This window comes from Lynx rufus, unplaced genomic scaffold, assembly GCF_022079265.1.
Source record: "Lynx rufus isolate CCGP_SWC_20201006 ecotype Redwood Valley unplaced genomic scaffold, mLynRuf1.p SCAF_1, whole genome shotgun sequence".
Classification (NCBI taxonomy): Eukaryota; Metazoa; Chordata; class Mammalia; order Carnivora; family Felidae; genus Lynx; species Lynx rufus.
In genome coordinates, this window is record NW_025814823.1 from 202,332,191 (window position 1) to 202,476,369 (window position 144,179).

General features: G+C 38.6%; 1 protein-coding gene and 1 pseudogene across 3 annotated transcripts; one reads left to right on the forward strand and one right to left on the reverse strand.

Annotated features, from left to right (window-relative positions):
• Positions 1-32,249: 32,249 nt before the first annotated feature.
• LOC124510204 (rhomboid domain-containing protein 3-like) lies at positions 32,250-40,744 on the reverse strand (annotated as a pseudogene).
• A 3,985-nt stretch (positions 40,745-44,729) lies between these two features.
• EMB (embigin) lies at positions 44,730-99,420 on the forward strand. Of its 3 annotated transcripts, XM_047092814.1 has the most exons (13): positions 44,733-44,917; positions 57,213-57,302; positions 57,775-57,864; positions 58,341-58,430; positions 58,912-59,001; positions 59,478-59,567; positions 82,841-83,024; positions 83,257-83,345; positions 91,708-91,835; positions 94,015-94,294; positions 95,325-95,358; positions 98,325-98,379; positions 99,006-99,420. In XM_047092814.1, the coding sequence occupies exons 1-13, from the start codon at positions 44,812-44,814 to the stop codon at positions 99,021-99,023; spliced, it is 1,344 nt and encodes a 447-aa protein (XP_046948770.1). In that variant the 5' UTR covers positions 44,733-44,811; the 3' UTR covers positions 99,024-99,420. The 3 variants fall into 3 exon arrangements, with proteins under 3 accessions (XP_046948785.1, XP_046948770.1, XP_046948779.1); XM_047092823.1 differs by lacking the exon at positions 58,341-58,430 and having other exon boundaries at positions 44,734-44,917; XM_047092829.1 differs by lacking the exons at positions 82,841-83,024; positions 83,257-83,345 and having other exon boundaries at positions 44,730-44,917.
• The last annotated feature ends 44,759 nt before the right edge of the window (positions 99,421-144,179 follow it).

Genomic DNA, 144,179 nt, shown 5'->3' on the forward strand with positions numbered 1-144,179 from the left:
TTGATTTTGGCTCTTGTCATGATCCCAGGGTCATGGGATTGAGCCCTGTGTTGGGCTCCACGCTCTCAGCTCGGAGCCCACTTGGGATTCTCTCTCGCTTTCTCTCTGCCCCTCCCCCACTCATTCTCGTCTGCGCAGCATGCACTTTCTCTGGTCTCTCTCACTCTCTCGCAAAATAAACTTTAAAAATAGAAAACAAATTCAAGCATTAGTAAAACCTGAATGTTTCCTCTCCTTTCTGCCATTTTTCCTCAAATTTGTTACCACTTCAGGGAAAGTACATCTGCATGTACTTTCTTGGTTCTTTCAGGTCCCAAGTAGTCTAAGTTTGTTCATCTTTTTCCACCAAGAATAAACCAGAGGAAACATCTTGTTTCATTTTTTGCAGTGCTAGGAAACTTTTGTTATCTCTGAGGGAATTTCTGGGGCACATGTTAAGTCATGGGTTGCTTTGGGAAAACAAATTCTACTACTATTTGTAGCAAATGAATATAATTGGTATGGATTACATAATTATACATAAAATGCCAGATATCTTATACAAGTGAGAAAAAACAAGACATGCAGAAAAGTAAGATCAGAGAAGTAATGTCACAAAACTGGTCAGTGACCAAAAGAGATCTAGATTTTTTTTTTTTTAAAGAGATCTAGAATTGTGAAACTCTATGGCTAACTATATTTTTGTTCTCCTAATAGCCCTTTCTATTGCAAGGCAATTTTTCCCTGGATCTAACCTTAAAATTCAATGGAAGGAGAGGCAATACTCTCCTTAGCCTCACTGAGAGCTATGTCAACAGTATTTACATTCAATATATAATTTCAGTTCTGAGGTTGGCAATGCAGGGATTTCTTGGTCAGACTCAATCCTGCACACATACGTTTGTGCACACACATGCTTGTACACACACAAGCACCAGCACACACACAACATCATAAATCTTTGTGATTATGAAAAACCTGGTAGATCTTCCTGAGACAAAACATGACTAAAGAACAACAAAGAGAGATTGAATTTGTGTCATTATTATATTTATTCCAGGTGAGATGATATCTCTCATTCCTAAATATTAATTCTAATTTTTTGTACATCTATTATTCTCCAAGGTATGATTTGAAGTTGGGTAGAAAGTTCTTAATAACATTAGTGACATATTGATAATTAAATATCAAGGAAAGTAATTCCCAAACTTGAAAACAGGAAGACTAATGAGGGTTTTTATGCACAAGATAATATTCTTGACTAATGCTCAAATCACACAAATATTTATGACGTGACAAATGTTTAGCCAATGAATTTAATTTTTTTTAAGGTAGGCTCTATGCCCAGTGTGGGGTTTGAACTCACAACCCTGAGATCAGATCCGAGCTGAGACCAAGAATTGGATGCTTAACTGACTGAGCCACCCAGGCAAATTTTAAATGTTTAGTTGTTAAAATGTATTATGGAATATTTCATAATTCCAAAGGAACAAAATGTCAACAAAAATCTATATATTACTCAGCTTAGAAATAGAACATTCTGATATAGTTAAAGCTGATTATGAATCTCTTTTTAACAGCATCATATTTCCTTCAGCTTCTGAGGTTACTACTTTCATGCAATTTGGTGTTTATTATTACCATGCCTTGCAGATTGTATGTATACATGTAAATATACATACAAAATATAAATATGCATGTATACATACACATACCTATATGTATATATATAAACATTTTACAATTTTTATTTATTTTTTTTTTAATTTTTTTTTTCAACGTTTATTTATTTTTGGGACAGAGAGAGACAGAGCATGAATGGGGGAGGGGCAGAGAGAGAGGGAGACACAGAATCAGAAGCAGGCTCCAGGCTCTGAGCCATCAGCCCAGAGCCTGACGCGGGGCTCGAACCCACGGACCGCGAGATCGTGACCTGGCTGAAGTCGGACGTTTAACCGACTGCGCCACCCAGGCGCCCCAGATTTTACAATTTTTATTTAAAAAGCATTATACTATGTATTTTTTGGCAATTTTTTTCAACATTAAATTTGTAAGGTCCACCCATTTATTCATCTTCTCTGCTATGTAACATTTCATTGTATGGGGGCACCGGGGTGGCTTTTCAGGTTAAGTCTCTGACTCTTGGTTTCGGTTCAGGTCATGATCTCACAGTTTGTGAGATCCAGCCCCATGTCGGGATCTGTGCTAACAGTGCAGGGCCTACTTGGGATTCTCTCTCTCCTTCTCTTTCTGTTCCTCCCTCTCCCCCTTTCGTACGTGAGTGTGTGCACATTCTCTCTCTCTCTCTATTACTCTCAAAATAAATAAATAAATGGGGGTGTCTGGGTGGCTCAGTCAGTTGAGCATGCAACTCTTGATTTCAGCTCTGGTCATGATCCCAGGATCATGGGATCAAGCCCACATGGGCTCTGTGCTGAGTCTGCTTATGATTCTCTCTCTCTCCCTCTGCCCCTCTCTTTAGCTCATGTGCTCTCTCAAAATAATAAATAAAATTAAATTAAATTAAATTAAGTAAAATTAAATTAAATTAAATTAAAAATTGTATGAAACCCTTTCATTGTATGGATCTGTCACAATTTACTTGTCTATTTCCCAATTAATGAACATTTCAGATTTTTTCCATTTTTTTTCTCTTACAAAAAATGCTGCCATTATTTATTTTATTGACTATAATAGGTGGATTATTGATCCTGTGACTTGCCATGATTTAGGTGGTTTGTTTAAAATAAAAATTCTACCTGCAGATGTTTTACCGGGCTTGCCATATGTTTACGTTTGAGATTTATTTACTTCCAACATTTATACATTGAACATAAGATCACTGTGTATAGATACTGCTTTGTATTCAATTACATAAAAGAAAGCAATGGAATATTTTAAAACCAAATTAGGGAAGAACTTTTTATGAGCGGTGGAGAAGGAGTTGTTTGGTTTTAGTCATTGTACTTTTTCCTCACTGCTCAATCCTTTCTAGCTTAAACTGTGTCTAGAAAGTGCTCAATACATTTTCATTGAATAAATGACTAATAAATTGAGAAATACTGTTAATATATTATAGTTTGGGAGTCCAATTTAAAATAGTTTTTGGTGTATTCTTTCCCAACCCCCCATTAAGTACATCACAAGCCAGGCTCAGGTTCTACTCACATTCTTACCCTTTGGTTTTCAGTTTCGATTTTATTTCTGGAAAAAACAAAGCCCACACTATCATCAACACTTAGATGGCCATAACCCTGTCACTAGAGTCTGAGAACATTTATCATCCATAGGCTGCTACAACCAGTTAGAAAATGGCAGTGGCCGACCCACCTGGGAAAGAGCACGTGACATGGTGCAACACTACATTCTACAGGTGTGTGGGGAGCGGCAGTGTGCTGGAGCCAGCTCACAGCGGTTCGAGACAGACAAGTGCTCATTTATCAGGGATTTTGCAAGACGGTTGTTCCACTGAGGCTTGAAATCAGCCTTGGTAGGAGTATTTATATCATAGAAATCATCATCAAAGGCTACAAGTCAGCCCATTTTCCCCGCAGGTTGTTAAACATTTGTCAGCACGGCACTCCTCTCACCTCCGCTCCCTTCGCATCATTACACCAATCAGAACTCTACACGGTTGTTACTCTACTGCAAAGGTCCTACTTTTAAGACAACAGGGGCATCTTCAAATCTTTTATTTGTGTTTTGTTTTGTTGGGTTTTTTTTTGTCCGGTTGGACACTATAACTTCTGGAAAACAAAATGGGGAGAAGCAGAGCATGGAATTTACAGAGACATGGGTAGCAATGAGATGTGGGCAGGCATAATGCTTACAGTTAAAGTGCTGCGTGTAGGTCAGACATGGTTTGGGGAGAAAAGTAGTGGACAAATCAGACCCACCCCAAAACTGAGTTCCATTCCCAAATCACGCAATACTTATTCGGGAAATGATGGGATGAATGTTGGAAATGAACTGTACTGTTTTTGCCTACTGAAATAGACTCATTCTCTCTGGTCAACCTTATTCCTCATAGTTCTATAATATGCACCAAACTTAGGCTGTTTTTACTAAATTCTTATCCTTTAAACTGTTTCCCCCACGTGAGTCATGTCCTCTATTTCCTAACTGCCTTTGATCCTACCTTCTCCTTGTCTAGATCATCTGATCCTGTGACCTTTCCTATTCAATGCAGCCATATTTCTACCTCTGCATATTAAAAAGGGCTTTTGGGGCGCCTGGGTGGCGCAGTCGGTTAAGCGTCCGACTTCAGCCAGGTCACGATCTCGCGGTCCGTGAGTTCGAGCCCCGCGTCAGGCTCTGGGCTGATGGCTCAGAGCCTGGAGCCTGTTTCCGATTCTGTGTCTCCCTCTCTCTCTGCGCCTCGCCCGTTCATGCTCTGTCTCTCTCTGTCCCAAAAATAAATGTTGAAAAAAAAAATTTAAAAAAAAATAAAAAAAAATAAAAAAAAATAAAAAGGGCTTTTTATATTGATATGTATTTTTTATTGTATACTCTTTTTTAGATTACCTTGTTATGTCTCAAGTTCTTGAATCTGTAATCCCCCTCTCTTGCGTGCTTAGTCTCATTCATGATGGTTTATTTCTGTGATTTCCATACATGCTGTTACTTGTTAATTGCCTATTTTAGTGAGCCTTTTTTCCTCTCTTTATTTTTCAGATAATACTGTGGCATGGCTTTAAGGAACAGCTTTGCATTCGCTTTGCCAGGTGGCTTGGTGGTAATCATGGTCTCAAGAACAACGTAATGCATATTGTTAACGTTAACAATATGCTAATTTTATCCTCAAGCCCACGGTAGCCTATGGAAATAAAGTAGAACTTCACTTTATTTGGGGTTCTATTTTTTTCCCACATAGCCGAGACAGACACATTTCTTTGTGACACTGGACAATTTAAAAATTAAATGGTCCACCAAATGTGTAGACAGTTGAGGGTCCCAGCTCTGTTCAGATCTCTTAGTCCCAATTTCCTGTCATGTGTCGGCCCAGGCATGTCCCCTTTCTCATGTGGGAAATAGAACTTGAGTCCCTAAAGTACTGGGAAGAGAAGTACATCACAGGACAGTCTCAGGTTCCACTCACATGCTTACCCTTTGGTTTTCAGTTTCTATTTTATTTCTGGAACTGACAAATTTTCTCTCTTTGTTGAAAATTTAGCTATGCATTTAAAAATAAGTTTGGTTTGTTCCATCCACCATACCTTGGTATTTGTAGTGGAAAGGGTTCTAGTTATCTTTGTCAGCTACCCTGTGATAAATGAGAGTTTTATCTAGCTTTATAGTCAGAAAAAATTATTTGAAGAGAGAAATTACCCCTTAATGGGAATAACAATTGCTAGTGATCTCATTTTGGTAAAATTTGCCACCATCTTCCATACTGCTAAGTTGTAATATTTTTAAAAATGGCCACTACATACAATTCCCCACTACAAATATTTGTGAATGCTTTTAATTGGTAGAATTCTTATTTTTTTTTTTAAGGGAGTAGGCTCTTTTTTTCCCCAATTATTTATTCATTTATTATTTTATTTTAGAGAGAAAGAGTGTGAGTGGGGAAGAGGGGAAGAAGGGGGGGAGAGACAAAGAGAGAGAGAGAATGGGAATCTTAAGCAGGTTCCACACTCAGCACAGAGGCTGACACAGGGCTCGATCCCACAACCCTGGGATCACAACCTGAGCCAAAATCAAGAGTCAGAGGCTCCACCAACTGAGCCACACAGACGCCCCAAATTATTCTTAAATTTAATAAAGAAACAACTAAAAATCTTCCTCCAAGTGTAAAACATTATTAAGATTTTCATCTTAAGGTTATAGGGAAATAAAATATAATGGAAAAATGTAGCTTTGTGGACTATTTGGGGGAAATATGAAATGAATTTTTCTCAACATATGGGAGTTAATTCATACACCAGGTAAATACTTAGTTGTAAACGTGGTTGTAAAAAGTATTGCCAGGCTCAACGATGCTGTTGTAATAGTCACATTTCCATTTAGTTTCACAACATTCATGATGTATCTAATATGTGCCAGGCATGGTGTTCACATCTGGTTTACCCAAACCATGATTATTCTCAAATATCTTACTGTCCGATGTGAGAACAGCATGTTAAAAAAAATAATAATGGGGCGCCTGGGTGGTGCAGTCGGTTAAGCGTCCGACTTCAGCCAGGTCACGATCTCGTGGTCCGTGAGTTCGAGCCCCGCGTCAGGCTCTGGGCTGATGGTTCAGAGCCTGGAGCCTGTTTCCGATTCTGTGTCTCCCTCTCTCTCTGCCCCTCCCCCGTTCATGCTCTGTCTCTCTCTGTCCCAAAAATAAATAAAAACATTGAAAAAAAATTAAAAAAAATAATAATTAAAATCTAGACTGACGGTGCAGTAGTGATAGAACGCAAAAGAGATAGAAATAATACATACAAGGAAGACTTCACTGAGGACATTGTACCCTAGCAAGAGTTTGAGAGAGAAATAGGTGTTAACATGTAAACTAACAAAAGAAGAACGTTTCAGACACAGTGAAGGCACCTAACACATGGTTGCGCAGCTTAATGGAAAGGATGCTTAGTTGGGATCGTCCATGTTGAAGAAGAGTATGTTAATATTGATCCACAAAGTTGGAGTGAGATCTTGGCATTATCTGAGTCCTCCCTTGTTAGTTCAGTTCAGTTATTTATCAAGAACCACATTTGAGAACTGAAGTGGGATTCCCATATAAGAGAAGGGCAGCAAATTAGAAAGTGGAATATAAATCCTAGAGTTTGCCAAAGTGTCTGGTAGTCAAGTGAGAAACATGAGTTGACCAGGCTGGGCATTTGCTTTGTACCAGTGCACATGCAGATGGTTGTACAATCAGTACTCGACACAGTATGGTTGTCTACATATTTTGTATATGATGTAGTGGTTTTGATCAAGTGCAGGAGCCACACCACTTAGGTTCAAATTCCATCTCCACCACTTGCAGGTCCATGACTTTGGAGAAATTATGGAAAATTGCTGGGGGAAATGGATGTTTACTCATCTGCACAATGGGAATAATGGATAGTACATAATAATGATACCATGTGTCCTTGAAAGGCTTAAGTGTGTTAATGTGTGCATAGTATTTAGAAAAAATGACTGGGATTTAGTAGATATTAGCTATTTCTATTATTGCTATGTGGATACTCTGCCCTAGTTTTGTCCCTCATTCCTGTTATAAAATATCTACTCAGAGTTCACGGAGGAAAAAAATTCACAAATCCACAAAACAGTATTGTAACATTGTTTATGGGGTAGTGTTCAATGGTATCTTAAACTTATCTTCAATATTTAAACATTTTTACACAGAGAATAAACTTATGTATTACTTACATGTGATATAAACTTAAAATCATCACTACTCTCTATTTGTAGTTCTAGTTTGATGCTGGCCAAGATACAAGTTTTATCTTACCAAAGATATTTATCTTTTGAACTTTTTTCAGATCAACCACAAGTATGATCAATACCTCCCTCCCCCACCCCCCCACATTGCTGCATTTAACCTTCATTCATTCATCACTCATTCATTCACTCATTCATTCATCAGTTACTGAATTCCTACTACATACAGGTATTGCTTCTAATTATTTAGATATGAGCTATAGTTTGATTTTTGTAATTAACAGATGGTTAAAAAATTTTTTAAAGTGGCGTGTATCCACAATTGAAGTATCTCAGCAGGAAATCAGTATTTTAGGAAAAATTACAAAGCTTGTAGGAAACACAAAACGATGAATATCACATATGCATAACGAACAGGCAAAATGCTGATGAAGGCAACACCTGGGCAATTTTAAAATAGCTTGCAATGGGAGGAGGGGACATTTTTTACATTCTGATAGGTACTTTTTTAAGAGAAATAAACTTAAAAACATCCAATCAAGTATGAAGCCCAAATAGGATATCATTTTTGAAATATATTGGAAAAAGTTCAAAAACATTTTTTTTCTGCAGCCCTGTCAATGGAACAGAAGACCCAGAGGTTACTAAATTCTGCATAAAGCAAAGAGGAAGAAAAGAAAACCTATGTAAAGACATGTTTGTGGTTGTATTATTTAGTTTTTCTGGGACTAAGAAGCAAGAAAGATACTCTAAGGCTGAACGAAATTATTCCAACTCTTTCTCTTTCCTCTCAATGCAGTGACATTATCTGTTGGCTTGAGAAACCAAAGGAAATTAATGAAAGGCATTTGTGATGGTTAATTCTGTGTGTCAACTTGATTGGGCCACAAGGTGCCCAAATATTTTGTGAAACATTATTTTGGATGTTCCTGTAAGAGTGTTTGGATGAGATTAACATTTGAATCAGCAGACTGAGTAAAGTAGATTGCCCTCCCTAATGTGGATGGGCCTCATCCAATCAGTTGAAGGGCTAATAAACCAAAAAGGCTGAGTAAGAAGGAACTTATTCTGCCTGACTGCCTTTGAACTGAGATAATCAGCTTTTTCCTGCCTTCAGACTCCAGCTGAAACATTGAATCTTCCTCGGTCAAGCCTACTAGTTTATGAACTGGAACTATGCCATCCTCTCAACTGGATCTCTAACTTGCTTACTCACTCTGCAGATCTTGGGACTTTCCAGCCTCCATAACTGCATGAGCCAATTTCTTATATTAAGTGTATATCTATATATGTACAAATCTGTATCTGTATTTATCTATTTAATATAGACTTATTTATACTAAAAGATAAATATAGATAAAATTTGTAGATACATAGATAGATATAGATATCTTCTATTTGCTCTTTTTCTCTGGAGAACCCTGACTAATACAGTCACATTTGGTATGGTGTAGACTCTTAGGATGCTTCTTGTCAGTATCTCTTTTAAAAAACAATGTACTTTGGGGGCACTGGATGACTCAGTGGGTTAAGCATCCAACTCTTGGTTTCGGCCCAGGTCATGATCTTGCAGTTCGTGGATCTGAGCCCCACATCAGGCTACATGCTGACAGCTCAGAGCCTGCTTGGGATCCTCTCTCTCTCCTTCTTCTGCCCCCACCTACTTGCTCTCTCAAAATAAATAAATAAAACTAAAAAAAAAATCTCTTAAATCTCCACGCAAAAACAAAAAACAAAGAAAAAACAAACCAAAGAATGAGAGAAAAATTTAATGGGTAGAAGCCCTATTATTAAACTGTACTCTAGGGAGGGACATACATGAGAACTTAAAAAAAAAAAAGCTTATCAGGATATTCGATATAAGCACAAATCACAAAATTCTATTTCATTTAAATTTGAGAGAAAGAGGGGCGCCTGGGTGGCTCAGTCGGTTAAGTGTCCGACTTCAGCTCAAGTCATGATCTCAACTCCGTGAGTTCAAGCTCTGCGTGGGGCTCTGTGCTGACGGCTCAGAGCCTGGAGCCTGCTTCAGATTCTGTGTCTCCCCCTCTCTCTGCCCCTCCCATGCTCATGCTCTGTCTCTCTCTGTCTCAAAAGTAAAAATAAAAACATTAAAAAAATTTTTAAAAAAAATTGAGAGAAAAATATTTTAGGTCTTTCATTCACAAAACCCAATGAATAAACATTTAGTTATGGTGAGTGTATTGAGGTATGAGTATATACTGTATATTATTTACATTTCTTGGAAGGTACTTGGGATTATGTGCATTAAAAAATGAAATATCACTCACTAGAAATCTTAAAATATAATCATTTCTGTCCCACTATTCTGTAAAGCTTAATATAGATTCTCATCTTGATCTCAAGTATTGCCTCTCTAGTGTCATTTTTGTACCTTGATAGTAATAAAGTTTAAAGCAAAGGTGTACTGTTTGAGGGAAACAATAGATTGCAGTATTATTATTATTATTATCATTTTCCTTCATCTGTCTATGGCACTGAGGCCTTGGTTTATGTAGCTTCCCATGGCCTTTGGTCTTTCATTCTGTAGCTCCTCCTTATGGTACTGGGCTGAACACAAGCTCGATAAAGTCAGGGTCCTTTCTGGTTGTACTTGCTTTATATCTTCAGCATTTAAAATAGTGTCCAGCCCAAGGTAAAGGATAAACAATTTATGGATGAATAAATGGCAAAATAGTGCACAAAAACAAGAATTCAGTAGGGTCTATTCACAGGCAGATTTGTATTAGATGATAAGACTTGCATGAAATCTTAATTTGTGAAGTTTTGCTACACTACCTAAACTTTACAGGTAATATTAGGAATAAGGTAAGGATAAAGCATTTCTAAATATACCCCAAACAATATATATCTTAATTAAGAGAAACTTTCTGGGTTTGTTTGTTTTTGTTTTTGTTTTTGTTTTTTTGGTAATATAGAATCTCCTTAAGAACAGAACTGTTAACTTTTAAATCTAAAATATGTTAAACTTAACACCAATAACTTAAGAGGATTTTCAAAAATTAGAATGCTGGTGGCTTCTTTTAGAGAACTTACGCACTTTCGTGGTAAGAACAACAAAAAAAAGTTTTTGAAATTGTGTGGTTTCAGAGCATAGAGGAAGAAAGCAACAAACTTTAGAAGTTCCTCATTGCCCATCTTTTGTATAAATTTGCAGGTTTCATAGCATGAATTTTTTTACCTGGGTGGAAAAAGCAAAGATTTTTCCTACTTCGGAATTATCACTCATGTAAAATATGTTAAAGTGTAAATGACTGAAACATTCAATTAAAGTACAGAAAAGTGCAATATTTTTAAAAGTTTAAAGTAAAACCTGCATGAGTGTGTCTGGTGGTTAGATTTTTGAGGTCTGGTATTTCCTACTGGTTATATTGCTAAATCTTTTTTTTTTTTTAACATAGTTCCTAAAGAATAATAAAAAGAAAAATTCTAATGTCCGCTTCTTACCTACTTTAACTTTTATTTTTTAACTTCTCAATTATCCAACTTCTGGGATATGTTTTATCTGCTTTCTTCCTTCATAGAGAGCCTCTTGTATTTGTTTCTTTGTTTTTATTCCTCTTTTCTACAGTCCCTCCCCCCTTTTTGTCACCTACCTCTTGTATAGAGGAAATGCAGTTGCAATCATTGTGTTCTGCGTTTTGATTTACACTTTACCTCCTGTCCTCTGGTAAAGTAATTGACTAAAACCTTGTGTGTAGTTAGATCTTAGTGCCGTGCTTTTTTATTCAACTAAAACAAAGATGACAGTTTCCTCACTTGCACGTTAAGGTGGAATGTATCTTTAGTCATGGAATACAGCTGCCCCATTATTCTCACAAAACAGCTTTCCTTCCAGTATTTCTCATTTTATTTTATTTACTTTTCTAAGTGATCTATACGCCCAACGTGGGGCTTGAACTCAAAACTCTGAGATGAAGTGTTGCATCCTCTACTGCCTGAGCCAGCCAGGCGCCCCTTTGTATTTCTTATTTTAGAAACACAACGCAGCACCACTCACTGAACTGCCCAGCCCCAAGTGGGAATTTCAACTTTGGCTTCTTCCCTTCTGTCCCTTCTACCCCACGGCTAAGTACCCCTGAGTTCCTGTATATGGCCTCCTAAATAACTCATGAATAAATCCACTTCTTTCCATCTCTTCTCTTGTTTATTCCAATCCATTTTCCACAAAAAAGCCACATTAGCCCTTACTGGAAGCTCAGACCTCTCCTCCTCCCTATGTGAGGAGTACAAACCAACCCCAGAGGACCTTTTAGACTCTGACTCCAGCTTTCCTCCCTCACCCTGGGTTTTTCCACCATTCTCTTCCCTGGCCTGCAAACTACTCTCCAGCCATGATGTGGTTCTTTCAGCTCCTGGAACCTGCTCTTTGTCTTGTGCTTATACATTTGTTTTCTTACTTCCTGGCATTTGCGCATGCTCTCTGCTCTGTCTGGAACACTCTTTTCTCAGCTCTTCCTCTGCCTAACTCCCTCTTATCCTTCAGAATTCATCTTAAATGTTATTTCCACTTGTAAATCTTAATGGACTCTGAAGAACCTTATTTTCGATCCCTTCATAGTACTTACACGTCATTTTCTTTCTAAGTGGGTGGCCCATCACATTGCTGTTTCTTACTAGGTGAAACCTTTTGTTCACTATTTTGTCTCCAATACCTAACATTATACCTTACTACGATAAGCACTAATAAACCATGTTTGAATTGGTGAGTTCACATATTTCATTTTAGGTTTATTATTTTGACTAGATTGGGTGCTTTCTGCCTTCTTATTTTTCTGTCTCTTCCACTTCCTTCTGTCAAAGACAAACAAAACTGGGCACTCGACAAAGTGGTAAGGACAAATTCTAATCAGTAATATGTTATCACATAAAGAAGAGAGTCCAGTGTGAACTGAACTCAACTTCAATTTGTACAGAAGTGACTGGCTGCTTTAAAAGGAGAATGAGTGAATTGGGGAGGGAGTGATCATGGGCACAGTAGAGTCAGGGAAGTGGAAAATTACCAAATGCAGTGAACGGTTCTTCCCACACGAAACCCCTCTGGGTTTGCTAACTGGAGTGCTTATGGAGGTGAAGCTCCTATCCTCCAACAGAGGCTGGGAGACAAGGCCCCATCTTCAGGTATTGGCTGAAACAAACAGTGAATTCTTTTGGCAGCTTTGAGTTTTCTTAGGTGGACTTTAACGGGGCGCTAGAGTCATCCTAGGGATGTGGCCTTGTGTTGTTAGAAACTATACTGATATTTAAGTCTTTGTTACCAGAGGGGAGGGTGTGGGGGGATGGGTTAGACAAGTGTTGAGGTTAAGAAGTGCACTTGGGAAGAGCACACGGTGATGTATGTAACTGTTAAATTACTATATTGTACACCCCAAACCAATATAACCCTGTATGTTAACCAATTGGAATTAAAATAAAAACGTAAGGTAAAACAAAAAAAAACTCTTTATAGGCCAAGATTGAGGCTTGTCAAGAAGAAGGCTCAGAGGAACCTGGCTAAAGTTTGGTCAAGGAGGGAACAAATGGCACTTCTTTGAATACTTCTAAAATCTCCTCTTTTTAATTTTTATTTTGCCTTTCCTTTGCTAATGTTTCTATCCAACAGAATTAAAGCAAATTAAATGTATTAAATAATCCTTGATGCATAATATCAAGGCACCTGGCTGGCTCAGTCTATAGAGCCTTTGACTCTTGATCTTGGGGTCGTGAGTTCCACCTTGGGTAGAAAGATTACTTAAAAATAAATAAACCGTGATATATAATATAAATTTAACAGAGCTATATCGACTCATACTGATTATGCATGTAGCATTTGAAACTGAGAGCAAATTGATATGAATTGGCACCAAGATACTAATTTCTAACACTGATGCTATTGCCCAATAATAGCTGTTTATATATCAGGTTTATGAATATTCCTGAAAAGTCATTGTTGGCCACTTCTAGAGGGACTCTCCTATCTTCCTTCTGAAGTGAGTAGTCAGGGTCTCCCTTTATTCTGAGTGTATCCTTCTTGGTCTATGGTAATGATTACGACCTTACATCTCATGTTTCTGACATCAGAAGGAGATGTCTTCAACATTTGACTAACTTAGAAAAGGAAGGTAATAAAACGTTCTTTATGGTAAGCATTTTTCCACTCCAAGCTCAAAGAAGGAAGTTTTAGGGAGCATGAAATAAATATTTCCAGTCAAACTGAACAGACTTGTTAAGCCAGGAGTTTCTTTCTTTCTCTTATATTTATGGTCCTATCCTGATCAAGGACAAAATAATGTACAGATAAAATTAAGTAGTTCAAGTGCGTTTTTTGAATATTTGATCTACTCACTAAATCATGTGGTTTATAACTCAGTACAGTTCTTCAATTATCCTTCCTAACTTCATTTCCTGGTTTATAAATAAAAATACAAGGTCTTTCAGATAACTCAATTAATTTCTTAGAGTTTAATATATCCCTCTTTGTGATATGTCTATATGCTAAAACTGTTTGGTCCAAGGTGATATTTCTGAGCTCAATATAAAGAGCTATGTTGTAAAAACACCAAAGATCTGTTCTTAACAATGACAGTTAGGGGGGAAGCCATGCATAGGTGGGGGCAAAGAATATATGAGAAATCTCTTTACCTCCCTCTCAATCTTTCTGTGAACTCCAAACTTCCCTAAAAGTCTTTAAAAGAAGAAAAAGAAGAAAGCCAGTTAGTTGTTGCTCTTATTTATACTATGATACTGAGGAAAAGGGGAAATGGGGAGATGTTGGTCAAAGGGTACAAACTTCCTGTTACAAGATGAATAAGTTCTAGAGATCTAATATACAGCATGACTACAGTCAACAGTACTGTATGATATACTTGAAAGTTACTAAGGGAGTAGATCTTAAATGTTCTCACCACAAGTACAAAAATGGTAATTATGTGAGTTGATGGAGATGCTAACTAACTCCTTTGTGGTAATCATTTCACAATATATGTGTGTATACATCTTAAACTTACACATAGTTATATGCCAAGTATATCTCAGTAAAGCTGAGGAAGAAGGAATAATCTGTTTTATCTCTAAATCCAGACTTAGAGTAAGTATATTGGAAAGGAGTTTGTGTTCAAAGGAAGAGAAGAAGGTGACAGAGTTTTCAAGGCAACAAATAGCTTCAAGTCAGTCTTTTTATCATTCTTTGATTAAATATTCCAATAGCTTATGGATGTTACCATTCTATTTTTGGAGCATTGTTATTTTTGGAGTTAAATGCTTACTTCTCAGGGAGCAGGGAAGTACTGTAATACCTTTAATATAAAAATGCTCTGTTGCTTTTATAGGGCTCAAAATGGGTGGGATCTCACTGGTAAGGTCAGGTAAAGGAAGAGTTCTTGTTTCTAGAAAAAGGGATTGCTTTTGGACAGAGTTCTCTCAGAGAAATGAATGTAAATAGGCATTGAAGAGGAAATTCTTTTTGTAAAACAATCCCCAAGTTATTTCTTACCAAATTCATTAAAAAAAAAAAAAATGGTTGCAAATTGCATGCAATTGTACATATATAAGATTGCACTTAAAATGATTTGAGCCTAATAAGACTAAGGAAACAAAGTGGGTATATATGTATGTATGTGTGTATATATATTTGTGTATATATATATATATTTTTTTTTTTTTCCAAGAACAAGAATTTCATTTAAAATAAAACACAGAAGTCATATTTGAAATTGCCACTAGAGGGCAGAAAATGGGGGAAATGATATATAATAATAGTGGATTTCTACAATCAGAACTTAAAACCTCTTGGAAACTCTGAAAACAACCGTCATAACAAGAATTAGTATTTACAAAGTGGCTACTATGTACTACTAAATTTTAAAGATTTCCTTTTTTTTTTAATGTTTATTTTTGAGAGACAGACAGACAGAGTGTGAGTGCGGAAGGGTTAGAGAGAGAGGGAGACACAGAAACTGAAGCAAGCTCCAGGTTCTGAGCTGTCAGCACAGAGCCCGATGCAGGGTTCAAGCCCACAAACTGTGAGATCACGGCTTGAGCTGAAGTTGGACACTTAACCAACTGAGCCACCCAGGTGTCCCTTAAGATTTCCATTTTGTAAATGGGGAAACAGGTTAAATGATAAGTGCAAGGTCATGTAGTAAGCAAAAGGTAGCACTGGATTCAAATCCTACAATTTGACCTCAAAGTCTTTACATAGGATCACAACCTGTCTCCATGGACAACAGTTTCTTTTCTTTGAGTGTACTTTATTGAGAAGAAAAGAGTGTACAAACATCCTCTGAACTGTGAGTAGGAGCAAGAGGTTTTCCCAGCATGATGCATTTTCTAACTTGCTTCTACTGTGTTACCTGACAAACCAGGAATTTTGTGGGTGGTCTCATATACACACCTCGGAAAACCTAAGTCTAAAAATGTGATTCATTAATGCCGCAAAATGCCAACATTATTAAGTTTTCTGAGTAATTTAAACTAATAAGCAGGACCTGTGAAGATATCATTATTAATAGTATGAGGGGGAGGCTGAGCCCAGAATGAAAGAGTCGCTGCATTAACGAAACAGAAGACCAGAGAGCACAGCGTGTTCTTCAGCCACATTTGTGAAAGGTGCAAATTAAAATAGAATGGTTGGAGGAGCCAAGATGGCAGAACAGCATGGAAGCTTTTTGTGTGTCTCGCGTCCATGAAATACAGCCAGACCAACACTAAACCATCCTACACACCTAGAAAATCGATCGGAAGATTAACACAACAATCTGCACAACCTGAACCACAGAATTCAGCAGGTACGCGACACGAAGCGCTGAACTTGGGGAGCAAGAAGCCCCGAAAGGTAGGGACCTCCTTTTGTAGGCAGAGAGAGGACGAAGACTTGGGGGGGGGGCATACGGGAAAAGCATCCCTCCCCAAAAGCAGCTGGAGAGAAAGTGGAAAATTCGAAACAGTGCAGGGACTCAACTAAAAAGGGAGAAAGGAGAAAGGAGAGGGTTTAAATTCCATTGAGACTGTAAACAGGGAGAGCGCAGAGTCTGAAACTCCGCAGCTCCATACCTGGTGGTGCTCTGGTGGGAAAGGTGAATCCCCAGGAACAGAGTGGTGTCTGGGAGGTTCTCGGGCCACACGGGGAAAAGCGGTTCCACTGCTGGAAGGACATTTGGTAGAGACTGTTGAAGCCACCTGGTCCCAGCAGACCCCGGAAGGCAGCCACATTCGCTGGTGCTGGGGCAAGGTTGTTGAGGGTGAAGCCTGGTGCCAGATGTGTGTTGTGATTTTCCATGGTCCCTGAAACGCTGAGGCCACACTGTCTCGTGATTTTTGGGTGGGCGGACTGGCACCTGGCCGCAGTCTCGGGGCACCGGCAACAGCAGGGTCCAGCAGGCGTTCGTGGGTGCAGCCAACATTCGGCCACTCCTCATTCGGCCATTGCTCAGTGAGACCCTCCCGCAGAGGGGCGGAGCGGGTCAAAGCCGCAGTCCTTTGGAAGTAAGGGGGCTGGGGAAAACAGCCGCATCTGAGACAAAGCTCGGGAGAGAGGTACTGCCTGGGGCCCGGTCACGGAGAGTGGAAAGGCAGAGAGTGGAAGAGAGCTGAAGACGGAGGACCAGTGCGCGATTGCTGATCCGGGAGAACAGACTGGGTGGCTGGATGGTGCCATTTTTCACCACTCCCCCGCATACGCATGTGCGCCCACGAGCACCTCAACAATCCACCCCAGTAGGCTAGCAGCGCCATCTAGGGGACAGCAGAGCTGTTACACCGAGCCCCGCCCACCTGGGCCAACTTCACTCTTCAAAAACACAAACCTCACCGCCAGCTTAATCTATGGACTATAAAGAGCTACATGGACTGACCTCTAGGGGAAAACGAAGCAATTTCAGTCTGACTTCAATCTGTTAGCAGGTTCATCTATTCCATTTTTTTCTCTCCCTTTTTCCTTTTTCTCTTTCATAATTCTTTTCTTTTTCTTGAATACAGAAAGAGTAAAAACCTCATCTTTATTTTCAATTATTATTAAAAATATCTGTCTTTAATTTTTGTTACTATATTTTTTACTTTTGTGTAATTTTTTTCAAATTCTATTTTACTTCCATCATTTTATTTTAGTCTACTTCAGTGTACTCACCTTTTCAAATTTTCAAAAAATTTCCTTTTTTTCTTTCTTTTTCTTTTATCTCTTTTTCATTTCTTTTTATTTAATGCAGAAAGAGAAAAACTTCGTTTTTACTTTCATTTTCTTTTTAAAATATTTTCATTTAATTTTTATTACTATATTTTTTGCTTTTATGTAAATTTTTTCAAATTCTATCTTACTCCCATCATTTTATTTCAGTCTACTATAGTGTATTCACTTTTTCAAATTCTCAAACGATTTCTTTTTTTGTATTTTCTTTTTTCTTTTTTTATCTTTTTTCTATTTTTCGTGTTTCTTTTTCTTAAATACAGAAAACGAAAAAATTCATATTTCTTTTTAACTTTTATTAAAAAATATTTTTCTATAATTTTTCTGCTATATTCTCTACTTTTGTGTATTTTAGTCTACTTTAGTGTATTCATTTTTTCAAATTCTCAAACGATTTCCTTTTTTTTCTCTCCCCCCACTTTTGTTTGTAGGTTTGTTTGTTTCTGTAATTTGTCAAACCACTTTCTACACCCAGACCAAAACACACCTAGAATCTAGCATCATCTATTCGATTTTTGTGTGGATGTGTTTTTTAATTTTTAATTTTAATATTTTTTTAATTTTAATTTTTTTAATTTCAATTTTTCTACCTGATTAATTCCTTTTCTCCCTTCAAAATGACAAAACAAAGGAATTCACCCCAAAAGAAAGAGCACGAAGAAATGACAGCCAGGGATTTAACCAACACAGACACAAGGAAGATGTCTGAACCAGAATTTAGAATCACGATAATAAGAATACTAGCTGGAGTCAAAAATAGATTAGAATCCCTTCCTGCAGAGATAAAAGAAGTAAAAAATAGCCAGAATGAAATTAAAAATGTTATAACTGAGCTGCAATCATGGATGGATGCAGCGGCGGCAAGGATGGACAAGGCAGAACAGAGAATCAGTGATATAGAGGACACACTTATAGAGAATAATGAAGCAGAAAAAAAAGGGAGATGAGGCAAAAAAGCATGATTTAAGAATTAGAGAAATCAGTGACTCATTAAAAAGGAACAACATCAGAATCATAGGGGTCCCAGAAGAGGAAGAGAGAGAAATAGGGGTAGAAGGGTTATGTGAGCAGATCATAGCAGAAAACTTTCCTAACCTGGGGAAAGACACAGACATCAAAATCCAGGAAGCACAAAGGACTCCCATCAGATTCAACAAAAACCGACCATCAACAAGGCATATCATAGTCAAATTCACAAAGTACTCAGGCAAGGAGAGAATCATGAAAACAGCAAGGGAAAAAAAAGTCCCTAACATACAAGGAAAGACAGATCAGGTGTGCAGCAGACCTATCCACAGAAACTTGGCAGGCAGAAAGGAGTGGCTGGATATATTTAGTGTGTTGAATGAGAAAAATATGCAGCCAAGAATTCTTTATCCAGCAAGGCTGTCATTCAAAATAGAAGGAGAGATAAAAAGTTTCTCAGACAAACAAAAATTAAAGGAGTTTGTGACCACTAAACCAGCTCTGCAAGAAATTTTAAGGGGGACTCTCTGAGGGGAGAAAAGAATGAATATATATATATATATATATGTATACACATATACACATATATATATATATTTTTAATTTGGTATATTTGGTATATTTTTAATTTGGCATATTTTAATTTGGTATATATATATATATACCAAAAGCAACAAAAGATTAGAAAGGACCAGAGAACACCACCAGAAACTCCAACTCTACAAGCATCATAATGGCAATAAATTCATCTTTCAGTACTCACTCTAAACGTCAATGGACTCAATGCTCCAATCAAAAGACATAGGGCAACAGAATGGGTAAGAAAACAAGACCCATCTATATGCTGTTTACAAGAGACCCACTTTAGACCTAAAGACACCTACAGATTGAAAATAAGGGGATGGAGAACCAGCTATCATGCTAATGGTCAACAAAAGAAAGCTGGAGTAGCCATACTTATATCAGACAATCTAGACTTTAAAATAAAGACTGTATCAAGAGATGCAGAAGGGCATTATATCATAATCAAGGGGTCTACAGACCAAGAAGACCTAACAATTGTAAACATTTATGCGCCAAATGTGGCAGCACCCAAATATATAAATCAATTAATCACAAACATAAAGAAACTCATTGATAGTAATACCATAATAGTAGGAGACTTCAACACCCCACTCACAGCAATGGACAGATCATCTAATCAAAAAATCAACAAGAAACAATGGCTTTGAATGACACTTAACAGATGGACTTAATAGATATGTTCAGAACATTTCATCCTAAAGCAGCAGAATATACATTCTTCTCCAGTGCACATGGAACGTTCTCCAGAATAGACCATATACTGGGATACAAATCAGCCCTAAGTAAGTACAAAAAAATCGAGATCATACCGTGCATATTTTCAGACCACAATGCTATGAAGCTCGAAATCAATCACAAGAAAAAATTTGGAAAGGTAACAAATACTTGGAGACTGAAGAACATGCTACTAAAGAATGAGTGGGCTAACCAAGCAGTTAAAGAAGAAATTAAAAAGTATATGGAAGTCAATGAAAATGATAGCACCACAACCCAAAACCTCTGGGATGCGGCAAAGGCAGTCATAAGAGGAACATATATAGAAATCCAGGCCTTCCTAAAGAAGGAAGAAAGATCTCAGATACACAACTTAACATTATGCCTTAAGGAGCTGGAAAAAGAACAGCAAATAAAACCCCAAACCAGCAGAAGACAGGAAATAATAAAGATTAGAGCAGAAATTAATGCTATCAAAACCAAAAAACGGTAGAACAGATCAATGAAGCCAGAAGCTGGTTTTTTGAAAGAATTAACAAAATTGATAAACCACTAGCCAGTTTGATCAAGAAGAAAAAGGGAAGGACCCAAATAAGTAAAATCAAGAAGAGGAGAAATCACAACCAACACAACAGAAATAAAAACAATAATAAGAGAATATTATGAGCAATTATATGTCAATAAAATGGGCAATCTGGAAGAAATGGACACATTCCTAGAAACATATACACTACCAAAACTGAAACAGGAAGAAATAGAAAATTTGAAAAGACCCATAACCAGTAAGGAAATCAAATTAGTAATAAAAAATCTGCCAAAAAACAAGAGTCCAGGACAAGACGGCTTTCCAGGGGAATTCTACCAAACATTTAAGGAAGCATTAACACCTATTCTCTTGAAACTGTTCCAAAAAATAGAAATGGAAGGAAAACTTCCAAACTCTTTCTATGAAGCCAGCATTACCCTGATTCCAAAACCAGACAGAGACCCCACTAAAAAGGAGAACTATAGACCAATTTCCCTGAGGAACATGGATGCAAAAATCCTCAACAAGATATTAGCCAACCAGATCCAACAATACGTTAAAAAATTATTCACCACGACCAAGTGGGATTTATACCTGGGATGCAGGGCTGGTTCAATATCTGCAAAACAATTAATGTGATTCATCACATCAATAAAAGAAAGGACAAGAACCATATGATCCTCTCAATAGATGGAGAGAAAGCATTTGACAAAATACAGAATCCTTTCTTGATAACAACCCTCAAGAAAGTAGGGATAGAAGGATCATACTTCGAGATGATAAAAGCCATATACAAGTGACCCAATGCTAATATCATCCTCAATGGGAAAAAACTGACAGCTTTCCCCCTAAGGTCAGAAACAAGACAGGGATGTCCACTCTCGCCACTGTTAGTCAACATAGTATTGGGAAGTCTTAGCCTCTGCAACCAGAGAACACAAAGAAATAAAAGGCATCCAAATCGGCCAGGAGGAGGTCAAACTTTCACTCTTTGCAGATGACATGATACTCTATATGGAAGACCCAAAAGATTCCACCAAAAAATTGCTAGAACTGTTCCATGAATTCAGCAAAGTTGCAGGATATAAAATCAATGCACAGAAATTAGTTGCATTCCTATACACCAACACCAACAATGAAGCGACAGAAAGAGAAATCAAGGAATCAATCCCATTTACAGTTGCACAAAAAACCATAAGATACCTAGAAATAAATCTAACCAAAGAGGTGAAAAATCTATACACTGAAAACTATAGAAAGTTTATGAAAGAAATTGAAGGAGACACAAACAAATGGAAAAAGATTCCATGTTCCTGGATAGGAAGAACAAATATTGTTAAAATGTCAATACTACCCAAAGTAATCTACATATTCAATGCAATCCCTATCAAAATAACACCAGCATTCTTCACAGAGCTAAAACAAACAACCCTAAAATTTGTATGGAACCAGAAAAGACCCCGAATAGCCAAAGCAATCTTGAAAAAGAAAACCAAAGCAGGAGGGATCACAATCCCAGACTTCAAGCTATACTACAAAGTTGTAATCATCAAGAGAGTATGGTACTGGCACAAGAACAGACCCTCAGATCAATGGAATTGAATAGAGAACCCAGAAATGGACCCACAAATGTATGGGCAACTAATCTTTGACAAAGCAGGAAAGAATATCCGATGGAATAAAACAGTCTCTTCAGCAAGTGGTGCTGGGAAAACTGGACAGCAACATGCAGAAAAATGAACCTGGACCACTTTCTTATACCATACACAAAAAATAAACTCAAAGTGGATGAAAGACCTCAGTGTAAGACAGGAAGCCATTAAAATCCTTGAGGAGAAAGCAGGCAAAAACCTCTTTTATCTTGCCCTCAGCAATTTCTTATTCAACGTTGTCTCCAAAGGCAAGGGAAACAAAAGCAAAAATGAACTACTGGGACCTCATCAAAATAAAAAGCTTCTGCACGGCGAAGGAAACAATCAGCGAAACTAAAAGGCAAGCGACAGAAGGGGAGAAGATATTTGCAAACAACATATCAGATAAAGGGTTAGTATCCAAAATGTATAAACAACTTACCAAACTCAACACTCAAAAAACAAATAATCCAGTGAAGAAATGGGCAAAAGACATGAATAGACACTTTTCCAAAGAAGACATCAAGATGGCCAACCAACACATGAAAAAATGCTCAACATCACTCATCATCAGGGAAATACAAATCAAAACCACAATGAGATACCACCTCACACCTGTCAGAATGGCTAGCATTAACAACTCAGGCAACAACGTTGACGAGGATGTTGGCGAGGATGTGGAGAAAGAGGAGATCTCTTTTGCTCCGCTGGTGGGGATGCAAGCTGGTGCAGCCACTCTGGAAAACAGTACGGAGGTTTCTCAAAAAACTAAAAATAGAACTACCCTACGACCCAGCAATTGCACTACTAGGTATTTATCCACGGGATACAGGGGTGCTGTTTCGAAGGGACACATGCACCCCCATGTTTATAGCAGCACTATCAACAAGAGCCAAAGTATGGAAAGAGCCCAAATGTCCATTGATGGATGAATGGATAAAGAAGATGTGGTATATTTGTACAATGGAGTATTACTCGGCAATCAAAAAGAAAGAAATCTTGCCATTTGCAACTATGTGGATGGAACTGGAGGGTATTATGCTAAGTGAAATTAGTCAGTCAGAGAAAGACAAAAATCATATGACGTCACTCATATGAGGACTTTAAGAGAAAAACAGATGAACATAAGGGAAGGGAAACAAAAATAATATAAAAACAGGGAGGTGGACAAAACAAAAGAAATTGATAAATATAGAGAACAAACTGAGGGTTGCTGGAGGGGTTGTGGGAGGGGGGATGGGCTAAATGGGTAAAGGGCATTGAGGAATCTACTGATATCATTGCTTCACTATATACTAACTAATTTGGATGTAAATTTTAAAAAATAAAAAAATAAAGTTAAATTACAAAGTTTAAATAAAATAGAATAGAATGGTTGAGTCATGGGTCTCCTGGGTGGCTCCGTTGGTCAAGTGTCCAGATCAATGGAATTGAGTATTGATTTCAACTCAGGTCATAATCTCATGGTTTGTGGGATCAAGCCCTGCTTCGGGCTCTGTGCTGACAGTGCAGAGCTTGCTTGGGATTCTCTGTCTCCCCCTCTATCTGTCCCTCCTTGGCTCCTGCTCTCTCTCTCTCTCTCTCTCTCTCTCTCTCTCTCTCTGTCTTTGAAAATAAATAAACTTAAAAAAATTGAAAAAATAAATTACAAAACTTAAAAGATAAAACTCCAGGAACCCAAGGCAGGCTGCCCCAATAGCGTATTAATTATTTTGAGCTGAAGCTACTTGGGAAAGAGCCAGTACAAGGACGTTCAGACCCTCCTCTGTCTCCCTGGAGACAGGAAATAATTCTCTCATGTGAAAGGTACGCTCCATGTACTAAGCAGTAAAATGACATCCTTATCACTGAAGATAGGGAGTTTAAAGCAGAGAAAGCTGTAGAAACAACTTTGTTACTTTTTGCTAATCTACTACCCCAGCCCCAATTCCACTTAGAATTTCTTACTAATTAAAACTCCCACACTGTTTTCTTTGTCCTGTCAATTCCTCCCAAATTTATTGTCTCTATGTCTAAAATGTATAAAAATTACCTGACTTGGCCATTTCTTTGGGTCTCATTATTGGACCTCTGTGTACACATAGTAAAACTTTTTCTCCTGCTAATCTGTCTCAGGTCAGTTTAATTACTAAACCAACTGAAAGAATGTTAGAGAGTAAAGGAATTTTCCCCCTCCCGTACAAAGTCAAAAGTAGAAAAAAAGGAAAGGGACTACTCCATAAAACAATGCAAACATTTCAAAATCCTTGGGTTTTAAAGAGAATTGATTGGTATTCTTATTGCACCCGTAGGTCACTGGGAGAGACACAGGCTCCCTGTGATGCAAATATTAGTGAATATATATTCATATATATATTGCTCAAAGGATGCCAGGTATCTATATGCAAAACCATAAACATTCCCAAGTGATCACTATTTTGTCTCCTCGGTGTTTTTATCTGTGAAGTAGAACTAGTCACATTCAAATGATTGGTGACTTCTAAGCCCCGGAAAGTAAATGAAAAATGAAATTGTATTTTTGTCTATTATCGCATATGGAACTAACAGATGTTATTACCAGAGAGAATGGAAACCTTTATTTACCCTCCACCTAGTTTTATAATCCAGTAGACACATTCAAGCTGCCCAAGGAAGTATAAAATATTTTTAGTCATTGTGCTATTTTTATGATTTTACTAAACTGTAATTTCTCAAAGATCTGAGATTTTATGACTCTTTTATGGAGATTGCTTATGTTTCTAAACTTTCCTGTTATTTGATTTTTACAACCTTGAAAGAACATGTGCTTATGAAGAGATGGTGTGTTTACTCTGCTGTGGTCAAGTGGGAATTATGTAATATGTACATAGTCCATTTCACAGTTAGCTAGTTCAATTTTATTTGTTAGAAAATTGTCTCCATTGTCCATTAATTAATTGACTAATCCAACAAACATTTTTTTATCACTTTACACATATGCAAATACATACTGAACATTGGAAGTTAAAAGCATATGCACACAAACACACACACTATTTCCTGCTTTCGTAGAATTTGCAGTCTAAAGAGATTTTTAGCCTTGGAGAGTCTGGGTGGCACATTCGGTTATGTGTCCGACTCTTGATCTCGGCTCAGGTCACGATCTCACAGTTTATGAGTTTGAACCCTGCATCAGGCTCTGCACTGATGTCATGGAGCCTGCTTGGGCTCCTGTCTCTCCTCTCTGCCCCTCCCCTACTTGTGTACATGCGCGTACACTCTGGGTCTGTTAAAATAAATAAATAAACTTAAAATTCGTTTCATTCTTTTAAAAACATATAAATACATAAATACATAAATACATACATACATACATACATACATACATACATACATAAATACAGGGATTTTTAGCCTTTAAATTGAACTAAAAGTCTACCTTCCTGTAACATTTTAATTGCTGATTCTGTACATCAAACCAAACAAACTTATTGTCTCTTCCACATGAGAGTTCTTTAAAAATCTGAAGAATCATCAGAACCTTCCTTCTTTAGATGTTATGAATAAATCTCCAGATCCCATATCATTTTCTATAAGACCCTCTTAAAATGCAATACTCAGAACTGAATTAGATACTGTCTGCCAAATGCAGTTAACAAATGGGATGCCTTCTTTTAAAACAGCCTGGTATGTCAACCTTTCGTCACTATTGTGTAAACCATGCTGAACTACGTTTTCCATTCCCTTTGTCGTATGGTAGGGCGGACCACAGGGGAGGTACTTGGGAGAGTTGGAAGCAGAGGGGAAGCAACAGCTGTTTCCAAGCTCACACATGTCGTTTCCAATCTGCTGAATCACCTCCTTGGGGTGAAGTAGCAGCTGGGTCTGCCAAACGCCCTAGTTTGCCCTGGATCCAAGTTTGGTTTCTTTTATTCCTCAGTCAGGTGTATTTGTTACCTCTGTGAACAGAGGACCCTGGAAATCTTGCAGAATACCTTTGTCAACAAGGTCCAAGGCAAAGAAACTAACATGGTTTCAGTCTGTCCTCTTGGGGTTCAGTCTTGTGCCTCTGGCTTCCAATTTCCCCTTGGTCTCCTCCAGTTTCCAGCTATCTTCCCTTCCTGACTGCCTTCCTAGCAGACTTTATGCATCAGCATGAGAAGCAGCAACAACCACATCACCAGGGGTGCTTAACCAGCTCCCACAGTTGTCCAATTCTCTGGAGCAAATTATATATATTTTTCTCCTAGTGATTCTGATTTCCTAGTTGAATGGATACAATTAGAGTAAGTTTTTGTTATTTTCAAATTTAATTTTGAAATAATCCACACACGCACACACTGATGTACCCCATTTGTGAAGCAAGATATTTCTGATACACCTGATGCTGGTTGCCCTTTGCCAACACCAGTTGCTGGTGCAACTGCCATCCCTGTTGCATTTGTATTTCTCTACCTGTCCCCTCTTTCTTAGGTAACCACTATTCTGGATTTTATGCTTACCGTTCCTTTGCTTTTCTTAAGGTTCTAATGTATACATTATTTAATTTTTTTTTAATTTTTTTTCAACGTTTATTTATTTTTGGGACAGAGAGAGACAGAGCATGAATGGGCGAGGGGCAGAGAGAGAGGGAGACACAGAATCGGAAACAGGCTCCAGGCTCCGAGCCATCAGCCCAGAGCCCGACGTGGGGCTCGAACTCACGGACCGCGAGATCGTGACCTGGCTGAAGTCGGACGCTTAACCGACTGCGCCACCCAGGCGCCCCTACATTATTTAATTTTAAGCATTTTTGAATTTTAAATAAATATTAGACATCTGTAGGACAGTGAGGACTTGTAAAAATTATCTTCTTAAATCTGTATATGTTCTGTTGAAAATATCATCCAGATAAGTGCCTCCCATCCCATACTGTATTTTTCCCTTGTTCAGTGCGATTACCTTGATTTTGGACCATCAACCTAGACTGTTGACATTAGTTTGGATCTTGCTTCAACTCTCTAGTATATTAAATCTCCCATCTGCTGTGTTGCTTTCCCTCAAGCCTTGCTGAGAATATTTTCTACGTTTCCATTCAAATGATAAAAATATTAAGAGGAGAGGTTCGAGAACAGGGCACAGACACATGGTACTTTTGCTTCACCTTGGTATGGCCTTCAGTTCAGTTTATATGTTGCTTTGCTGCATTAGCAAAGTGTTCTTAGCATCATTCTTATCATACCTGCTGTAACTGTTTATTTACTTATCACTCTCAATAGCTAGACAGTAATATCCTTGGTGAAGGGACAAAGCCTAATTCCATTTTGTATTTTCTGTGCAATCACAACTCTTAGTACTAAATAGGCATTCAGTCATTAAATTATTTACTGAATGTACCAGTTTCATCTAGAAGGATAAATAGGAATTCAAGAGCTGAATAAGGTGGGAAAAGGTGTTTTAGACAGTGGGAGCAATTAAGGGGCAGGGTAAATTGAACAAAATTAGGGACAAGCTTGGTACTATTGAATTTCCTTTAGGGAATTCATATTATAGGAACCTAAGTAGGCAAATAAGTCAATGGTCAGACTAGGCTTTCAGCTAAACCATCTTAATAACATACTACAGGAAAATGATAGTGGGGACCACTATTGGTATAATTTTTAAATGAACTGGATAAACCATCATGTTTTTCACTTGAAAAAGAATCTCAGAGCTATTTGAATATTTGCTTTTGTAAGGACTTTTTGACACTAATTTATCTTTCTTTATTATTTCTTTCCTTTTCTATATTGCACCTCTGGTTTTTATTTTTGTAATATGCTTGAAGGGAAGAAGAGGGAGAGAGGGAGGAAGGAAGGATGGGAAAGGAGGAGAGGGATGGACAGAAGGAAAAGATTTATAGGTGCTGCTTCCAAAGATTCTGATTCAGTAGACTGAATTGGATGCTACTATAAAACTGCATTTTGAGACATTTCCAGAATTGATGGTGATGTGCACCTAGGTTTGAGAGCCATCATCTGAGGGATGTGGTCATGTGTTGATAAACAAATGAACACACAACCACAAAAAAATCATCTATGAGTCCAGTGTAAGCTACTGATCTACTAATAGAACATGAGTGACACCTCCAGTTGGAATTGCATCAGCAAATGTCTCTTCTGGTTCTGGATCTGGGTCACATTTTACTGCTGTCTCCTTCGATCACCTGTAAATCAAACACCAGCAGATTTTCTGACTTGACCTTTGTTCGGCAAACTGATCATTTCCTTGAGAAGATGTTGACATCTCCATTTTAGAGTTCCTCAACAGTTTTACTAAAACTTAGAAAAATTTTGAGGCATTAAGAGTTTTAAAATTATATTTCTATTGATTAATTTCTCTTCTGTATTAATTAGATTATAAATTCAATGGTACACATGAAAGAACTGTATTAACATGTTGCCTATAAGAAAAAGCAAATTGTGGAGGCTAAATAAATATGGGTGATAGTGGCAGAAAGAATGTTTCCAATGAGGGGAAAAAAACCCTCATTAGAAGCTCATCTCCATTAAACTTATTCTCACAACAAGAATCACCTGGAATGTCGTTCTAAGTTATTCCATAACAAAATCTTAAAAATAGAAAAGCCTAAGAAAAATAACTACACAAAATCTGAAGTCATAAAAAAATTTCAAAGTCAATGCTGACTTGAATACAATACAGGAATGTTAAAGGAGACATTGTACATCCAGAGTCCTGGCTTTTAAACCAAATTAACCACAACTGATTACAGTGTTAAAATTGTACTTTCTTGCATTTGCTATACTTTTAGATGTCTTTAAATTCAGTGGTTTGAAATTGTTTTCTAGTAAAATACTTTTAAAAATCAACCAATATTACTGCTTCATTAACATACACTTTTCAAACTGCAGTGCATTTTTGTTTTGCCTTTCTTTTTACTGTATAGTTTGATTTGAGAATGAGAGAGATTGAAATAAACTTAGGTTTGATCCTAGACTGGGAAAATTAGACTTAAATGGAGCAGCCACTGCTATTTGACAGGATTATTATGTTGCTATTTTAACAACAGTATTCACTTCACATTCCAAAATGCTCTGGTAATGTATAAGTTGTATATATGGTTTCATATTTTATATTTTAAATATACATTAAATTTTGCTTTTTTATAAAGAATTTATACTTTCAGTCAGATATTTCTGACTTTTCCAATCACACTTTTGGGGATATAGACTTCAACTGAAAATCTGGTCATATATATGAGTTTGAAATAATATATACGAATATATATATATATATATATATAAACCTATATAGGTGTGTATAACTAGATATCCTATCTACATATATAGATGTGTGTGCATACATGTGTGTGAGAGCAATTAAGAATGAATTTGTGTATTTTAAGGGCATCTCATATACTTCCATTCCAAGAGAGCACTAGTGTTTTGTTAACTGAGAATTTCTGAATATTCTTTTCTGCAGACATAACAAGAAAAATATTTTTAAAGTGTTTTATATAATTAATTATAATTCAAGCCAATAAAAGGTATTAAATAGAGAACAAGAAATAATACTAAAAGTGTGTCCCCAAAGCATGAAATTATTATAATATAATGTTGATGAAATTCCCTATTAGTTGGGACTACAGAGAAAAATACCATTTTATATTTCTAGTCCATTTATGTATAACACAGAATGTAGCAGTACAGCTATCTGATAAATATATAAATATATAAATCTGATAAATATATCTGATAAATATATATATACATATTTAAAGTTAAATCGTTTAGGTTTGATAAAATTGTTTTGTGTTTACTCTCCTTGAAATTGGTATTAGATATATAAAGTATAGATCCTACCTAATAGAGAATGATCAGGATTCATATGTCACACACACACATACACACACACACACACACACACACACACACACAACTGTACATATTTAGGACCAGATTCTATTTGGAACTTTGAGAAGTTCAAATTTTAGAGAAACATTTGTCTATTGCCGTCAAGTAAACAATAACACTGAGAGCAGAGATGCTAACCCAGTCAAGTCCTAATTCTACTGGAAATGTATATAAAGTCACTGGAACAGCTCAACTCGTGGAAGAAAGCAAATTCCACCGAGGAGGTTCTGGAGTAAGAAATTGGCAAGAGTTTATCTTCTCTTCTGCCTTTCTCTTCCTCTGTGTATATAAGATGTTACCCTTTCTTCCTGTTTATAAACCTGAGTTGATCAGAAAGGTGAAACTGAACAATGAGTGTCTAAAATTTCACTTCCCTGGGGAACAACAATATCTGATCTCACACTACTCCACTTCAAAGATAAAGGCTTTGTTGAAATAGGAAACATAGGTTGTGTGGGGTCACAGGTGGGCATAACCAGTTATTTGAAAGTACTCCAGAAAGTGCCAAATACTATTGCTTTTAAAGTCAAAATGGGACTGAGGCACCTGGCAGGCTCAGTCAGTGGAACGTGTGACCCTTGATCTTAGGGTTGTCAGTTCAATCCCCACGTTGGGTGGACAAATTACTTAAAAAAATAAAATATTTAAGTGGGCAAAAGACATGATAGACACTTCTCCAAAGAAGACATCCAGATGGCCAACTGACACACGAAAAAATGCTCAATATCACTCATCGTCAGGGAAATACAAATCAAAACCACAATGAGATACCACCTCACACCTGTCAGAATGGCTAGCATTAACAACTCAGGCAACAACAGATGTTGGCGAGGATGCGGAGAAAGAGGAGATCTCTTTTGCACCGCTGGTGGGAATGCAAACTGGTGCAGCCACTCTGGAAAACAGTATGGAGGTTTCTCAAGAAACTAAAAATAGAACTACCCTACGACCCAGCAATTGCACTACTAGGCATTTATCCACAGGATACAGGTGTGCTGTTTTGAAGGGGCACATGCCCCCCATGTTTATAGCAGCACTATCAACAAGAGCCAAAGTATGGAAAGAGCCCAAATGTCCATTGATGGATGAATGGATAAAGAAGATGTGGTATGTTTGTACAATGGAGTATTACTCGGCAATCAAAAAGAAAAAAATCTTGCCATTTGCAGCTACCTGGATGGAACTGGAGGGTATTATGCTAAGTGAAATTAGTCAGTCAGAGAAAGACAAAAATCATATGACGTCACTCATATGAGGACTTTAAGATACAAAACAGATGAACATAAGGGAAGGGAAGCAAAAATAATATAAAAACAGGGAGGGGGGCAAAACATAAGAGACTCTTAAATATGGAGAACAAACAGATGGCTACTAGAGGGGTTGTGGGAGGAGGGATGGGCTAAATGGATAAGGGGCATCAGGGGGCATTAAGGCTAAGGGGTATCTACTCCTGAAATCATTGTTGCACTATATGCTAACTAATTTGGATGTAAATTTTAAAAATTAAAATTAAAAAAATTAAAATAAATAGATAAATAATAAATAATAAATATGTTTAGCCCTAGAAATGAATGAATGAATGAATGAATGAATGAATGAATAAATAAATAAATAAATAAATAAATAAATAAAATTTTTAGAGAGAGAAAGAAAGAAAGAACGAAAGAAAGAAAGAAAGAAAGGGAAAATGAGATGTGGCTAATTAAAAAGGTTTTTGCTATACATTCATTGAGCTATTTCTGATAATATTCTAAAGTAAAATGCTTGCTTAACTTTAAATATAAGACATTATCTTAACAGTTAGTTTGATTGTTATATAATCTTTATTGCAAACAAAATATTTTGTAAAGAGATGACAGCATTTTATAGGTAGTAATTATATTCTGTCATTTCAGTGAGTCTGCATCTGAGTTAAATGCTCTTACATTTGCATCTAATCTGGTATTGAACAATATAAATGGCATAATTCTTTCGAATAATTACAACTTTTTTCTTCTACTTAGAACAACATTCGATACCAAGTAGAAAAGACAGAAGTCAAGAGAGAGACCGCAGAAGAAAGGTAACAACTTTATGGTTTAGTGTTTGTAACGGGACTTCCTTTTTGAACAGAGGCCCCACGTTTACATTCTGCACTGGGTCCTGCAAAATGCGGAGGTATCTCCGCGCAGCTTATTGAGGCCCCGGAGAGGATACCACCAGGGGACAGAGGTCAGCGACGCTCTTCCAGGTGCTGCAGCAGGTGGACTTCCTACCTGACTCCACCATTGTGGCAAACTTCTCCAGACTCTCTTTGCCAGCTTGTGGGGACCAATGCGCTCAGACTCCCACCATTGCTCTACCCTGCCCTGCTTATTTGCTTGTCTGGCTGTCCGGAGACAGGTCTGGGGCTCGGACTACCCACCCACAGGCCAAGCCTCCCGTCACCCGAAGGCTTACATGTGCTAGGGAGGACCAGGGCCCCGGGGGGTGGGCAAGCAGCTTCTTCCCTGAGTCACTAGGGCCTCAGTGCCACCTTTCCCCGCCCCCGCCCACGAGGAGTGACATGGCGCCCTCGACGTGGCCTGTGGCTGCCATTGCCGCTGCTGCCTGCCGGTGGGGAAGCCCGTGTGCTCTGGCTGCTGTGTCTGCAGAGCGGGGATGGAGGACTTGGGCAGCCATAGGGGGCTTTCGGCACCCTGGGCTGTCCCCCCTCCCACCCAAGGAGTGAGGGCTGGATCCCCACCTGCAGCATTTGCTCCTCCGGGTCTGCCCATAGTGGGGCCCAGGCCGGGCCCACCTCGGAGGAGCCCTCCCAGGTCTGCTGCACTGTCTCCAGGCCTGGCGGGGGCTGGGCTGAGCCTTCACCGTCGGGCCTGAGGCTAGGGGAGGCCATGTAAGGAGGTCCAGGGGCTGGAGGCCTCCCTCCACCGGGGTGGGTGACGGGCAGCGCCGCCAGGCCACCCGGGGTAAGAAGGAGTCTAAGGGCACCCTGCCCGGGCCCTGCACAAGATGCTCTCTGCAGTGCTTGCAGCCACAGCTCAGAGAGCTTCAGCCACAGGAAAGCGCTGTCTGCATAGACCAGGCCAACAAGGAAGCCACAGAAGAGCTGCAGGAAGGGGGGCTTGTTGTTGAGCATGTAGCCATGGCAACAGCCACTGTGGCTGTCTAGGATAGTAACCCTGCCCTGCCCAGCGTGACCAGGTGGACAGGCATATGGCCATGGCCACCAGCTGCACTGGGTACCCTGAGGCCTGCCTGCAGCACACCCATTAGGCTAGCAGCCAGAGGGAGCAGGGCAGAGGCGTGCAGGGACCGCAGCCGCCCAGGGAGTGCTCCCTCCACCAGCTCAGAGTGGGTGGGACAGCAGGCTCAGGAGCAGGCCAGATAGGGCTGTGTAGCCCAGGTCAGTAGCGGGAGCTCCTGCGGCAGCTCCGGGGCCAGGGTGAGGATGGGGCCAGTCCCACCGGCCACAGGCTGCTCAGCAACGCTACAGACAGTAGAAGGGTGGGTACGTGGGGTGCTCTGGAATGCACAGCATGGCTCAAGGTGTCAAGGATGGTTTGGGGGCTGTGTGCTTACTGGGAAGCTGGGAGGACAGAATGAGGACACAAGGACCGGAAAGATTCTTCTAGTGGTAGAGAGTCCCAGTGTGGTTTGGACTCAGCTTTGCGACTTTAGGAAAGATACCCAAATTCCTTGGGCCTCAGTTTCCTCCTTTGCAAAGCGTAACCCCTGCCCCTGGAATGTTGGGTAGGGCCCCTGGCAGGAAGTCCAGACCCCAGCTTCTTCATGAGCTCAAAGCCCATTCTGCTTGTACTCAGGTGCTATGACCCCAGCTGGCACCTGTGCACCACCCCCTCCTAGGCCACCCTCCATTAGTCAGCCATTTTTCTAGGCTTGGGTCTCTTCCCCCAGCCCTCCCACCAGTCTCTGTGTCCAACCCACTTTTTAAAATTTATAGAAATAACAAAATACAAACATTTGTTTTAAAATACCTTTAAGGGCACCTGGGGGGCTCAGTCAGTTGGGCATCTGACTCTTGATCCAGCTCAGGTCTTGATCTCAGGATGGTGAGTTCAAACCCTGTGTTGGGCTCCATGCTGGGCATGAAGCCTACTTAAAACAAACAAACAAACAAACAAACAAAAAAAAAAACCCAAACCTTAACAATGACAGAAACAAAACAATGCTATGAATTATATACTTAGAAATATTTAACTAAGATCGTGTAAAATTTACATGAAGGAAAAGTAAACATTTCCTCAGACTACATAAAATGGAGACAACCAAATAAAGAGGAATCAACATTACAAAGTTGTCAACCTTCCCTAAATCAATCAGTAAATTCAGTGCGATTTCTTTTTAAATTCTACTTTTGGGGAGCTGGGGTGGCTCAATTGGTTAAGCATCAGACTCTTAATTTTGGCTCAGGTCATGATCCCAGGTTCAAGGGATTGAGCCCAGCATCAGGCTCTATGCTGAACATGGAGCCTGCTGAGGATTCTCTCTCTCTCTCTCTCTCTCTCTCTCTCTCTCTCTCTCTCTTATTTTCTCTCTCTGCCCCTCTCCAGCTCATGCATGTATGCATAATAAATAAATAAATAAATAAATAAATTCTACTTTTAAAAGTAACTGATCATGAGAGATTGATTCAAAAGTATTCATTAAGTACAAAAAACCTTTAGTAATTTAGGAATAAAAGAAAACTTCCTTTGTATAATTATGGGTATCTATCAAAAACCGTATTTTCAGTTATGTACAACCAGCCCAAGATTTCTCAAAAACATTTAAGATAATCTTCAAGTGGGGATGCCTGGCTGGCTCAGTCTATACAGCATGGGATTCTTGATCTTGGGGTTGTGAGTTTGAGCCCCATTTTGGGTGTAAAGATTGCTTAAAAATAAAACCTTTAAAAAAAAAAAAGAAAAAGAACCTTCAAGTGAAGCTCAAAGTCAGAAAAGTCCCGTATATGTGCTCAGAGTGATTAAAATAAACTTTTAATTCCCACAATCTTAAACAAGAATAAACAATTCAACATCACCCAACACGCAAGGAGAAGATTTAATATGGAAAGAGAAACTAACAAAAATTAGCAACAAAAATTCCATTCAACAACAGATTACTATAGGATTTCTAATTAAAGTAAGAAAATAAATCACACTTTCATTGCTACTATTCAGTATGCTTTGATGAGTATATTTTTTGCAATATTTTCTCATCTTAAGAGCTCCCTTCCTGTTCCCATGTTTTCCCCTTTAATTTGATTGACTCTCTTACTTTTGAGAACTTTCTTCAGTAGCTTCCTGAGAAAAAGTATGCACGGGGGATAATTTTTTTGAGATAGTTCATACTTTAACATACATTTCTTTTGTCCTCATATTTAATTGACATTAATTGACAGGGCCTACAACTCTAGCTTGACAACATTTCCCTGCAGAATTTTGGAGGTGTGTCTGTTCTGTTAAGAATGTTAAAGCCATTCTATTTTTTGACCAGTTCCATATCCCCTTCTATGGAACCTATAGGATTTTCTTCTTATCCACAGTGTTCTGAAATTTCACAGTGATGTGCCTTGGTATTTTCCAGCTATACAAGAGGGGTGTATTTTCATTCAACCAGGAACTTAGTGGAAACCTTCAGCTTGCATTTCCTTCAGTTTTACCCAATTTTTGAATTATTTTATTGTCGATTGTCTCCATTTTCTCTATTATTTAGCTATTGGACCTCCTGGACTAATTATATAATACTATCTTTTTTCTCTTCTTACAGCCATCTCTTTGTCTTTCTGCTCTACTTTCTGTGAGATTTTCCTCAACTTTATTTTCCCAAACTCCTTTCGTTTCTTTTATCATGTTTTAAAATCTGATCTTTTTTCCCCTTAAATGTTCTTTTTTCATAACAGCTTGTTCTTTTTTCATAGATACAATATCATCTTTTAATCTGAGGATTTTTATTATGATATTTATGAGAATAAAAGGTAGGGCATAAGGAATATAGTCAATGATATTATGATAGCATCCTATGATGATAGATGGTGGCTACACTTGTGACCATACCATATAGTTATAAAATCACTGTTGTATACTTGAAACTAATGTAACATCATGTGTCAACTTTAGTTAAATTAAACAATGTAAATTTTTTTCATGTTTATTTTTGACAGAGAGAGAGGGAGACAAAGCATGAGCGGAGAAGGGCATAGAGAGAGAGGGAGACACAGAATCCGAAGCAGGCTCCAGGCTCTGGGCTGTCAGCAAAGAGCCTGATGCGCAGCTCAGACAACCGTGAGATCATGACCTGAGCCGAAGTTGGACGCTTGACCGACTGAGCCAGCCCAGGTGCCCCAAAATATTTTTTAAAAAGAAAATAAAAGAGGTCTTAGCATCCAGCATTCAGTGTGTGTGTGGACACCGATCTTACTATTTTCAGTAAAGTACCCACGCAGCCAGCTATATAGGAGGCAGAACCAACTTGTAAAGTTACACTGAGTCCTAATAACAGCCCTACACGCGGTTTAATTCTCTATGGTAGTCCTCTCAAAATTAGCAATTTTTGAACATCGGGCCTGCATTTGAGTTTTGCTCTGGGCCCCCAAAATTATGTGTCCAGTCCTGAGTACCCACACCCTCAAGTCTGCAGATCAAGACTAAAGACCAGTTTTACTCTTTTCCGTTTTCTCTGAGGCTGGGAGAGGAGCATTTGCCCAACAATGTACAATTCAGGTGGGGACCTGGAGATCTGCTTCTAAATTCAACGTTACACAATTCTCTTTACTCCAGTGCCGCTTTTCTTCCTTCGGTCCCTCACAAAGCTGCTGTGTCTAAATCTCGCTTTGCACGGGCACCAAGGTCACAGCATGCTGGCAGCTGATATTTCTCTACCATGCCTGTATGTGTTGGCCACAAACTCCATCAAAAAGGCTGCTGTCTATCAACAGTGAGGTACAGTTCTTCCCCTGAATGCCAAACCTACGTTGTGTATCTGGTGGAGGACTCTGGCACGAGCGGGCCTCCTCAGGGGTGTTGTGCTAATTAAGAGGAGGTATTGGATGGCTTGTGTCTTTCTTTCTGGTGATCACATCCATTGTAAGGTTTGCCAATAAATTTCTTTTTTTTAACGTTTTTATTTATTTTTGAGAGAGAGAGAGACACAGCATGAGCAGGGGAGAGGCAGAGAGAGAGAGAGAGAGAGAGAGAGAGAGAGATCTGAAGCAGGCTCTAGGTTCCCAGCTATCAGCACAGAGCCCAATGCCCGGCTTGAACTCACAAACCTTGAGATCATGACCTGAGCTGAAGTCAGACGCTCAACCGACCGAGCCACCCAGGCGCCCCTGTCAATAAATTCTGTTCCTTAATCCACTAGAGTGACTTGGTAACATTCATTCTCAGCTACAGTGCACAACAAAACACAGCTCCAAATTGGATGCATTTTTGCACAAAAGATCCTCAAGACAAAAAATACCATAATTGTGTAATCTATAACAATAATAGTAGTAACAACAAAAATCACTACAACAAACATCCAAATATTCTATTTTATAGTTTGCAATACTGCCAAAACTTTTATCTCAACAACATTTGACAAATGTGTACTATCCCCCTGTTTTAAAGGAAGGGAAACTGAGGGGTAGTTGGAGGGGTAGTTACTTTTAAAAAATTTGGAGGGGTAGTTACTTTTAAATTCACCAAAAGATTAAGTGGTACTGCTGTGACTCAAAACTACTGCCTTCAAATATCCTTTTAACCAGTGTGAATATGCAAGGCTGTCTCATCCACACACAGAGCTTTCTTTTTTCACATGCTCTCTCCATTTTTGCTGATTCTCTACACTGAGAAAAACTAAACCTTCAAAAGTTCCTTACCAAACAAAAGTTACATTTATCAGACAAACACTCTCCTTAGCAACCATTAATCTTCCAGGGTGAATACAAAGCTGCTTTGCATCAGAACACAAACCAGAGTTACTATTTATTGATTATGCCACATCTTCAAAAAGACCTTTATAGAGCACCTCACAGTTTGTTAAAACTAAAATAGAGCATGCTTTCTCTGTAACGGTTTAATGAAAAAGAAACAAGGACATCACTACAAATGGGCAACTATCTAGTTGTAGAGATGAATTCATTTTGTCTAACTTTTAATTCTTACTCAAAAAAACTAACAAAACAGTTAAAATGTCATGGGAAGTAATATATTGGTTCTATTCTGAGATAAGACTCTTTGCATAAAGTCAAACATTTGGATAAAAACTGAAATTGTAGGGGTGCCTGGGGCAGCTCAGTCAATTAAGCTTCCAGCTCTTGATTTTCACTCAGGTCATGATCTCATGGTCATGAGATCAAGCCCCATGTCAGGCTCTGTGCTGGGTACTGAGCATGGACCTTGCTTGGGATTCTCTCTCTCCCTCTCTCTCTCTGCCCCTCCCTCAAGTGCACGCATGTGCGCGCGCACACACACGCACACACACACACTCTCTCTCCAAATAAATTTTAAAAAATTAAAAATAATTGAAACTCTGAAATCATTTATAGTGAACAATATTCTCCCTCTCCATCTCCCCCCAACATTGTAAAGGTTGAGATAAAATTTTAGGGATAAAGGCTTTGAGATCTTCGATTTTGCCTTTTATAAATTGCTTTGTCTCTAAAATGTGAACATGAGCTAGATCTCTTGAGACTCAGTCCAGTTACAGAATCTTTTCTACTTTCAGGTATATATTCAGGTACATATTCAGATATTCAGATTATTTAATTCTCCTTCTTATTCATGTATTTGGTTAGCCTCTCCCCCCACCCATCCTCTTAACTAGACATTGCCACTTCCTTACGGTAACTTGAAATATGAGAAAGAATCAGGAATATTAAACAAATAACAAACAATTCATTTAAATGATTGGTTAGTTTATTGCCCAAATGCAGAGATGACATAAAATTCTAAAGTACAAGATTCTGAAAATGACAGGAAGGTAAGTAATAATTATTACCATAAATTTTTATAATAATTTTACATTTATAGAGATTAACATTTACATTAACTTAAATTTCAAACATAAAAAAGAGAAAACAAAAAATACTAGAAGAAAACATAGGATGTCTTTATTTTTTCCTTAAAGCAATGAAGGCCTTTCTAGGTATGACAGAAACAAAAGCACTTTTTTATTTTCTTTTATTTTTTATTTATTTTTTTTACTTTTATTTTATTTTATTTTTTTTCCAATATATGAAGTTTATTGTCAAATTGGTTTCCATACAACACCCAGTGCTCATCCCAAAAGGTGCCCTCCTCAATACCCATCACCCACCCTCCCTTCCCTCCCACCCCCCATCAACCCTCAGTTTGTTCTCAGTTTTTAAGAGTCTCTTATGCTTTGACTCTCTCCCACTCTAACCTCTTTTTTTTTTCTTCCCCTCCCCCATGGGTTTCTGTTAAGTTTCTCAGGATCCACATAAGAGTGAAACCATATGGTATCTTTCTCTGTATCAAAAACCCTTTTTTAAAAAGACTGGTTAATTTGGCTACGTAACAAATAATTCTTGGTGGTAATGTCACAAGACAGAAGGCACACTGGGAAAAGTTATTACCAAAAACTAAATAGACAGTGACAAATGATGGAAGCAAACTTGGATTCTCCAGGCCTCTCTCCTTGTCCTGCAGATGACTGCCTTCTCTTTGTGTCCTCACATGGCCTTTTATGAGTGTGTGTGTGTGTATGTGTGTGCGCGCGTGCGTGCATGCGTGCTTCCTTTGGTATCGCTTCCTCTTCTTATAAGGATTCAATATTGGATTAGGTCCAAGATTAGTCATATTAGATTCTAGGCCAACCCATATGACCTCATGTAACCTAATTACCTCTTTAAAGGCTTATCTCCAAATACAGTCACATTCTAAGGTACTGAGGATTAGAGCTTCACCATATGAATTTGGTGTGTGGGGGGTTGGGGGGGGATACAATTCAGTCCAATACACTTTTGGTTTGGCTATGGCATCCTTTTTCCTCCCTATCAACTTATTTCTGGTGCCAAGTGACAATATGATATCAGGATCTGGTCTTTGATTCTTCACGTTTATGTCAAGATGCCCAGAGAGTTGACTCAGTCACAGTGCTAGTTGGGTCACACAGCAAGAAGTCTGTATACCTTTAAGCCATTTCTAAACTGGGTGGCTAGCAATAACTTGTCTCTATACCAAAGGGACCGCAAAACAGAAAACTATATTATAATAAAGCCCTATGAAATGTATCCTTAACTCAACTTGCTCTTAGGGGGATCCCAGAAACGCGCCCAGCATGCCATCTGACTTGTGGGAAAGTGAGATACAAGAGCAGTTGGAGTAGAAATAAGTGGTCATATTAAATAATTCCAGTTACAGTGTTTACTTTAGCAAATTTTACAAAAGCATATGTCAAATGCACACACTACGAGCTCCTGTCCCAGGGCCTGAGAATGTGCATCTGTACAAGGCAGGGATCCAGCTTCCTCTTCTAGAGGGGCAGGTTCTCTTTGTGGGTTGGATGGCGTGTCTGCATTTAAGTGGGTACAAGGCATATCAAGTTGGGGAGCATCTGCTGTTGTTTTAAAGAATCAGGATGAAGAAAGTTTGCCTGTCACAGTGAGGAGGACTGGAGTGGATATTTGACATATTCAGGGCCCCTGGTTGTATTTGGGAAACGCTTCTGTATTTAGGGAGAGTTCCACATTAGGAATCCTGCCTTCTCTCAAACACTCAGCGTCTCTGGAAGCTAGCAGTCAGGCTCGTGCTCTGGCCTTACACTCCCAGGTGAGCGACCGATTCGGAGGGGAGCAGAACAGCTCTCCCACTTGGCTGGTGAAGGGGCTGCAGGGATTGCCAAGGGTCAGCTGCTGACACGCAAGAGGCCTCAGGGATGGAGGCAGAAGTGGACGCAGGGTACCGAGTCCCTGGCCTTCGTGTTTGATGGGGCAGGCATCAGTGCTCTCCATGAATTCTGGTGTTCCTCAAAGTTTACCTTGAGTCTATTTTTTCAACAATCCCAAGAAGTACCTGACAAGTTTTAAATGCTTGTTTTTCTGCTTCAACGACTGAGACAGAATTTTGTTGGTTTGCAACAATGCTTGTACATTACATTTTCACATATTAAAAATGCTCACCCCAACTTACAATAAAACAAATATAAACTGTAAATGCATGCTGTTTTCAACTGTCAGATTGACAAAGACAGAAATTGTGGCTTGTTGAGTGATACAGGTAAACATATTACATCCTTCCCTCTCGCGTATTACTGTTTGACATAATGTTTTTCTTCAATAAAAATTTTTAAAAATTAAATAGTGCCTTCCAAAAGAGGTAACCCACATTCCCATTCTCACTTTATGTGTTTCTATATTTATGTATTTATTTATTTTGAAAGGGAGAGAGGGAGAGAGGGAGAGAGTGTGGGCAAGTGGGGGTGGGGCAGAGAGAGAGAGGGAGGGATAGAATACCAAGCAGGCTCTACACTGTCAGCACAGAGCACAACGCAGGCCTCTAACTCATAAACTGTGAGATCATTACCTGAGCTGAAACCAAGAGTCAGACACCCAACTGACTGAGCCACCCAGGCCCCTCCCCCTGCCATTCTCATTTTCATACCTTTCTAGGATCCTGTCATATACTTTTCACTCAACAACAGCTTATATCCTAAAAGAAAAAAAATAAAGATTTTATAGCATTATTCTACAAACACAAGTTTTAGCACAAAAAGGAAAAAAGTGTATTTCCTAACTGATTCTCTAAGAAGTAAAAAACAGAGCACACTAGCAGTAACTATTTTTTTTAAGATACTGCAGGAAACACAAAGATGTATAGAACTATTTTGAGGTACTGAGAAGAGTTGTAATATAGTTGGAAAAGAAGATATAATCACATAACCAGTTGAATACTAATAAAATATTTAAATGTAACTTGAAGCCAACAATGAAGGTCAAGTCACAAAGCTATAAATTATTAATTGTCAAATTAATCCTAGGGACAGTATGAGTTCAGAGGAGACTGTTGGATAATTTACTGTGGTGACACAAGCTACCCTAAAATTTAGTGGATTAAAGTGACAGCGCTATCTCCCAATCCTGTGGGCCAAGAGTTCGGGCGGGGCTCAGCTGGCCAATTCTTCTCCACGGAATATCAGGTGGGGTCACTGCACGGTACTCACCTGGGGACTGACCTTGCCTAAGGCTCCAAGAAGAGACTGTCACAAATGTAGCACCTTCCTGCTCTTTGGCCTCTCTCCACCCGGCATCTCATTGTTCCTGTCCCTCTATGCAGTTTGGGCTTCTCACAGCATGTTGATCTCAAAGTAGTCACACGTCTTTCCTGGCGTCTGTCTTGCAAGAACGAGGAGGAAGGAAGAAGATGCTCTTGTGGTTTGGATTTGGAAACTCACACAATGTTACTTTTGCCATGTTCAATAGACCAGAGAAGTCACAGAGACCAACCAGCCAGCTTGAAGAAGGGAAACACGGGACTCTCGTTTCCCCTCAGTACTCCACATGGTGAGGACTAGTCAAAGTATTTGTGGCCATGTTTAATTCATCATGAAAGAAAAGGTCAATTTGGACTAGAAAGGTCAGAAAAAGCTATACAGGAAAAGTATTACAGACCCTGGTTTTAAAGACTATAGAACGTTTGAAAAAATGAAGTTGAGATAAGGTCAAAAATATCAACTATCTAAATATAAAGCAGGTAACAATGGGGAAAAGACTGTCAAAAGACTTAGCAAAACAAGGCGTGCCTAGGTGGCTCAGTCGGTTAAGCAGCCAACTTCAGCTCAGGTCATGATCTTGTGTGGTCCGTGAGTTCAAACCCTGCATCAGGCTCTGTGCTGACAGCTCAGAGCCCAGAGCCTGTTTCAGATTCTGTGTCTCCCTCTCTCTGACCCTCCCCTGTTCATTTTCTGTCTCAAAAATAAATAAAGGTTAAAAAAATTTAAAAAAAGACTTAGCAAAACACGAATTATATTTCTTTCTCAATTTATCTTGCTGTAACAACAAAAGCAATTGCCTCAGCTTGGGCAAGTCCCTTTTTCCTGTTCACCAACACATTGATTCAACCGCGAAGATAATTTTTCCTTAAACAAGGTCAGCTCATCTGAAATAAAGTGAATTTGGGCCTATTTCCCAGGAACACCTGGGGAAGGTCAGTCAATGTTCAGCTTGTTTGGAAAAGTGCTTGCTGTTCAAACTCCAAAGGTATAGACAAATGATTGTAGTTAATCCTGAGACAGGATTCAGGGCAGCAAGACAGGGGTGTGATTTAGCAACCATTGATCAGGCAATTTGGGTTTAGCAAGTCTGGTCAAGGTCCCAAGAGAGTCCATGATGTAAAATCTTAATCCTACAGGATCTCTTATAAGGCTTTGTTTAGAAAGGGTTAATCATTATAACCATAATTTTCTCACTGAGAAGAATTTTTCCTGAGATTTGTAGTTCATAAATAAGTAGTTCTCTAGTGTGTGTGTGTGTGTGTGTGTGTGTGTGTTTAATGTTTATTTTTGAGAGAGTGCAAGCGGGGGAGGGGCAGAGGGAGGGGGACAGAGGATCTGAAGTGGGCTCTTTGCTGACAGCAGCCAGCAGAAAGTGGGGCTTGAACTCATCACGACCTGAGGGAAGTCTGACCTTCAACTGACTGACCCATCCAGGTGCCCCCCATGCAGCCTATTCTGAACCCAGTGCCTGGCGCTTGGCAGATTTTTTAATATTAATTCGATATTAATATGCTTAATGAATTGTATTACTCATATTCTCTTAACACCAATTTAAATAATCTACACTCCTCCGAAATTTTGCCTATATAATACTGAACCGGAAACAGGCATACTTTATAAATACACCAATTAAAACTTAACCATTCCTTAGTAAAGTGAGCATCGCTCTCTCTTGTTTAGCGCTTCAGTTTTCAAAATTTGTGTCTCACATCTTCTTTAATTTTTTTTGACACTGATATAAAATGAACTTATGAGTATCAAATCTGGCATTCTCAAAACAAAGGAAAAGGGAACAAGATTCGTGAGAAATACTTAAAATCTTTTCATGTGTTCTAACACCCTGGAGAATCATAACGTCTTACTGCCTCTTATGTTATAACATAGATTTCTCCTCCCCTCTCTGATAGCTTTTAGTTTGACTTTATTTGGTGGGGAGCACTGAAAATCCCAAGCTACAGTCTTGCCGGGTTAGAAGTAGTATTATCTTAAAACTGTGTTCGAGTTTGACGAAGGTCAACAGGCTTGTGCCATTTACACAGTATCTGCTTTCGGTAGTTTCTGTTTCTTGACCTCTAGGTGGCTCCTTAAAAGCTGTTAGGCAAAGCAAACAAAAGGAAAAGAGAAGCAGACTCAGTGGGGCCTTGAGACTCGGAAACCTTAATCTAGAGAGAACCGGTTAAGCCTTCAGAGACCGGAGGGGAGGGTGTGTGCGATTGGAGAGCAGAGAGTCGTCCGGGATGCAGGGCAGCTGGAGAGCGCCTACCACCTGCGCAAACATAAATCTCCTTAATAACCCAGGGATGTCCCGGGGGGAGCGGGAAAGTGTTCTCCATCCTCTCCTGTGTGTCATCAAATAAGTGACCGCTGCTTCAGACGAACTGCACAGAATAGTCTGCAGATGTATATATATGTGTGCACACATTAGGAGTTTCAAGCTCCCCTCCCGGACACAGGCTAGACATCACCTGCCGCGTCTGTAGCAGGCTCCCTCCGAGCCCTGCCGGAGCCGGGAGGGCGGAGGCAGGAGAGGCTGCGGCGCGGCGGTGGCCACTGCACAGCCGGACGCGCCTGCCGCGGCCAGCGTGCTCCATAATTGATGGAGGTCCGCGCGCAGCCCTGGGTCGGCGGCGGGCGCGGCGAGAGCGTCTCAGGGGAGGAGGGCAGGGCGCCTGGGCCCCTCCCACTCTGCTTTTAGTCGCGCGCCCCGCCCCGGGGACTAGCTGCTGGCGCCGGGGTACCGGCGACTGTGCGCAGGGCCTTCGGCCACCGACGGCGGTGCGCGAGGACCGCAGCTGACCCGCCGGAGCCATGCGCGCCCCGTCCGGCCTGCTGGGGCCCCGGGGGCCGCTGCCCCTGGCCCTCTTGTGTCTCCTCGCCGCGGCGCGCGGGAGCTTGGCGGACGGCCAGCCCTCAGGTGCGATGGCTACAGGGCCGAGTTGGGAGGAGGGTGCGCTGCAAGGGACGCGCGAGCCTCGGTCCCCGTGGGGAGAGGCGTTGGTGGGGAGAAGCGCGGGGATGCTGGAGACCGCGCGCGGGTGCGGAGCGGCGGCCGCCTCCGTCCTTTGGCCAGCTTGGGTTGTCCAAGCTGGACGGGAGGATTGGGGCGGCTCGGGCTCCTCAGCTCCGGGGAGGGAATCTTGGAACCGAGAGCGCCCCGCGAGTCGGGGGCGTTGGTAGCAGGACGGGTCTGGGTGTTCCTGGGACGAGGGCGGCACGGTGTGGGGGTGAGAGCGGGAGCAAGGAACTCGCTCCGCTAAAGTGCCAGGATTTCTGAAAGCCACATTCCCCGAGGCCAACTCCCTTCGCTGGAATCGATAGTAGGTTTAAATATCACCTCCCTGCCTGGCAGGTGGGCTGGACTTGAGGATGTTTTTTAGAGCTGAGTTGAAATAACAGCGTAACCACAACCGATCAACCAAAGCCCCCCGCTCATTGGGTAGTGTGTGTATCTTCTTTTAAACACCACGGTCTCTGAAAACGAAGGTTTTGCGGGTTTTGTTTTAATTGTTTCAGACACTTTGAAACAGGGATCTGTGTGCAAAACATTACCAGATTTGGCATTGTAGTTTCACCTGTTTATAATCACTTGCCATATTGAAAGTATTTCATCCAACCTACTTTCTAATGCAGGTTTCTGTGTTACAAATTTCAAAGTGTTAGCAGCTAATTAGGAGAATAGACTGCCTTTCAGGTTGACAGATACTGCCTATCACCAACTAAAATTAAGATAGTATACACAAGATTTTCCACCTTTATGAGCTTATAGCATGTAGATTTTTTTTTTTTGTAACATAAAGATGGAAAGATAATCAAAGGGTAAGATTTTTCAGTTTTTTACATGTCCTTTAAAGGGTCTAGTTGTTAACTTGGACAAAGCATTATGGATTGCTTCAGTTCCTAAATTTCCTTGCCCCACTTCCTAGCCACGTACCTCTTTTTCATTCCTACCACTTATAAAGAGTGGTCAAGGACTTTTTACCCCCCCCTCCCCCACCCCCGTGCCATTCCTGATTCACCCCTGGTTCACCTGAGACTGCTGCAGCTCTGAGGCCCATTGCATTCTGGGTAAGTCCTGTGGTTCTCCACATGGTTGTATGTTAAAATTATCTGGGAACTTTACAAATACTGGATTCTGCCCTCAAAACTTTTGATTCAGTTGTCCTGGGATTTAGGCTGGACATCAGGTATTTTGAAAGCTCCCGTGTGATTTAATCAAGAGATCCTAAGCTCGTTTTCAACCCACTGCTTTAAAATTGCGGTGGCCTAGAGAGTGCACCATTGGGTGAATATTTATATGCTGTTGGTAGCAGGGAGTCAGGTTTAAGTTGACATTCAGAGCAGACTTCTAAAGAGAAAAAAGTAGGGAACAAATGAAAGTGGGTTAAATTAACAAAGTTATAAATAATTGGGATGGTGTATGTAGGTATGGCAATTGTCTGTGTATGTATATAGTGTCAGTCCTGGCCTTTCACCTCCGCTTAGGCGAAAACTGTAGAATGATGTGCTGTATAAAAGGCATGAAGTTAGCATCTCATTTTAAGGCAGGATTAAAAATCGTGAAGCAACCTCATTTTATTCTATAGAATCTCTTTTGATCTCTGGGAGATTCAGTTTTCTGTTTGCTAAAGGCTATTGTGAAGTTTACTGACTATTTTTTATGTAGGTACTTTGAATTACTTGGAAATAGGTATTCTATAAGCCTAAGAGTTTGGGCAAAATTTTAATAACAAACATGGTTATAATTTATCATATTTACTATATAACAAGTGGGCCAGGCATTACACTGTGCAGTATATAACCCTATGGGTTAGCTTTTATTGTCCCTGACTTTCAGATGAGGACATTGGAATTTAGGGAGATTAAACAACTGCCTAAGTATATATAATTATTTAAGCAGTAGAATAGGAAATTAAGCATTGTTCAGTCTGACTCCAATGCCTGTTTTATTTTTTAATTTTTTAAAGTAAGCTCTAAGCCCAATGTGGGGCATGAATTGTGACCCTGAGATGAAGGGTCACATGCTCTACCAACTGAGCCAGCCAGGAGCCCCCTCCAATATCTGTTTTCTTAAACACAATATTCACTCGTCTCTCTGAGATAACTGGGTATGTCTATGAAAGTTTGGAACCACTGACAGAACACGGTGTATGGATTTAAATGCTTGATTTCAGCTGAAGAGCATGCTAACACACTTTAAGTTCTAGAATAAAGTTAGACAAAGGGACTCACTTTAATTCTTTTAAGCTGTTTCAATTAAATAAGAAATGTAAAATCACTTTATTAAAGCAAATATTAGATAAATGGGAATATTTAAACATCATTAATATTACTCTTATGTGGAACAAATTGAGGGGATGGGTCATGTGTATTTTTTTTTAATTTTTTTTTTTTACATTTATTTATTTTTGATAGAGACAGAGCACAAGTGAGGGAGGGGCAGAGAGAGAAGGAGACACAGAATCCAAAGCAGACTCCAGGCTCTGAGCTGTCAGCACAGAGCCCGACATGGGGCTTGAACCCACAAACTGTGAGATCGTGACCTGAGGTAAAGTCGGACACTTAACTGACTGAGCCACCCAGGTGCCCCGAGTCGTGTTTATCTTTTGAAAAATATGTTTGCAATGCAAGGGAAACATTTGAAGTGATCATTTTTAACTTCTGGGGGACATTGCTTATATACTTTCTTGATTAACCACCTTCCTAGAGATAGGAAGGGATCAAGAGATTTCTTGATAGGAAGAGGTAGGAAGAGATAGGAAGAGCTCAACTACCTTTCTAGAGATACTCCCTATCCCACATATACAGCAACCACCTAGTAATAAATATTTGTGAGAACGGTATTATTGAAGCACCTACATGTGCCTGACATTGTGTTAGTCTAGATCTAAGTAGAAAACTTAAGCAATATTTTTTAGCAGTTTTGAGTCCTTTCTTTAAACTGTTTAAAGGAACAGATTAACTATAAGCTTATGTTTAATAGAGTTATATCTGATGCATCAAACTTTTGAGCCTAAATTATCATCACATTTAAAATTATATAAGCATTTGTTAAGAATTAGTTCTTGGCTCTTCCTCTTCCTGTTCTTTGGTCCCCACCTCTGGCTCCCATCTCCTCCTCTTCCTTCTAGGAATGGGTTCTATAGTCATTAGGTTGGGGAATGCAGGGAGGCAAGCTCCCTTATTAGAGGAAGCCAGAGGGTCCCAGGTCAGGGAATTAGAAATTGGGCCAGGTCAGGATGGCATCCAGGTAGGGGAGCGGCCTCATGTGGAGTGTTAGAGCCCGAGTACGTTGAGATGTGTCCTCCTGCAAAGGGGTGGCCTAGAGCCAGGTCTCAGAGCTGAACAGTGTGACAGAGGCTTCAAAGCAGGGGCAGCCGGACATTGTGCTGTTTGATCTTGATCAGGGGGGTGTAGGGAAAGCACACAGAAGAGCCAACAGTGCAAGATGTTGGAGCCCAAATGGGTGAGGAAGACATTTCTTTGGGGCCAGGAGTGGCTGTGGCAGTGGGAGATTAGTTACATACAAGAGGATTGAGCAAATAAGTAGAATGAGTAAGAATAATAGGATGTAGGTTTTTCTCTTACAGCAGAAGGAAATAAAGAGGGGAAACTAGAATGAACCTTGCAGTGTTGGGTTGCAATTGACAGCATTAGCATGAATTCATGACTTTAAATCTATTTGTCTTTTATGTGTGTGTCTATATAAACAGATGCATAGATATAGATGTGTATATGTAAGTATACATATAACGCATATACATCACATATATTTATATATGTATGTATGTTATACCTTTCACATATATTTATTTACGGTGTGTGTGTGTGTGTGTGTGTGTGTGTGTGTGTGAATATACACATGCATTAGCTCTGCCCACAGAGGTGAGAAATCCTACTGATTTCTCAATTGTGACGACCATACTTAGCAGCCAAATCTTGACTCTATATACGATTCTTTACTAATGGGTAACTAGGACTTCCTGGAAAAATGGCTTATTTTACAAAAAGGGAAGAGAAAGTATAAGATAAACCCTGAACTTCTTGTGCCAGAAAGCAATGAAGTGCTCAAAGAATGATGGGCCGTGTCAAAAAGATACAAGAGCCAGAGAGTTCCCAGTGGACAAACCTGGGACAAATTGAGCATCAAAATAAATGATAATAATAATGGACTAGTATCCATTAGTATCCACTGGAGAATGCCCACTGAATAATATAGGTATTCATGAGTACATACTGATACAAATTAATTAAATGAATCAATTGGAAGTTTGATGAGGCACAAAATATTACATAATTTTAAAGTAACTTCCCACAAAATTGGTGAAGTTGTATTAATGAAAAGGTAAAGAGAACAACTTTACAGTGGAGAAGGCTTTAATCAAATGATCAAAGTGAAAACCATCAGCAAAGAGAGGATTAAAAATTGTGAGCCATGTGATAGGATGCAATGAGAGCACAACATCACCTCTGTGATATATTTGCCAAAGAGGTCTACTCCAAATCTAATCATATTCAACATACCTATCCTGGAGCCATACTGGTCATAGAAGTCAAGAATGACTAACGCTGTTCCAGAGTGAAGGGGAACAGAGGGACGCGGCAGCTGAGAGCAACATGTAATTCCGAACTGCAACCTTTGGCTAAAAAACACATTTTAAGGGCTTTTGTTGAAACTTCAATGAGATGTGGGATGAGATGGTAATAGCATAAATGTTGATTTCCCAATTTTAATGGCATTGTGGGATGGTGTGAGGGTTATGTCCTTTGTAAGGAATGTATAGTAACGTTTCAGAGGGGAATAGGTCATCAGGTCATCAGCTTGTTCTCAGATGGTTCAGGGGAAAATTTTTCTGTGCTTGAAACTATTCTCTTTGAGATCGTTTGAAAAGAAGGAAAAAGAATTTCAACTCTTGAGGCCTGGGTGACTCAGTTGGTTAAGCATCTGACTCTTGATTTCAGCTCAGGTCATGATCTCACAATTTGAGTTTGAGCCCTGAATTGGGCTGTCAGCGCAGAACCTCCCTGGGATTCTCTCTCTCTCCCTCTCGCTATCTCTGCCCCTTCCCCATTCTCCCTCCCTCTCTCTCTCTCTCTCTCTCTCTCTCTCTCTCTCAAAACCAACAAAGAAACAAACTTAAAGAAAAAATAATTTCAACTCTTTCTGGGAAAGCTTTAGTTAACATAGACATTAAACCACAATGAGAGTTGAGAAACTGTCATTAGTTTATGTAATTAAGTATCATTTTTCAAAGGAGTTTTTGTCCTTAAACAGATTGTAAGTGTGGAGGCTGTTCATCCTACAGTGTATTCTTTTGAAATTACTTTTGTATCACTGGCCTCCATATTTCACAATATAATGTGAACCATAGAAATAAAAAACAAGACACACACAGTGACATAGAAGGAAAAAACCTCAGAGCACCTGGCTGGCTCAGTTGGTAGAGCACGTGACTCTTGATCTCAGAGTTGTAAGTTTGAGTCCTATGCTGGGTGTAGATTACTTAAAATAAAATCTTTAAAAGAAAAGAAAAAAACCTCACAATATTCTATGAAAATAATAAACCCCCTACTCCTGATAAGACATAGTCACTGTTCACATATAATATCTCAAATAATATATTGTTAGAAATAATAGATGTTACCTTTGAAAATAGTGTTTTTCCTTTAATCGGAAATAATGTTTTTCTGCAACTTTTAAAGCTGTGATTATATTGGGGCACCTAGGTGGCTTGGTCAGTTAGCATCTGACTTTGACTCAGGTCATGACCTCACGGTTCGTGGGTTTGAGCCCTGCATCAGGCTCTGTGCTGACAGCTCAGAGCCTGGAGCCCGCTTTGGATTCTGTGTCTCCCTCTCTCTCTGCCCCTCCCCCACTCACACTCTGTCTTTCTCTGTCTCAAAAATAAATAAACATTAAAAAAATTATTTTTAAAAAGTTGTGATTATATTATTACTAATGTATCTTCACTCCAAAGATAGAATCTTTTTTTTTCAATAGCCTTATAATTACATAGTTCTGACATCCTGAAAGGCAATTTAGATACATCATTCGATTGATCTTGAACCCAAGTGCTTTCCTCATGTAGCCAAGAGGCTGGAGCTAGCTAATAGCTATAATAGATTTCCTGGTTTGTGTTTCAAAACTCTTTCCATCCCTTAGTGCCTGTCTGTGAAAGGTCCTCAAAAGGCCCCTGGCAGGAGGGTGTGGCTGGCAAAAAAGGTGGCAAGAGATGTTCTTGCTTTAAAATATCTACACCTAAAGTGTATAGAACAGGACCTGAGGGCCAAAGGGCCATTTGAAGATTACTAAAAATAATCACATTGAAGAATCAGAAGTAAGGAGGTACCTGTTTTGAAATCAAGGTTTCTCAACCTTGGCATTATGACTTTTGGGGCTTGATAATTCTCTATTGTGGGGGGCTGTCATTTTAGAATGCCCAGCAGCATCGCTGGCCTCTCCTATATCATGAGTTGTGTCTCCAAAAAAGATACGTTCAAGTCCTGGCTGTTGGTACCCATGAATGTGACCGCATTTGAGAGTAGGGTCTTTGTAGATGTAATCGAGTTAAAAGGAGGTCATAGGAGATTAAGATAGACCCTCAACCCAATGACTGTGGTCTTTGTGAAAGAAACGAGAGAGATTTGGATACAGAGATAGACACACACAGAAGAAAGATGGCCCTGTGAAGACAGAGCCAAAGATTGGGCTGATGCAGCTATCAGCCAACGAATGCCAAGGATTACCGGCAACCGCCAACAGCCAGGAAGAGGCAAGGATTCTTCTCTAAAGCCTGCAGAAGGGGCAAAACCCTGCACCGTGATTTCAGCCTTCTAGCCTCTAGAACTGTGAGAGGATAAACTTCTATTGTGGTAATTTGCTACATTGTGGTAATTTGTGTGGCATTACTAGAAAACTACTGTAACCTATTAGATACAAGTGGTACGGCCTCCATTTTGTGACCTCCGGAATATCGGATGGCCTGTGGAGGCAAAGGTCAGCCCAAGCTGAGAACCACTGAACAGAATGTAAGTCTCATTAAAGAATAATCTCGTGGGTGACACATTCGACAAACCCACAGTCAAACCTTGGGGGTTTTATTTTTTAAGAGTTTTTTTTTTGGCCTAAGTTTCACTGTTAAAATATCTTAATGGCCGGGGGGGCGCCTGGGTGGCTCAGTCGGTTAAGCGTCCGACTTCAGCTCAGGTCACGATCTCACGGTCCGTGAGTTCGAGCCCCGTGTCGGGCTCTGGGCTGATGGCCCGGAGCCTGGAGCCTGCTTCCGATTCTGTGTCTCCCTCTCTCTCTGACCCTCCCCTGTTCATGCTCTGTCTCTCTCTGTCTCAAAAATAAATAAACGTTAAAAAAAAACAACAAAGCATTTAAAATATCTTAATGGCCATTTAGAGGTAGTTTGAAACAAGAGTTTTCACACTGCCCTTCAAAATATATTTTACTGCGAAAATCATACTTAAAAGAAACGAAAGGATCAATTTGTTTATATTTCAGTGTGGCCAAGTCTTAAAAACAGTTTTACAAGGCTCTGTAAAAGAGCACACTGTTCTTGCCATTAGGCTTTTTAATTGTTCTTCAGCTTTTTGTTTGTTTGTTTGTTTTTGCTGGTCTAAAAATGGCCTTTTTGTCCAATGGTTCTCATTCTATGTAGAAAAAATATGAGTTCCCTGTTTGTTTTTTTATCTGTCCCTGACTTAGAAAGTCTGACTTGTAAATGTCCCCATCAGGAATTTATTTTTTGTCAAACCTTCTTTTCTCTTTTGACAAACTCTCTCTGGATTATGTGTCTGGGATCAATATAGTCTTATTCTCCTCTTCTTTCTACTATTCCTGTTACAGACAGGGGATAGGAATACCATATTCCTTGAATCCAGAAGTAAAATTCTAAAAGCACTGTTTATTAGAAATATTGGTAATTCGATATTTTAATGCTATAGTTTAGTCATATCATGGCTTAAAAGGCTTTTGCAATTTGGCATGGGATCTCATGGTTATATATAGCATTGCTTCCATGAGGAAATATATTCTGAGTTCCAAACCTCTGTTGTATAAATAGTATATATTATCCATTCCTAGTTTATAGTCTTTTTGTAATTGGGCTGCACGTTTATAATGCTGTGTATCAGACAATGCTAAAATTAAGATTTATTAAAAACAATGTTAGTTATACATATTGATAGCAATCAACACATTATTTGGAGGAGAGAGAAAAAGAGAGAGAATATTTATCCTAATAATGGCTTTTACTTACACCTTTCTCTAAATGAAGTCCTTCCAAGATTGTAAAATATAATAAAGAGATTGGGGGGGGGAGGGATTTAGAGAAAATGCTTATTCTTAAACAGAGGTACGGTTGAACTTATTTTCTGATACAGGTGAAAGCAAATCTTAAGACCCAATGCAGTGTTCTAGTGTTACTTACCCTCTTCTTTATCTTCCCAATTTACTTCAATTAAAATGGAGCTCCAGAATTAAATATGTGAAAATGTTACCTTAATATTTTAAGTAGAAATTAGAACATGTTTATTTCATTTAAAAATGTTAATAGTATAAATTATAAACCCATCTAGCAATGTCTATTTTAAAATATAATATGTGAAAGATATTTAAGTAGAGACCATTTTGCTATCTTACATGAACCTAACAATAGTTGAAAATTAGGATGTTACTCAGTTCTTTGATGCAACACCCTCATGTCCCATTGCCCCTGCAGAGGGAGAAAAATCTTTAATCCTTAGAAAAACTATTAGATGTGGGGTGCCTAGGTGGCTCGGTCGGTTGAGCATCCGACTTCGGCTCAGGTCATGATCTCGTGGTCCGTGAGTTCAAGCCCCGCGTCGGACTCTGTGCTGACAGCTCTGAGCCTGGAGCCTGTTTCAGATTCTGTGTCTCCCTCTCTCTCTGCCCACCACTACTTGTGCTCTGTTTCTCTCTGTCTTGCAAAAATGAATAAACATTAAAAAATTTTAAAAAAAGAAAAAACTACTAGATGTTACTATTTCATGTGGCATTTTGGCCACTACCTATAAAAGAATGTCAAGTGGAAAATCTCCAGCAACGGTTAAGAAAGGGGTGAGCAGGATACATTGAGGAATGTATGCTATGATCTTGGTACCGTCACTCAATATTATACAACTTTTCTGATCCCTCCTGTTTCCTCCATGAAATGAAACCCCAGGTAACAAGTCAGAGGCAGCACTTGGATTAGGATACAAAGTTCCTGCCTCTCCATTTTGAATTTCTTTCTGCGACTCAGCCTAATCCTTTTGGAAAAGTATTCAAACCAATCTGCCTGACTCTCCTGCCAGTTTCCTTTAAACATCAACCTCAGCTGAATCAGCCTCCTGCCAGTGTCCTCCTACTGAAAGCAGTAAGGTTTACATTCCCACTTTTTTGATTAAAAACAAAGGACTTCTCACTGTTACTATTCTCACACCTTCCGGAGACTTGCCCTGCTTTTTCCACTCAAGAGGTTTGTGTACCTTGCCTCTTAAAGGGACTGTTCCCAAGGCAAAACATCACAAGAGTTACACATTTCCTTTTGCACTTGGGCTTGTTCAGTGGAACCTGGAGCCTGATCAAGATAAATGAATGTATAGGGGCGCCTGGGTGGCGCAGTCGGTTAAGCGTCCGACTTCAGCCTGGTCACGATCTCGCGGTCCTGGAGTTCGAGCCCCGCGTCAGGCTCTGGGCTGATGGCTCGGAGCCTGGAGCCTGTTTCCGATTCTGTGTCTCCCTCTCTCTCTGCCCCTCCCCCGTTCATGCTCTGTCTCTCTCTGTCCCAAAAATAAATAAACGTTGAAAAAAAAATTAAAAAAAAAAAGATAAATGAATGTATAAAGTTAGGATACAGGTGGCGGCTGGTTTACAGATGTCTGTATTTTTAATATATGGACTGGCCGTGGTCACAACAGTTAGCACATTCTGGAGCTACCCAAACTTCCCTGCTCTTGAAGCTTGGTTTTTCTTTTTCCTCCTATTCCTTCAGCTTCTGTAAGCTTGGATTTTGCCCATGCCACACCTAGACCTCTTTTCTCTTCTTGCTCGAATACTGGTGGGCTCTTCCATCCAGGTCTTGAAATCGAGAAATGCAAAATGACCCCAGCTTCCAAGCCCGTCTCCTTGGCATTATCTCCACCTCTGTTCCATCACCAGAGTCCCTCAGAGATGGAAACCTGGCTTCGTACTCTGCAGCTCACACGCCAATTTGGGAAATACACAAGCTAGTTATAGTCAATACAGCCAGTGGGTGGCACTCTGAAATTTTAATCACTCTCAATCACATTGTGGGCTTAATCGATATTAATATGACCCATGTCACCCTGGAGGGACCAAGTTTACTCAGCCTCATTGTCCTTACCAGCATCAAGCATGTATCAGGGGCTCTACATATTTACTTATTTAAGTGAAATAAGAATTAGAAATAAAACACTTTTTTCAGCTTATGTCACTTTCTTATTGCTGTTGGTGGTACGAATACTACTACTACTAATAAATGATATGGTCTAATAAATATCAGATATTAGACCATCTCATATCGTTTATTAGTATTATTAGCGATATTATTTTCAAAGGATTATAGGCTTTTTTAGGGGTAAAGAATGCAGTGGGAACCCTCACGATTGTATTCAGCTCTGCAGCAGGCTAGGCCAAGAAAAGAGAACTCCCAGGCAAGGAAGCAAAGATATCCAAGTTGATGTTTTGCAAGTTTCACAGAACAGATGATCTAGAACAGCTCATTCCTTCCCATCCGCACCCTCCTGGCTTCCGATCCACAAGCCAATCACATCCGCCTTCATCTTCCTGAGATATTTCCTCTTAAATACAACCTCTAAGTGAGCTATGCTCAAGAATGGAAAAAACAATACTTTTTTTTTATCAGGAGAAGAATGATGATAAGAGCCTTTTGGCTGTGTGTGTGTGTGTGTGTGTGTGTGTGTGTGTGTGTGTATATGTGTGTGTGAGAGAGAGAGAGAGACAGGGAAAGAGAGGAGGGGAGACACACACACCGAGAGAAAATGAGAGAGAGAGAGAATATAAATGAATGAATATTAGATGCGGGTGGAAGAAATGTTTTGTATTCCTGATAGCCCAGTGAGAAACTCAGGGCATATTTTCCTTTATAATCATTGTCAGAGCGTGGTATGATTTACATATTAATTTCATTAAAGGATTAAGGAGGAAGTGCATTCTACCTTCCAAAGCTGTGTTGAAGTGATCAAGCCTTTGGAATACAGCTTATTGGAGAGCTAGGTCCTGCTAGGTAGATTTTTTATTAGGCAGTATTGTAAAAGCTGTGTATAAGCTGAACCAACAAAGGTGATCACTAATTTTGATAATATTTTTCAGGCACATGAGAAAAGAACTGGAAATCTAATCTTGCACTAGGAGTAAGTTTCTGAGCAGAGAATTAAGAAAGTGAAATAAAAAAAGGCTCAGGTTTAATTTAAATTGAATGAGATGTTGAAAGAATGCAGCCAAGACTACACTCATAAATAAGCCTTTTTCCCTTTTTTGACTTACTTGATAGAGTTGGGGTGGTTTTCATGGGAGGTAAGTTCAGGTGCCTTGAAGTCAAAGAAACCGTAACCAGAATACACTCTCCAGACGAGTGGGCCAGGTGGAAATGGAAATTTTCTTCTTCAATAAAGGTTTTCAAAAGATGAAAGAAGTGACAGAGGAAAACCAAAAGCCACTTTGGTAGAGGGCGGCTGGGTCTGTCACTGGAAGACAAACAGAAACCTTCACTGTGTGTTCATTGTATCTTCTCTGTCCTCTTTTAATGCCCCTTTATTATGGTCTCTCTGTCTTTGTTTACTCATTTTCTTTCTGCCTCTTCATGTCTGTCTTTTCTACCACTCATCTAATTCCTCAATGTCTTCATTTATGTTTTATAAAGAAACTACAAGTGGTAGGATAAGACAATGAATTTTTTTAAAGCTACTTGATATAAATCAGTAGGTATTTTTCAGTAAAAAAAAAGAATATAGAAAAAGTTGGAAATTTGGTCACATTTGATAGCTCCATATATTTCTGAATCTCTGGGAGCATATGAGACCTAGTTCATTGGAGCTTCCTGAAACATTTTTCATTCAATAGTATACAATATAACATTTTAGCTGTTACATACTAGCTTGTATGTATGATAATACATAGCTTGATAATACTATGTAACCACCTGTTCTTTTTCTTACAGTTTCACCTTTGACAAGTCTACCCATTGAAGAAGAAAGGATAACAAAGTATTCTAACCTTTCCTTGGAGAGTCATAACATACCACCCACAGGTAAATGTATCTCATTTCAAATAATACAGTGCCCCCCCAGAGTTTTTACTTTTGATTAAGTGACTGAATTTTGCTTCATGAACTGTTAATCCCTGTTCATAGTCTGATGGTAGAAACACACCAGTACCTCATCCAATTAGAAGGGAGCATGTAGTAGTCTAAGGCAAAGAGGGCAATGTGCTTGGTGTGCAGGGAGGGGGCAGCTGGTCAGATGTGGGAAGGTTAAGGAAGCCTCTCTAGAAGAGGGACGCCAGAGAAGAAGGGAAGGTTCATTTTGATTGGCAGATGCTCTTACGTTTTCATCAATTCTTGCTGGTACGTCCATTCAAATCTCTGCATTGAGGAGGTCCTGGGAGACCTTTAGGCAGGGAAATGAAAGATGCTGTCAAATGAGTCAATGACAGTCCTGTGGAAAAATAAGTATTGTTTCATCTTAATAATACTATGTAACCACCTGTTCTTTTTCTTACAGTTTCACCTTTGACAAGTCTACCCATTGAAGAAGAAAGGATAACAAAGTATTCTAACCTTTCCTTGGAGAGTCATAACATACTACCCACAGGTAAATGTATCTCATTTCAAATAATACAGTGCCCCCCAAAGTTTTTGTGTTTGATTAAGTGACTGAATTTTGCTTCATGAACTGTTAATCCCTGCTCATGGTCTGATGGGAGAAACACACCAGTACCTCATCCAATTAGAAGGGAGCATGTAGGAGTCTAAGGCAAAGAGGGCAATGTGCTTGGTGTGCAGGGAGGGGGCAGCTGGTCAGTTGTGGGAAGGTTAAGGAAGCCTCTCTAGAAGAGGGACGCCAGAGAGGAAGGGAAGGTTCATTTTGATTGGCAGATGCTCTTACGTTTTCATCAATTCTTGCTGGTACGTCCATTCAAATCTCTGCATTGAGGAGGTCCTGGGAGACCTTTAGGCAGGGAAATGAAAGATGCTCCTAAATGAGTCGATGTCAGTTCTGTGGAAAAATAAGTAAAATATTGTTTCATCTTGATAATAATATGTAGTCACCTGATCTTTTTCTTACAGCTTCACCTTTGACAAGTCTACCCATCCGAGGTGAAATGATGACAAAGTATTCTAACCTTTCCTTGGAGAGTCATAACATATCACTGACCGGTAAATGTACCACATTTCAAATAATACAGTGCCCCCCCCCAAAGTTTTTGTGTTTGATTAAGTGACTGCATTTTGCTTCATGAGGTATTAATCCCTGCTCATGGTCTGATGGGAGAAACATACCAGTACCTCATCCAATTAGAAGGGAGCATGTAGGAGTCTAAGGCAAAGAGGGCAATGTGCTTGGTGTGCAGGGAGGGGGCAGCTGGTCAGACGTGGGAAGGTTAAGGAAGCCTCTCTAGAAGAGGGACGCCAGAGAGGAAGGGAAGGTTCATTTTGATTGGCAGATGCTCGTGTGTTTTCATCAATTCTTGCTGGTACGTCCATTCAAATGTCTCTGCATTGAGGAGGTCCTGGGAGACCTTTAGGCAGGGAAATGAAAGATGCTCCTAAATGAGTCAATGACAGTCCTGTGGAAAAATAAGTAAAGTATTGCTTCATCTTGGTAATAATATGTAGTCACCTGATCTTTTTCTTACAGCTTCACCTTTGACAAGTCTACCCATCCAAGAAGAAATGTTGACAAAGTATTCTAACCTTTCCTTGGAGAGTCATAACATATCATTGACCGGTAAATGTACCACATTTCAAATAATACAGTGCCCCCCAAAGTTTTTGTGTTTGATTAAGTGACTGCATTTTGCTTCATGAGGTATTAATCCCTGCTCATGGTCTGATGGGAGAAACACACCAGTACCTCATCCAATTAGAAGGGAGCATGTAGGAGTCTAAGGCAAAGAGGGCAATGTGCTTGGTGTGCAGGGAGGGGGCAGCTTGTCAGACGTGGGAAGGTTAAGGAAGCCTCTCTAGAAGAGGGACGCCAGAGAAGAATGGAAGGTTCATTTTGATTGGCAGATGCTCGTACGTTTTCATCAATTCTTGCTGGTGCGTCCATTCAAATCTCTGCATTGAGGAGGTCCTGGGAGACCTTTAGGCAGGGAAATGAAAGATGCTCCTAAATGAGTTGATGTCAGTCCTGTGGAAAAATAAGTAAAATATTGTTTCATCTTGATAATAATATGTAGTCACCTGATCTTTTTCTTACAGCTTCACCTTTGACAAGTCTACCCATCCGAGGTGAAATGATGACAAAGTATTCTAACCTTTCCTTGGAGAGTCATAACATATCACTGACCGGTAAATGTACCACATTTCAAATAATACAGTGCCCCCCCCCAAAGTTTTTGTGTTTGATTAAGTGACTGCATTTTGCTTCATGAGGTATTAATCCCTGCTCATGGTCTGATGGGAGAAACATACCAGTACCTCATCCAATTAGAAGGGAGCATGTAGGAGTCTAAGGCAAAGAGGGCAATGTGCTTGGTGTGCAGGGAGGGGGCAGCTGGTCAGACGTGGGAAGGTTAAGGAAGCCTCTCTAGAAGAGGGACGCCAGAGAGGAAGGGAAGGTTCATTTTGATTGGCAGATGCTCGTACGTTTTCATCAATTCTTGCTGGTACGTCCATTCAAATCTCTGCATTGAGGAGGTCCTGGGAGACCTTTAGGCAGGGAAATGAAAGATGCTCCTAAATGAGTCAATGACAGTCCTGTGGAAAAATGAGTAAAGTATTCTATGCTGAAACTCAGCTCTGCTTTCGTTTTCACAGTTTTGGATTCCAGTATTTCAAAAGTAATCTCAGATTTTTTTAAATGAGTAAGAGTAGTTGTCTGTTTTAGTAACAATGTTAAAAGTATAACTAGAATTTAAAATATTGTAAACCCATTTATTGGGTCAATAGCATGTTTTATCCAATACGTGTCTAGTCTTTAACTGTCCTTTTGTCTTAAGAACTGTTTCTCTTTTTCTCATACAAACAGTATGCTTCCCACATCTCCCCTCTGATACTGACCTTTTTGCAGTATGTTTGCACTGACCTTTTTTTGGAGACCATTTCTTATGACTTTGTACAACTGTTTGTTCTCAGTCTCTATTCCAGTATTTGGAATTATCCTTAATTGTAAAACGTAATTGTGTCTTGTGTTGTTACCTAATTTTTTACTTTTTGCATGTTCTACTTGTTGATTTTCCTCGTCAGATGAAATGTTTCTTCAAGACAGACCCATATGAGAACCTAAGCTTGCAAATCCTTTGACAAGCCAGGTGATGTTGGCAACATCATGCCCCTCACTTACCCAGTAAGGACCCTGAGAAAAAAAGGGTCGGTGTCCGGGAAGAGAGAAAAAAGTGGACTTTTCAGTTGGTATTGGGCTGGTTATTTACTTACTTAACCCATTTGGAGGGTTTAACTCCTAACTACTCTTTTATTCTAATTCTTCTATTAAAACCAGTATTCCTGCCATTCGGAAGAGACCTAGCACTCACAGTGGTCTATTAGTTATCATCTGCCTTGGCTTGATCAAGCTTTAGTCAGGCTTTTTCTTCCTCCCGGGCCCCTGAACTTTGGTCTGCCCCAAGTCTGAGCAAGCACGAGGCCTGAGCACAGCCCGATCATGCTGCCTCCATCCACCAGTTTGTTCTGTTTCCCCTCAAAAGTGCCCACTGACCTGCCCCCCCCTCCCCGCCCCACACCCCTGCTTCCTGTAAAAGGAAAGTGTTTTCTGTTTGGTTCTGAGATACTTGCAGACATATCCAAAGTCTGGAGCATCTTCCTTACCGCAGTAGACTCTTTGAATAAAATCTCTCCTTAGGTAAATCTGGATTCATTTTTATTCGACAAAAGAAAAGATTTGACGTTGATTTTGAAACAGTGGACTTTTGAGCTGGTTGCGTCTTCATGTAGGGTTGTTCTCATGGTTCCTGCCCATCGAAATGCTTGGTGTTAGGGACCACCTTTACTGAAGTACAGAAGTTAAGTCTGAAGATGTGTTTAAGCTCATTAGGAACCATGGGCTTTCTTCTTATTGCTGTCACTAGGATTTTTAATCCACTTTATGAGTGGAATGTTTTCATACTGTGATATTATTGTGTACTTGAACGGCACTTACATTTCTAGGTTGTCCTTATTATTTTCTCTTTCCCTCAGGCCCTTTTAGAAATGGATCTCTCTGTTAGGAGATAAAATGTTTCTTGTGGAGAGATTCAAATATAATACATTAGTTGCACATTTTGGACCATCGTGACGACACTGGCCCAGCTCCTAGCATGCTTACTTACCAAAGATGCTAGAGACTTGGGAAACCCAGGATCCTGTGCCTGGAAGAATGGAAAACATGACCTTTGATTCATGGAAGCCTGACCATTTACTTATTTTATGTTTTTAAAATGTTGCTAATTATTTACTTAACAGACACATGGGATTGATTGACTACAGACAATGTATATATTTCTAAATATAATGTAGCTCAGTCCTCATAACAACTCTGTGCAGTGGGTACTATTACTATCTGCAATTTGCAGATGAGGAAAAGGAGGCACAATGAAATCAAGTGAATTGACTGAGGTCCCAGATGAGAAGTTGAAGCGTGGTTTTGAATCCAGGAAGTGTGCTGCCGGGGGCCATGCTATTAATCAGTATATATGCTGTCTTTCTTAATGTCCAATTATCCATTTCCCTCAACGGTATTATTAAAACAGTTATACCGGGGCGCCTGGGTGGCGCAGTCGGTTAAGCGTCCAACTTCAGCCAGGTCACGATCTCGCGGTCCTGGAGTTCGAGCCCCGCGTCAGGCTCTGGGCTGATGGCTCGGAGCCTGGAGCCTGTTTCCGATTCTGTGTCTCCCTCTCTCTCTGCCCCTCCCCCGTTCATGCTCTGTCTCTCTCTGTCCCAAAAATAAATAAACGTTGAAAAAAAAATTAAAAAAAAAACAGTTATACCTATTTTAAGGAAACTTACATTATTTTTGAAAATATATAAAGTTTCAAAAACAATGAAAACAAATATTTTAATTACCTTATTCTTAAATACATTTGTTATAGAAATTACATTTGTGGAGATAATGAATATATTTGTGAAAGTATAACTGATTAAGAATAAGAGGTTTTCTTTTTTTCCCCTTTTTTTCCCCTTTTCTGATATCATTGGGCTTTTAAAACTGCTCTTTTGATAATGGACTTTTTTTTTTTTTTACATCACTAATTTTTCCATTGTCGGTGTTTGAAATTCATTGTTTGTGTTACAGCAGTTAGAGTGTTTTCTTTATTGTTACTTTATTCTTTTTTCTTTCCCTCTGCATATTACAGTGTTTGGTATCTCAATCAATGTGTTATAGTTTAACTAAAGAGGTTAAAATCAAAACATACGCGGACAGTTTTCTTGACCACCCTGGTAATGTTGGGGTAGGCTCTCCCTGATGACAAATTTTATTTGCCATGTTGAAATGTTAGCAGCTGGCCTGGCAAGGTCCTGGTGAAACGGGGAGTCAGACAAAGCAGTCACTAATGGAATAGATATTTAAATTAAGGTATGGAGTGAAATTTGAGAAGAGTCATTAAGGTCGGGAAAGGAAGTTAGGCGTGTTGCCTAGAGCTAGAGGCAAGAAGTCAGGGTTAGGACCTCTCAGACTCTAACCTGGTCCATGAGATTGAGAAAAAGGATTCAGGAAGAGAGAAAAAGAAATGGACTTTTTAGTCGAAAAAGAAAAAGAATAATGAGTCCCTTATATTTGGCTGCTCAGACCCCTTGTGGCAGAGAAGACCTTAGAATGATTCTGAGGAGGTTCAGATGGGTGTGATGTTTCTCAGGGCCGGACTCTCAGTCATCACACCTTCTGCAGATGCTGCTGATGTACAGAGAAAAACAAAGTGAATATTAGCATTCAGAGTGACAGAAAGATATGGAAGAGGGAGCCACCGTAGTGATATAAGTGGCAGTAGCTGCACGCATTCACCATGGTTTCTCATTAGCAGAAATACTGACCTTTTAAACGGGATAATTCTTTGTTGTAGGGGCAGTGGGGCTACTGGGGGGCACTGGAGGATGTTTGGTAGCATCCCTGGCCTCTACCTACTAGATTTGAGTAGCACTCACCAAGTCGTGGCAACCAAAAAGCTCTCCACACAGTGCCACCCACATGTCCCCTGGGGAGGCAAAATCTGCCCAGTTGAGAACCACTGCTCTATACCTAAAGAACAGCTGTGTAACTGTGCCCCACCCCGTCAACATGAGAAGACAAATGATTTAATAATCACGTGGTTGTTAACATTGGGTGAAGAATCTAATGAAAAAGTTCGATGATGGTGGTAAGGAGCAGGGACGGGACATCCTAGCATAAGTGGGACAGGGAACCTGATAGGATATAGTCCCATCTCTTCCCTTGTCTGCTGCTTACATTCAAATCTTCCCAGTCTTTCAGAATTAAGTCAAAAGCTACATCTTCAATGAAGCACATATAGAGAAGTAGTTTCTGTTTCTCTGATATGTATTTAGCATTTTAGGTTTTTTTTTTTTTAATGTTTATTTATTTTTGACAGAAAGAGACAGAGTGTGAGCGGGAGAGGGGCAGAGAAAGAGGAAGACACAGAATCAGAAGCAAGCTCCTGATAGCACAGAGCCTGACGTGGGACTCAAACTCATGAAACGAGAGATCGTGACCTGAGCTGAAGTCGAATGCTTAACTGACTAAGCCACCCAGGCACCCTTGTATTTAGCACTTTAAATTAATTTTTAATTACATAAGTAAAAGTGAGTTGATTTTCAAAAATATTGAAACATTTTGGGGCGCCTGGGTGGCTCAGTTGGTTGAGTGTCCGACTTTGGCTTAGGTCATGGTCTCCCGGTTTGTGGGTTCAGGCCCTGCATCAGGCTCTGTGTTGACAGCTCAGAGCCTGGAGCCTGTCTTGGCTTCTGTGCCTCCCTCAGACCCTGCCCCTCCCATACTCATGCTCTGTCTCTCTCTGCCTCTCAATAATAAATAAACATTAAAAAAATATTGTAACCTTTTATTTCCAGCAATATAGTAAATTAGGGAATCTGAAAATCCTCCTACCATATCTAGAAAATTTAAAATATCTCAAACATTCTTTTAAGTATTTAGTTAAGTACACAAAAAAGTAAAAACAATATCTGCCAGCCAAAACTGATGACCAGGCATCAAGTTTGTGAACTGATGTGTTGGTTTTCTTTGTGTTTGTCAACAAGGTATTTGAGTTCCAAGAGCCACAGATCTGAGAATAAGGCCTTGAATCTAAGCAAGGAGGGGAGCTCGAACTGAAAATCCCCAGAAAGCCGATCCTTCCAGAAAGGTGGAACTGAAAACTGCCAGAAAGCTAGAAATACAGTGAAAAGAGGTTTGGCCTAGGAAGTGAGAAGGGGTGGGGAACAGTGGGTTAGCACCAGGCCATGATTTTAGCCTTGGTTTAGCCTTGTTCTGCATCAAAAACAAAGACCCTGAGTACTCAAAGTCAAGGGCCTGCCCTCAATGAGATTTAGAGTGCACATTTACATTACTTGGATTATACAGGAGCCTGCAAGCTGAAAAATAACACAAACATGACCCTGGCAGGTATTAATTCTGCAGAGAAGCAAATGAAAAAACTTTATGGAAGGACACATCGCCTGCTCTGGCTGTGGAATCTCTACTGAAGACTTACAAGTCAGAAATACAAAATACAGTGGAGTAGTCCCCAAGACTGGGAGTCAACTGAGGAACAGCAGGATTAGATTGTCTAGAGTTGTTATATCATAGAAATAGTAGGTAGAGGTATAGAAGAAGAAATATTAAAACATGAGAAAATATTACGCTATCAAAAAAAAAAAAAAAGACAAAGCATGTTTGAAAAATAGCCAAATAGAATTTCTGGTGTTGAAAACAACTTGTCAGAGGAAGTCAAAGCCCTTTTGCACAACCCCTGCTTCTGTCTCAAGTCTCTCCTCTCCAGGAGTAACCTCTGTTCAATGTGTGTGTGTGTGTGTGTGTGTTTGTATTCATAGAGACTATAGAGTACTGTGTGCATTGTTTTGTATTCTTTAAAATTAGTGTTTTAAACCCAAATGTATTGTTCTGCATATTGCTTTCTGTTATCATTCAGTATTAATTCTTGGAGATCTAGCCATATTACATGGGCATAGCTTGTTTCTTTTACTTGTGCACACAGTATAAATACACCAGCCTTCTTAGACATTTTCCTCTCAATGTACCCCAGTTTGTTGAACTTTTATTCTATTGTAAACCATTCAATAATGAACACTTCTTTCTACATCTCTCTCTCTGGGCATGACTGCATGTGCTCCTCTAGGGATAATACCACATAGTAGAATTGCTGAATCAGAAATTGTGTGCATTTTAATTTTAATACAGACTTGCAATTTGCCCTCTAAAGTGACAGTTTACCTCTCCCTTAGTCCCATATTTGACTGTAATTCTCCCTCGATCCTAACCAGCACTTGATATTATTAAACTCTTTGGTTTTTGGCAGCATGAGCGCTAAAAGCTGTATCACTTTTGTTTTAATTTGCATTTTGGAGTTGGACATACTTATATATATGAATATGTGTGTTCGTTAACGTCCTGTATCCATTTATCTATTGGGCTTATATATTTTTAAATTGATGTCTGGAAGACAGCTATAAATTTTAAGTACTGATTTGTACTTTTTATTGAAATTACAAATACTGTCTCCCAGTTGTCTTTAAACATTTGCATGGTGTTTTTTATTGTGAGGAAGTTTCACTGTTTTTGTTTTCTCCTATCATTTTTATAGAAGTATTTTCATAGGAGTTTTTCACCTTTCAGTTTTCAATCCATTTGAAATGTACTTTTATTTACTGTGCGTGATAGGGCACTAACTTTATTAAATTATTTTTATGTAGATAGCCATTGTCTCAACCCTCAGTATTGAATAGTTCTCCTTCTTCCTTTAGCTTTGAAACATCACCCTAATCATATTCCAAATTCCCATGTGCTATTCTGTTCCTTTATTGTTTCAATGTGTTTTGGACATTTTATAGAGTTGGGCACAGTAAGAAATGAATTTACCTTATAACCTGATTCACCACCCATGCACACGCAGCACACACACATGCACACACACACTAAACAAAATGTTCATTAAGCTATGCCCACACCTAATAGTTGTGTTACACTGATAATTTCTCTTCTCTTCTAATTCATTAAAAAACAAATCTCGTGGTAACTGTTATCTTGACTTCTTGACCACTAATAGTTTCCAAGTTGCAATCCAGAAATTTTATTCCATTAATTTCTTGGTGTTTTCTAGCATCATGAATACATTAATATTAATGTTGTGAAACATTATGATACATCTTTATATCTTTGTTCTTTTCTTTTTAATAGGTTTTCCAATGTCCTGTATTTTTACTCTTTCATGTAGATTTTTTTGGAATCAAATTCCACAACAAATACTGCTTGGTTTTTGACTGATTTTTCACTGAATCTGTAGAATAATTTGGAGGGGAATGAATGATTTTCTGATATTATATTATCACCTGTGATTTAAATCTCATTCGACTTAGAATATCTATTACAATTCATTTTTTTCCTTTTTAAAATATATTAAAGAAATATACCCTATGACCCAGCAATTGCACTACTACATATTTATCCAAGGGATACAGGTGTGCTGTTTTGAAGGGACACATGCACCCCCATGTTTATAGCAGCACTATTGACAATAGCCAAAGTATGGAAAGAGCCCAAATGTCCATTGGATGGATGAATGGATAAAGAAGATGTGGTATATATACACAATGGATTATTACTTGGCAATCAAAAACAATGAAATCTTGCCATTTGCAACTATGTGGATGGAACTGGAGGGTATTATGCTAAGTGAAATTAGTCAGAGAAAGACGAAAATCATATGACTTCACTCATACGAGGACTTTAAGAGACAAAACAGATGAACATAAGGGAAGGGAAACAAAAATAATATAAAAGCAGGGAGTGGGACAAAACATAAGAGACTCATAAATATGGAAAACAAACAGGGTTATTGTAGGGGGTGTGGGAGGGGGGATGGGCTAAATGGGTAAGGGGCACTAAGGAATCTACTCCTGAAATCATTGGTGCACTATATGCTGACTAATTTGGATGCAAATTTAAAAAAAAAAGAAAAAAAAATAAGAAAATAAAAATTGTATGTATTTAGGGTGTGCAGCATACTGATTTGTTTTACATATATAGTGAAATGTTGCTATAGTCAATGAATTAACATAGCATCTCACAAAGTTGGTTTTTTTGTATGATGGGCACACCTGAAATTTACTGTCTTAGCATATTTGCAGTGTTCAGTACGGTGTTACTAAGTGTAGTCTTTATGCTGTACATTAGCTCTCTAGTCTTACCCTGCAGAATTGCGGCTTTGTACCTTTTGACCAGCATCTCCTCATTTCCCCCACTCCTCCAATCCCTGGTAACCATCCGTCTACTCTCTCTGCTTCTACAAGTTCAACTTTTTTCTTTCTATTTTTAGATTCCACATAAAAGTGAAACTATACAGTATTTGTCTCTTCCTGTCTGGCTTATTTCACTTAGCATAATGTCCTCCAGGTTCATCCCTGTTATCATCAAAGGCAGAGTTTCCTTCTTTCTCACAGCTGAATAATGTTCCATCCTTTTTATCCATCCTTCTTTCTATGGGCACTTGGGTTGTTTCCACATCTTAGCTCTCGTGAACAATGCTGCAGTGAGCATGGCAGTGCTGATATCTCTTTGAAATCCTGATTTCATTTCCTTTAGGTATTTACCCAGAAATGGGATTGCTGGATCATATGGCAGTTCTGTTTTTAATTTTTTGAGGAATCTCCATACTGTTTTCCAAACTGGCTAAACCAACTTACATTCCCACTCACAGTGTACAGGAGTTCCCTTTTCTTAAGTATTTGTTGGCCGTTTGTATCTCTTCTTTCGAGAAATGTTTATTCAGCTCCTTTGCCTGTTTTTATTTTATTTTATTTCATTTCATTTCATTTCATTTCATTTCATTTCATTTCATTTCAATTCAATTTATTTATTTATTTATTTTAGAGAGAGAGATTGAGAGTGAGCAGTGGAGAGGGGCAGGGGGGAGAGAGTCTTGAGCAGGCTCCACACTCAGTGTGGAACCCAACACGGGGCTCTATCTCATGACCCTGAGATCATGACCTAAGCCTAAATAAATCAAGAGTCAGATGCTTAACCAACTGAGCCACCTGCGTAGCCCTACTATACAGAAACCTATTAGTTTGCTATAGTTCCACATGTTTATATTTGTTTTTGTTGGTCATATCCATGAAATCATTGCCCACACCAATGTCAAAAAGCTTGTCCCCCAGGCTTTCTATTTCTCCAGGTTTATGATTCGGATGGAAACCAAAGTCTAGAATATGCCAAAGACCTAAGGAGGGCAGACAGCAAGAAACCCTGAAATCATCTGGTTAAGATATTGTTGCTAGTACTGTACTCTTGATATCAATGCTCAGAGTAAAGGCACCTAGTAGATTTTTAGTACAATTGTGAATGAATGGATGAATGAAAGGCACGTAGTAAATCAGTTTTGAATGAATGACTATATGAACACATATCCTATCATTGCTAGATGTTTGCCATTGCTGTGTGATTAATTTCTCAATTAATTGTAGGGCCTTAAGTCATTCTCTCTAATTTTAAAGTCCTGGATGGGAGGATGTGATTTGTCAAGTGGCCATGCCCTTACCCTCAGAGAGGTAGAAGAAATATCTGGTTTTTCGGCTTACATAGTGACTGAGGGGGCTTTGCTTCTCATTAAAACTTACACGTACGGGAATGGTATTCAGATTCTGGTTATCAAAAATATGATAATCTACTACTACAGTGTTGGATTAATTTTGTTTTAGTTATCTGGAAATAATAGTAACCTGTTTTATTACTAAAACAGTTTAACTATTAGTTGTATTTTCTCTCTAACTGATATGAACAGTTATTACAGTACCTCCTATTCCTTATGTTGTATAAAAAGGTATTTAGTTGATGGATTATTACTCAATGCTATACCCTCAAATTAAAGGCTACATTGTTGAAAACAAGAAGAAATGTGCCTTTCTAAAATTCAAATGGAACCATGTCCCTTTTAAATGGTTATTTGAAATGATTTCAAGTCAGTTTAGAAAGTAGAGAAATAACCGTTATACCTGGTACTAAGTGGCCAGCAGGAACTTCGTTTAATGAAGTTTAACTAACATCTTTTCTTGGCTAATTTTATAACATTTTCCATCATATTGCTGAATCTTTGAATTATGGTTGGTAAACCCGGCTTCATTTGTGTAGAAGCCATCTACATTTTCTAGTATTTCCCTGACTTTTGATGCATAAAATTCCAAAAATTTTGAGACTAAGCTGTGCTTATATAACACCAGTCACATAGTTCCTAGAGCTTGACGGATTCCAAAGGGAAGACTTGGAGACTTTGTGTGTGTGTGTGTGTGTGTGTGTGTATACAGACACACGTATACATACACATACATACTTTTCTTACATGCATTAAACAATTTTTTTTTAACATTTATTTTTTGAGAGGCCGAGAGAGACAGAGCACGAGCCGGGGAGGGGCAGAGGGAGACGGAAGCACAGAATCTGAAGCAGGCTCCAGGCTCTGAGCTGTCAGCACAAAGCCCGACGTGGGGCTCGAACCCACAAGCTGTGAGATTATGACCTGAGCCAAAGTCATATACCCAACCGACTAAGCCACCCAGGTGCCCCTTATTATATACTTTTTTTTTTTTTTTTTTTTTTTTTTTTTTTTAAAATAACCAGAATTGTTTATTAAAGTTATTTTTTTTAACTAACCACTTAACATTTCTTTTTTTTTTTTTTTTTTTTTTTTATGAAGTTTATTGACAAATTGGTTTCCATACAACACCCAGTGCTCATCCCAAAAGGTGCCCTCCTCAATACCCATCACCCACCCGCCCCTCCCTCCCACCCCCCATCAACCCTCAGTTTGTTCTCAGTTTTTAACAGTCTCTTATGCTTTGGCTCTCTCCCACTCTAACGTCTTTTTTTTTTTCTCCCTTCCCCTCCCCCATGGGTTCCTGTTGAGTTTCTCAGGATCCACATAAGAGTGAAACCATATGGTATCTGTCTTTCTCTGTATGGCTTATTTCACTTAGCATCACACTCTCCAGTTCCATCCACGTTGCTACAAAAGGCCATATTTCATTTTTTCTCATTGCCATGTAGTATTCCATTGTGTATATAAACCACAATTTCTTTATCCATTCATCAGTTGATGGACATTTAGGCTCTTTCCATAATTTGGCTATTGTTGAGAGTGCTGCTATGAACATTGGGGTACAAGTGCCCCTATGCATCAGTACTCCTGTATCCCTTGGGTAGATTCCTAGCAGTGCTATTGCTGGGTCATAGGGTAGGTCTATTTTTAATTTTCTGAGGAACCTCCACACTGTTTTCCAGAGCGGCTGCACCAATTTGCATTCCCACCAACAGTGCAAGAGAGTTCCCGTTTCTCCACATCCTCTCCAGCATCTATAGTCTCCTGATTTGTTCATTTTGGCCACTCTGACTGGCGTGAGGTGATACCTGAGTGTGGTTTTGATTTGTATTTCCCTGATAAGGAGCGACGCTGAACATCTTTTCATGTGCCTGTTGGCCATCTGGATGTCTTCTTTAGAGAAGTGTCTATTCATGTTTTCTGCCCATTTCTTCACTGGGTTATTTGTTTTTCGGGTGTGGAGTTTGGTGAGCTCTTTATAGATTTTAGATACTAGCCCTTTGTCCGATATGTCATTTGCAAATATCTTTTCCCATTCCGTTGGTTGTCTTTTAGTTTTGTTGGTTGTTTCCTTTGCTGTGCAGAAGCTTTTTATCTTCATAAGGTCCCAGTAATTCACTTTTGCTTTTAATTCCCTTGCCTTTGGGGATGTGTCGAGTAAGAGATTGCTACGGCTGAGGTCAGAGAGGTCTTTTCCTGCTTTCTCCTCTAAGGTTCTGATGGTTTCCTGTCTCACATTTAGGTCCTTTATCCATTTTGAGTTTATTTTTGTAAATGGTGTGAGAAAGTGGTCTAGTTTCAACCTTCTGCATGTTGCTGTCCAGTTCTCCCAGCACCATTTGTTAAAGAGGCTGTCTTTTTTCCATTGGATGTTCTTTCCTGCTTTGTCAAAGATGAGTTGGCCATATGTTTGTGGGTCTAGTTCTGGGGTTTCTATTCTATTCCATTGGTCTGTGTGTCTGTTTTTGTGCCAATACCATGCTGTCTTGATGATGACAGCTTTGTAGTAGAGGCTGAAGTCTGGGATTGTGATGCCTCCTGCTTTGGTCTTCTTCTTCAAAATTCCTTTGGCTATTCGGGGCCTTTTGTGGTTCCATATGAATTTTAGGATTGCTTGTTCTAGTTTCGAGAAGAATGCTGGTGCAATTTTGATTGGGATTGCATTGAATGTGTAGATAGCTTTGGGTAGTATTGACATTTTGACAATATTTATTTTTCCAATCCATGAGCAGGGAATGTCTTTCCATTTCTTTAAATCTTCTTCAATTACCTTCATAAGCTTTCTATAGTTTTCAGCATACAGATCCTTTACATCTTTGGTTAGATTTATTCCTAGGTATTTTATGCTTTTTGGTGCAATTGTGAATGGGATCAGTTTCTTTATTTGTCTTTCTGTTGCTTCATTGTTAGTGTATAAGAATGCAACTGATTTTTGTACATTGATTTTGTATCCTGCAACTTTGCTGAATTCATGTATCAGTTCTAGCAGACTTTTGGTGGAGTCTATCGGATTTTCCATGTATAATATCATGTCATCTGCAAAAAGCGAAAGCTTGACTTCATCTTTGCCAATTTTGATGCCTTTGATTTCCTTTTGTTGTCTGATTGCTGATGCTAGAACTTCCAGCACTATGTTAAATAACAACGGTGAGAGTGGGCATCCCTGTCGTGTTCCTGATCTCAGGGAAAAAGCTCTCAGTTTTTCCCCGTTGAGGATGATGTTAGCTGTGGGCTTTTCATAAATGGCTTTTATGATCTTTAAGTATGTTCCTTCTATCCCGACTTTCTCAAGGGTTTTTATTAAGAAAGGGTGCTGGATTTTATCAAAGGCCTTTTCTGCATCGATTGACAGGATCATATGGTTCTTCTCTTTTTTTTTGTTAATGTGATGTATCACGTTGATTGATTTGCGAATGTTGAACCAGCCCTGCATCCCAGGAATGAATCCCACTTGATCATGGTGAATAATTCTTTTTATATGCTGTTGAATTCGATTTGCTAGTATCTTATTGAGAATTTTGGCATCCATATTCATCAGGGATATTGGCCTGTAGTTCTCTTTTTTTACTGGGTCTCTGTCTGGTTTAGGAATCAAAGTAATACTGGCTTCATAGAATGAGTCTGGAAGTTTTCCTTCCCTTTCTATTTCTTGGAATAGCTTGAGAAGGATAGGTATTATCTCTGCTTTAAACGTCTGGTAGAACTCCCCTGGGAAGCCATCTGGTCCTGGACTCTTATTTGTTGGGAGATTTTTGATAACCGATTCAATTTCTTCGCTGGTTATGGGTCTGTTCAAGCTTTCTATTTCCTCCCGATTGAGTTTTGGAAGAGTGTGGGTGTTCAGGAATTTGTCCATTTCTTCCAGGTTGTCCAATTTGTTGGCATATAATTTTTCATAGTATTCCCTGATAATTGTTTGTATCTCTGAGGGATTGGTTGTAATAATTCCATTTTCATTCATGATTTTATCTATTTGGGTCATCTCCCTTTTCTTTTTGAGAAGCCTGGCTAGAGGTTTGTCAATTTTGTTTATTTTTTCAAAAAACCAACTCTTGGTTTCGTTGATCTGCTCTACAGTTTTTTTAGATTCTATATTGTTTATTTCTGCTCTGATCTTTATTATTTCTCTTCTTCTGCTGGGTTTAGGCTGCCTTTGCTGTTCTGCTTCTATTTCCTTTAGGTGTGCTGTTAGATTTTGTATTTGGGATTTTTCTTGTTTCTTGAGATAGGCCTGGATTGCGATGTATTTTCCTCTCAGGACTGCCTTCGCTGCGTCCCAAAGCATTTGGATTGTTGTATTTTCATTTTCGTTTGTTTCCATATATTTTTTGATTTCTTCTCTAATTGCCTGGTTGACCCACTCATTCGTGAGTAGGGTGTTCTTTAACCTCCATGCTTTTGGAGGTTTTCCAGACTTTTTCCTGTGGTTGACTTCAAGCTTCATAGCATTGTGGTCTGAAAGTATGCATGGTATAATTTCAATTCTTGTAAACTTATGAAGGGCTGATTTGTGACCCAGTATATGATCTATCTTGGAGAATGTTCCATGTGCACTCGAGAAGAAAGTATATTCTGTTGCTTTGGGATGCAGAGTTCTAAATATATCTGTCAAGTCCATCTGATCCAGTGTCTCATTCAGGGCCCTTGTTTCTTTATTGACCGTGTGTCTAGATGATCTATCCATTTCTGTAAGTGGGGTGTTAAAGTCCCCAGCAATTACCACATTCTTATCAATAAGGTTGCTTATGTTTATGAGTAATTGTTTTATATATTTGGGGGCTCCGGTATTCGGCGCATAGACATTTATAATTGTTAGCTCTTCCTGATGGATAGACCCTGTAACTATTATATAATGTCCTTCTTCATCTCTTGTTACAGCCTTTAATTTAAAGTCTAGTTTGTCTGATATAAGTATGGCTACTCCAGCTTTCTTCTGGCTTCCAGTAGCATGATAAATAGTTCTCCATCCCCTCACTCTCAATCTAAAGGTGTCCTCAGGTCTAAAATGAGTCTCTTGTAGACAGCAAATAGATGGGTCTTGTTTTTTTATCCATTCTGATACCCTATGTCTTTTGGTTGGCGCATTTAATCCATTTACATTCAGTGTTATTATAGAAAGATACGGGTTTAGAGTCATTGTGATGTCTGTATGTTTTATGCTTGTAGTGATGTCTCTGGTACTTTGTCTCACAGGGTCCCCCTTAGGATCTCTTGTAGGGCTGGTTTAGTGGTGACAAATTCCTTCAGTTTTTGTTTGTTTGGGAAGACCTTTATCTCTCCTTCTATTCTAAATGACAGACTTGCTGGATAAAGGATTCTTGGCTGCATATTTTTGCTGTCTAGCACCCTAAAAATCTCGTGCCAATTCTTTCTGGCCTGCCAAGTTTCAAAAGAGAGATCAGTCACGAGTCTTATAGGTCTCCCTTTATATGTGAGGGCACGTTTACCCCTTGCTGCTTTCAGAATTTTCTCTTTATCCTTGTATTTTGCCAGTTTCACTATGATATGTCGTGCAGAAGATCGATTCAAGTTACGTCTGAAGGGAGTTCTCTGTGCCTCTTGGATTTCAATGCCTTTTTCCTTCCCCAGTTCAGGGAAGTTCTCAGCTATTATTTCTTCAAGTACCCCTTCAGCACCTTTCCCTCTCTCTTCCTCCTCTGGGATACCAATTATGCGTAAATTATTTCTTTTTAGTGTATCACTTAGTTCTCTAATTTTCCCCTCATACTCCTGGATTTTTTTATCTCTCTTTTTCTCAGCTTCCTCTTTTTCCATAACTTTATCTTCTAGTTCACCTATTCTCTCCTCTGCCTCTTCCATCCGAGCTGTGGCGGTTTGCATTTTGTTTTCCATTTCCTTTAAAGCGTTTTTCAGCTCCTCGTGACTGTTCATTAGTCCCCTGATGTCTGTAGCAAGAGATTCTCTGCTGTCCTGTATGCTGTTTTCCAACCCAGCGATTAATTTTATGACTATTATTCTAAATTCACTTTCTGTTATATTATTTAAATCCTTTTTGATCAGCTCATTAGCTGTTGTTATTTCCTGGAGATTCTTCTGGGGGGAATTCTTCCGCTTGGTCATTTTGGATAGTCCCTGGTGTGGTGAGGGCCTGCAGGGCACTTCCCCTGTGCTGAGGTGTATAACTGGAGTTGGTGGGCGGGGCCGCAGTCCGACCTGATGTCTGCCCCCAGCCCACCGCTGGGGCCACAGTCAGACTGGTGTGTGCCTTCTCTTCCCCTCTCCTAGGGGCGGGATTCACTGTGGGGTGGCGTGGCCCGTCTGGGCTACTTGCACACTGCCAGGCTTGTGATGCTGGGGATCTGGCGTATTAGCTGGGGTGGGAAGGCAAGGTGCACGGCGGCAGGGGGGGCAGGCTTAGCTCGCTTCTCCTTAGGTGATCCACTTCAGGAGGGGCCCTGTGCAGCCGGAGGGAGTCAGATCGCTGCCGGAGGTTTGGCTCCGCAGAAGCACAGAGTTGGGTGTTCGCGCGGAGCGAGCAATTTCCCTGGCCGGAGCCGGTTCCCTTCGGGATTTTGGCTGGGGGATGGGCGGGGGAGATGGCGCTGGAGAGCGCCTTTGTTCCCCGCCAAACTGAGCTCTGTCGTCCGGGGGCTCCGCAGCTCACCCTCCCTTTGTCCTCCAGCCTTCCCGCTTTCTGAGCAGAGCTGTTAACTTATAACCTCCCAGACGCTAAGTCGCGCTTGCTGTCGGAACACAGTCCGTCAGGCCCCTCCGCTTTTGCAAGCCGGACTCGGGGGCTCTGCTTGGCCGGCGAGCCGCCCCTCCGCCCCGGCTCCCTCCCGCCAGTCCGTGGAGCGCGCACCGCCTCGCCGCCCTTCCTACCCTCTTCCGTGGGCCTCTCGTCTGCACTTGGGTCCGGTGACTCTGTTCTGCTAATCCTCTGGCGGTTTTCTGGGTTGTTTAGGCAGGTGTAGGTGGAATCTAAGTGATCAGCAGGACGCGCGGTGAGCCCAGCGTCCTCCTACGCCGCCATCTTCCTAGTATCCCCCTATACTTTTTAAATATACATTTTATACTCAGGTTAGGCTTATACAACCATTTAGGTTTCTTGTGCATGTTGGTGAGTTTCTGTTCTAAGGTTATGGAATTCAGGAGCCACATGTATTTTATTATTTATTTATTTATTTATTTAATTTTATTTTTTAATTTACATCCAAGTTAGCATATAGTGCAATAATGTTTTCAGGAGTAGATTCCAGTGATTCACCCCCTATCTGTAACACCCAATGCTCATCCCAAGTGTCTTCCTTAATGCCCCTTACCATTTAGCCTATCCCCCTACCCACAGCCCCTCCAGCAACCCTCAGTTTGTCCCCTGTATTTAAGATTCTCTTATATTTTGTCCCCCTCCCTGTTTTTGTATTATTTTTGCTTTCCTTCCTTTACGTTCATCTGTTTTGTATCTTAAATTCCACATATGAATGAAGTCATATGATATTTGTCTTTCTCTGACTAATTTCACTTAGCATAATATCCTCTAGTTCCATCCACATAGTTACAAATGGCAAGATTTCATTCTTTTTGATTGCCAAGTAATACTCCATTGTGTGTGTGTGTGTGTGTGTGTGTGTGTATCTATATATATATCTATATATATATCTATATATATATATATATACACCACATCTTCTTTATCCATTCATCCATTGATGGCCATTTGGGCTCTTTCCATACTTTGGCTATTGTTCGTAGTGCTGCTATAAACATGGGGGTGCATATGTCCCTTCGAAACAGCACACCTGTATCCCTTGGATAAATGCCTAGTAGTGCAGTTGCTGGGTCATAGGGTAGTTCTGTTTTTAACTTTTTGAGGAACCTCCATACTGTTTTCCAGAGTGGCTGCACCAGCTTGCTTTCCCACCAGCAGTGCAAAAGAGATCCTCTTTTTCTGCATCCTTGCCGACATCTGTTGTTGCCAGAGTTGCTAATGTTAGCCACTCTGACTAGTGTGAGGTAGTTAGTATCTTACTGACAAACCATGTGTATTTTAGACTCTATCACATCAGTATTGGCTGATCAGATGGCATCTAAATAACAGATGCAGAGAAAAAAAAAGATCATGATTCTTTACTTCAATATGAAATTTAATTTGGGAGGAGCTGAAAATTACAAGAAGCAAGGAGCAATTTTCTTGTGTTACTGTACAAATTTTGAATATGAAGTTTAAGATACCATATTTTATTCTTATTCAGAGGAATTGTTTCATAAAGTCAGTTAAACTCCATACAGTAAGAAGCATCATATAAATGGAGCTACAAAATGTTAAAAATAGGAATCCGTTTTGTGTACAGATGTTGGCCTCATGTTAGAGTGGCCTTCTGATGATTTCTGTCAGGATTCTAAATGTTCCATCTATATTTTAGGATGTAACATGGGACCTCATTGACATCTACAGTAAAATAAAGAAGAGCCCTATATTTCCTATCTCTGCCCCAGTCAGAATTGTCCCATTTTACCAGTTTTTTTATGTTGTGGTACATTTAACTCTTGCAAATAAAAGTTACTGCTTTTAAAGCATGTTTGGAAACACTGTCTTATGCAAGAAATTTCAATTTGCCTTTTTCACTTTTTTTTCTATAGAGGAACAAAGTAGACTTTTATTTTGAGTGATATGATTCCTAAATAGACCCATTAAGGTCCTACTGTTGTCATTTCTCTGAAGATTTCAAATTGCTTAAATGTCCATATACTTAAAAACTTTTAATTGTGAAAATAAAAGAGAATTAGGAAAATAAGAGACAGATGTAAATTACCATTTGACTTTAAGAACAGCCTTTTAAAAATATAGTTCAGAAATTGAGCAATTGGGTATAGTCTTAGAAATGTTGATTTCATGGATGTTTTTGCAACACTCCAAAATAGCAGAAATACATTGCAGTTGTGGTTTTGGGGAAGTTGAAACATTGTCCATTGAGTTCAATGGACATATTAGTTTGTTGGCTAACTACAAAATGGAGGCAAAACTTTTTACATATTTTTGATCTTCTGATAGGAAAGCAAGCTGCAAAAGCTTCTGCGAAGTATTACAAGAAGCAGGGAGGTGACAAGGAAGGCTGAGAAACTGGCCTGACACAAAGAAAGGCTACACGCATTCAGTTGAAAGTGTGAATGTTTAAAGTATGTTGATCACACCATCTGTCATCACATTGCTATGTTGCTGCATTATAAGTTTCTTTCATCTTTTATTCATATTTTCTTGCATTTAAGATCGCAGTTTAATAGTTTGAAAGTGATGAGGAAGCGCATTCCATTATCATAAGAATTTCGTATCTTTGAGAGTCGGTACACATCATTGGTTGTAAGAATCCGAAACCAGCCACACCTAATTTTGTATTAACATCTGTCGTTGTCTTGATATGTGATCTAGGGAAAGATGGATAACCTTCCTTTGCCTCAGCTTCCTCATCTATGACGTAGGAATGATAAAAATGGTACCTATGTCATAGAACTGCTATAAAGATGGAATGATGTGAAAAATACATAACTTTAGGTAACACATAGCTTTTGTTATATTCCCCAGTGAGATAAATGGTGAGAGGAAGTTAAGTGGGGGAATTATTCAGCAATTAATATATTACTAACATTTACCCCATGATAGCTCATTTAATTCTTTCTGCGGTCTCAGGAAATATGTATTGTGCCATTTTACAATTGAGGAAACTGAGGTGTCCAACATGAAGATACTTTGTATTGCCCTGTCAGCAACGTCAGGCAAGGAACCTGACACTGGGCTGCTGCCTTGTGAAATGGGGGTGCAAATTCATATTCTAACTTCCTAATGTTGGAAGGCTCCAATGAGCCACATCACTGAAAAGAGCGTGGTGTCCCGGAGTCACCTTCTGGAATGTAAAGGCCTCCTGCTAGGAGTGATAGTGCTGCCATGTCTTCTCGCGAGTCCTCCCGCAAGAAAGATAGTCTGTCGTCAGCCCCACGAGGTGCCAGGGAAATAATGCAAGGGTCAAAATAGCCTTCTCTGGGTGCTCCGGCCTCTCGGGCCTCTGGCAGCTCGATGGCCTGCAGCTCCAAGGCCTGGGACTCCTCATTCTGAGCAGGGGTGCCTTGCCAGCATAAACTCTGCTGAGCAGAGGCCAGCAGTAATGACTGACACTCAGCTTAGCCCTGGGGAAAAGACTCACAGAAATCTCCAAAGACTTTGTCCCTGAAGCAACAAGTGAGCAGTTTTGCAGGATGTGAAAGAATTTTCAGTAGACGCGCCTTGGACATTTTGACCTCCTGTGGCCCCTTCCTTCTCTGTAAGTTAAGATTTCCTGTCACACAGCAGCAAGGAGATAAAGCAAACTAGCTCAGCTTTCTAAGGATCCCTGAAGGACCAGCAAAGACCATAACTGCTATGAGCAAATGCTGAAGAAATGCAGACCCCTCCAGATGGGTGCAGTCATTCAGTATTTGTCCTTCCATGGCTGGCTTAGTTCACTTGTGGTTGGTGTCCTTGGGGTCCATCCATGTTGTTGCATGTTGCCAATTTCCATCTCTTTTGGTGGAAATTGATTCCATCTTTTGATTCCACCTCTCTCTGTCTCTCTCTCTCTCAGAGTAAATAAAATACATTTTAAAATGTTTTTAAAAATCCAGGATAGGGGCGCCTGGGTGGCTCAGTCGGTTGGGCGGCCGACTTCGGCTCAGGTCACGATCTCGCGGTCCGTGAGTTCGAGCCCCGCGTCGGGCTCTGGGCTGATGGCTCAGAGCCTGGAGCCTGCTTCCAATTCTGTGTCTCCCTCTCTCTCTGCCCCTCCCCCGTTCATGCTCTGTCTCTCTCTGTCCCAAAAATAAATAAAATGTAAAAAAAGAAAAAAATTTTAAAAATCCAGGATACCAAGGTGACATATTTTGAGGGGAGTGTGTCCTGAATCACCTCAAAGGGATAAATTAAAAGTGGCTGGAGACAACTGGACAACTCTGATTTGCATTTCAGAGGTGGAATCAACTGAACTCTCCCATATGTGATTCAGTGTTGTGGGTCAGGGGAAGAGAAGGCTAATCCATCTCCCTTGGATATATTGAGTTTGAAGCACCTGCGGGATATCTAGGTTTAGATGCTCAGTAGACACCCAGAGCTATGGACATGGGGATCCAGAAGCAAGTCTGGAATGGAGCTAAGAGTTTTGTGAATAAAGGATATTAGAGATAATAGTTGAATCCAACATGGGAGTGTCAAATTGAAAAGGAAAGGGGCCAGAGAGCAAAGTCCCAAGGGATACCACATTTATGGGTAGTTGGAGGAGTTGGTGTGGCCAGCAAAGTATTAAAATCCTGAAATAGAAGCAAGGGAAAGAGAATTTCAAGGCGTATGTAGTCCCTGGCAATGGCTGATACTTGGGAGACATTAAATAAAACACGAGCTGTGAAAAGAGGTAGTCAGGTTAAACAACACCATTTTTAACCTATGGTAAAGCACTTTTTGTAATGTGGTAATAAGATACCAGAATATGCTATATTGGGTGAAGGCAGAGACTGTAGAGAGCTCCTTTATGAAATTGACCAGTGAAGTAAATTTCTTCATTTGACAGAGACAGGACGAACTTTTAAGGGTACCCCAGAGCTAAAGGCGAATGAGGAACAGAAGACAGAAGCTTAGGACCGAATATAAAAAATCTTAAAACATTTTCTCATGCTTACTAGTACCTAGTCTTATTTTTGGTGTACTCAGAAAATGAGCCAAAACGTGTAAATTCCTTCAGTTTGTCTGACTCAGTTTTTTTCCCTGTATAACTGAATGTTGTTAAGATCTGTTTATACCTAGGTGTTTTTGTTTTTGTTTTTGTTTTTGTTTTTTACTCAGCACTCTTGTAATTCCGAGAGCAGTTATTTCAAGCTTGTGCTCACCAAGCACCTCACGCTACCTGTGCTAACTTTGCACCTGGTCATTGCTTAAGGAAGCATTTCTGTAAAGTTTTAAGTGGAATTAAAAGTTATGTTATGCTACTTAGGTTCTCTTTTTTTCCTTTCCACATTTTTGGCTCTGCGTTCTGCTTTTAGTGATACCACGCTACTGAGCATGAGATTGAGAAACATGTTTATATAAGGCAGTGCCCTCCCACAAACACAACACTTTACTTCCCTTTAAGAGTAACCAGGGGGCTGGGGCGCCTGGGTGGCGCAGTCGGTTAAGCGTCCGACTTCAGCCAGGTCACGATCTCACGGTCCATGAGTTCGAGCCCCGCATCGGGCTCTGGGCTGATGGCTCAGAGCCTGGAGCCTGTTTCCGATTCTGTGTCTCCCTCTCTCTCTGCCCCTCCCCCGTTCATGCTCTGTCTCTCTCTGTCCCAAAAATAAATAAACGTGGAAAAAAAAAATTTTTAATAAAAAAAAGAGTAACCAGGGGGCGCCTGGGTGGCGCAGTCGGTTAAGCGTCCGACTTCAGCCAGGTCGCGATCTCGCAGTCCGTGAGTTCAAGCCCCGCGTCAGGCTCTGGGCTGATGGCTCAGAGCCTGGAGCCTCTTTCCAATTCTGTGTCTCCCTCTCTCTCTGCCCTTCCCCCGTTCATGCTCTGTCTCTCTCTGTCCCAAAAATAAAAAAACGTTTAAAAAAAATTAAAAAAAAAAAAAAGAGTAACCAGCACTACTCAGTCACAGCCTTGGTACAGCCTTGGTTTTTAAAATTGTTTTATTACGCAGGTGTACATCCCTAAATATTATAGGTTGGTTTTAGTTCCTTTTCTAAAGGCGTGTTTTTAAAGTATCTTTTTATTTTTAGGTTCGTTTCTTTCCCTTTTCTAATTTATCAGTTGACAAAACCAGATCATTCGTCATGTAGAGTTTTCTCACACTCCAGATTTTGTTGATCATTTTCACGGGGTGCAGTGTAACATGTTTTTCCCATCCTCTATATTTCCTGTAAACTGGTAGATGGATCTAGAGACTTCGTTTCAGGACCCTCTCCCCCTTTATTTTATTTTATATTTTGGGACAAAAGTACAGCTTAGGTAGTGGGGTGTTCCTCCCCAAGGGACACACAATTCTGTGTTGGAGAGGGTTGCAGCAATTCATGCAAAATGCCCAGATCTGCAACATCATTGTGTCAGATTTCTAGAGTTTCTTCATTCATTTGCTGGATACCGATACATTCTTGTCAGAACTACAAAGAACATGATTCCTGAAAGGAGTCCCAACAGTTACTTCATTCTCTCCCTTAGGTTTCCTTTGTTTTTGCAGTTGAACTGTTTCTGTGCTATCAGCATAAAGCACTCCTTTATACAGTGCTCCTTCCCTATATCCTTGTCAGCTAGAGATTTTAAGATTAACATCATAGCCTTAGGCTTTTGCTATTCTGTCAATGTAACAAACCCTTTCTTCAGCTGTGACAATGAAAAAATTAATAATCTATGTTGACAGAGGAATAATTCTTCAAAGGAGTGTTACATTAAGAAACTATTGAGGCACCCGGGTGGCTCAGTCGGTCTGCATCTGACTTTGTCTCATTTCATGGTCTCATGGTTCATGGGTTTGAGCCCCACATCGGGCTCTGTGCTGACAGTTCAGAACCTGGAGCCTGCTTCAGATTCTGTCTCCCTCTTTTTCTGCTCCTCCCCCACTCATGCTCTGTCTCTCTCTCTCTCTCTCTCTCTCTCTCTCTCTCAAAACTAAGTAAACATTAAAAAAAAAGGTTGATAGAGCATTGTTATTGATTACTTAAAACTGCTATATATATATATATATATATATATATATATATATATATATATATATATATATATATATATATTGGGTCTCCCCTAAATGTAACTTTACAACTTTTTTTTTCTTGGTTTTCTTTTGTGGCTGATAGAGCATTCCAATGTACCGGTGGAAAAAAATATCACTTTAGAAAGACCTTCTAATATAGAACTCACATGCCAAATCACAATATCTAGGGGTGTGAATTCAGTAAATGTGACTTGGAAAAAAGGTGATGAACTACTTGAGAATTATCTCACCAATGCAACAGGATGCATCCTGTATGCCCAGTACATGTAAGTATATAAAATTTTAACCTGCATGGCTAGATGAAATTTGTTAACTTCTTAGCATTTTTGCTGACTGGGCATTCTTTCCTTTGCTGTCTCTTGAAAGTTATGCTAATGTTCTATTTTGCATATTTACGGGACTGTTTCTATTTTAGAATTTTGACTGAATGCTAAGTCTTTTTCAGTTTGATCAAGAAGTGTTTTGAGAACTAAGTCTATATTAATAAATTCTCTTTAGGTTTACCATCATTAATAGCAAACAAATGGGAAGCTATTCTTGTTTCTTTGGAGGAGAAAAGGAACAAAGAGGTACATTTAACTTCAAAGGTCAGTACTAATAATTTATAGAGTGATAATTTCAGCATTAAATTTTTAAAATTCTAAATATCCAAATATTTAACTTATCATTAAAGCACTAAACATAATGAGCTGAGAGAAAATCATATGCTTTTCACTGAATCCTAAGTTGTGACCTTAAAAATGGAGCTTTCCAGTCTTCCCAGTGGTAGACTTTGTGTTTCCCAATCGACTTGCCATCCAGCCTCCCTCCCCTAGATTAAAGCACAAATTTTAGTTTGAAAGATTGGGGTGCCAGGTTATTTGCAAGTCATAACAGTCTCTTGAGTTCATTTATTTTTTCATTTGCTTAGCCCACTAAACTCAGAGCTTTTATACTATCCCTCTAGGTATCTGTTATTGCACCCCTGGACTGTGAGAATGCGATCTGGTGTTATGTATCTATCAGTGGCTCCAGGACTTAGGGGTTTCAGGGATCCATAACATTTAAAAATAATATGGAGATGCACAAAGGGTTGCCTGTTTTTGGTCTCCTTAAATAAGGACACACTCCAGAATACAATCCATAGTACTCTCCTGTGGTACAAACAAAGGAAAATCAGAGTATTTTACTTTTACTATCATTAAACCAAAACCTTAAAGGTCTCAATCTCATAATAAAGACTGATCTTTGAGTTGGATAATTATCTTCATGAAAAACCCCTATTTTGTGATGGATTCGTGAACCACAATGTCCATGCTGGTATTTGGGAAATGTGGTCTGTTGCCATATTCACTATTTTGGGCTTTGCTTTACATTAATTTCCCAGGGTACATGAGAAATTGTTCTCTACTTTTCCTGAAAATTTTGAAGTCTGGCTAGCTGCTCTGACAAAATATGGATACCATCTCCAAAGCCCCATCAATAGCAGAATGGCCTGCTTCAGTTATTGTCCTGATTTAAGATAGTTTGCTCCTACAGCCCTCCCTATATTCCCTCTATACTCACAGATTTGTTTCCTTCATGTGGTTTTGTAAATGTTCCTACTCAGTAAATGTAATAAATCCTTGTGTTCGTGCAATTTGGTCTCTGCAAAGGCAGAAACTATTACCATCCTTTGATTATTTGATCATGGACATTCTCTCTTAACCTCTTTTCCTCTGTTTGCTTAATTTAATTTAGTAAAGGATAGATACACTGTACATTTCCTTCTCTTATTCCCTTCCTTCCCTTGTCTTTGTCTCTCCTTCCTCTTCCCCCTCACCCAGTCCCCTCTTCCCTTCCTTCCTTCCTTCCTTCCTAATGAGCTAAAAGAATATTAAACACATACGCATACACACAATCCTAGTAAACATTTTATTGAGTCTCCCTTCAATGTGTAAAGAAATCCTATAGTTTTGAGGAAATACTCATCAAATCTTCAGGCTTAAAATGATTCCAGGAGACTCAGTTTTAAAAATTGCTTTTCCCCTCTCCTAAATAGTACTGTTTTCTAAAAATATGTACTAGTGGGGTGCCTGGGTGGCTCAGTTGGTTAAGCGTCGGACTTCAGCTCAGGTCGTGATCTCATGGTTTGTGAGTTTGATCCCCGCATCAGGCTTTGTGCTCAGAGCCTGGAACCTGCTTCAGATTCTGTGTCTCCCTCTCTCTCTGTCTCTCCCCCACTCTCACTCTGTCTCTTTCTTTCTGTCTCAAAAATAAATAAACATTAAAAAAAAATAAAATAAAATAAATAAAAATATGTACTAGTAATGCCTGTTCAGAATTTAAATATTGAATATATTATGCTTTTTCCTATCAGCTCTCTTATAATAAATTACTTAAATTATTATTTAGTAGTGATTTCTCCTGCCTCTAATGTGAAGATGAACAGAAGCATTTTACTTTTCAATGTGCCAATACACTTAATGCTGAGTGTTCTTGGAGAAGGCCTCTGGATTCCATATCTATTTTGTGATATCTAGGCTAATTCTGGCTGGTCTCCGGAGCACCAACACAAGGCCTAGGTTTGAAATCAAATGCTTGAGGAATGCATAGAGCCACTGAATATTTACTATTTTTTTTTCTTTTTATAGTATTCTTAAGGTAGTTTAGTTCAGTTTATTAGTCTTTAATGCCCACTTATCATTAATGTAACTTTTAAGTATCTACTGTATCCTGCAAGTTATTTAGAAAATTAATAAGTTCGGGCTTTCCAGATCTTCTTTGGTAAAATAATAATTTCCTTTAATTCATCTAGATTGAATATTGCTTGGAGGAGAAATTGCATTTGATTACAATTTCAAGGCATCTGCAGAATAATTCATTCATATTAGTTATTATGTAGTTAGATCTGTAAGATACATATTTTTATAAATATCCTACTATATTTTGTCTCCACATGGCTTGTTTGTGGTTCTTCCTAAGAAGAAGGGTTATTTTTCCTTAGCAATGCTACAGCTGAGTGTGGTTGAAAAGGCTTTTTTATCCTCTATTTTAAATCCAGCCAAAAAACGCATTCTGCTATTGACTATATGAGTCAACTATAGGGTATGTGCCTGAGTCCTCAGAACAGTTCATCCGCAAAATCCCTGCTTTGGCCTTTATGGGAGCGGGTTGGTTTATTACCACAAGACTGTAAAAAGGCTTCAACATCACTGATTAGTATAAAGCAAACTTTGTGTGTTTGGCTGTTGATGCCGGTACAGGCGAGAGAGCAAAGTCATCCTGGAAGCTTGCAAGTGCTAATATGTCAGTGATTACTTTTCCCTCAAGAAAGATGAATGAGGGGCGCCTGGGTGGCGCAGTCGGTTGAGCGTCCGACTTCAGCCAGGTCACGATCTTGCGGTCCGTGGGTTCGAGCCCCGCGTCGGGCTCTGGGCTGATGGCTCAGAGCCTGGAGCCTGCTTCCGATTCTGTGTCTCCCTCTCTCTCTGCCCCTCCCCCGTTCATGCTCTGTCTCTCTCTGTCCCAAAAAATAAATGTTGAAAAAAAAAAAAATTAAAAAAAAAAAAAAAAAAAAAGAAAGATGAATGAATGCTGGTCTATGGTGTTCCTCGGCAGTGGGTCAAGTATTCCGACATAGTTGCTGAAAACTTCTACGATATTCATTAATGTTAAAATCTTGTAGTAGAAAGATGCAGAAATTTGGTTGGTGAAGGACAAGTAATAGCACATAGAACTTTTTAGAAGTCATGGTGAGATTTTAATAGTACCAAATACTGCAAAACCTGTCTTGGAGTGGCCATCTGCCTTTACTAGGAAGTTTCCAAGGAGTCAAAGTATGGAAGAGTAGCATAATAGAGTCAGTTGGAACTTCAGCTTCAAACCCTGGTGTTGAAGTCTAGTTAGCTATCTTCAAATATGGGAAAGGATCTTTTTCCTAATTTGATAATATCTTAATGTCTTTGAGCCCAAAATGACACAAGCTGATTTTTTTCTAGTCCATGAATATGCAAATATAAATCTCTCACCTTACAACTCCATTGGGCTTTTACTGTCACCAGGTACATGCCAGACTGCATCTTATTAGACATGAGTTTGAATTAGCAATTTTGCCATCTTCAAACTTGGGATTCTTCCATTCCCAAGACTCTCACCTGTCCTGCTTTATCCAAAGTTTCAGAAGGTCAACAGAACACATTTGACTACTGTATCACTGTCCTTTGCATAAGTATTTCCAAACATAAGTAGCAGCCCACAACCAACTGTGACCTCTGGAGAAGTTCAAACAAATTCATGTTTCCTGACCATAGTGCATTTTATTATTAGATCCATACTGCTGTTATCAGCCATATAAAGCATAGTAGAGCAATGGTTCATGTCCTCTTGGTCATGAGTCTAGGGGATAGTCAAGAAAACAGAGGAGATGAAAAGAAAATAGAATTTTGCTTTTGTTTCCCTGTAGCATCACTAAGTCACTGCACAGTTAGTTGTCTGCTGTCTGTACCCTGATCTTAGCATTTCATTGGAATGATTTAGCAGCAGAGCTGTATGTTCCTCACCCAAACCTCATAAAATATCCCAGATTTTCTTGAAAATCCCCTTTCAGCTACCAGTCATGCTTTCCAACCCTGTGCCTCTTAGAGGCCTACTGAAAAACAGTGTTTTTCTGCCATGTTTCTTCCCCCAAATGTTGCCTTTCTTCCACTTTTGATTCTTAGCTTACAGGTAGATTTCAATATTTTGATCTTATTTCAACACGGATTTTCCCAATGAAGCATGTCCTAATGAATTTCCAGAAAGAATCATGCTGAGGTTGAGAACCAGGAAAGGTATCTGGGATAGGTGATCAACAAACAAGGAAAGCAGAAACTGTGCCCTTGACTAGTGGCCAACACAACTGGTTTCAAAGTCTGCCTTCAAAGCAGTGTTTGTTTTGAGGCGAGCCTAGCCTAGCTCTAGAAGTAACTATAACAGAGCTGCACTACTGAAAAACAGTGCCAGATATATACATGTTGTACCTTTTCATGTGAAACTCAAGAAGTGTGGCTCTGCTTCATCTGAGGTTTGGAAGGAGCCTCGTGGCTTCCGAAAAGAATCCTTATTTTAGCCAAGATCAAATCTCTGCTTCATTTATAAGTCTTCAGTTGAGGCCTCACCTGAAGTAGGGTTGATCTTTCCAAGAGCTTCTGTGGTCTCATACTTCATTTAAGAATAAAGCCACACCAGGTGTTGGACATACTGGGATGAAGTATGATTAGGAAGTGATCTTGAATTGATAGATCGTGTTTTGTCAGAAGGCCCACAAATAACTTCATTCTCACTTGGTCCAGTCATTCCTTCTCACAGCAAAATCTCAAATAAGAAAATATACACAAAAAACGGATGGTCAAGCAAAGTAACAGTTTGTTATTGGCCAGTCTTGGCCACAAACCTTGCTGAAATTCTTGGAAGCCTATGCCACATGGAAGGCTTCTCTTTTCTCAGTTAGATTGTACTGACCTTCAACTAAAGCAGAGCCATATATTCCTTCTCAACCCAAGGTCCATTTGGTCTTTACTACCAAGACAAGAGTATATAGCCTCCTGAGCCGGAAAAAAACATGCTGAGCATGAGGCTATGGTATTTATGCTTCCAAATTTCTATCCCTGAAGAACAGGGCCTGATCAGTGCCCTGGACCATGACCAATACAGGATAATCCTCCTCTTTAGGACTGGGAAGCTGGAGGGCTGGATGGGAGAAGGGAACTTCTATTGAGGTCACCAGGGGCTTCAGTCCAGGTTTCTATAGCCACCAACTCCAGTGTCTAGTGAGGAAGCTGGATCTACCATAAGAAAAACAAAACAGAACAAAATGTTCTATGGTTCAGCATAATGTAGGCCTGTAACATCTTGACACTGAAAAGTATGGTCTTCTCAAGAATTAAAATACAGGCATGTTAATATCAGGACAGATGGTCAATCTATCCTCTTAGATCCTAGAGTTGCTTCCAGTTTTCTTATATTGGTTATTTTCCTACATTAGAGTGGGCTCTCCAAGTCTACGAATGAGCCCGGGGCGGGGGGGGGGGGTAGCCACAGACTTAGGACACTGAACAAAAGTGGTTTGACTTAATAGGACAGAACACTTATGCAAGGGACACACTCTACTTTTATTTTTAAAAAAGCACATGGACAGCAATTCTGTGATTTAAAAATTTAGGTCATAGATTATGTTAAAGTATTAGTTGCTTTATTCTGCTTTTTCTTGTGAAAACTAGTGTGTGGTAGATGGGCCCTTTTCTTTTTGTTCTTAGATTATATGTAGTATGTAAAATTATTCCATATATTCTTCCTGCTCCGTATACTACACAGGTTTGGAGACAAATTTTCTTTCTTTCTTTTTCTTTTTTTTTCTTTTTTTAATGTTTATTTATTTTTGAGAGAGAGAGAGAGAGAGACAGAGTGTGGGGGGGAGGGGGAGTGGAGAGAGAGGGAGACACAGAATCCGAAGCAGGCTTCAGGCTCTGAGCTGTCAGCATAGAGCCCGATGTGGGACTCAAACCCATGAACCGTGAGATCATGACCTGAGCTGAAGTCAGACGCTTAACTGACTGAGACACCCAGGCACCCTGACAAGATTTTCTTTTTAACTTTTTAACCTTTGAACTAATTTCATTCAAAGGAACAGTAATGAGGCACTCTGATTTAATTGTTTTAATTTATACTGAAATTGTAATCTTTATACAAACAAAATCTTATTTAATTGCTTTCACCAAGTACTTGAATGTGTGTGTCAAGCAGTAGAATTTGTTTTACAGCTTCACTCAGTTGTTTAATGTATGTTATTAAAGGATGGATTGGTGCCATCACCCACATCTCAAAGCTACTGTTTCTACATTCTTTTGGGTCTTGTTTCCTGTGAATTCATCCCTTGAATTTTTCATTATTTTACTTTGATAATCTCCTTTCTCACATGGGCTGGGTGGTCCATCAAGGACTCAGCTTGGAGGCTTTCCCCCATTTTGGAGTGTTTTTACAGGTCCCTACAGTTCTGAGGTATATTCAGATGAATTTCCAGTTTTCTTTTTTTATTCTAAGTCTTATTTCTTCTCTGTCCAAAATGACTACATGACCTAGAAATCATCCTCGTACATAATGATAATCTATCCTAGTAAGCTGGCAAATGACCACTATGTAGTAAGGCCATGGGCATTACAACTTGTAAGAAGGATCGGTTAAGAAAAGCAGAACTAGTGCATGATCAAGTTTGTGGTGTTTACTCTGTACCAAGTACTTTATGTTTTATGACCCCATACTTAATCCTCTACGACAACACTGCAGGATAGGTATGTCCTACCTATGTCCTCAACAGGAGTAACACTGAAACTGTAATTTTAATGTATGTATTTCCTGCACCCAAATCAATTCTTTGTCACATCATTGTCACATTGGGCTGACTTCCTTCAAACACTTAATGACTTGACCTTTGAAATGCACACATACTAACCACATATTAACTAAATATCCCTCAGCCTAATGGTGACCAATAAGGAGTGTGGGACACTAGTGGTCTCAATCAAAGGAATGCACAGAGTATCTCCTCTGGCTGGGATGTCTTCAATCAAGATAGTCATATATACTCACCTCTCTCCTCTCTCAGGAGCACCCTAGTGGAACCTTACTAGGTTTTCATATACTATTAGTGGGTGATTATAAATTCAGATAGGCAGTTCACATCTTTGTTTAATGTAAAATTGTAGACCATTCAGTTTCATAAAAACATGTTTCCTTAGTTATGAGGAGCGTGAGAACCATTGACTTATAGATTGCTCAGTTATCTTTCTTATGATTACGTAAAGCATTTATACTGTCATGGGTGACATATGTTCCTCTTATTTGCATCTCTTTTTTATTAGCAGTGCCTCATTCAACACTCTGCTGGTCAGCAGTCTTGATGAAGGAGAGGGTGATACGCACAATTGTATTTAGGCACAATTTAAACAATGAGGAATAAAGAAGACTCCCCACACCCATCATTGTAACATTAATCACCTAAGGACAGATTCTATAAAGAAAACCTATTCTCCAACCTATTTTTACCATTTCCCTGGTGATTATACAAGTTAGAATTTCTTTCCTAGTCATTAGTAATTATTTTCCCCTTCCTCATCTTTACAATTCATACATCCAGCAAGTGCCCAGTTATCTTTTATACTTTCTGTTGCCAAACAAAAAAGGGAAGAACAACACAAAACCAAAAATCTGCTCAAATGAGTAAAAGAAAAAATAAATAAATAAAAGTAATCTTTGTTGATCAGTCTACATCTCTAGTGTAAGTATATTCCATAATATATCCTTTGAGGTCAATAAGAAGAAACTGATTCCACCATGGAGCTGGTGGCTGTCTTTTTATTGCTTTGCCTATGTTCTTTTGTTTTAATTTTCTTTACCAAGTCATTCATGTCCTTAAAACTTAACATTTCTAAATTCAGTGTTCACTTTGATTCTGTTACCGGTGAGTAGTAAATTTCTTAGGAAATTTGTCCTACAAAACAAACAGACAAAAACAGAAAAAGAGTCATAAATAGGGACATCAAACTGGTGGTTGCCAGAGGGGTGGGGCGTGGTGGGGAAAATGGGCAAAATGGGTAAAGGGAAGTAGGAGGTACAGGGTTCCAGTTTCGGCGTGGAATGAAAGGTCCAGCATAGGGAATATAGTCTATGATACTGTAATAGTGTCGAATGGTGTTAGATGGTAACCACACATGTGGTAAGCATAACGTATAGACTTATCTGATCGCTGTGTGATGTACACCTGAAGCTAATGTAATATTGTGTGTCATCTGTGATCCAATTAAAAAATAAGTGGTTTCACGTTGTATGAAGCTAAAATTACATAAAGCAAATTATATTAATGAGAAAATGAAAGAAAGGAGAATTTGTCCTCAACTTGAATGAGTTTCCTTATTCAAACTCTTTCAGTAACATGTTTTTCTAAATATTTCTTAGTCCCTGAGATTCATGGAAAAAACAAACCATTGATCACTTACGTGGGGGATTCAACTGTCTTGATGTGTAAATGTCAACATTGCTCTCCTTTACATTGGACCTGGTACCATAGTAATGGGAGTGTGCAGGTAAGATCGTATTTCTTTGATCTGAAGAAAACAAAATGGAAACTTTTATTTCATAAATAATAAGATTACCAGCAGAATCAGAATTTCCAGGACCATTTGTACTTCTATTATCTTATTATTTAATATGTATTCATGAAGAAGAACAGTGATAAATGCCGTTGTCATTGAATGTTTTTAGCATATTACATTTTACATCTGAAGATACTCTTAATGTTCCATTAACTGGTACTTTGTTTCTTAGATTTAGCGACTTAATTTAAATTTTTTGAAAGGAAGTTATAATTCGCTTTTAGTTGATGAGTTTAGAAATGACCCTAACAAAAAGATTCTCTTCTCTTATCATCCCATGAAAGTATCTAGAAAAAGTAGACAGTTTTCTTTTTCAGCTTCTGTCTCTGGAAACATTTGTGATAGAATGCAACACAGTGGTGCCATTTGAGAAAAGAATAAAAATTTGGTAACTTAAACTTAGGTCTTGGGAGTGTCATTGGCCTTTCTTGGCCTTCCGGAATCCTAAGGGAAGCCAAAGACTTTACATTGCTGTTAAAGAATTAATGGCTGTTCAAAGAGCTGATAATAAGAAAAACATGAGCATTCAAAAAATCATTTCTCACTCTTTTTCTTCCTCCCAAATAGCCTCTAAGAGCAAGGAAATTTAGCACATTGTCCTCCAGGGGAACAACGTCTATTACTCTGCTACTAGTGAACAGTGAAATTAAAACAAGCTGTAATTCTAGGAGGGACAGCATGAGACAGTGTAGACCTTACAATGAAATACTAAATTCCTTCTTAGACAAAATTAATACTGCCATAGACTGTTGAAGAGAACCAGAGGAAGGACTTAAAAGGGAGAGTGTCTGATTCTGTGGTGGGTTTGATTTTTCAGAGAAAGCTCCAAGTCACTTAGGAGTAAATTTAAACCAGTCACATTTCTGCTTATCTTTTCATTGGTGATTAGGAAAGGCAATCATTTTGTGTGTGTAAATATTTTTTTAAGTATGTAAATTTATAAAGATAAGTATCAATTGTAGTACTTGAAATATATAGCCTGATTTATTTATGTATATGGGATACTAGTCAAAAACTAACCTAAATCTGATGACATTAAACTCTGAGGATGTAGTCTGTGCCTCTCTTCATTTGCTATCGTAATTTTCTCTCAATTTGGTCCTCAGCTTGGGTCATATAAGGATGTGAGGAAAGTGTAAGGAAGAGGGTGCAGGTCAAAACTTTAAGTCAAGTGTTCTTTTTCAAAATGTAGACAAACCATCTGCATCAGAGTCATCCGGGGTGCCTGTTAAACATGCCTTACTGTGATTCATCGGTTCTGAGTTAGAGAGGGTTTCATTTGAACGTCACAGGCAGCTCTGTGCACAAGGAGGCAGGTTGCTAAAATTTTGGCGGGGTGAGGGGTGCAAATAATAAACTCACAGACGATTCTTTATCAGATAACCTCTAAGAATATTTGTATGCAGATTAGCACTTATCAAGCAGGGCAGTTGAGTGGTAGTGCAGTGAAGGCATCAAATGGCCTGAGAATAAATTTTAATTTAAACGGATTAAATAAATCAGCTCCACAGCAGTTTCGTATGGCTCTTTAGAGGCTGGGGAAAATCCAGTGAATCCCAGAAGCCACCTTGCCTGATAAAGAAAGAAATTCAGATATGAGAAGACAGAAGGTGTGCAGGCAAGCACATTTACCAGACTCACAGAGGATTTCTACCCTTCCCTCTATGTCAGCTTCAAAGGCCTGAAGATTTCACCCTCAGTTCCAGTCTGAGGACCTCCCGGTGCCAGGGGCCAGTGATCTTCCTTTATACAAATGATCAGATTTAATAGCTTCATTAATTCATTAAGTTCAATAGTTGATTTGATGTATGCCTGCTCTTGGGAAGGAGGAAGTACTTTAAACAGCTAGTTAGGGCTTAGGACATGTAACCCAGATGGCTGGAATTTTTGTGTAATTTAAATTCTGATATTTACCCACGAGCACCTATACACTAGTTTCAAAGACTGAGTGCTTAGCACTTAAAATATCCCTTTCCTTTGCTACCTTTGAGAGAGCAAACTCTTGGACTCTGTTTCTATGCCTTATACCTTTTGCTCAAACTAGATTATTTAGGATGTGTATCTTTTATGCAATATGATAGGAATGGCTTTTAATGTCTCCTCATGTTAGGTTCCTATTGATGTTCAAATGAGCGAGAAGTATGCAATCAATAGAACAAATGCTAATGAAACAAGGCTGAAGATAATGCAACTTACAGAGGACAATCAGGGATCTTACTGGTGCCATGCAGTATTCCAATTAGGCGAGAGTGAAGAGCGTGTTCAACTTGTGGTGCTGAGTTACTTGGTGCCGCTCAAACCATTTCTTGGAATAGTTGTTGAGGTTGCTATTTTAGTGGCTGTTATTCTGCTTTGTGAAACATACACCCAAAAGAAAAAGAAGCACATAGGTAAGATTTCTTTTTTTTAGGTAATGTTCTCACGTTATGACTTAATACATTATAGTGGCTTTAGAGTTTGGGGGAAATGTCTAACTTTTGTTATTTGGAGTGGTATTTATGTTAATATTAATGGTGAAAGTACTATGAATTTATACTGATAGACTTTCTGTTTCAACTTCCTAAAATATTTTAGTATGAAAATATACTTTTTTCTCCCTTTTTCTTTGGTGTTACTGGTACCTAAACACCAATTAGGTGATACGTGGTTTGGTACTGGAATATTAGAAAGTCCCATCGTAGCTTAACATAGAAGATCTCAAAGACTGTCTTTCAGTTAGATAACACATTTTGAAATATTTTATCAAACATTCTGGAGTTCTTATAAAAGAGACATTTTCTGGTCAGTTTTCTATTTTTGTAGCATGTATCTTACAGATTACAGGGTGAGAAGCCAATGGTCCCCTAAGAAAATGTATCTTACATTCTATATACTTTTCTGATTTTGTACTAAATTTTTATTAACTTAAATAATTACAAATTAGTCAGCCCTATTTTGAAAATCCCAGACACTAGACTATGCCTGATCAGAGATTGGAGGAGGGGCGCCTGGATGGCTCAGTCAGTTGAGCATCTGACTTTGGCTCACATCATGATCTCACGGCTCGCGAGTTCGAGCCCCACGTTGGGCTCTGTGTTGACAGCTCAGAGCCAGGAGTCTGCTTCAGATTCTGTGTCCCTCTCTCTTTCTGCCCCTCCCTCACTCATGCTCTGTCTCTCTCTGTCTCTCTCTGTCTCTCTCTCAAGAATAAATAAAACATTAAAAAAAAATAAAAATTTTTAAAAATTGCAGTTGAGGTCTAGAGAGCAGGGAAAGGGGAGAACATGATCGATGGGCAAGTGTCTTGTGTGGTATATCTCTTTCATTCCAAAGAGAGAAGACTGCACAAATGTATTTTTAACTTGGGGAAAGTTGAATTCAACATACGTGATCTGTAAGAATAACAAACCAATCTTAATAAATTCTTCTTTTGCTACACAGATGATGGGAAAGAATTTGAACAAGTTGAACAGCTGTAAGTATTATTTTTTACAGATTAATTTTCACTTGAGTAAAATACAGACAAGTATGAAATTGAATATAAAAGTTTGCAGGTGAAAACAAAACCCACAAGTGTAACATTATGCAGGTGTTATTTTCTGTACACATCTGTGTTGTGGGGAGGCTTGCCTGCAAGGGAGCCTCCCCTCCTCCCTCCACCACTCACTTTTACCTCTCTGTGCTTCGGTTTTCTCCTGAACAAAATGGCTTTAATGATAGCATTTGTCATACAAGGCTTTTGGACCAAATGCTTAGCCTGGGCTTTGATGCACAGGGGTGTTCAATAACCATAAGGAAGTATTATTGTATAAAGTAGTATTTCTCAAACTTGGCTATATCTTTGGTTACTTAGGATGCTCCTTAAAAATACAGTTGCTCAGGGGGCGCCTGGGTGGCTCAGTCAGTTAAGCGTCCGACTTCAGCTTGGGTCATGATCTCACAGTTTGTGAGTTGGAGCCCCACATCGGGCTGTGTGCTGACAGCTCAGAGCCTGGAGCCTGCTTCCGATTCTGTGTCTCCCTCTCTCTCTGCCTCCCCCACTCACACCTGTCTCTCTCTCTGTCTCAAAAATAAACAAACAGGGGCGCCTGGGTGGCGCAGTCGGTTAAGCGTCCGACTTCAGCCAAGTCACGATCTCGCGGTCCGTGAGTTTGAGCCCCGCGTCAGGCTCTGGGCTGATGGCTCAGAGCCTGGAGCCTGTTTCTGATTCTGTGTCTCCCTCTCTCTCTGCCCCTCCCCCGTTCATGCTCTGTCTCTCTCTGTCCCAAAAATAAATAAACGTTGAAAAAAAAATTAAAAAAAAATAAAAATAAAAAAATAAACAAACATTAAACATTTTTTTAAAAAATACAGTTGCTCAGACTTGAGCAGTTTGCTCCTGGATCAAAACCTCTGGGATTGGTGCCTGGGCATCTCCATTTCTCTAAAATGTCGATCACTGATTCTGATTCTCTGTCATGTTGAAAATCACTGGCCTAGAATTTTATTAGTCACTACTTTTTGAGAGAACACCTATTGTGCCACAGGTTCTCTTACAGCCCCTTTGTTGAGAGTCAAGCCTGAAGATGGCAGAGAAGAAGATTATTAGGAAAGTAGCTTAGTGTGGCGAAGATGGGAGTTACTAGGTCCTCTAAACTGGAGGAGTGAACATGGAGTCCAGTGATAGATAGAGGTGCCCAAGTCTGGGATCCAAGATCTGAGTAACATAGCCAAGGTCTGGACCAGGAAAACGAGACCAGATTAAAGCAGCTGATAGAAACCTAGGAAATGGAAGGCCTAAGCAAATGTGACCAATACAGAATGGCACTGAAGTTTATCTTTGTCAGCCAACACAAGTTCTGAGGTGTGGTCTATAGCCATGGTTAGAGAGTGTGGGAGAGAGGTAGACCGCTGTCATTCAGATATTCGCAGACGTTATTCAGGTAGTTCTTTTTACTCTGTTCACATATGGTCAGTAAAATAAATTATGAACTTCTAAAGTAAGGACATGAAATAATTATATCAGGAGCTCTGTGCTCTGTAACCACAGATAGGAAGAAAACAAAACAAAATAGTGTTGTCTTAGCATAAACACTTACACTTGGAAGGAAGTTGCACCTCTTTCTGGAGAACTTGGATACCTTGTTTATACGGCTTTGAATGTTTTATCTTTTTGGTTCCCGCGTATTGATTCCCATTGTTATACTTGCAGTCATATAAAAACAAGACCATCATTCAGATACTTGAAACAGTTATAGACTTGCCTGAATTCTGTTCTTCCAGCTCAGCTGCCCCAGTGTTTCTAGCCATTCCCTTGTACTCACATTTGGAGGCTTTGTGGTTTGTGTAACACACACTCTGAAAGGATGACATCAGAAAAGCATGGAATAGACATCAATTCTCAATTTACTTTTCATGTATCTAGCTTACCCAGTTTAAAAAATATTCTTACAGTATTTTTGTCTAGAATACCCTAAGAATAATGTCAAACTGACTCAATATATAGTATAATGATTAACTTTCTTTTCTTTTATGGATAATTGGGATAGTGTACATAATTTTCTCTACCCTGTCCTGCTCATCTCCAGTTTATTTCAGTATCTTTAATTTTAATACAAGGGTCAAGGGCACTTGAATTCATTTGCAGTAACTTTTACCAATGTTCTTTTAGAATTTTTAGTTTAGAATTATCATTACATTTTATATATAATGTTTATATGTTTAGATGCCAGGGAGAGTCATAGAGTTCCTTGATGAAAATAAATCTTAAAAACAGTACTACGTGCGTAACATCAAAACAAGCTAATCACTTCATGTATTTCAATGAGGAGCTCATTCATTTATCTGATCCACTCATATGTTTAATGCATACACCCCTCCCCCAAATTTTGCTTAGGTGGTTGAATTTACTATCTGGTGGTAACAGCTTAATGAGCTCAGGCCTGCCTGAAAGACCTAGAAGGGTGTTCTTATGCACTCTTGTTACCTTGTTTAGTCATTCTTGCCTTTAAGAATCTGAAGCCTATATTTGTGGTCTTGCCCTGACGCACATCGGGTAGACAGAGAACCGTGTGTAACATCTAATTGTAATAAACATGTTAGATTACAGCACCCGTCTCTTATGTGTTGGCTGAATTTCTGATTGGCTGTTATCTTGCAGGCCTCAAAACAGCACACAAGTTATAGTCATATACCCAAGTCCTCACTCATGTTGGGCGAGAAGCAGTTCTCCCTCTGCATAAAATAAACGGGACTTGGTTACGGTCATCTGTGGCAATAGTTCTTCTCTAAGCAATGGTATAAAAACAAAATCAACATTATGAGTAAAACGTTTTTAGGAAAAATGAATTGTCTGTATTGACCTTTTACATTTTAACCTGATGGCCACGGTATAGATGGTATACTGACTTGATTTTATGTAATGTAAATATCTAGTGGTTTTCTTTTTTGTTTTCTATACAGAAAATCAGACGATACCAATGGTGTAGAAAATAATGCCCCCAGGCACAGAAAAAATGTAAGTTACTTCCAAAGGATATTCCAAATAAAAGGAAAAACTCATATACACAGACTCTTATTCCAGCTACACTTTTTAGTTTCATACAAGACCTAATCATTTACTATGTGCTTGAATATGCTTGTTTACAATATTATAGAAGAAAATTTATAGTTCTGCAAGAATAAATGACATCTTTTTTCTACCATAGAACATGCAGCAACAAACCTAAAAGTAAATCTGTTGCACTGTGTGTGTGTGTATATATATATATATATATATATATATATATATATATATATATATATATATCACCACAGGCTAGCTAGTTCCTTTTACTACTTTTCATATAGTCTTATTTTTTTTTTCTATCATAGGTTTTTTGGATCTTCCTCTTTTATTCTCATATACTGCCATATATTTGGTGCTGTGAACAAATCCATATTAGCTTATTTTCTTTACTGATTAGAATCCAAATTTTCATAGTTCATCAACATTTTTTCCACAGTATTTAGGATGGATACTGTTGGTTTTGGCAGTGGTTTGGATCACTCCTTGCTAGCACTTTTTGCTTTGCTAGAGTGATAAGTAGTTCTAGAATGATTAGGACATGCTAATTATGTTTCATTATGCTTTATTTAACTCAGGAATCCGTGAGCCAATGAAAGTGAAACATCGTGTCAAGAGTCATGGGAACATGTGCAGTTTGTATTTCAGCTTTATTTATGCTTCCTATTAAGAACATCTGAATTTTTATTTTTAAAAGGATGAAAAGTTTATGCAATATATTGCTCAGCAGTAGCTTTGTAATAATATATGTATGTGGGATCTAAAGATATATTTTCAGTCTGCAGTTATTTTTACATTAAAGCAAGGTAAATTATATTAAATATGTTCTATGAGCTATAACCTAGGATAATTAATCTCATCCTGGTCATCAAGGGATGCACAGAACAGATACCAGCAAAACCAGTTAATACTACACAGAACTAATGTCATTCAAGACCTGTTTATAACCAAAGAATTCATTAAAGAGAAAATCTTTGCCATTTGCCTTAAAAAGTTGTTTTTTTTCTAATCATGCTTACTACGTATACAAATATTTGTAATAATTTTCATGTAAGGTTCATCCTCTGTCACACTGGAAAAAAACCATCTTCACTAGGAAATGAATACTTTCTGCCTTTGCTAACAATTCACTATCGCCACAAGAAAAACATACTTTTCCTCCACAAATAGCAGTTTAAGGCAAGGAAATATAACCATACACTTGCCCCAAATCTCCCATCACCACAAAAAAAGCCCATTTCCCAACCTTTGTTTCACTCCTCTCCACTGCTTTCAGACACCAGGCAAAAGTGACTCTTAGTCTTTATGTGGAGCATTTTTTAAATGCCATGGGTTTGGGATTTCGTAAGTTACACGTGGGCTGATGCTGTAGGATATAGGTCCATATAGTCATAATATAGCACTGCTACAGGGTTCTGTATAAGCACTGCTTCTGTGGTTCATGGTTTCCTGGTATCTTTGACTTGGTACCTGGTGCCCTGATACTCATGGGTAGCTAAATATCTAAAAAGGCTTTGCTAGTGCTTTCTAGTCATGATTCCTTTGTTTGAAACCCAGAGGTACTAAAGTATCTCTTCTCTGTTGTTGTGAATGCCGTAGACTTTTCTTCAAAATTAGAATGGTTCCAATGGTGTGTATAACTGAAATATTTCATAAAATCACTTTAACTAAATCAAATGAAATAGATCATGAAAAATTGTCAGTGGCTTTGAGTGGACTATTAAAATCATACTGCAGGATACTAGACTGTGTTGAAGACGATGGTGTGAAGCCTCAGTGTCCCTAGTGCTGGTGGGTCCAGTATAGCAGCCATCAGAACAAGCAGAAGCCAAGAGGGAAGAGTTGGTATGGTGACAAGAAACCCATGATTTTTGGTGACTAGGAGACTCACATTTGGAGAAGAGGAGTTCAGTGATTGGTAATAATAATAATAATAATAATAATAATAATAATAACTTCTAGAAATTTACATTGTGTCCTGGCTGAGAAAATAATAAAATTGTGTTAATGAAAATTGGAGTTTATATGGCATCTTAACTAATGTTAAAAGCATGACTAATAGGAGTAATACACATAAAGTTGTGACTTAGAAGCTGCTCATTGTTTTGTTGCAGAGTATTTTGTGTAAAGCATGTTAACTACACATACACGTTTTATTGAACTAGATATCCCTTAAGTAATGGCAGATTTTATTTCGTTCTTAGTCTCAGAGCCATAAGCCTTGCATTGTTTTGGTTTAATTCAGTATTTGATAAAATTCTCTTGGATGGTATCTATATGATGGCAGACAACCAATCAGGTCACTTAATTAATATAAACAATTTGAATTCAGTGAAAAATGAGACCTATTATTTGACTAAGTACAATTCAAAATGGTGTATTTATGATTGGTATATACAAAACAATTTGTAGCTCGTAGGCAGTACGCATCCTTACGTTTTGCAACACTATTTAGGCTAAGATATTTTTCAAGCGAGAAAAATTGCTGCCCCTTGGTAATCTGAAATGTTTAAATAGTAAGTTGAATTTTTAAGGGTCAATGCTTGCTATTTTTCCTAGCAAAGGCAATTCATTTCAGTGACTTTAAGCAGAAAAAGTACTCAGAAAATTAAAGTTGAGTTTTGGCTTTTTAGATCCTCTCTGGAAGAACTTCTGGAAAATTACTTCAGACTCTTAGATTAAAAATGGAATGCTTCCATTAACTAACCTCATGTGGAAGATAGATGGATTAACTCATAATAACCAATTGTAAATTGGCTGAAAATTCTAAGTAAGCAGAAAAGCTGAAGTAGGAAAACTGCTCTATGTTTATATATTAGACATGTTGGGAAGTTCTATTAATCTTTCCAGCTAACAGGGTTTTGCAGAGTAAGTAGATTTAATGATGTCTTAAAATTCCCAGATACTTTCAGATTCAGTTTATGCTCTAATGTAAATCTTCTCCCCCATTGTATCTGTCTCTTTTTTCTCAGCATCTAGGTACTCAGGCCAAAACCCAGAGCTCATTATGACATTTTCTTCTCCTCTATTAACTAATACTCATTATTAATGAATCTGTTTCTTTACCCTTCTCAGTAGTTCACTCATCCACCCATTGCCTTCCCCACCCCACTCTCACCACTGCAGTAGCAAGGGCTTGGCTTTCCTTCTTCTGTCTCATCTTCTGTTAGTCCATTTTTTGTACTGCTGCCCGACTCATCTTTCTAAAACACAGATCTCGCTATGCGAACTTAATATGGCAGCTTCCATTCTGCAGACTCACCTTTGATATTCCTTTTATTTTATTTTTTAAGTTTATTTGGAGAGAAAGAGAGCATGTGCTCATGCACCTGTGTGTGCGGGGGAGTGGCAGAGAGGAAGGGAGAGAGAGAATCCCAGTGCAGAGCCCTACACAGGGCTTGAACTCACAAACTGTGGGATCATGACCTGAGCCGAAATCCAGAGTCGGAGACTCCACCGACTGAGCACCCAGGTGCCCATTTCTTAATACTGCAGTTTTCCAAGTTGCTAATCTCTCCCCAGTGTCTTGATTTAGCCTTGATATACAGAGATCCGGTGCAGAATGCTGTCCCCCACCCTGTGCTCCTTCCATGGACTGGCTCAAGTTTAGCTTTCAAAATTTTAATCTGATGTTATTTCCTGGTAGATCTTTCACACCCAGTGGAATATATACCATGTTATTTCATCAAATAACTCCACATTTCTTTGTGTTTATTACCCTGTAACATCTGTCTTCTTCCTGTGTCCTGTACCTAACCTACCACAGAGAAGGTGCATTAGAGATGTCACAAAATGTGTGTTGAATAGGTAAATGTATCAGTAAAAATCAATCAAGTTTCATAAATTTGTAGTTATTTTTAGAACAGTCTAAATTGTGACATCAGAATTAAAACACATTATTTTAACAGAGATAAGGTTTTGAGTCAATGTTTGCTTCTATTACTTTGAAAGCTACACAGGAATAGAGTCAAAAGTGTCATCAGATTTTCATAATGTATCAATATCTAGTGAGTGAAGAGAGCTCTGATTCCTAAATGGCTATACAAAGTATGCCCCCTTCAATTTATTTAAAATTCCTATTGTCCTTTATTTTTCATGAACAGTTGGAATATTAACCCTATTTTTATCTTTTATTTTAATGAGATAATGTATTGAATTTAAATATAAACAACTTTAGCAATTATAGCCTTTGCATGGTGCTGTAGTGTCCCCCGCCCCCCCCCCCCCCCAACTCATTTCTCATTTCTCTTCCCCACCAATGCCTTATAGTACTTTAGAGTATCTCGGAATCCCATTCAAAATTTTATCTTAAATAAAAATTTTTAAAGAAAGGTTTCATTGTTTAGTTTTGATCACTGAAGATTTGTCTTTAATCAAATTCATGAAAGAAAAAAAATGTCAGTTCCGCTCACTTATTCCCTAGGTCTTCATCTTTGAGGCATTTAAATAGATTTATACAAGATGGTTACTGAATATTTACTATACTTCCTTACAGAAAATGCACTTTTCTAATTGAAAAAGGCTATGCAGTCAGTGAATTAGGGGACTTACTCCCTATTACCCTTGTTCATCTTCAGGTGGGAGTGAGTTCAAGTATGTGTTGCAGTATTAGTTAAAAGGCACAGGAGTGCCTGGGTGGCTCAATCGGTTAAGTGTCCAACTTTGGCTCAGGTCATGATCTCACAGTTCTGCATCGGGCTCTGTGCTGACAGCTCAGAGCCTGGAGCCTGCTTCGGATTCTGTGTCTCCCTCTCTCTCTGCCCCTCCCCCACTCAGGCTCACTCTCTCTCTCTCTCAAAAATAAATAATAAACATTTAAAAAAAAGGCACAGTGACCTACTTAAAGCATGCTCTGAGTTAATATTTATTGGATGAATGAAAAATAGATGAATGACTCAATTATGTTGGAATCTTAAATTATACATATTTACATAATATCTACTTTGATTCTGATTAATTAACTTTGACTCTATCCTATCCAGAGAAAAAGAAAACTGAAACTGCCTATGTTCAATTCTGTGATCTTTAGGAATGTATTTGCACTGAATCTAGATGGTCAATTACATGCCAAATTGAGTTCCTCATTAAGAATACATAAATTTCATTAAATAATAAAACCTGACATTTGTCGAGTGCTTAGCATGTGACAGGCACTGTGCTGAATGCTTTGACATGTGTTGCCTCCTTGAATCCCTACATCACATCCTTATGCTACAGGAAATATTACCATTTGCTGTATTAGAGATGAGAAACCCAAAACCTGGGGAGACGGTGTTTGGAGCTAGGATGGAAATTCAAGGAGTCCTTCTCAGGAGTCTTCGTTTAACAACCATGTTGAACATCTTTAGCCCCTACTTACATGCGTCTTAGAAAATGAGGCTATTATCTATATCAAGTATCTTTTAAAAAAATTTTTATTTTCTCAGATGGTCAGTTAAAGAAGTTCCACAATCTTATCCTCAAGGCTTATAGGATCTGTACTTGTGTCCCTGTGAGTGGTGCTGGGGGATCATGACCCTTCTGTTCCTTTGGAGAGTCCTTCTTCCCACCTCCCCCTATTTTTACTCCTCAGTAGTTAGTGTGAACATTAGCTTTATCATCCAAACACTGAGAATGAATGAAAGCGTATGTATCATTTCACCAGGACAACAGACAGAAAATGGACCTGTATGGTCACATTTTTCGTCTGCAGGGAAGAACTAAGTACTTTATGGATATTCTAGCCTAGGCATAGCAGTAACATGTATAGCAAGTTTGAGTGATAAATTCAAGGTCAGGGAAAGAACTATCTTTAGAAAATGCCAGGTGAGAGTCACTATAGACAAATACCTATTATGAGACAATTTAGTAAGTTTAAAGATTTATTACTTTCCAAAGGTAATGTGATTAAAATTTATTATAATTCAAAAGTATGATTCACAGTTGTGAGAGATGTTGGAAAAGAAAGTCATGTTTTTGATAACCTGTGAAATGAATTGGGCAATTCTTTGGATCTGCTTATCTTCGTGATTAATGTATCATAATAATATCTGTGATTGTCAGTGAATCAGGAATGCCTCATTATGCTTTTATAATAAAATTTACTTACAAAATGGGTGAAGATTACTCATGAATAGCATTGTCAAAATTACTTTTAATCACGTGATTAACTTGGAACATCTATGTTTCTTACTCTCTCATTTTCCAAATAAGAAAATGCTAGGGAAACTTGTTTACAGGATATTGGTTAAAATCTTATATTATTTTGGTGTGTTATCTATTATGGTTCAGAAGTTTTGCTCACAAAAATTGATTTTGCTATTTAATTTGTACTGTACTTCAGGGAAAGCACAAATTCTCATTTTTCTATGTTTTATTTGATAAATGGAAATATTAGACATATTACATATGTAATTAACTATAATGTTACTTAATGGCACAAAAATATCACAAAATATGATTATATTAACAGCTTTTGTATCTCTTAAGATAAAAATTTGACCATAAACTTTACTTTTCTTTTTAAATCAAGGACCATGGATTTATGATGACATATTTCCTAGTAATTTTAATATTTTATCTTTTTTTAGCATACGTGTCTAAATTTCCATTAATGCCTTTCTGACTTATGTAAATAGCACAGAAAATGTCTGTATTGGAATGTTTAAAGAAAGCTTTTTGTTGCATATAACTCAAAGAGTGTACTTAATATGCAATTAAATTCAATAAAATTTCCTCCAAATTAAGGATTTAAGTGAGTATTAGAAAATATATTTTTGGACACCTGGGTGGCTCAGTTGGTTAAGTTCCACAACCAACTGGTCATGATCTCACAGTTTCTGTGATGGAGCTCCTCATTGGCATGGAGCCTTCTTGGAATTCTCTCCACCTCTGTCTGTCTGTCTCTCTCTCTCTCTCTCCTTCTCCCTCTCTCTCTGCCCCTCTCCTGCTCTCTCTCTCTCTCTCTCACTCTCAAAGTAAATAAACATTTTTAAAAAAGAAAATATATTTTCAATTTTCAATAGAAAAAACTGATTTTTTTCCCTTTCATTATACTCATGGGAAGTTTGGTAAAACAATTCATGCTTCTCAAGAGAGCCCAACAAAAAAGTGTGCCTTGAGTTGGTTAGCTCCTGCTGGGAGAGGGAAAGGGGGAGCTGTTTAGTGGGTATAGAGTTTCAGTCCTACAAGATGAAAACTTCTGGAGATCTGTTTTACAACAATGTTAATATACTTAATGCTACTGAACTGTACATTTAAACATGGTTAAGATGGCAAATATTCTTTATGGTAATTTTATTACAATTTTTTAAGAGTTTTATTTATTTTGGAAAAGAGTGCACACATGAGTGGGGAGGGCAGATAGGGAGTGAGAGAGAGAGAGAATCCCAAGCAAGGCTCTGCACTGTCAGCACAGAGCCTGACACGAGGCTTGAACTCATGAATTGCGAGATCATGACCTGAGCTGAAACCAAGACTCAGACACTTAACGGCTGAGCCACCTAGGCACCCCTTATTACAATTTAAAACAACAACAAAAAAGAGTGATAGAATGAAAAAAAATAATCTATAAATCCTTTAGCAGAAAAAGTAAAATAATATCTTTGAACCTAGGGCTTGGTATAAGCGAGTAGAGGCATGATGATATCAAAAAAACAATCCATGAAAGAAAAAAATTATACTTCATCAAAATTTAAAAGTTTTACTCTGCAAAATATCCCCTTAGGATAAAAAGACAAATGTATCCAGGGGCACCTGGGTGGCTCAGTCGGTTGGGCGTCCGACTTCGGCTTGGGTCATGATCTCGCGGTCCGTGAGTTCGAGCCCCGCATCGGGCTCTGGGCTGACAGCTCAGAGCCTGGAGCCTGTTTCGGATTCTGTGTCTCCCTCTCTCTCTGACCCTCCCCTGCTCATGCTCTGTCTCTCTCTGTCTCAAAAATAAATAAATGTTAAAAAAAAATTAAAAAAAAAGACAAATGTATCCTGACAAAGGATTCATATTTGGAATATATAAAGAACTCATAAAACTCAGTAGTAGAAACAAAAAGAAACAATCCAATCAGAAAATGAGCAAAAACCACAAAGATATTTCAGCAAAGAGGATATATAGAGGGCAAATAAGCACATACAAACATGTTCGACATCACTAGTCATTAAGGAAATGCAAATGAAGAGCTATTGCTATATACATATGAGAATAGTGGCAATAAAGAATTTTGACAATACCAAATGCTGGCAAGGATGCACAGAAATGAGATCTCACCTACATTGCTTGTGGAGATGTATAGACATTTTGGTGTAGCAGATTCTTAACGATAGTAAACACTCCTTATCTGAGCAATCATATTCGTAGGCACTTATGTCCGAGAAATGAAAACGTATGTTGACACAAAATACTGTACATGACTGTACATAGCAGCTTTAATTATAATAGCCTCAAATTGCGAGCAACCAAAATGACTAAACAAATTGTACTACATTCAAACCACGGAATATTACTCAGCAATAAAAAGGAACAAACTAGTAATACATGTAAACCAGTTAGATTTCAAGACTTTATGCTAAGTGAAAAAAAGGCCATCTCAAAAAGTATGATTCCATTTACATGACATTCTCAAAATAACAAGATTATAGAGATGGAGAATGAATTCATGTTTCTTAAGGGTTAGCCATGCTGGAAGAGGGCACAGATGTAATTAAAAGAGATAGCATTCGGGAGACCTTTGTGATGATCCGTTAGTTGTGTATGTTGGTGGTTGTGTGAATCTGCATATGTGAAAAATGCATTGAACTTTACATACACCTTATACCAATGCCATTTTTTTTCTTTTGATATTATACTACAATTACCTAAGGTATTACCTTTGGGGGAAATAGGATTAAGGGTAAATGGGACTTCTCTGAACTATCTTTGCAATTTCCTACGAATCTATAATTTTTTCAAACTAAAATGTTTAAGGAAATGTTTGAAATGGTTGAGTAGGCTAGGCATTAAATGATTAGATTCTGAAAAGAATATGGTAGAAATGTTTACTTTTTAATTATAGGTTCAGGTAGAAAATCAACCTAAAAGGTCAGCTCAAAGCTGGTGAAAAAGTAAAGAGTAGGGATGGTTACAAACCGATGAGCTAAGATTGTAATTTCTTATCTGATGGTCCTGGCCAGGAAAAAAGAAATCCATTTCTTATTCTTGTTTAAATGTCAATACATGTTTATAAGTTTCTTCCCATCATTGATTGGTTGACAATATTTATGTACAAACTTGAGAAAGATCATCTGAGCATAAGAACCTTTATTCTGAGCTATTGTATCTATGTAAGAAATGGAAATTATATTAAATCTCTCGTTGTACCTAACCATATGTGAGCAATTTAGCTTTATGCTGACTAACAGCAACAACAAAAAAGTTGCATTATTTTGGAAATAAATCCATAATCAAGGAGGTTGAATCGAAACCTTTTACATTTATAAAATCTATCTGCACATGCCAAATAATAGTAAATATTCATATTCACGTCACCTCCCTATCATAACTATATTAACTCATATTTGTTTCTTTAAATGGGGGTGTGGAGGGGCGCCTGGGTGGCGCAATCGGTTAAGCGTCCGACTTCAGCCAGGTCACGATCTCGCGGTCCGTGAGTTCGAGCCCCGCGTCAGGCTCTGGGCTGATGGCTCAGAGCCTGGAGCCTGTTTCAGATTCTGTGTCTCCCTCTCTCTCTGCCCCTCCCCCGTTCATGCTCTGTCTCTCTCTGTCCCAAAAATAAATAAACGTTGAAAAAAAAAATTTAAATGGGGGTGTGGAGCCATTATTGTTGCTGCCATGGGGAGCAGGAGATAAGGGTGATCAGTCAGGGTTCCCAGTGATTTGTAGTGGCAGGGGACAGTTTGTGCATAGAGATCGCATTTGGCAGTATGTGTTTACAAGGGAGGCAGACATCTGCCTCTCATGACACCTTGAGCCAGCCTATTTACTCTTCTAGATTAGGTAGCTCAGGAAACATTAAAGTTCTATGCTTTTGGAAACATTCTATGTTTTCAAAACTTCTCCTGAAATTCTGAAACTCATAATCAAATTACATTTTAATTTTGCTCCTAGTAAAGCCCTGAAGTTTCCTGAGTTGGGGCAAAGAAAACCTTTAGTTAAATATAAAATAAGTCAGCGTAATGCATTATAACAAATAATATATTTCATCTAAACAGAAGCCAAGGGTGCTTTTTATTTTTATTTATTTTTTTAATATACATCCAAGTTAGCATATAGTGCAACAATGATTTCAGGAGTAGATTCCTTAATGCCCCTTACCCATTTAGCTCATACCCCCTCCCACAACCCCTCCATAACCCACTGTTTGTTCTCAATATTTAAGAGTCTCTTATGTTTTTGTTCCCCTCCCCATTTTTATATTATTTTTGCTTCCCTTCCCTTCTGTTTTTCCTTTCTGTTTTGTATCTTAAAGTCCTCATATGAGCGAAGTCATATGATATTTGTCTTTGACTAATTTCACTTAGCATAATACCTTCTAGTTCCATCCACATAGTTGCAAATGGCAAGATTTCATTCTTTTTGGTTGCTGAGGAATACTCCATTGTATACATATACCACATCTTCTCATCCATTCATCCATCAATGGAAATTTGGGCTGTTTCTATACTTTGCCTATTATTGATAGTGCTGCTATAAACACTGGGGTGCATGTGTCCCTTCGAAACAGCACACCTGTATCCCTCGGATAAATACCTCGTGGTGCAATTGCTGGGTCGTAGGGTAGTTCTGTGTTTAATTTTTTGAGGAACTTCCATACTATTTTCCAGAGTGGCTGCACCAGTTTGTATTCCCAGGTTTTGTTTTGTTTTGTTTTGTTTTTAAATGTTATAAAAGTACATGAAGAGATGATAGAAATGATGTAAATCTATTTATATAGGGGAAACCCACAATTAAGAAAATGAATCCTTAGCCATGAAAATTAGTCTTCTGATCTCACAACTATTAAGTAGTGTCTTGCTATTTTCTATCATATCATTTAGAGCTTAACAATTCATCATGAAAGTACACTTTGAGTTCATGACCCAAAAACTCGTCCATTAAAGTCAGTTGTAGAAAGAAATGGTAATGTTCTCTTGTGAAATAGCAGGAGACATAATCTCATTTTGGGCTCTTGGTCTGACTTTCCACCATGTGAAATTTATCTGTCATTCTTACTTCTCTGTTTTAATCATAGGGATTTGCCAAAAGTACTAATTCCTTTGTATCTGTGTCCCTACCATTGTGCACGCAGACTAAATGGGCTCCGATTACTTGTGATAATATGTTTCACAAAAGCAATCAGTGTCCATAGGATTGAGCTTAGACTGGAAGCTTCTCAGCCCAAAAGAGAGCTATTAGAAGACAGTAGCTGAAAGGTCTTGTGTTGGGCTGACTTGAGAAAGAATGTGGCCAAAGGAATGAACTAGGACAGTTGAATTTTTGCAAAATCCTGGGAGCCATGGCAAAATGTTTTACTTTCAGGAGCTTTGAGCCATTGAGATGATGAATAGGAACTTACGTGTTCATCTTCTATCAATTTCCCCTTCATACCACACATAATAGAATGCAGTGGAGTTTACTAAGTGTTATCTGGCAAAACCGTTGCCTACCCATATCTAGTGAGGAACAAAGGTTATTAGTCAGCACTTTCCTTTGCCTTAGCCTCAGAAATCCAAGAAGTTGCATTTTGGGGAAAGAAGTGAAGGTATTTAGAGAGATCATAATTTGAAGCTAGTTTATTTTCTCAGAATTAGGTCACAGTTGGGCTGAGAGGAAAGGGCCCGAATTAGCCCCAAGTCTCTTTCCAGGTTCTTTACCCTCAATCCTAGTTTTATGTGTCTTGAAAGATGGAATAGGAATTGCAAAAATGTGGGAAAGAACTTCGATGGAAGTTGTACAGAACATTCTTGTCACTTCCTTTCATCTCCTAGTTTGCAATACAGGCATACTGAAATTCTTCTTGCTCATTTTTTTAGCCTTCACTTGTCAAAGGCCCATAGCACCACGTAAGATTCAATTAAATTTGTTATGACAGAAATTTTATGTATGTTATTTCATTCAAGTCATAGGAATGGCTGTAAATGCTGTTAGAAAGACTTGTTTATGCTTACCACAAGCCATTATTGAGGGCTTACTTTGCTCAGTAGTGTGCTTGCCACTGGGAATTCATGGGTGAAAGGAGCAGTTCCTAAAGAATTTATAGACTAGTGCTGGGTGAAAAAATAAGAGCCAATTTTCAATACAATGTGAAAAATGCTTTCTTCTCTGCTAAATAATTTCTGGGATATAAATAGAAAAGAGTATATAAAGGAGATTTTTATCTAGGTGGCCTTTGTTAAAATGGGATGATGGCTTTAGTGCAGTAATAAATAAATTCCTCACGACATAGAGAACATTTACCAAGATGTTACTATAAGCTTCACTACACTATAAGGAAATATAGCATAGAAAATATAATTCTTTCTTTTCAGTAATTTTTAAAGTTTATTTATTTTGAGAGAGAGAGAGAGAGAGAAAGAAAGAGAGCATGAGCAGGGGAGGGGCAGAGAGAGAAGGAGGGAGAGAAAATCCCAAGCAGGCTCCACACTGTCAGCACAGAGCCCAATGCAGGGCTTGAACTCCTGAACCATGAGGTCATGATGTGAGCCAAAACCAAGAGTCGGATGTTCAACCGACAGAGACACCCAGGCGTCCTGAAAATAATTTATAATTCTTACAGGGTTGCAGCCCCGTACTGCAGAATGGTTGCCAGACTCCTTTCCTGTGTGAATCCAGGCTGCCTCCACCAGTGGGAGAATTCCCACTGTCTCACCTTCTCAGAGTCCTGGCCACATGTCTAAAAAACGCTTAGAGAAAATGAAAGCTTTTGCACTTCTCAGCCTCCGGTGTACCTCTGGAGGCTCATTTTCTTCCTCAAGATTGACATCTTTCCAGTGTGACTGATGATAGAAATATCCACTGAGGGAAAATTCTACTCTTGTCCATAAAACAATCCCATAATAGTGTGAGAAGGGTATATTTGCTGAATTTTGAATTGTATAATAGTAGATAATACTTGCGTCAAAACCAGTTCAGTTAACAACAGGGCACACCAAATTCATTGCATTTCCTTTTTGGTTTCTTCCCATCAAATAAAAAAAAAAATTACAACTAATCTTATGGCCTAATCTCACCAAACTTCTTCTTGTTTCTTGTGTGTCAAATGAAACCAACCACATAGTAATTCACCACGTAAGATTTTGAAGGCTCTTCAGGAAAACTTTAACAAACTCACCATCAAACAAAAAGTGCCCAGTGTCATATCAGCTTATGAGCCTAACTCTCTGGGTATAATAGATAGGATATATACTTCATGACAATATAAGAATAGCAGATGGATGCCTAGACGTATAATCCATCACTCATGCATTCATGTACATATTATACAAGTGTGCCTGTAAGGGTTCTGGGTCTGGGAGATGGAGTGGCAAACAGAGTGAGGTGCTTACCTCATGGAACTTACCTTCCAATGGAGAAGACAGATAAATGAAAAGGCAAATAAAATATATATTAACTGGGATTAATAAATGCTATAAAAAAAATAAAGCAAAGAAAGACTAACTTGTGCTTTTGTTTAAGGACAGTAGTTGGGAGGCTTTTCCGGAGGAGGTCTAAGCAGAGACCAGACTAAAGTTACATATATATCTGGGGAGAGCATGACAGGCTGAGGGACAGAAAGTACGCAGACCGAAAGATAATAATGTGCTTGATGTGTCAAAGGATCAGCAGGAAGTCCAGTATAGCTGAATGAGGATGAAGTGTAGGAAATGAGGGATAAAATTAGCCAAGCAATATGGAGGCCACAGAAAGGATTTTAATTTTAATCTCAGTCATATGAAATGTTAGAATTAGGTACAGCTGCAAGTGATGAAAAATTTATATTTAGAATAGCTTAAGAAAGACAGATGATTACTTCTCTTTCATATAAAGACATTAAGATATAGGCATCCCAGTTCAGCTTCAAAAAATTGTCAGGGGCATAGCTCCTTCTATCCTTAGGGGTCAGTCCTTCTCAGAATGTGGCTTTAGCCTAGGACCCAGATGGCTGAATGAACCCCAGCAATCAACTCTGCATTTCAATGATCAGGAAGTACAAAGGAGCAAAGCAAATGCTTCTATTTATAAACTTATTTACTGAAAAGTGTATCTTAAGGCCACACCTAGCTCTGAGAGAAAGTAGAAAGTGTAGTTTTCATTCTAGACATTTGTGAATATATTGGGGGTTAAATTCTCAAAGAAGAATGGTAAATAGGTATTGGGGAAAATGAGTTGGTTCTGACACCAGGAGCCATTGGGTGGTGTTGAGCAGAAGCATGATGCGATCTGATTTTCGTTATTAAAAAATCACCTTGCTGTGTAGAGAATGGAGGACGTAAGAAATGAAGCAGGGAGACCAGCTAAAAGTCTACAGTAGTAAACTAAACGTTATTAAGGTCACCTTAGTAATGGCTTTTAGATTTGTAGAGGTAGGGTTTACTTTGGAACAAGCCAAATACTAGTTGTTGGTGTTACTTCCCCAAGTTTCTCTTTGCTTAATTATTCACTTAATATTTGTTTCAAAATAATAGAAAGGTCAAGTGACAATATAGAAGCCTTCTTCTGTAACCTCAAATCTCCATGACAGGAAATGCTATCTGTATATTAAATATATAAACTTGTGCAAAACTTATGACAAGACAAATTAATATATGTTTAGTGAAACATAGGTTTAGAGAAATAATTGAAATCAACGTTATTCACTGCAGAGCATAATCTCAGGACAAAGCATTTTGCCATCATTTTCTTGCCATGGTTTAGATGGACCAGATTTTGCAATATAATTTCTTCTTAGTATAAATCTCCTTCCAATGAGAAGCCAAACTCTAGTTGAAAGAATGAAAGAAAGAAGAGAGAAAGAAAAAAAAAAAAAGTAACAGCCATCTTAATGGGAGGTCCTGGCCTGAAACCCAGCAAAGAAAGATAATCTGGTAAAGTTACTTACAGTTTTTACTGTTTTCCTGTAATTTTTCACATTAACCATTCCTACCAAATATTTTTTTTAACAATGTATGATTATTTTCTCCAAGGAGAGAAAAAGCATGCTTTGTTTCTGAACAAACACATCTTCCAACTTGGCTGTGGAAATGCAGTTTGTGTTGTGCATGCTTGAAGCAAGGTGGAGAGAGAGAAAAATATGAAAAGGAAAAGAAGCCAGGAAAGAAGTGATTATTTTTTTCATCAGCTAAAGAGCATTAAATTGCATTTCCTAAATGACTTGATGTGTTTGGTATCTTGCTGTCAAGGCCAGCTTTCTGTGTTGTGGTCTGATATGAGCAGTCGTAGAAAAATTCCACCAATTACAGATATTTACTACACCCCTTCAGTGCAATCGTTGATTTGGGAAAGCACTACTTGGAAAAGCAGGCACACATAAAGAGAACACCAAAAGTCAGTTTTCTGGGGGGCAGCATGATGGATGGTATAGTGTCTTCCTATATAGAATAGGAATAAGAATGTTTCAGTATTTTCATGCTTCATTTTAGTATGCTTGGGAGCTTAACAGAATTATTTGAAGAAGTTGTTCAATAAATAAATGTGCCAAATCAGCAACAAACTTACACTATCAAGTTGGATTTATAAGGGCCATGGCCATATAAATCTACTTTACCTGGACTAGAACAATCCCCACATCTAAAAATGGTTAGGAACTAAAACGCAGAAGTTTTCAAATAGAGTCATCATAGATTGTTAGTGAATTAGACTTCCCCAGAATTTTATTTACTTCTTATTCTGCTGTAGATGTTTGGATATCGCTGAGAGATCACCTTGGTTCATGAGTCCAAATGAAGGTGGAGGTCAATCTCCACAGTTGTGACCTGGAAATTATCCAAGTGTCTTATTAAAAAAAAAAAAAAAAACAAACAACACTTCTTTTTTTTTTTTTTTTTGGAAAAAGAGTGAGGGAGAGGTACAGAGGGAGAGAGAGAGAGAGAGAGAGAGAGAGAGAGAGAATATTAAGCAGGCCCCACATTTAGTACCAAGCACAATGTGGGGCTTGATCCCACAACCCTGGATCATGACTTGAGCCAAAATCAAGAGTTGGATGCTCAACAAACTGAGCCACCTTAGAAAAACGCATGACTTTAAAAAAAAATTTGAAATGGGTATCCAAGGTCCTGATTTATGCCTCATGTAATAGTTAATCAAGATTAGAAAATACTAAATCTGTGAAAAAGAGAAAATCAGGACTTTACTAATTTAAAACTTCCTGTACCTTTAAAATATCTCTTTGGAAGAATATGAAACGTTGCAGAAACCGGAACTTGATCATCAATGTTTATCAAGGAAAAGGTCACCATATGTTATTAAAACACTAAGTGGGAGTTCAATCTTAATGAATCATAGATGATTGATTTAGTTGAATTTATTCCTTCCATAATAATTATCTTTTGAAAAAAGAGAAAAATATTCTCTTGCTTATATGTTGCTTGTAGTCATTCCACTAAGCGGGTTCTAGTCTCAAGACTGGGCAAGTTCTCCTGATTTGGTATCTTTCCATATAACCATAGAGTGAGTATTTATTGAAGAGAAAGGTAAAAATTCAATGGACAAATAATATTCTCAACTACTGAATAATTAATGGAGAGGGCTTTTCAGGTTAAGGAGAGCACAGGCAAAGGCATAAAGATGGGAATAAGAAAGCAAAATCAATGAATGCTAAAAATTGTGGCACCAGTTATTATAATAGAGGATAGATGTGGGAAGTTGGGAGTTAAGTGGGTTGATGAATCTGCAAAAGTAAATTGGATTTATATGGTGAAAATTTTTGAATTAAATTTTGAAAAGTTTAGGGGCTCTTGGGTGACTCAGTTGGTTAGGCTTCCGACTCTTGATTTCTGTTCAGGTAAGGATCTCAGTGTGGTGAGATTGAGTCCTAAGTTGGGCTCTGTGCTGGGTGTGCAGTCTGCTTGAGATTCTCTCTCTCCTTCTCCCTCTGCTCCTCCCCAGCTTGCATGCCCTGTGCGTTCCCTGCGCTCTTTCTCTCTCTCTCAAAAAAAAAAAGTAAAATAAAAATAAAACTCAAAAAGTTTATATTTTCTTCTATACGTAATGAAAACTTTATAGATGAAACACAACAATCATTCTCTAAATGCACTACATTGATTCTGGATAGCCAAGGTAGCAGTGGCCATCTAAATTTAAATCTCACAACATGTCCTTCAAACCTACACAGATCAGGAAGAACAACAAAGAAAACCACACAAATCTCAAGCCTTTACTATAAGTAGAAAACAGAGAACAGTACAACTTCAAATGACTTGTTAGGTAGAAAAACAAACATCATGTTTTTGTGGAGCTATTTCTTGCATTCTGACCAAACCATTGCAGAAAATAGAAGGTAGACATTTTGAAAAACTCTCCAGAAGATAGGAGGAGATGGAGGGCCTAAGATTGAACTAAATCATGACCAGAAAGAAGAAAGTCTACCCTAGGTGCTAAATACTGAAAAAAGAGGTCTTGTACAGCAGAGCACTGGTTACAGATAAGGGACTTAAAAGTATGCAGTTTGGAAGGTTATTGCTTCTGGAGGCAATAGGGTAAAAAGGAAGAGAGAAGTGTTCTCTGGAAATTATGCAATGAAGAGTACAAGAGCAAGTAAGGAGAAATTTTGAAAGAAAAAGAAAACAAATTATAGAACTAAAAACACAAAAACTATCCTCCAAGTGCCACTGATTTAAAAACTGCATTTTCCTACACTGACTAAGGGAAAGGAGTCATTCATTCTTCAACTAAGAATATTCTGAGCCACCCTACACCAGAAGCCTTGTTCATGAAATGCAAGGCAAAAGGTGTTTTGATGTCCAGAAAGCTGTTAGAAGAAGAACACCATAAATAAGAATAAAACTATCTTAGCTAACCACAAGCTCCCAACACACACACACATTTATGCATATGCACACATGTGTGCACACGTGCACAGCAGAAGGAATCCAATATTCTGAAATAAATTCTCAAACATTTGGTGATATAAAAATATCACAATAACCTTGAATTAGAAATTTAAAAAAGGAAAGAAACTACCAAAGCCATAAAAAAAATAATAAAAGGGTAGTTGACTTACTTCAGGAAAGAAATAGAAGAAAAAAAAAAGAAAATCATATAATAAGTGAAGACTAAATTAAAAGATGCCTGAGAAACAAAAGTAGGAAAACATCAAAGAGAATCAAACTTGAGATAACGGAGTAAAATTGGTCAGAGAGGCAGCAATTGAAAAAGACAAACAAGGCCCACATAAATATAAATGAAGTTACTGGAGAAGAAACAACACTGGAATAACGTTAATATTGGTATTTATTAGACAGAACACTTTTCAGAAATAAAATACAGGTCTATAGGACTTCCTAGTTATTTATGAAAAGTGATCCAGAGTAATCAAGCTGTAGACATATTTTAGTAAAACTATTCAAATTTAAATGTAAAGAAAAAATTTATCAGGACCTCCAGCCATAAATGATGAGGGAGCGTGGGGCGGGCTGAGACAAAGTGCAAGTTGGCACACACCTCCCCATCCTCCACAACCTCCCTAGCCCCCCACGGCCAGCTCTGCACCCCCACCATTCCAAAACCCCATCAAGGGTGTAAAAGATCAATATCTAACGGTAACTATATTCCTAGTTGATTTTGTTTTTCAGATCTTCTATATTGGACTGTATAAAAGTCTCTTCGTTTTTTAAATTTTTTTAATGTTTTATTTATTTTTGAGAGAGAGAGAGAGAGACAGAATATGAGTGGGGGAGGGGCAGAGAGAGAGGGAGACACAGAATCTGAGACAGGCTCCAGGCTCTGAACTGTCAGCACAGAGCCTGACGCAGGGCTTGGAACTCAGGAACTGTGAGATCATGTCCTGAGCCGAAGTCGGACTCTTAACCAGCTGAGCCACCCAGGCGCCCCAAGTTTTTTTCTATCAGTGTTTTCTTACATTACCTATGGTGTCTGCTGTATAGTTATTTGGTGCACAGACATTCATAAGTATTATATTTTCATTTTGAATTGTAGCTTTGAGATAAAATGTGCCTTTCTTTGTCATGTTTAATACATATGATTTAAACTTGACTTGTCTGATATCAGAATTGCAACCTATGCTTTCTTATTATTTCCCTTTGCCTGGTATACCTTTGTCCATCTCTTTGTTTTTAACCTTTCTAGATCCCTTTGTTTGGGTGTGCTCTTATATAGTGTTGCTTTGTGAGCTAAATTGAGAATCTTAAGCCTATGCATATTTATTGAAAAGACTGATATTGTTTAGTCTCCACTCTGCCCAAGTGATGAGGTTTTGGGATGACGGGGGCGGGGGGTGGTCCGGAGCTGATGGCCAAGAATTCTTGAGAAGTCTCTGGTGCAACAAGGTGATTTTATTAAACACAGGGACAGGACCCATGAGCAGAAAGAGCTGCACTGGGGTTGTGAAGAATGAGGGTTGTATACTATGGAATGGGAGAGGTAAAGTTAAAAGGGAGGCCTCCAGAAGGACTTTGATATGCTAAAGAGGACTCCTAAGATAACTGAGGCCTTGCTATTGTCCAGCTAAAGTTGTTTTTCCCTCTAGCAAAGCATTAACATTCGGACAGTAGGGGGTTCCTGGAGAAATGTCATATTCCTTATTTGCGTCAAGTATTTGTCAATGGGCTGCAGGTTATAAGGAAATTTAATTTTACCTGCCATTTATTTCTTGTCTTTGTTCCCCACATCACTATGGAGGGGTGATGTTGGAGCTCCAGGAAGCTGAGTCTAAAGGTTTCTGGAGATTAAGGCTATTAATAAGATTGCCTTTTTCTCGTAATTTACTAAGATATTTGTAAACTGATGGAGACCCATGTCCTATATGACTGTGATCTCTATCAGTCAGCCATTTGTTTTCTTTCCTTTCCTTTGTTCTTGGGCAGCCAGGAGTGCCTGAGGAATGTCACACATAGCCCATGCCCAGGAGTGCCTGAGGAATGTCACACATAGCCCACCTTGGTTGGGGGTGGAAGGATATGCTAGCTTGTACTTTGCCCTCAAGGCTGCCTTATGCTCCCACATCACCCTGATAAAAAGAGGGTGCTGATAACGTTTTGTAACAACACAATAAAACTAGAAATTAGTTATAAGATATAAAACAAAGGGTCTTTCTACCAGGAATAAAAACCTTTTGTTAGCAGCTCTTTATTTTAAAATATAGGTTTTATCATTAGTTAGGTATGGCAAGGCCAAAAGATCAGAAGACAACTGCCATTGAAATGATACTCTGTTATGCTCACAGATCCCAAGAGGAACGGTCATGCCTTACTATGGGGACTACACAGTGAACCACACTCGTTGGCTTGCACTGCTTTCTTAGAGGGTTGGTGGAGTCATTGCAGTTTCTACTTTCGTTGGAAAAATGAATAAAGTTTTACACCAAAGGGCCAAAGGGACTAAAACAAGCTCTGATCTCTAGCTTACAGACCCCTTTTCCGGGTTCTTCTTGCCCTGTTTGCCAAGTGCGCAAAAACCCACCACAGATAAGGAAGCTGACAACTATAAATTACCCTTCCCCCCCCTTTATTCAGAGCTCAGATCTTTGGAGAAACAGTCTCCTCTGAGCCTGCCGGTGTTAAATCAATCTCTGATCCACCAAGATCCCCGAGTGCCGCTTGGTTTTTCTGCCAGCGTTCCAGCCTGGTGTCGTAACACTTTTACAGTTACTTACTCGTCACCATTGGTTAATACACAGACTTCACCTTTCTGCTATGTGCTGTGCTGTTACTAATTCCAGCAATCAGTCTGTGTATTGTTAAATGCATCAGCTGGAATCCTGGAAGATATCTACTTATACAAGAAAAATCTAGCGAAGACACTTTAGACAGATTTAGACTGAAAACAAAAACTGAATGCACGTGTCATATACTCAAACTTAGGAAAATATGAACTACTCCATTAAAAAAAAAAAGCACAGTAGCGCTTCTGTGTATGGAAGAAAGCATAAGAGGCGAATAGTGGCCAAGAATGTGAGAGCCTGATAAAGGAGGTATTTGGGAGTCTGGGCTCTGGGTTGGTTGGTTTGCATACAAAAGACATACCCTAGGTGAGTTGTTTGCTATCTCTAGGAATTAGCTAGCCTTGGGGAGGGCACTCTTTCCAGTGGGACCCCAAAATGTGAAAGCATCAAAAATACAGAATAAAAATAAACGATTTGTATATTGGTAATGTTACAGTAAATACTCGGTGCCCAGGAAGAGACAAGCCACAAACACTCGGGGAATCAGGAAAAGACTGTTTATTGCGCACTGGTGCCAGCCCAGCAGAGTCACCTCCAAAGGCTGAGCCCCAAACCTTGGCATCTGCTTCCTTTCATGGCTGGGATGGTAGGGGGTTGAGAGACAAAAGAAAAAGGGGAGGGGGCACTTATCAGTGATGCTATCCGGGCAGTTGGTGAACAGTGGAGGCCAGAAGATTACAGAAGCCAGAAGTATGCAAGGGGAGTATCCAGCCTCAGACATCTGGCTGGCCCCTTTTATCTTGCTTTTACTAGCTTTTCTCCTCAGGAAAAGGATAAATACAAACTAAAACAAAAAATTTTTAAAATAATGGCAAAAACACTACAGCCAGTGCAAAAGGTAAGAAGAAGAATATAAATGCTTACAGGTAGAAAGGAAGAAATAAAATCATTTCTATTTATAGATTATATTATCATATTATTGTTTATGTTATTGCAAGAATCTATCAAAAGAAATTCCTAGAACTAACAAGTCGTCTCAGGTTACAAGATATGAGGCTAACAGACAGATATTAATTCACATGCTAAGAATGAATTTCGACTTAAAAACACAATATCACAATTGCTCCAAAGAAAGTACAATTCTTAGATATACATTAAAAAATGGACAATATATGTAAGGTTAAAATTATAAAATGCTGACAAAGAAATAGAAAAGATCTAAATAAATGAAGAGGCATACTGTGTTCATTGATTAGAGCCTTAATATAGTAAAAAAAATCGATTGTCCGCAAATCGACCTATGGGTATAATGCAATTCTTATAAAAATAAAATCTCAGCAAGGTTTTTTGGAAACATAGATAAGCATATTCTAAAATTTACATGGAAAGTCACTTAACCTGGAATAGTCAAAATAATTTTGAAATAAACAAGGAATAAAGTGGGAGGAATTATTGTGGCTGATATTAAGGCTTTCCAAATAGCTAAAGTAATCAAGACTGTGGTATTATTGGAGGAATACACTTTTATTTTTGAAAATTTTGACAAAGACATAAAAGCAATTCATAAGAGAAAATATTCCGGATGTAGGGCTAAGTGAAAAGTTCTTGAACTTGACACCAAAAGGCCAATCCATAGAAGTCAAAATTGATAAAATGGACCTCATCAGAGTTAGAAATCTTTGCTCTATAAAAAAGTTTTGCTTTACAAAGCCATTGTTCTATCCTGTGAAGAGGAGAAAACAACAAGCTACAGGTTGGGAGAAAATATTTGCAAACCACATATTTGGAAAAGGACTTATATTTAGAATATATAAAACTCTCAAACCAAACTCTAAAAAAAAATGAAAAATCCTGTTAGAAAATTGGCAAAAGACATGAACACACATTTCACCAAAGAGGACATATAGATGGCAAATAAGCAGTGAAAAGATGTTCAACATCATTTGCCAGTAGGGAAATGCAAATTAAAACCATACTGAGATAGAGGCGCCTGGGTGGCTCAGTCGATTAAGCAACTAACTCTTAGAGTCCTGAGTTCAAGCTCTATGTTGGGCTTCACGCCCAAAAAACAAAAACAAAAACAAAAACACCATATTGAGATAGCCTTGTACATGTATCTAAATAGTTAAAATAAAAAAAAATTATAACACTAAATGCTGATGAGGATGTAGAGAAACTGCACTACTCATATATTGCTGGTGGGAATGTAAAATTGTACAATCATTCTGGGTAAGAGTATAGAAGCTTAATATAAAGCTCAATTTGTAATGACTGTACAATCCGGCAATTGAACTCTCAGATATGTATCCAAGGGAAATGAAAAGTTATGTTCATGCAAAATCTTGCACATGAATGTTCATAGGTAGGATGCCTCATTCATAACAGCCAAAACCTGGACCCTATCCAGATGTCCTCCAACAAGCCAGTAGTTAAACACAGTGTGGTATATCCGTACCATGGATACTAATCTGCAATGGAATGAGCTCTGGATACATACAACGACTAAGATAGGTCTCAAAGTATCAGGCCGAGGAAAAAAGACCAATCTCAAAAGGCTACATATTGTATGATTCCATTTATATAGCATTCTTGCAATTACAACATTATAGAGATGGGGAACAGATCTATTTGTTACCAGGATTAGGGATAGGGAAGACAGCTAGTTTGTTGTGCTATAAAAGGACAGCATGAGGGATCTTTTTATTTATTCATTTATTTTTAATGTTTATTTCTTTTTGAGAGAGAAAGACAGAGGATGGGTGGAGGAAGGACAGAAAGAGAGGGAGACACAGAATCCAAAGCAAGCTCCAGGCTCTGAGCCGTCAGCCCAGGCCCCGATGTGGGTCTCAAACTCATAAAAGTTGAGATCATGACCTGAGCTGAAGTCAGATGCTTAACCAACTGAGCCACCCAGGCACCCACTTTGGGATCTTTTGTGAAGGAACTGTTCTGTATATGGATTGTGGTGAGGGTTACACAAATCTATGTATGTGATAAAATTGTTAAGAAATAAATACACACATACAAATACAGGAAAACTAGTGAAATCTGAAGAAGGCTCACAGATCTGAAAATTATTACCATTGTGGGAAGCTAAACGAAGGATATACTGGATCTCCATGTTATTTCTTAACATTCTGCTCTCTTAGTGCAGAGCCTGATGCGGAGCTCCAACTCATGAATTGCGGGATCACATGAGCTGAAGTCGGATGCTTAACTGACTGAGCCACCCTGGTGCCCCTGAAATGCATTTAAAGCACATTAGTGGGAAATCTATAACCTTAAACATTTGCATTAATAAAAATGAAAGAATTAAAAATAATGTAATCCCCAACTCAAAACCTGGAAAAAGAAGAACAAATAAAGCAATATACATACACACATACACAGAAATGATGAATATAAAAATAGAAATTAAATGAAGTAGGAAATTGAAAACATTATATTTAATTAATAACTCAAAATCATATCTTAAAAAATAAAATAAACCACTAACAGACTTCTTTAGCAAAATTAAGGAAAACACCAATATTCATGTAATAGTTGACAAGGGATAAAATAAATATTTAAAGAGAATAACTTTAAAACATATGAAACTGCTGACATTTCCAACAAATAAATATGAAAACCTAGATTAAATGTATATTGTTTCTAGAAGATACAGAAAGTTTTGTAGAAGAAATAGAGAAAATTATCTAGGAAATACTGACAAAAAAGCACTAATATCAGATATTTTCACAGAAACTTCTACAAAACCTTCAAAAACAAGATGGTCCCAAATCTACATGAATTATTTCCAAGATAAAATAAAAGACAATTTTTTAATTCTTGTTTTAGGCAGAAGTATAACAATGACACCTAAATCTGATGAAGTGAGTACAATAAGAAGAAATCACAGATTAGTGTCACTTATGAATATTATTGTAAAAATACTAAATAAAGCATTGATGATCAGAATTTAACACCACATTAATAAAATCATATATTATATACAAATGGGATTTGTTTCAGGAATTCAAGGTAGGCTCAATATTTTTTAAAAAAGAGAATCTATTAACATAAAACACCTAGTAATCCTACTTCTAGGAATTAACTCTGAAGATAAAGTTCCAAAAAACACAAAAATGTATATGCTTAAATTTGAATTGATACATTGTTTACAACTGCAAAACATTGGAACAATCTAAAATATTCCAACATAAGTGACTAGTTGAATAAACTATAGTATTCCCACACATTGGGGAACCAGGAAGCTCTATAAAAGAATGAACAAGCTTCCTAGGAATTGAAATGGAGGGATTTCCAAAACACATAAAGTTAAAAAAGTGAAGAGAAAAAGATTAATAGTACTATTCTACTTTTATATAAGAATATGGAGAAATAAGAAAATCTAAATATATGTGTTTAACATTATAAAGAGGAACACCAGAAGAAATACCAAAAACTAGTGGGATTGGTTATTTACAGAGAATGGGTGGGATCAGGATGGGAGAACTGAGGGTGTAGGAATAGAAGAAAGGGGTGGGGAGAGGAATGATAGTTCTCTGGGTATGTATTTTATATAGCCTTGACTTTTGGAACCATGTTAATGTTTTCCAATCTAAAATGAATGAATGAATGAATGAATAAAATCAACAGAGATTAAAGAAAAAAAATCTTAAAGTACAAACAGCAACAAGTCTCAAATGAATACCATAAGCATGCTAACAAGACGAGAAAAGAAGGAATACTAGTAACCTTTGAACACAGTATTTTAAATATGTCCATTAGGATGAAAAAGACTGCTAACCAATATCGAAATCTAGTTCCTAGCTTTCTTCTCCAAATCCCTAGTGGGATGGGTTGGCAAATTTGAAAGTATTTCTGGTGTATTCTAGCATTAAGCAAATAAGTAAATATACTGATAGTAATCTGATTCAGATATCTGTGTTGAAGAGAGGGTCATAGCGAATACTGTGTTATGTCCCCAATTCCTATTTTAGGACTGAAGAATATTTCTCTTGGCTGCTAGCAATGCTGCCTTGCTCAGTCCTGAGCTGTCACCGATCCATGGGAATCACCCATAGCCAAATAGAGTTGTCTAGCCTTTTACAGAGTGGATGATCCCCAAACTCAGCATACCACATCCTTTATAGAACTATTTGGTTCTTAGTTTAAATGATATACATGAAAAATAATGTTAGCCAGGGATTTTCAGTGTGTGGCCCGTAGGCCAAATTCAGACAGCCATCGAATTCAGAAGCTGCTTCCCTCTGGATCTTCAGAGTGAGTAGTTGCTACAGATACCATACGGCTCACAAAACCTAAAGTATTTACTTTCAGGCTCTTGTCGGGGAGGAAGACCTTCTCCCCTTCAAGGTCCTTCTAGCTAGACTTAGAATCAAATTGACATAAGAAGATTAACAGGAGAAAATCAAATTTAATAGTGTACATATGAGGAATCTAGTTAGGTTCTAACAGGAGGCCTGAAGGCCAGCAAAAAGAAAGCCATGGCTGCTATGGGGCAAGTCAGAGGCCTGTCCAAAGCGTGTTTTGGCACACTCCAAAACAAAGCCAACAGAAGCCAGCTCAACCCAGACAGGCCCAAGATGGCAGGTGCCATGACAGGAAACACTTGACCAAATAAGGAAGAAAAAGTGTGAAACCCTGCTTCCAAGAAATCCCTGCCCCAAGTAATGAACATTTCACCCCCTTGTTAACCATTGTCAATAAAACAGAAACTCAAATTCTGGTGTATGCAATCTCTTGGGCTTGAGCTTGCCTGCTCTTATATCTCCACAGTGTACTTTTGCTTTAGTAAACTTTCCTGCTTGTTCTGCTTATCCACTGTGTTGTGTCTGTCCTTGAATTGTTTCTCCTGAAGAGACCAAGAGCCTTCAGTGACATCTTTGGGAGCGATTGGATTGAGGCCTCAGGTTCCAGGCTCTCTCCAGTTCACCTGGCAATGAGGCTGCTGGAAACTCTATAGGCAAGGTATCTGGCCATCTCCAAGGGGCTCTATTGGCTCCCTAAAGTCAGCCTTAGTTCCTTAAATCCGTCTGGTCATATCTGAGTTTATGCATGTCTCAAATATGACATTCCAGTCGAAGTCTTGATAATATAACTAAAGTTTCCAATGGTGTCTTCTTACAAAGAGGACAGATTCTGGGGGCAGCTGGGTGGCTGGGTGGGTTGAACTTCAGACTTCGGCTCAGGTCATGATCTCATGGTTTGTGAGTTTGAGCCCCACATCGGGCTTACTGCTGTCAGCACAGAGCCTCTGCTCCCCACCCCCCCCGCCCCTCCTCTGCTCATGTGCTCTCTCTCAAAAATAAGCATAAAAAAAAAAAAAGAAAAACAAGTAAAACAGATTCTTATTGAACTTATGCAAATAAATATATTGCCATAAAAATATAAGAATACTCACTGGGTTTTTGAATTCTGGAGGGTTCAGTAGGGAGGAAAGGGAAAATTTTCAATTCTACTTAAATTGGTATAATTTATCAAATTGCTATGGGTCAGTTAGCTTAAGAAAAGATTTCCTTAGATCTGGAAAAACAAAACATTTTAAAAAAGTGGCTGAGTTTTAAACAGAAGGCCATAGAAATTATGATTATCTTCCTCAGTTCATTCAGTCCACGTTAATTTTTGTTTTGTTAGAATCCAGTTCTTCCATTAGTTTTGGAAATTCTAATTTGTGACCTTAATGTTAATCAGAAACTTATACTCAAGAGTTCTTTTTATGAGTCACTGAAAAGGAAACACATTTACAATAGCATCAGTGTAAAACAGTAACTTAAAAATGGCCATGGTTAAAAATCTGGTTAGAGTTCATTTTGATGCAATGGACCTTTTGTTATTTCTGTGACACACACCACAAGGTAATAACATACCTCAATATCATAAACAGGGTTTTATACAATTTTTAGAACACTTATTTTAATTACAAGCTACACAAATATAATCTAACAAATAGTATTGCTTATTTGACAATGTTTTCCGTGTAATTTAACACACCAAATAAGTCTAATTAGTCTAATTTCTTACAAAATCTTTGAAATGTTCCAGCTCTCTGGAACATCTCAGTTAGATTGTGGTCAGAAGATTTCATTTTAGAATTTGACTTTGGGAAGTACGTCAGAAAATATCAAAAAATTTGAACATTTGATTAAATAGGATCATAGATTATTATGAAATAATATTTAATTATCCATTTAACCTAAGTGACAATAAAAGTTATCAAAAACAAATACATAAGGTTACACAGATGTGAGAAAAATTTACCTTTTTAATCCTTGTTTTCTAGGCAGAAACTTGAAAGATAAAAACATTTACAATGTCTTATTAAGAGTAGATCAATTGTCTAAGACAACTCTTTTTTTAACAAAGAACTTGGTTATTTGAATTTTTATATTAAAACTCATTTACTTACATTTATTCCAATCTTAGCCAGCACTGCATACACAAAATTCCCTTCTACACCATTCCCTCCCCATAAACCTTCTATAACTTTACTTTTAACAAGTTTTTTCTTCTTTAAATAACCAGTCATAGGACAAAATTACTTTCTTTTCCCTTAAGAAAAATGTATTTCCATTCCTCACTGGTTTTTTTCCCCCAAAATTTCAACTCTTACTTTTTCTGCTTACAGCATTGTTTCTCATATTTCTAGGAGTCTTAATTACATTTTTTCGAATTCTTAATTCCAGGGCACCTAGGTGGCTCAGCCAGTTAAGCATCTGACTTTGGCTCAGGTCATATCTCACGGTTTGTGAGTTAGCACATCGCATGGGGCTCTGTGCTGTCAGGGCAGAGCCTGCTTTAGATCCTCTGTCCCCCTCTCTCTCTGCCCCTCCCCCATTCACTCTCTCTCTCTCTCTCTCTTAAAAAAAAACATTAAAAAGAAGAATTCTTAATTCTTAGAAACCTTAGTTTCTAGTGAAAACTAAGTAGTAAGGAATTGTGAACAGTTTGCTATACCAGTATTTTTTAGATTAGCAAATTTATGAATACATTTTATAATTTCTAGAAATGTGTTTTTTATTTTATTAAAAAGAATTTCATGTTTATTTTTGCGAGACAGAGCATGATTGAACGAGGGGCAGAGAGAGACAGAGACAGAGACAGAGAATCTGAAGCTGGTTCCAGGCTCTGAGCTGTCAGCACAGGGCCTGATGCAGGGCTCGAACCCGCGAGCTGCAAGATCATGACCTGAGCTAAGTTGGACCGCTTAACTGACTGAGCCACTAAGGCGCCCCTAGAAATGTGTGTTTTTAATGTGCAATTTTATTAAAGCATAAATCAAGTTTACTAACAGACCCATACGTATCTTTAGTTTATTGAAATAAGACAAAAGTAGACAAATCTATATTTAGTGCTTAACATTTCATTATTTTATCTTATTTGGAAAAGCTAGATATGCAACAAATTCAACTTTTCATCTAACTCAGCAAAACTCTGAACTTTCAGGTTACCAAACATTTTGGAGGCCACCCAGTAGTTTACATATAAACCTTTCAATCTTATTTACATGTATTTAACCTACTTATTCTTAACAATAATGTTTAGATTACCCACAAACATCATGGGCATTGGACAAAGTTAACCATTATTTTAATTTTTCTTTTTGACAAATAAGCAACAGAGACAACACGAACCTATTCGACCTTCATTAAACACAGATAAATTAAAAGTCTTCCAACTAACGCATAAACAGAAGGCAATTTTATTTTAATTAAACCAACAACCTTAAATTCACTTTAGTACTGAATATTTTCCCAGATTACATAAACATGAAAAAAAAGCATTTTTATTTGTTTCTATCTTTCAGGATTTTGGAATGCCCAATTTTTACAAGTGCTTGCTTTAGAACCACCTAAAAAGAGCAGTTTGCAAATTAATTTTAGCAATACCATCCAGAGGTGGAAAAAATGTCTTATGTTTATAGCATATATGAACACATACACAGACAAAATTCATGGAAACACACACAGACAAAATGCAAACAGTCTTCTGGCTTTTATTCTATTTGTGGAAAGGACATTAAAGGCCCAATTCCCAAATACATTCTTTTTTTTTTCTTTTTGTGAAAAACTTTCCTGAAAGTCTTCCATAATTTTTTGTATTTCAAAGAATGGCTCTTAAGTCCTAGAAAGGTGGGGGTAGAAATTTTACATCATAAAGACAGAGGAAGTATTAATGTTTTCTCCAAAGTAGAGATTTGGTGGCTATCTGTCTGTTATGAGAGGTGCAAGAGTCTGGACACAAAAGCCATTTTAGCAGTTTGTATTAAAACAAAAAACAAAAAAACTCGGGGCATGGGTGGCTCAGTTGGTTGAGCATCTGACCTCAGCACAGGTCACAATCTCCCTGTTGAGGAGTTCAAACCCCACGTCTGGCTCTGTGCTGACAGCTCAGATCCTGGAGCCTGTTTCAGGTTCTCTCTCTCTCTCTCTCTCTCTCTCTCTCTCTCTCTCTCTCCACCCCCCCACTCATGCTCTTTCTCTCAAAAATAAACAAACATTAAAAAAAAATTAAAGTCCTTTTCCCTTTTATTTCCTCAATTTCAGGCAATTGTGTGCTGTGTTTATGTTTTAAAGACATGTGGCTTATAATTTGAAGGGACAGAAAGAATGAATTTGTTTGTTTACAAAGTGTCAGGGTAATTGTGGTTTAAAACTTACCTTTTTTTTCTTAAGTACAGGACACTTGTTTTAAAGTCTTGATCTTTCATAATATCTACAAACATTTTGGAATAGGTGAGGTTTGGGGATTGGTAAAGAGTGGTGAGCTCTGACTTGTTTCTAGAGTTGCATTTCTGGTTCTGTAAAGATTTGAAGGACAAAAAGTTGTTTATAATTCTGCAGAGAACTAGATTACAACTTGAATCTCAAGCAATTGGACTGCCTTTTAAACAAAATTTGCTTCTTTTATATTGGGAGATTTTTAACTAAAATTGGAATCAAAAGATTTTCATCTTTGTAAAACCTGTATAAAGCATTTTAACAAAAGCCTTCTTTCCGGGTATGTAATTCAACCTTGGCTTCTATTGGCCCTGAAGAACACTGGCCTTTCACAGATCATTTGTAGGAGAGCCCAGGAGAAATTTTTGGTCTTGTTTTCTGGAAAGGGGGTTTGTCATTAATCTTTTTAATCTCTAAATTTGGTAGGAACTTTTCAATGTGGAAGTACAGGGCTTTATCATTTAAAACTTTTTGCTATGGAGGAGACAGGAATTCTTTGCAGTGGGGATCCAGAATACACCTGTAAGGGGCATTGCATAGGAGTGCCTGAGGCTGGCAGGGCTGGATTATCAGTCCCTGGAAGGTAGGATCAAAGCAAGCCTTACAGCCATTCTCAGGTGCTTTTGTTAGATGTATTTCCTGGCTTTAGTATTTATGTGAGTAACACGTACTCGTTAAACTTCGAGATTAGGGGCGCCTGGGTGGCGCAGTGGGTTAAGCGTCCGACTTCAGCCAGGTCACGATCTCGCGGTCCGTGAGTTCGAGCCCCGCGTCGGTCTCTGGGCTGATGGCTCAGAGCCTGGAGCCTGTTTCCCATTCTGTGTCTCCCTCTCTCTCTGCCCCTCCCCCGTTCATGCTCTGTCTCTCTCTGTCCCAAAAATAAATAAACGTTAAAAAAAAATAAACTTCGAGATTAGGCTTGAGTGCTCCCTGGATATCTTATAAGAAAGGTAAGTTAAAATAGGTAGATGAGGCCAGATTTTAAGAAAAATTTACATTGGAGGTGGAGATTTATTTTTAAATCTTAAGTCTAATTTCTTTGATTTCATTTTTGTCAAGGGAATCCCTAAGGTTAGCCATTATTATCAATAAGACAATTGAGAGCTTTCTATAAAGATTATTGTTCTTTCACAGGTAGCCAGATTAAAGGATCTTCATCTGGCCAATGACAACTAGGAGCTAATAGTGACTCAAACAACTAAGCTTTAATGGCTTAGCCAAAGATGCAAGATGCCTCCAGAGAAGGCAAAGGTGATACAGCCCCTTGATCCAAAAGTTTACTCCCAAAACTAGTCTAAGAAAGGAAAGACCTTTGCTGCACAGGCAGTAAGGATGGTGTGTGGTGAAAATAATGTCTCTGGTCTCCCACAAAATTATGAGACGCCTCTACTCACAGACCCACTAATGTGTGACACCAAGTAAGTGATACTGGTATGGGACTTTCCAGCACTAATAAGCAACAAAGGTTGAGACAACAAAGGTTCCAATGGGCTGGAACCTCTCATGACAAACACCCCTGACAGCTGGCACAGTCAGAGAGAGACAGAGAGGGAGAGAGAGAGAGGAAGCAAGTTAGAGTCGGATCCCTAGTCTATTTGGTCATCAAGGTGAGCCTTGGTAGGTACATCTCCAAATGGTGGAGAACAAAGACCAAAAAGAATGTTCTCACTGGTCACAAAGCCAAGCTCTTAGGATACAGAACAAGATGGCAGGGAAATATATGCACATCAACAAACTTGGCTAAGCCCTGGGTCTCTTGGAGCTCCACTAATACCTAAGAGGGATCCGCTGTGGGGTTAGAGACCATATGTTGGTTTAGACTGTACCTCATTGCATGGAATTTTCTTGAGGTTGGCAGGTGACTGCGTGTCAATCTAATTTGTTCTTTGACCAATTTATCCTATCACAGGAGTCTTGTTGAGGTGGGAAGCACTGTAACAGCTTTTAAGTGCTTGACTTGTGCCCACCAGTTTTGTGACTTTGACTTCTGAGGTATCCCTTAGCAACAGTTTTACCTTATGTGCACCTCAAACAAAAGAGACAATAAAACAAAGACCATCTCTGGGAGGAAATGGATCAGTATCCAAAAGAGTACTCTACCAAATTTAACCAAAGAGTTGCTAGGCCCAAGGAACTAGTTCTACAAATATTTTCTCCTGCTAATCTAAATCTAGAAAGAGAGAAAGAGGACTGTCACCACTCTTGCTCCATAGTACTCCACGGAGATTCTGGGAGTCTGACTTAAGACATCTCAACTTCTGCTGGCTGCTTGTCAGGTGTCCCAAGGATCTCTCAGCTGTAGCAGAGTCTGCGGCCAGCAGTGTCCAGCAAGTGAAAGTATCCTCCCAAATCTGCCAAAAGTCAGGGAGCCAAAGTCCTTCTAGTTGGACTTAGAATCAAATTGACGTTAGACAGATTAACAAAAGAAGATCAAATTTAACAATGTATACACAGGGAATCCGCACAGACGTGAAATTCCAAAGACAGTGAGGCAACATGAAGCTTATATGAGCTAAGGAGAGGAGTGGGTCCGAGGATATAAAGGGGAGGAAAGCCATTAGCAAGAAGGTGAAAGAAAATGTTTTGAAACAAACACACAAAGATTGCCCTATCATGCAGATAAATCTCTTAGGTAAAGGGGAGTTTTTGTTAACAGCTCTCTTCCTGGTACAGGCTCTTCCTTCCAATGTCAATTTAGGCAATTGAGGACTTGGAAGAGAGCTTTTCTTTCATTTGCTGAATTTTGATTAGTATTAACTCAAAATAATGTTCAGGCCAAAGTGGCCTATCTTGGCGTAGCCTGCCCTTGGTCCCTACACTCTTTACAGAAAAAGGTGACGCCTGCTCTACAAAAGTATAAATTTAATTGTTATAAAATATGCACCAAGGGGTGCCTGGCTGGCTCAGTCAGAAGAGCATGAGACCCTTGATCTTGGGGTTGTGAGTTAGAGCCTCATATTGGGTGTTGAGATTACAAAAAATAAATAAATAAACTTAAAAAATATGCATCGTGGCGCCTGGGTGGCTCAGTCGGTTGGGCGGCCGACTTCGGCTCAGGTCATGATCTCACGGTCCGTGAGTTCGAGCCCCGCGTCGGGCTCTGTGCTGACAGCTCAGAGCCTGGAGCCTGTTTCAGATTCTGTGTCTCCCTCTCTCTCTGCCCCTCCCCTGTTCATGCTCTGTCTGTCTCTGTCTCAAAAATAAATAAATGTTAAAAAAAAATTAAAATTAAAAAATATATACATCAAGGTAAAAATACTCATAGGACTTAAGTCAACTGCTTTGTATAATCTCTTTCATTAACAGCAAGAAGGAACCCATTCAATGGATCTTTTATTGATCGGTGAAGTCAGTTTTTTTTTTAACATTTCCTGCATGGAATTTTGAAGTCTGTGGATATTATTTTTTAAAAAGTTCTGCAGTGAAATACTTTTTGAGACATGTTGCATACCCTCTTCCTGTCCTGGAAAGTCCTCATATTCATATTAAAGCCCTAAGTAGCCAGACTTCCTATTTTCATTGTGTATGGAAAATAAAACATGTATGTATGACTTGTGACTTTTTTTTCGAGCACATAGTAGTTCAAAAAGGAAAACAATTATAGCCTCTAACCTCACTGCACAGATACAAATAAAACTAAAAACAATTTAAAACAATAGTAAAAACTGCACATATATAAGAATAGAAAACTCAGCAGTATGGAAAGTTATAGGACTAAAAATAAAAACCTCCTCAAAGCGCCTGGGTGGCTAAGTCAGTTAAGCATCTGACTCTTGATTTCAGCTTGGGTCATGATCTCACAGTTCCTGGGTTCGAGTCTCCCACTGGGCTCTGTGCTGATGGCCTGGAGCCTGCTTGGAATTCTCTCTCTCTCCCTATCTGCCCCTTCCCAAACTCGAGCTCCCTCTCTCTCTCTCAAAGTAAATAAATTGATTTTAAAAATTGTGTAAAAACATAAAAATAAATAAAAACCTCCTTCATCCATTTTCCTTCATTCCACTTCTCAAAGATAATGACTGATTTTTTTCCCCCAAATTTTCCAGTTTCTCAAAAGGAAGAAAAAGAGAAAATTCAGGTATGTCTATTTGTATATTCTTTTTGTTGTTGCTTTCCAGGAAAGAAATCACATGATATATAGTGTTTTACATCTTGAATTTTACACTGAACATGTACTTTAAAGAGTGTGAACGACTGGTATTCACTTTTCTTTTCTACGGTAGCCATTTTTCTTGGTAGGTATCCTGAAACTTATTTAACCAGTCCCCTGCAGATGAGATAGTTGCCTTTGTATTTGCTGTTTTGTTGTTGCTGTTTATTTATTTTTGCACTCACAAAAATGCTGAAATGAAATCTTTGTACCTATATTTTGATACAATTTCTATACCTATCTATCTATAAGTAAAATTCTGGCCGTGGGATTTCTAGGTAAAAATTTAAAATATAATTAAAATGTCTCCTGTAAAAGTTAAATTGTTATATATACTCAACAATGAATGGAGTGTTCTTTCTCTATAGTCCTATTAGCAATAAAATCAGTTTATTTGAAAACTACTTTTAAATGTCTCATATTTAAAGGTAGATGTTGAGGAAATATTGTACTCTGTTACAATTGCTCTTCCGTTTATGAAATGAAGCACACAGATAATGAAGTGAAAAACTAAAACTAAGAAATAAGCATATATTTATATTTTATTATTTGTAAAGCTATTATTTATCCTTTATAGGATATTTATGAGGTCAAAATTTATAAAAATGTATCATGGGGTTTAAGAAACTGAACTGAGTTGCATTAAAGAAAGACTTAAGCTGATTACCAAACAAAGTTATCATTGTGTGATTACTAAACTCATCAGAAATAACTCCAAAGAATTCCCTTGCTAAAATTAGATGGAAAGGATATCAGAGAAAAGATACTGGTATCCTGTTGATGTTATTTTGATAGTTGCTTACATTTGTTTGCTGGATTCAAATGGCTAGGGATTTGAAACATATCCAAATGACCTCCATCTGCTTTCCTGTTTGTCCTTATTGTTAGGTAATAATCTTGCTGGGTATTTTAGATTTCTCTCAGGGATATCACGTTTACATTAAGCACGAGCTAACAATGTGATGTTACCGCAAAGAAAAGAATCAGGTGTCCAGTTAAGACTACAGTTGTTTTCACAAAGAACCTCTCTCTGGTTAGCTCTTCTGTAGTCTTAGGTTTGAGAGACTATTAGTTCCTTCCAAAGTTAAGGCTTTGGGGATTCAGGGCCAACTAAATGCATTTATATGTGTATGAGGCTGCATATAGTCACACAATAAGAATTTACATCAAAAGGAGACTGTTTTAAAAGCTCCTTGTAGCCTTTGAAAAGTTGGCTTCTTGTCTGATTCAGAAAGTTGACATATCTCTTAATTAAAGGAACCAGATACCTTCTTACCGTTCCTTCCCTTTCTGTGATTCTGTGATTTTTGTGGTATAAGTGGTTTGACTGGCAATAGCTGCTTTTATTTTCCTAAAGGAACTCCTGATATTTCACAGAGCCAGAGTTAGGGATTAGCTGAAAATGCTGGAAAATTCCGGATTCCCCACTGTCAAAAGAGTAATAGCAAAAGGCTTCTTTTTTTCAATTTCACTCGAAAAGGATGAGTGTTGGTTAGGGTGGTTTTCTAGGCTTCAGGGAAAAGGCTATGTTCATTCCTAAACTTCTGCCCTGCTCTCCTTCCCCCAGCAGGTGTACTTTCTTTTCTCCTGCTCCTTATTTAAAGGATATTCACACTTACAAGCTCAGCTACATTGGCCTCCTGGAAGTGTTCCCTAAAAGGTCAGAATTCTCTGCCAGATTCTCCTCTGAATTTCTTTGTAAGCGTCCTTTTCTTTTTAAATAACTTCATTTCAATCGATGAGATAGGCACAGCATATAGACAGCTGCCTGTTTTGTAGATGTCATAGTGAGGCTTCTCGGTTAAATACTTTATGCAAAATTGGCCACGGGTATAAGATAGAGCTGAAACTAAAGCTGTATTTCTCACTTCAGTGTTCTTTTGCCTCAATGTGCTGCCTGTTTCATTATAAAAGGGTTTATTCTGCAATTGTTTATTGTGTGCAGACTATGTGCCTGATAATCTACTTGGTATTGAAGAAGGATATAAACAATGTAAAAATATCTTGATCTTCTAATGTACTTATAACCTAGTTGGATAGAAAGAGACATATAAAATAATTGAAGAAAAATATAAACTAAAAGAATATTGCTGGGTGGGGGGAGACAATGTGATTCAAAAAGGTCAAAGGTCAATTGTGAGGTAAGATCCAAAAGATGGGTAGGGTGCAAATTTTTAGAGTGAATGGCAAGGAGAAGAAATTTGAGATGAGAGGTGTTTTTTGAAGAATATCTTACCTAGAGTTGTGGGCAGTGTTAGGCAATATGGTAAAACTGACTGTTTGAGATAGGGATCTAGAACTGATTGCAGGGGACCTTTGTCCATTTGCTCCTTGATGCTCTTTCCTCCTTTCTGCTGCCCAAAGTATTCTTTCCCATTTTCACCTATGGGGTTTGGGTAGTATTATTAACTTCACCCAAATTCTTTAAGCTAAATTTGTACCACCTCAATGATTAGTACAGTGTTGGGCAAATTAGAGTCAGTGAGATGTGAAAAGATGTTTAGTGGGACTATGGGGAATGGGAAATACCTCTTTCTTTCATAGGAAATGAGGCTGCAAACTTTGATAATCATTTTCTTAACACAAAGGAAGAAACTGGATATTCCGGAGATAAGTAGGTCAAGTCTGAGGATCAAGACAGCACCTCAAAAGACAGGCAGAAGCAAAGAAATATGTTAGAGTTGAGCTTGATCAAGACTTGCTTGAAGATATCATTGCTCCTTTTTACAAAATAGTAGATCTCCTTTTTGCTTAAATCACTCTGAGTGTTCTCTTTACACACACACACACACACACACACACATCTGAAAATCAAATGTGTGGCAGTTTTAATTAAAGTCATAAATGGGATCTGTTTATAAAGGATCCCCAAACTGAACTTTGTAGAATATCTACTTTTAGGAGGCCAAAGATACGTGTATGATGAGCAATTAAAGGAGTTAGGGTGGTGGGAGGAAAAAAAAAACATAGTTCAATATAATAAAAGTGAAGAGGGGACAAAAATCCTACAAGAGTTAGATATCAATGTCATGTCTGCAGTGTTTGAGCTCTGCATCACTCAGGATGAGAAGCTTCTGGAGGCTGCAGATGTGAGATCTACTGTCATCCCACTCAAATGAGAGAACTCCCCTGACCATTGATTAGTGCCTGCTGTGTTCTAAGACTTTTCTCTGCATACTGTGGTTCATGGACCAGCACAGGTCATCTCAGACATATAGAGCCTTGGTTCCTGTTCTCTACCTTCAGATTCAGAATTTCCATCTTAATGAGTTGCCCAGGTGAATGAATGTGGAGCCTAAATTTGTTCTTTTTTAAAACCTATATCAGAGAGTGATAGAATCCCCCCAAACAATGATCTTTTACTACCTAATTGTCCCTGTAATGTTTTCTTCTCTCTTCTTTCTAAACCAGTCCATCTATCCAGTACTGATTTTCCCATTTTGAAAACCATACCCCCCTCTACCTCTTTATTATAACTAACCCCCCTACTCTTTCCTCCAAATCAATCATTTATTCCTATACGCTATGTTGAATTTAAATGGAATGGTAAATTTAACTTGTTCACATATTCATTCATTCATGTATTCAGACATGCATGTATTCATTCATCCCTCTACGTCTGAGGAAGAATCAACATAGGGTACAGCTCAATAATGGTGAGTGAGAATGTCGATAACAGCCACGTGTGCTATGTCTTCCTTTGGTAACTACATTCTGAAGTCACCATCCTCTTTCTCTTTCTCTATCTCTCCTCTTCCATGTTCTCATTGAAGAATATAGAAATGAAGGGGGGACACAGAAGCATCAGTGGAGGAAGGAGAAATAGAGTCATTGTCTATTAAGGCCATATATTCATGGAATTGGTGCTGTTGCAGTCAACGAGATGAGATATCTGGAGGATAAACTTACAGAATGACAGAATGCTACCTAGATTTTCTTCCAGAGACATTCTCTTCTCATGTATCCTGAGTTCTAAAGTGGCCACTTTGGATTCTGTCCTTTTGGTGATTTTCTCCTTCAGTCTGTGGGAAATTCAAGTATCACCCACACGTGATGAGCTTGAAATGATTCACACTTCTGTGGGGTGTTAGTTTGAAAGACCCGGGGAGTGTCATAGAGCACAGACTCCCAGACAACTGTGAGCATCCTATGATCACTTAGCAATTTCTTGAAAAAAAAAAATGAGAAAAAAAAGTCAATATAATGAGTTGTTTAAAAAATTAGTCTTTCTTATATTTTGCTGTTGCAGTATCTTTTATTTTATAAAATAATATTTAGAAAAGGTAGTTGCTTTAAATGAATCGTCCTTGGCAAAATAAATAGTTGGAAACCGTAAGTATGATTACCTACATGGAAATTTGAAAATTTTTATGGTGTCTGCAGGATGTAGGGAATCCTTTCCTTGGTTCCTTGTCTAGAGAACTGTTTTCTTCCTGTCAAGGCCCTGTGTAGCCTAAAAGCCTTCTTACAGCAAGGGTGTAAATCAATTAGCAAACATTGGAGACAATGACAAGACAGAGCCCAGGAGAAGGAAGGTATTCGTGAGGCGATCAACAGTAGGTATTTCAGATGCCAAGAAAATCTCCCCAATTGTATATTTTGTAGATCTAAGTAGTAATTGTAAGATGTAAGGATAACTAAGTTATAAAAATACCGTTGTTAGGATAGTATGTTATATAGTTGTAAAAAAAGCCTGTTTTCCAAAAGGCCACCAAGGTTATAACAGGATTAGCAAATATACACCTCTGGGACAAGGAAGAAAAAGTTTCTACAGTCTCTTCCCTACAACTTTCCAAGTATACGTGTGTGTATACACGCATGTGTATTTTAATTCCTTGGGAAGGATGAATTAAAAGTTAACATACATTTAAGATGACTCCGGAGGAAATTTAGGATGTTAGAATGCCTTGAAGTTATCATTATGGACATTTATTATTATGACAGTTACCTTGCCTAGCTGTAAAACATCATCTTTTACAACTCTGCATTTGGATAGGTGATTTGTTGCAACAGATTCCCAGAACATTAGACTTGGAAAGGACTTGGAGGACTTACAGTTACTGTCCTCATTTAAGAATAAGAAAATTGAAAAAAAAATGAATAAGAAAATTTAAGAGATTTTCCTTGGTCACAGATCTAGAAAGTGGCAAACCTAGGTCCTGAATTTAGGTCTTCTGATTGTAATATAATTTTTTTTAAAGTTTATTTATTTATTTTCAGAGAGAGAACACGTGAGAGGGGGAGAGGAGCAGAGGGAGAGCAAGAGAATTCCAAGCAGGCTTCGTGCTGCCAGTGCACAGCCCTATGTGGGGTTCCAACTCATGACCCGTGATATCATGCCCTGAGCTGGAACCAAGAGTCAGATGCTCAACCTGCAGAGCCACCCAGGTGCCCCATAATTTTTTGATTATACTACACCAATTATAATATTTTTATTTTTTTTTAATTTTTTAATGTTTCTTATTTATTTTTGAGATAGAGAGAGACAGAGCATGAGTGAGGGAGTGGCAGGGAGGAAGGGAGACACAGAATCCGAAGCAGGCTCCAGGCTCCAAGCTGTCAGCACAGAGACCGATGCGGGGCTCGAACTCACAAACCAAGAGATCATGACCTGAGTTGAAGTCGGACACTTAACCGACTGAGCCACCCTGGCACCCCTATAATATTTTTAAAATAGGGTGATTGTTCTCTCCCTCTCTCTCTGCCCCCCCCCACTCGTGCTCTCTCTCAAAATAAACTTTAAAAGAATTTTTAAAAATAGTTTTAGGGGCGCCTGGGTGGCTCAGTCGGTTGAGCGACCGACTTCGGCTCAGGACATGATATCGCGGTCCGTGAGTTTGAGCCCCGCGTTGGGCTTTGTGCTGACAGCTCAGAGCCTGGAGCCCGTTTCAGATTCTGTGTCTCCCTCTCTCTGACCCTCCCCCATTCATGCTCTGTCTCTCTCTGTCTCAAAAATAAATAAACATTAAAAAAAATAAAAAAAAAGTTTTAAAATGACAAAAGAACATTTCAGTCAAAATTATTAATAATGAATAAAAAATCATTAATGGCAAATGCCCTAGAAATTAAATTACCAGTGAATTAGAATTCTGCTAAATTTGTCAACTAAATTATCACATTAACATGTGGTCTTCCTTTAAGTATATAATAAAGAATTTACCATTCATTCATTCCATAAATATTTATTAAGGGTTTATTAATTACCAGGAAGACAGATAAAATTAAGGCTTTTGTAGAATAAAATAAATCCCAATCCAAACCAACACTTATTTTAAATATTATCTTCTTAAAAAATTTTTTTAATGTTTGTTTATATTTGAGAGAGAGACAGAGCATGAGCAGGGTAGGGGCAGAGCGTGAGAGAGGCACAGAACCAGAAGCTAGCTCCAGGCTCCGCACTGTCAGCACAGAGCCCCATTCGGGGCTTGAACTCATGAACTGTGAGATCATGACCTGAGATGAAGTCAGAGGCTTAACGACTGAGCCACCCAGGCACCCATTAAATATTATTTTCAAGTTAAGCTGTTAATTTGGTCTTCATTTGTTCAATAATTAATTCTCCTCATAAACATTTTCTGACAACACACCATTTCAGGTATCATTCTAGGTACTAGGTATACAACACAGAACAAAACAGACGTTTCCGGCTTTCTATGGCTTCCAGTTCAGTTGGGAGGACAGAATAAAAATGTATTAATTGTGTTATGGAATTACATCAGTGATAAGAAGTGTGGTATGGAAGTGTAGGAGATTTTGTATGGCATGATCACAGGAGGCATCACTCAAAGAGTTCTATTTGAGCAAAAACTTGAAGGAGTTGAAGAGCAGTATAGAGATCTTTTGAGGCATAGAAAACAGTCAGTACAAGGTTCTGAGGTGGAAGTATATTTGGAATATTCAAGAACAGCCAATAAACCAGTGTGGCTACGTGATAGTGAGCGAGAAGGAGCAGACAGACATGAGAGCCAACAGGTCACAGAACAAAATTAATAAAAATCACTGATAAAGAGAAAAATCTTAGAAGTTCTTCGCTTCTCTGGGGTATATTGGAGAAAAAATTACATAGGAAAAAATAAAAATAAAGATGCTGGCAGATTTCTCACAGGAAATAACACAATGAGAATATCAAATATTTCAGGAAGAAAAAAACACAGGAAATAGAAAAGGAGATGTTTCTCAACTCATTTAATGAGGCCAGCATTACCCTAATACCCAAACTAGACAAAATATATCACAGAAAAAAAAAACCCTATAGACCAATATCTCTCACGAATATACAGACAAAAATTCTTAACAAAATTTTAACAAATTTAACTATATGTTAAAAAAATAACAAACACATCATGACCAAATACAATTCACCTCAAGAATGCAAGGTTTGTTTTAACACTCAAAAATCCATCAATATAATTTACCTTAGTAACAATTAAAAAGTGGATTAATATCTCAATAGATGTAGGAAAAAGAATTAGAAAAAACCCAATAACTATTCCTAATTCAAATACTCTTTAAACTAAGAGGGTACCATTAAAACCTACAACTAACATCATACATAATAGTGAGAAACCGAATACTTTCCCTCTAAGATCAGCATCAAGGATTTCTACTCTCAACGCTCCTATTCAACATCTAGCCAGTGTAATCAAAGAAATAAAAGGTGCTCAGATTGAAAAGAAAGAAAGTAAAGCTGTATTTGTGGACATGGCAGTCAATATAGAAAATTGTATGCAATTGGCAAAAGCAAACAAATAAAAATTAATTTAACAAGTTTAGCAAGTTTGCAGGATACAAGATTAACGTATAAGAATTAATTGCTTGCATACCATCAAAGACTACCAGTAACACACTTGTAATTGAACACACTGGAAGAACATACACTGTACAAGGTATGAGTTTTAGGTAGGCGATTTGGGAAGGATCCAAGTAAGCAGGGATTCTAAATAAGGTGCTGCAAGAAAGTGGGGACAATGCAATTGTGCATCTTGATTAACCTTACCTAAAAGGAGGGCGGAACAGAGCTAGGGTAAAGTCATACTTGGTAAAGAAGGAGCAGATAAAGTATATTACTGTAGAGTACCGTACTATAAAGAAGTAATATACTCAATATAGTCATATTGGCCCAGGGAGGAAGCTATTGGACATTCTGTTGTTTGCCCACTGACCTTGTTTTCTTCTCTGCTTAGACAAAATTATCAAGCGGTCTTGATGTGTCACACAGCTTCTTGGTTGCAGAGTGACCTTGTTGTTCTGGGAGATTCTTTATGTCCAACAAGATAACAACATGGGCACCAGGATAGCTTCTAAAAGCGCCATGGCCTGTTTGTGTCAGGTTGGCTCTCAGATGTCAGGGAGTCCCTTTTCCTTTCTAACATCTCTCTTCTAAGAAGGTCAAGTTTCTGAGAGATGAAGCAAGAGTGGAGGAAGGAGCTGCGACAATCTGTCAGGCTCTCTCACAGGCTCCTGCCCCTGAAATTTTAGCTGCTTTGTATGTTGAACATCTTTATAAAATTCCTGCTATTACTTAATCTTGAAAGCCACTCTGTGCGTGCGTGTGCGCTTTATTAATATATCATGAACTGAGGCAGAGATATGCAATGTGTGGGTTGAACTGCTTTTGGATATGATCTTGCAAAGAGTAGATGAATTCAGGAGCACTTGGGGGCTCAGTCAGTTAAGCTCCGACTTCGGCTTGGGTCATAATCTCATGGTTTGTCAGTTTGAGCCCCATGTTGGGTTCTGTGCTGACAGCGCAGAGCCTGGAGCTGCTTTGGATTCTGTCTCCTCTCTCTCTGCCCCTCCCCCACTCATGCTCGCTCTCTCTCTCTCTCTCTTTCTGAATCTCTCTGAAAAATAAATAAACATTAAGAAAAAAAGAATAGATGAATCCAGAAATTAGATCAGCAGAAACTCAGCCCTATCAGTATTCTTTCCACTACATTGTGCTATATATTTTTTTTAATTAGTAGGAATTTGTTTAGTAAATCCCAGATAATACCACTTCAATGTGCCATATCACCTCATAGGTTTCCCATATTAATGAGCCAGCATGGAACACATCTGACATAAATTATGTCGGAAAAGTATGTTTTACTTTCATTAAGATGTAGAAACTAAATAAGTGGAAGAAAAGAATGGAATTCATACCTCCGTTTTAAATTTAATTTTTATTAATAAAGCCTTCCTTGAATATTCCTCTGGAAATCCTATTTTCATTTGTTTGTCTACATGTCATCTCTACAAATGGTATTTTCCAGCGTAAGAATTGACACAACTCTCATTCCTTCTTATACTAAGTCAGTGGTTCACACGAATGAGGACTCAATGAATAGTTGCCTGTTGCTAACATTTGGAGTCACAACATAGATCTCTGTCATACCTCATTTTGCTGTAGAATTCGAATATATTTACTGTTAGTTTTAAATGCCTAAAAGAATATTCATCTTGGGCAGTGGCCTTCAGTTTTTGATGTGTAAGAATATCTCACTTATTTTAGTAAAGAAAAGTTTCAATGAAGATACTCATTTCAGTACAACTTTAAGTAAAATTGGGAACAGTGAGGACCTTAACAAAAAGTGAATAAGTAAATCACCATATACTCAAAGCATCCATGAAAAATGAAGATGCTAATGATTACGTGAAAAAAAAATCTTAAATAGGTAGTGATAAGTATAAAGACCAAAATATTAATATTAATATTTAATATTTAATATTAATATTAATATTAAAGACCAAAATAATAATAATTAATTCTGATTACAACTCCAATAAGCTGAAGATAGCATATAGAAACTGGTGAAAACTGGTTAAACTCCTGAATGGGAATATAGTTTGTATTTGCATGGCGGGGCAATATATCTTCATTTTACTTAATGTTTTAAAAATAATCAATTTGGTAAGGTTGTTACATTATTTTACAATAAAAATTATAAGGATAGTTATAACTTAACTCAGTTTAAAATTTTATCATATGATAGTGTTTAAATAAAATTTAAATAATATGGAAATTTAAATCTTTCTTAAAACTTCTGTTTAAAATATCGACCCACGTTTCAAGAGCACAAAATTATAAAATTATATACAGATTTATTAAGAAAAGTAGAACCTGGGGCGCCTGGGTGGCGCAGTCGGTTAAGCGTCCGACTTCAGCCAGGTCACGACCTCGCGGTCTGTGAGTTCGAGCCCCGCGTCGGGCTCTGGGCTGATGGCTCAGAGCCTGGAGCCTGTTTCCGATTCTGTGTCTCCCTCTCTCTCTGACCCTCCCCCGTTCATGCTCTGTCTCTCTCTGTCCCAAAAATAAATAAACGTTGAAAAAAAAAATTAAAAAAAAAAAAAAAGAAAAGTAGAACCTGAAATTCCTATCAGAAAGAAAAAAAACCACTGATGATTTTTGCTTCACAGGGGAGCAGTGAGTTTTATAAACTGAATTTAAATTTTAATTCCAATTTGTGACAATTGTGTAACTTCACAGATAGCCAGCAGGTGTCAGACTCACACTACCTTATACGATATAAAAATTCACGTTGGGCAAAGAGTTGGAGTTTTGTGACTTTTTCGAGATACTCAATAAAGTAAATTGAATATAAGGTGGGGAGAAATACATAATTCTATTTTACAAGTTGGGAGAAGAACCTTTAAGACATGCTTTTAGATAAGAACTTGATATTAATGCACTGATTGGGAAATGGCAAGATCTGGAAAGTTACTTGGCATTATTTATTCATAGTTGAAATAAAAAATTCATATTGCTTGAATTAAAAAATGAGGGAAGCATTTATGCATGTATATGAAAATGATTTCATGATATTATTAACTGAGAAACAGCAGTATCCAGTTATCATTACATTTGTGTGTGTGTGTGTGTGTGTGTCTGTCTGTAACAGGTATATTGATATATTAAAGGGTCATAATTTTTTTTAATTTTTTGATGTTTATTTATTTTTGAGACAGAGAGAGACAGAGCATGAACGGGGGAGGGGCAGAGAGAGAGGGAGACACAGAATTGGAAACAGGCTCCAGGCTCTGAGCCATCAGCCCAGAGCCTGACGCGGGGTTCGAACTCACGGACTGCGACATCGTGACCTGAGCTGAAGTCGGACGCTCAACCGACTGAGCCACCCA

Coding starts and splice junctions, on each gene's coding strand:
- EMB (XM_047092814.1), top strand. CDS start 44,812: ATGCGCGCCCCGTCCGGCCTGCTGGGGCCCCGGGGGCCGCTGCCCCTG. Junction 57,865..58,340: donor TCATAACATACTACCCACAG/GTAAATGTATCT, acceptor TTTTTCTTACAG/CTTCACCTTTGACAAGTCTA. Junction 59,568..82,840: donor TCATAACATATCACTGACCG/GTAAATGTACCA, acceptor TGTGGCTGATAG/AGCATTCCAATGTACCGGTG.